The 144,179-nt window shown below is 37.7% G+C and overlaps 1 protein-coding gene across 1 annotated transcript; it reads right to left on the bottom strand.

Annotated features, from left to right (window-relative positions):
- Positions 1–29,653: 29,653 nt before the first annotated feature.
- LOC132367716 (nuclear pore glycoprotein p62-like) lies at positions 29,654–30,550 on the bottom strand. The gene is given in 1 exon segment (XM_059926299.1): positions 29,654–30,550. A coding segment is annotated over 1 exon segment (897 nt).
- Between the last annotated feature and the right edge of the window lie 113,629 nt (positions 30,551–144,179).

Genomic DNA, 144,179 nt, shown 5'->3' with positions numbered 1-144,179 from the left:
CAGACTTTCTGAATAAATAACTGGTAGGTGCTTTGTTGAAAATCGCTGACTGAATGAGCAGCACCTGGGCTGGCATCCTTCTCATCAAAGTCGTAGGTGAGAGGTTGCCAAGGGAGGCTGTATCTAGTCTGGAGGTCACTGCAAAACACGTATACAACCAGCTCCTTCAAAGACTTCAGTGTAACTGAGGGTTGTGAGAAAAAGGAATCTGTGTTTTGACAAGGCTCCTTGGATGGTCCTCAAATGTCAGCTCCTCTGTTTTCATTGAGAACGACTACCTGAGGTCATCATAGACAGTTAGACAAGGGACTTCAGGGATCTCTCAGTGTTTCCTAAACTGATGAAAAGTTAGAATGTCCACATTCAAATTCCTAAGCCCTTTCCTAGAGATTTCGATGTGGTTGGTTTGGGGAGAGGCTTTGTTCCCTCTATCTTAAATAGTGACTCTGCGTCCTCTGCTTGTCAGGAAAGTTGAAGACACAGTGATGGAGCGTAGTCCCCCAGATGCAATGGAAGTGGCACCGCGGAGGGTCAGCACGAGCCTCTGAGAGACACTGCGTGCCTCCAAGTATTCTCACATCTCAGGACTCCGTGACGATGAAGGTTGCTCTGCTGTGCTAACGTTTGCCAAGGTTTGTTGTGTCAGTGTAATTACAGGGTGAACACAGCTACACTCCTCAGTGCAAATAAATGCGTCAGAGCCCACTCCATGGCAATTGTTTCCCATTAGGGAAATGTTAGGTTTCTTCCAATAATGAACAGCAATGACACAGTATATAATTCCCGTAGCGCTGATAGAGTGCATCCCAAACCAGAAACACCGCTCTCGCTTTAGCCTTGTTTTCAGATTGAGAGTTTTCCTTTATCATTTGCTTACTTGAGTTTACTTCTTCTTCCCAGGAAGCTGAATTATAACAAAGAGCCTTCTGACCTCACCTTCTCCCTAAGAGTAATTAAGCAACACTTGCATGTGAGGTTGACAAAAGCCTTAGGCTTAGTTATGCCAAAAGAAAGATACATTTTTTTCTTCCTGAATTTTTTTACCTAAATTTTTAAGTATTTTAGATAATTCTAGCCCTAGAGGTTCTGTAGAAATGATCTGAAAATGTTCCATCTAAACATTTCAGCTTATGGATAATTACAGCTCTGCGATTTCAGTAGAAATGATCACCTACACAGAGCACTTCCCTGCCTTTCTCCTCCTATTTCCTACCCACTCTCTCTTTCAGAGAAATTTTCTTCCCCAAAAGGCACAGGCCTATTATCTTCACACAGAGGCTCACAAAAAATAACCTATCAATGTATAAAGATAAATTAATAGTAACTTCAGCCAACCTAAATGTGGAGACATGCAAAATTTTATGATAGAATCCTAGTTTATCTTTGTTTTATTTTTATGGCTAAATATGTAGTAATAAGTTTAGAGGGATACAGGGGAAGTTGTTGAAGGTAGAAGGGAAAAACATAGTAAACTCTTGTCACTTCAATCTGTAGCCAGCTACCCACACTGGACTCATTTGCATAAACTTCTGATTTCTGATTAATGTATGTTTCATGGGCTAGTTTTGGGGACTTATCTCCAACTAAAGCCAGTTTCACAAGTTCAGGATCAGGATTGTGATTCAGGATCAGGTCAGGGGTTGTTTGCCCCAGATTCATGAAGAAATTTGTTTTGGAAGGTCTTTACTACCTGAGATATTGGTTTCAAAGAAGATTATATTATGATTTGACTTGGCAAGTGAGGGTTGGAAGTTGTCATCTGGAGTACAGAAAAGGTATCTTTTGCTTAGATTGCTTTCCAGCCCAAGCATGGATTGTTTCCAGTGTGATCAATTCAATGAAAGAGTGATTGAAAACAAAATATCTCTTTTTATCAAATCTTTCTGAATACCGACAGCAGTGAACTGGTGCCTGCAGCCTTGAAAGGGCTGTTGAGAGCAGTAGGAAAGGGGTTGGGGGAACATAGAAATGCTGATTTTGCTGAAAACATCAAGCAGCTAACACTGGCCCTGGTGTCTTCATTGGTCACTGGCAGATAACCACAGGACTCATTCAGAACTACCTAATGGGCAGTAATGCTCCTTCAGAGAGTCTGTGGGCAGAGCCAGAGAAATACCATTTCTACACACCATCTATGATTGTTTCAACCCACCAAGCTGCTGTGTCATGAAAACTGTTTGCAAATTTTTAAGAAAATCAGATTTCTTGCTCTACATTAAATACAAAAAATAATTTCTGCAGGAGATAAAACTTATTTTCAAAATATTTACCAAAGACCCTCTTATGTGTATCTTATATGTTTTGGGCTTTAAAAAACACCCCTTTTATTAGTTAATAACTTACTTGACTTTTATTCAGTTCTATTTTACAGTTCCTTTAAGATTATTTAATATAACTTATTATATTTGCAAAAATGCACACTTTGTTAGAACAATGCAATCACAAAATCTAAAAAAAAAAAAAAAATTAAAAAACAAAGCAAAACAAAAACCCATCTTCTTTTATCAGGGGATAAAGCATACAATTCAAAGACCTGAAAATTATTTAATAATGTTCATCAACTTCCTCTTCCAAACAGACACACACACACACACACACACACACACACACACTCACACACACAGTTTGCTTAGGTACTTAGAAAGTCTTCCAAGACATTTCCAAACATTGGGTATGTGCATGTGTGTGTATATGTCTTATTTTCATTCATGTTCTTTTCCTCTGATTCTGTATTTCCTAAAACATTGCCATAAACAATAGCATTCCATAGAGTTGGTCTCTCTCTACTTCAGCACACTCTCTGCTCTAGACTGAGCATTTGTGTCTACCCCAAATTTGTATGTTGAAACCTAGACCCAAAGTGATGGTATCCAGAGGTGGTGACCTTTAAGAGGTGATTAGGTCTTGAGGGTGGAGCCCTCATAATGGGATTAGTGCCCTCATAAAGAGACCCCACTGAGCTCTCTTGCTCCTTCTGCTTCATGAGGACACAATGAGCAGGTGACTCTTTATGAACCAGAAAGAGAGCTCTCATCAGACACTGAATCATTTGCCTTGATCTGGGACTTCCCAGCCTCCAGAACTGTGAGAAGCAAATTTCTGCTGTTTATAAGCCTCTGATATTCTGTTACAGTAGCCCGAATGGACTAGGAGAGTTCCTTTCCTGCTGTGGGAGGCAGAGCTCTCCATTTTCATCCTGCTTCTCTGGCTGCTCCACTTCTGTTTCCTTGGGTAACTCTCTTTTTCCTTTGGTTCTTTAAATGTAGACTTGTCCATGGCACAGGTGCCCAGGACTTATTCTGCCTATCATCTTCCAGGGTGATCTCATCCTTTCTGATGACTTGAATTGTCTTCTCTATGCTGACAACTTTCAAATTCATAGAAGTTATTCATGATTAATTACGATATTCATGACTAATCAATTTAACAATTTAAACAGCTCTGTTCTAGTACTGTTCCAGGGAGGGTCCTTTTATAAACTTAGAATCTTATATACAGACATAAGTCAAATAATCCTAACTTATATGGAAAATTACCAGAGTGAGAAGTGCTATAAATGTGAGACTAGTGTTCGCTAAAAACATGTAATTTGGGCATTTGGTTTTAAAAAACAGGTCAGAAAAGGCTTTCCTGGGGGTAGTGATGAATAATTTGGAACCTAGAGGATGAAATTGAATTAACTCCGAAAATAGAGGAGGAATGGACCCCTCTGACCTTGGGAGGATGTCATCTGTGCAAGCATAATGGACTGGAAGACTGAAAGAAGGCTAGTGGGACCAGGAAGTTGTTGTGTGACATTGAGCTAGAGAGGAATGCAAGGACTGGCCCTGGATGTTCCGGTTGCCTGTTGTCAAATTAAGGACTGTTTCCCCCTAAGAGCAATAGCAACAAAGAGCTATGGTGCATTTTGATGGGAATGACAAGAAGACAGGGAAATTGATGGTATATGGTTTACATTTCAGAAAGCTCAGTGTGAAAGACATAATATATCAGAGCATCCATACATCACAGTAGACCTGTTAGTTGGGCCAAGTAAGAGATGATGGTAGATAAAAGTGAGGTGTAATTGCCAATTCCTACCCCCTCTGCCTGAAAGTCCCAACCAGACCAGCACATGACCATCTCTTCTCATTATTCAAGTCTTAGTTCCAATACCTTCACCTCAAACAAGCTTCCCATGACCGCACTCTAAATTATTGCTCTCTCTTTTTCACACAGTGCTTTGATTTTTTTGACTCACAGCACTTAGCATTATCTGAAATGTCAATGTGTTTATTGTTTCTGTGGGTGTTTATCTTCCCTAGAATGGAATCTCCAGGAGGGCAGAAGCCTGTTCTTTTTCATGGGTCACTGTATCTTGTATCCCTGTTGCACAGAAGACACCTGGGACATACAGATGCTCAAAGATACTTATTTCATGAATGAATGGAGACAAACATATTCTACAAATATTGGGGAGGGAAAACAGGCAGAAGCCAGTCAGAGGTTGGCTGCAGTGGTGGAGGAATGTGTTGGGGTAATTCCAGAATTCTGGTTTGCATCTCAGTAGAAAGGAAATGGAAAGACCATTTTGGGGGAGAAGACAACCAATACTAGGAATGAACAACCTGAATAAATGAGTGAATGAGTGAATTAATATTTGTAGTCTATGGTAAAATAAGGACTGATTAAAGTGTGGGAGCTCTGCTATTCATGGCCATAACAGTCTGGGGTTTTGGGGAACACAGTGTTCCAATTTCAATTGACTTGATGAGCAAAAACAACAGAAGAGAGAGGTGAGGCACACGTATTTTGCCACTTTCCCACTGTGTTTCTTTTTTGGGCTTGCCAGGGCAGGCCACTGGAAATGATCTATGGTAACTCCTCTGTGTTCTCCAAGAGGCAGGGCCCCAGAAGCCACTGGATTCTGGAACATCTCACTCTTGCTGATTAAATCATGCAGCCTGCAGAGAGCCCTGTTGTCTCTGGCAAGTGCCTTCTGAAAATAAAACAGGGAAGAAGAGCTCAAGCAGAGCTTGTGGGAAGAAAAATACTCTGCTGCCCTATGATGTGAGGGAAAGAAAACACCATCAAGTCATGGATAAATGAGGAGATAGAGTTGCTTTGATTTTCCCTAAGGAAATATTCAACATATGAATTTGCTTTTTTTCTCTCCTCAACAATCGAGCTACCTCGAGGGACACTATAAATCCTGCTTCCTTTTGGCAAGTTCTGTCTCCTTTAAGAGGCTGCACTTTCCTCAAACACATCAGAGATTTTTACTGACATTTTTGGTGAGGGCTTTTCTTTATTATTATTAGAAATTGTCCTTAAATATTTAAAAAAATGAGCATCCACTGAAATACTAGAGTTTCACTGGTTTGATAGCAAAATCTTTAAAATTCTATTTATTCAATTGCACAAGAAAGATGAAAATGAACTAGTCAATAGGCAAAACTAATCTATGGTGGAAATGATCAGAACAGTGACCCTACTGGTAGGTTGGAGGTGGCTGGAAGTGACTGGGAAAAGTTATGAGGGAATCTTCTGGAGGGATGCAAAGTTCTATATGTTGATAGGGATTTGGGTTATACAAGTGTGTGCATTTGTGAAAACATTAAGTGGTCCACTTAAGATTTGTGCTTTTAACCACAAACAATATAAAACAGATAACAAATATTGAAGTTAAGTCCATGATATGCATGCCAAAGTATTCAAGGGTGAAGGGAAGTTATGTCTGTAACTTATTTTGAAATGCATCAAAAAATGCAGTATACTGATGGATGGATAGAGGGAAGGATGGACGAATAGATAAATACAAAAGCAGGTGTAGTAAAATGTTAACAGTAGAACCTGGGTGGTGGTCACATATGTGTTCACCCCTCATTCTTTCAACATATCTGTGTTTGAAAATTTTCAAAATAAAGTGACGGAGAAAAGATGGACTAGTTAGAATTGTGTCAAATGACCATTTCCTGTTCATATTAATTATCTCTTTTCTTCTTAGAAATGTAGGATGATAATCACAGAAAGTCTTCCTGCTTTAGGGTGATGACCTAGACATTTAATGTTTATGTTACCCCAAACCCAGTTGAATGCTGACATGGGCAGTGTCAGGTTATTATTGTAAAAGGACATTATCATGAACTAGTCTACAGCAGCAAGAGTAAATGTCAGTGCTGCAGTGTTTACTGTTTTAATCCTCCCTTCCTCCCTGACTGTGTATTTACCCTCACTCAAATGCAAGCTCTGTGGCACTGGTCTTAATATTCTGAACCAATGTTTTATTTTAGTGAAGATAGGTTCCCAAGAGTCATGCAAATATCTGGTAATTCAAAGAAATGCTTTTGAGTGTTCTCAATTTTATAGATTTGTTTATATAGTACAACAGTATCACATTTACAATCAAGTGTAATAAAACTTTTCAGCTGCAGAGCATATATTAGCAAAGATGCTTGCATAAATATGATCACTATATAGACATTCAAATGCATAAAAGAATTCATGTTTATAATTTTATGTTTGTAACACTGACTGGCCTAGAGTTGCTCTAAAAATCAACCTTTCCTCTACTCTTTTTACTATAATTAAGCTCTTCTCTGGAATAAAGTATCTTACTCTCAGAAAGTTCTCTCCATAAAAGTTCTCTCCATAAATAGTTTCAGCCACAATGTGGATAAAGTGACTGCAAAAGAACAGCAATTAAACTGAGCATCAGTGGAGAGAATATCTTCCCCAGTGTTTGAGCCAGAGTGTCTGGGCTGAGAAAACTAGTAATGATCCTCTAAGTGAGACAAAGAGAAAACCTGGAATTCCATCAAGATAGTGTGGTGATGCTGTCAGTGTAACTCTAGCATCAGCCCTTTTTTTATGCAAGGAAGGAGTGGAGTGGTCAACCAAAGAGTGAGCCATGCCAGAATTCCCACAACTCCCCAAAAGTATGTTCAAATAGTCAGTGCCCAGTTGGCACTTTAAATTCAAATGGTGGAGGGAGGCAGGGGCAGCTTCATGGGCTTGCAACAGTGCGTCTACTCTCAGGAGGGTCCCTATGCTTGGTTTAATGTACTGCTGTCATTGCTTGAAATTTTCAATAATTTTATCTCTGAGCTTGTGTTTTTTAAGTGAAGAACAGGACAACAGGGAATGTGTGAGCAGAGGAGATATGCTAGGTGGCAACATGTCTGAACATACTCAGGCCCAGGGCAGTTGCCCTAGCCGCCCAGCACACACATGTGCATGCCGGGGACAGTCCAGATGCTGTGGGGCCAAGTTCCAGGGTCTCATTGCTGAAGTGAACTGCAGCAGGAGTAGCAGGAGCAGCAGCACAACACCAGAGGCCCGGGAGAGAGGAGGGGTCCTCCTGGGGGTGGCACTGGGATCCAGAACAGGAACTTCCTATGCTCATGCTGCGGGTTTCATCAGGAAATTATTACAGATCGAAAGCACACCCATGTTACTCCAGCTTTTGTGGTGACCTAAATAGGAAGGAAATCCAAAAAGGAGGGGATATATATATATATATATACATATAGCTGATTCACTTTGCTGTACAGCAGAAACTAACACAACATTGTAAAGTAACTATATTCCAACAAAAAAAAAAAGGAAAAAAAAAAGTACACCCATGGACCTTACAGTATAGCATTCCAGAGAGTTTCAAGATTTTTTTTAGTAAGAGTTTAGAATCCATCATTTGGAAAACTATTGTGATATTGCAAAGCAAATACCCACAGTTTTAGTAACAGAGATAAAAATTAAATTGAAAGATTGTCACATTGAATAGAAAACTATTTTCAGAAGAAAGATGATAATTTTAGAATTAGTTTCCCCTTGTAACTGAGGAGACAATGATTGGATGAACAAACAGTCATTTGAATCATAAATAAATTATAAAGCCTCTCGGTCTTTCTTGTACAGCCTCCACAACATACAGGGACTGTCTGAGAAAACACTAAAATGCCCTTGCATTTACATTTTGGGGCCATTCTGAGTAGTGTGATGAAATCCTGACATTTAGTCACTTAGTAGTGGTCTCAGTTATTAGATGGACTGTCGGGGTATAGCAGTGCTTGTGTTCAAGTAACTTTTATTTTACTTAATAATGGACCCAAACACAAGAGTAGTGACGCTGGCAATTCAAACATTCTCTTACTGTGCCTAATTTATAAATTAAACGTCATCATAGGTATAAATGTATATGAAACATTTGGTATATACAAGGTTTGGTACTATCCATGGTTTCAGGCATTCAATTGGGTTCTTGAAATGTGTCCCCCAGTGGATAAGAAGAGACTACTGTACACATATGTACACACACACACACACACACACATTTATTTGTTGGGGGTGGGGGGGGCTTGTAAGCGAGTTTTTGTTGTTGCCTGCGTGTTGCTATTACCACTTGTGACAGTTAATTTTATGTGTCAACTGACTGGGCCATGGAGTGCCCAGATATTTGGTTAAACATGATTCTGGGGGTGTCTGTGGGGGTGTTTCTGGATGAGATTAACATTTAAATCCATAGACTGAGTAAAGTAGCTTGCCCTCCCCCGTGTTGGGGCGGAAGGCTCATCCAATCTTTTGAGGCCTGAATAGAACAAAATGGCTGAGGAGGGAGAATTCCTTCTCTCTTACTGACTGTGTTTGAGCTGGGACATCAGTCTTTTCCTGCCTTCTGACTAGGATCAGGACTGGACTTTACACCATCAACTCCCTTGTGTCCCCAAGGGAGATCCCAATGGCAGATCATGGGACTTCCCATTAACCCTATGGTTTACTGAGAAGCCTCTCCTCTGTGGCCTCCTGACTTCTACCCTCCACCACAGTCTCTCTCCTGTTAAGCCCCCTCCTAGTTTCCACCTCTTCTTGTGCTAAGACCCTGAGATTCAACTTTGTCTGGTTACTTGCTGAGTTGGCCTGGGATGGCAGGCAGGGAACTCAGTATCCTGAGGGGAGAGCCTCTTGGTTTGGTTTAGCATCAAGAGCAGATTGTCTAAAACATTTCACAAGGAGAAGATTAAACTCCCAAAAGTTCTGTTTCTTTGATGATTGTTACCAAGTCCAAGCTCATACTGCTTGCCACACGACAGGGCAATAAATCCAGAAATGAGTTATTGAGGCAAGAAATAGTGACTTTATTCAGAAAGTCAGTAGACTGAGAAGATGGTGGACTAGTGTCCCAAAGAACCATCTTACCCAAGTCAGAATTCAGGTTTCTTTTATACTAAAAACGGGAGTGGGTGTGGTTGGTTGTTGCAAATTTCTTGGTGTTGGAATCTTTTGTTCCTGCATCTGTCCACATAGGTCGGGTCATGATGTTACTGTAAACCTCCAACAGGACAAATGTTATTCTCTGTTCTACAACTTTTTCTCTTTATATGAATGGAAAAGTGTTATACCCTTGAGAATGGGCTATACTGCATATTTCAGGCTATAGGCAACATTCTTAATTTGAAGCAAAAGCAACAGAATATAAAGGTTAAAGTAAAAGAAACTGATCTATTATGGAGTCAGATTTGTTCTTCCCTATTACAATTCCCCACTGTCAATGTCCATTCCACAGTCTTGTGGAGAAAGGGGTGACGACTGTTCCAGCTACTTCCTGCAGAATGGGGGGTGATGAAGGGGTGATCATGGAATGGAATTAATCAGCTCTGGACAGGGAACATTCCTTAGAATCTTTTGTCAGTAGTACAATCTTCTTTCCTTCTTTATTTACAATTACTTGAACCTGATGAAACCCCTTTGCACTTTGTTGAACTTGGGGTTTTGTTTCCATTTCCCTATACATATCTATTAATTTTATCTTTCTGACTGTGCCATAATTACACTAGATTCCTGTGCTATTTATTTGGATAAGATTAAACAAATAGGTTGACCCTTTTTCAGCTACAATGAAATTATAATCTCGATATTTATCTTTTTTAAAGAGCAACCTTAAATATTCTAAGGGTTCACAAACCCCTTGCTCCCCAGGCCTCTCAGGAGTGTGATGAATCCATGGCTTTACCCCAGCTAACTTGACAGATGAGTGAGTGGTAAGTAATACCACACGCGGTCCTGTCCACCTTGCAGTCAGCTGATATTCAGGCCTTTGTTCTCTCCAGCTTTTAAGAAGGACTCAGTCTCTGGGCCAGAAAAGATGTAAGGCTACCTCAGTTGGATAGGCAGACCTATTGGAGGCAAACTCATGAACAGTATAGTGCTCAAAGTTTTAACAAAATTGGCAACTGCTAGGTCTTTTAGAGCATGTATAGATTCTCTCACCTGGGCAGACACCTAGAAGGGCCTACCACACAATATTTTGAAGAGGCTTAATTTAAGCCTGCTTCCGGAAGCCTCTCTGATCTATAGCAGGGCAACTTATCTTGGCAAGGCCGTATCCCAAGTTAAATTAGTCTCTTGACATATTTTAGTGACATTCCTTTTTAATATATAATTCATTTTCTTGGTTTTTCCTGTTGATTGTGGTCTCCAGGATGAATATAATTTGAAATACTTTAGACACTTGTTGGATTATGCTAAAGACAAAAGCAGGCCCGTTACCACTTTGAAGGGTGTTAGGCAGTCCAAATAGGGGGATAATTTTTTTAAGGACGGTTTTAATCACTTTGGAAGCTTTTTCTGTCTGAGTGGGATATGCTTCCAGCTTTCCTGAAAAAGTGTGCACCAACACTAGCAGGTATCTGAAATTTCCTACAGTTTGAGGCATTTGAGTAGAGTCTATTTGCCAGTCCTCAGGGGAAGAGCTTCCTCTATGTTGAGTCCCCACCTGGGAAGGTCTAACAGCAATCTTTGGGTTATTTTTTGCACAAGTCATGCAATTCTGAGTGACTCCCTGGATGGTCTTTTGTAAGTTAAGTTCCACTATATACATTTGAATCCATTGTAAGGTGACATCTCTCTCATAATGAGTATTTTGTAGCAAATCATCCATATATTGAAATAAAAAGTCTTTCATCCAATATTAAGTTTCTAAGGTCCCTAGCCAACATCTCCCCAAACAAGGTAGGGGAATTCTTAAATCCTTGAGGCAGAACTGTCCAACAATATTGTTGGACTACCTGTGTTTTTGGGCTTTGCCATTCAAAAGCAAACAGCTGCTGTAATTCCCCTGCAATAAGAATGCAGAAAAAAACATCTTACAAGCCCCCAAACTGAGAACCTCCTGGAATGGTTGTGAGCAGGGTACAAGTCTTGTACTACTTCATTAATAGCCTTTAAGTCTTGGATGAAGCAATACTCTGCTGAGTTTGGATTTTTGACCAGGAGAATAGGGGTGTTGTAGGGAAGGGGACCTGCAGGATTTAATCAGTCCTGCTTCCAAAAACTTTTCAAGAATTGGCTGAGTTCTCTTTTGGGCCTCTTGCCTCAGAGGGTATTGTTTTAGATTAGGTGTCCCAGGGCCCCTTTTTAATGGGATTTGTATTGGTCATGTGGGTTTTTTTGCCTTCCCTTGGGTGCCATCAGCCCACACTTCTTTTTTTAAACATCTTTATTGGAGTATAATTGCTTTACAATTGTGTGTTAATTTCTGCTTTATAACAAAGTGAATCATCTATACACATACATATATCCCCATATCTCCTCCCTCAGCCCACACTTCTGACCTTACATTTTTGTAGACCTAAAGGGGAAAGAACTCTGTCTCCTTTTCTGGGGCATCCATGTGTGTCATCTGTAGCCTTAAAGCATGCTCCATTGGGGCCCTGATGTCAAGCTGTTCTGGCAAAAAAGTTACTTGATCATTTAATTTACAAAGGAGATCTCAGCCCCAAAGAGAGATTGGACACTCTGGCTTATATATGACACTGTGTTTCAGAGTGAGGCCTCCTAGTTGGCATTCTAGAGGTCGTAAGAATGAATGATTTTGTACTTCTCCAGAAACTTCCATGACCAGAATTGATTGAGATGTTTTCTGTGCCACCTTGGCGTTTACCACAGAATATCTTGCACCCATATCTGTTAGAAAGTCAATCAACTTGTCCCCCACTGTCAAAGTTACCTGGGGCTCCTGTAGGGAAATTGGAATTGGGCACCTCAAGTCCAAGGGAGCCCCTAGGTCTCTTCATTCATCAACAGAGTGTCCCTCTCTTTCTACCATATGAGAGGCTCCCACCTTTCTTTTATTGTTCTCCTTCTTATGTTTTAGCTTGGGGCAGTCTTTTTCTAATGTCTTTCCTCCTTACAGTAAGTGTATTGTCCTTCCCCAATGGCTGCTTACCTCTCTTCAGGTTACTCGCCTTCTGGGAATCCAATGCTACTGCCAGAAAAGTGGCATTCCCTTTTGCATCTTCTTTCTTCTGTTGTTGTTCCCTTTTGTTGAATACTTTTTTTTTTTTTTTTTAAACATCTTTATTGAAGTATAATTGCCTTACAATGGTGTGTTAGCTTCTGCTTTATAACAAAGTGAATCAGTTATGCATATACAATATGTTCCCATTTCTCTTCCCTCTTGCATCTCCCTCCCTCCCACCCTCCCCATCCCACCCCTCTAGGTGGTCACAAAGCACCGAGCTGATCTCCCTGTGCTATGCGGCTGCTTCCCACTAGCTATCTATTTTACATTTGGTAGTGTATATATGTCCATGACACTCTCTCACCCTGTCACATCTCACCCCACCCCCTCCCCATATCCTCAAGTCCATTCTCTAGTAGGTCTGTGTCTTTATTCCCGTCTTGCCACTAGGTTCTTCATGGCTTTTTTTTTTCCTTAGATTCCGTATATATGTGTTAGCATACTGTATTTGTTTTTCTCTTTCTGACTTACTTCACTCTGTATGACAGACTCTAACTCCATCCACCTCATTACAAATACCTCCATTTCATTTCTTTTTATGGCTGAGTAATATTCCATTGTATATATGTGCCACATCTTCTTTATCCATTCATCTGTCGATGGACATTTAGATTGCTTCCATGTCCTGGCTATTGTAAATAGAGCTGCAATGAACATTTTGGTACATGACTCTTTTTGACCTATGGTTTTCTCAGGGTATATGCCCAGTAGTGGGATTGCTGGATCGTATGGTAGTTCTATTTGTAGTTTTTTAAGGAACCTCCATACTGTTCTCCCTAGTGGCTATATCAATTTACATACCCACCAACAGTGCAAGAGAGTTCCCTTTCCTCCACACCCTCTCCAGCATTTATTGTTTCTAGATTTTTTGATGATGGCCATTCTGACCGGTGTGAGATGATATCTCATTGTAGTTTTGATTTGCATTTCTCTAATGATTAATGATGTTGAGCATTCTTTCATGTGTCTGTAGGCCATCTGTATATCTTCTTTGGAGAAATGTCTATTTAGGTCTTCTGCCCATTTTTGGATTGGGTTGTTCGTTTTTTTGTTATTGAGCTGCATGAGCTGCTTGTAAATCTTGGAGATTAATCCTTTGTCAGTTGCTTCATTTGCAAATATTTTCTCCCATTCTGATGGTTGTTTTTTGGTCTTGTTTATGGTTTCCTTTGCTGTGCAAAAGCTTTTAAGTTTCATTAGGTCCCATTTGTTTATTTGTGTTCTTATTTCCATTTCTCTGGGAGCTGGGTCAAAAAGAATCTTGCTGTGATGTATGTCATAGAGTGTTCTGCCTATGTTTTCCTCTAAGAGTTTGATAGTGTCTGGTCTTACACTTAGGTCTTTAATCCATTTTGAGTTTATTTTTGTGCATGGTGTCAGGGAGTGTTCTAATTTCATACTTTTACATGTATCTGTCCAATTTTCCCAGCACCACTTATTGAAGAGGCTGTCTTTTCTCCACTGTATATGCTTGCCTCCTTTATCAAAGATAAGGTGACCATATGTGCGTGGGTTTATCTCTGGGCTTTCTATCCTGTTCCATTGATCAATATTTCTGTTTTTGTGCCAGTACCAAACTGTCTTGATTACTGTAGCTTTGTAATATAGTCTGAAGTCAGGGAGCCTGATTCCCCCAGCTCCATTTTTCGTTCTCAAGATTGCTTTGGCTATTCGGGGTCTTTTGTGTTTCCATACAAATTGTGAAATTTTTTGTTCTAGTTCTGTGAAAAATGCCAGTGGTAGTTTGATAGGGATTGCATTGAATCTGTAGATTGCTTTGGGTAGTAGAGTCATTTTCACAATGTTGATTCTTCCAATCCAGGAACATGGTATATCTTTCCATCTATTTGTATCATCTTTAATTTCTTTCATCAGTGTCTTATAATTTTCTGCATACAGGTCTTTTGTCTCTTTAGGTAGGTTTATTCCTAGATATTTTATTCTTTTTGTTGCAATGGTAAACGGGAGTGTTTTCTTAATTTCACTTTCAGATTTTTCGTCATTAGTGTATAGAAATGCAAGAGATTTCTGTGCATTAATTTTGTATCCTGCCACTTTACCAAATTCATTGATTAGCTCTAGGAGTTTTCTGGTAGCATCTTTAGGATTCTCTATGTATAGTATCATGTCATCTGCAAACAGTGACAGCTTTACTTCTTCTTTTCCGATTTGGATTCCTTTTATTTCTTTTTCTTCTCTGATTGCTGTGGCTAACACTTCCAAAACTATGTTGAATAATAGTGGTGAGAGTGGGCAACCTTGTCTTGTTCCTGATCTTAGTGGAAATGGTTTCAGTTTTTCACCATTGAGGACAATGTTGGCTGTGGGTTTGTCATATATGGCCTTTATTATGTTGAGGAAAGTTCCCTCTATGCCTACTTTCTGCAGGGCTTTTATCATAAATGGGTGTTGAATTTTGTCAAAAGCTTTCTCTGCATCTATTGAGATGATCATATGGTTTTTCTCCTTCAGTTTGTTAATATGGTGTATCACATTGATTGATTTACGTATATTGAAGAATTCTTGCATTCCTGGGATAAACCCCACTTGATCATGGTGTATGATCCTTTTAATGTGCTGTTGGATTCTGCGAGTATTTTGTTGAGGATTTTTGCATCTATGTTCATCAGTGATATTGGCCTGTAGTTTTCTTTCTTTGTGACATCTTTGTCTGGTTTTGGTATCAGGGTGATGGTGGCCTCGTAGAATGAGTTTGGGAGTGTTCCTCCCTCTGCAATATTTTGGAAGAGTTTGAGAAGGATAGGTGTTAGCTCTTCTCTAAATGTTTGATAGAATTCACCTGTGAAGCCATCTGGTCCTGGGCTTTTGCTTGTTGGAAGGTTTTTAATCACAGTTTCAATTTCAGTGCTTGTGATTGGTCTGTTCATATTTTCTATTTCTTCCTGGTTCAGTCTCGGCAGTTTGTGCATTTCTAAGAATCTGTCCATTTCTTCCAGGTTGTCCATTTTATTGGCGTAGAGTTGCTTGTAGTAATCTCTCATGATCTTTTGTATTTCTGCAGTGTCAGTGGTTACTTCTCCTTTTTCATTTCTAATTCTATTGATTTGAGTCTTCTCCCTTTTTCTCTTGATGAGTCTGGCTAATGGTTTATCAATTTTGTTTATCTTCTCAAAGAACCAGCTTTTAGTTTCATTGATTTTTGCTATTGTTTCCTTCATTTCTTTTTCATTTATTTCTGACCTGATCTTTATGATTTCTTTCCTTCTGCTAGCTTTGGGGTTTTTTTGTTCTTCTTTCTCTAATTGCTTTAGGTGCAAGGTTAGGTTGTTTATTCGAGATGTTTCCTGTTTCTTGAGGTAGGCTTGTATTGCTATAAACTTCCCTCTTAGCACTGCTTTTGCTGCGTCCCATAGGTTTTGGGTCGTCGTATCTCCATTGTCATTTGTTTCTAGGTATTTTTTGATTTCCCCTTTGATTTCTTCAGTGATCACTTCGTTATTAAGTAGTGTATTGTGTAGCCTCCATGTGTTTGTATTTTTTACAGATCTTTTCCTGTAATTGATATCTAGTCTCATAGCGTTGTGGTCGGAAAAGATACTTGATACGATTTCAATTTTCTTAAATTTACCAAGGCTTGATTTGTGACCCAAGATATGATCTATCCTGGAGAATGTTCCATGCGCACTTGAGAAAAATGTGTATTCTGTTGTTTTTGGGTGGAATGTCCTATAAATATCAATTAAGTCCATCTTGTTTAATGTATCATTTAAAGCTTGTGTTTCCTTATTTATTTTCCTTTTGGATGATCTGTCCATTGGTGAAAGTGGGGTGTTAAAGTCCCCTACTATGATTGTGTTGCTGTCAATTTCCCCTTTTATGGCTGTTAGTATTTGCCTTATGTATTGAGGTGCTCCTATGTTGGGTGCATAAATATTTACAATTGTTATACCTTCCTCTTGGATCGATCCCTTGATCATTATATAGTGTCCTTCTTTGTCTCTTATAATATTCTTTATTTTAAAGTCTATTTTGTCTGATATGAGAATTGCTACTCCAGCTTTCTTTTGATTTCCATTTGCATGGAATATCTTTTTCCATCCCCTCACTTTCAGTCTGTATGTGTCTCTAGGTCTGAAGTGGGTCTCTTGTAGACAGCATATATATGGGTCTTGTTTTTGTATCCATTCAGCCAGTCTGTGTCTTTTGGTGGGAGCATTTAATCCATTTACATTCAAGGTAATTATCGATATGTATGTTCCCATTCCCATTTTCTTAAATGTTTTGGGTTTGTTATTGTAGGTGTTTTCCTTCTCTTGTGTTTCTTGCCTAGAGAAGTTCCTTTAGCATTTGTTGTAAAGCTGGTTTGGTGGTGCTGAACTCTCTCAGCTTTTGCTTGTCTGTAAAGGTTTTAATTTGTCCATCAAAGCTGAATGAGATCCTTGCTGGGTAGAGTAACCTTGGTTGTAGGTTTTTCTCCTTCATCACTTTAAGTATATCCTGCCACTCCCTTCTGGCTTGCAGAGTTTCTGCTGAAAGATCAGATGTTAACCTTATGGGGATTCCCTTGTGTGTTATTTGTTGTTTTTCCCTTGCTGCTTTTAATATGTTTTCTTTATATTTAATTTTTGACAGTTTGATTAATATGTGTCTTGGCGTGTTTCTCCTTGGATTTATCCTGTATGGGACTCTCTGTGCTTCCTGGACTTGATTAACTATTTCCTTTCCCATATTAGGGAAGTTTTCAACTATAATCTCTTCAAATATTTTCTCAGTCCCTTTCTTTTTCTCTTCTTCTTCTGGGACCCCTATAATTCGAATGTTGGTGCGTTTAATGTTGTCCCAGAGGTCTCTGAGACTGTCCTCAGTTCTTTTCATTCTTTTTTCTTTATCCTGCTCTGCAGTAGTTATTTCCACCATTTTATCTTCCAGGTCACTTATCCTTTCTTCTGCCTCAGTTATTCTGCTATTGATCCCATCTAGAGTATTTTTAATTTCATTTATTGTGTTTTTCATCATTGCTTGGTTCCTCTTTAGTTCTTCTACGTCCTTGTTAAATGTTTCTTGCATTTTGTCTATTCTATTTCCCAGATTTTGGATCATCCTTACTATCATTATTCTGAATTCTTTTTCAGGTAGACTACCTATTTCCTCTTCATTTGTTAGGTCTGGTGTGTTTTGACCCTGCTCCTTCATCTGCTGTGTGTTTTTCTGTCGTCTCATTTTGCTTATCTTACTGTGTTTGGGGTCTCCTTTTCACAGGCTGCAGGTTCGTAGTTCCCGTTGTTTTTGGTATCTGTCCCCAGTGGCTAAGGTTGGTTCAGTGGGTTGTGTAGGCTTCCTGGTGGAGGGGACCATTGCCTGTGTTCTGGTGGATGAGGTTGAATCTTGTCTTTCTGGTGGGCACGTCCACGTCTGGTGGTGTGTTTTGGGGTGTCTGTGGCCTTATGATTTTAGGCAGCCTCCCTGCTAATGGATGGGGCTGTGTTCCTGTCTTGCTAGTTGTTTGGCATAGGGTGTCCAGCCCTGTAGCTTGCTGGTCGTTGAGTGAAGCTGGGTCTTGATGTTGAGATGGAGATCTCTGAGAGATTTTTGCCGTTTGGTATTACGTGGAGCTGGTAGGTCTCTTGTGGACCAGTGTCCTGAAGTTGGCTCTCCCACCTCAGAGGCACAGCCCTGATGCCTGGCTGGAGCACCAAGAGCCTTTCATCCACACAGCTCAGAATATAAGGGAGAAAAAAATAGAAAGATAAAAAGAGGATAAAATAAAATAAAATAAAGCTATTATAATAAAAAATAAGAAAAAAATTATTAAGAATAAATGTATTCAGAAAAAAATTTTGTTTAATTTTTAAAAATAGATTTATTAATTTTTTATAGTAAAAAAGAAGAAAAAAATTTTTAAGAAAAAATTTATTAAGAAAAAAAAAATTTTAATTTTTTAAAATAAAAATATGAAAAAACTTATTAAAATTTTTTTTAATTTCTAAAAATAGAAAATACGGAAATAATTATTAAGAAAGCATATATTAGGAAAAAAAAATTTTTTTAAGTAAAAAAAAAAAAAAAAAATGGATGGACCTAACCCTAGGACTGATGGTGAAAGCAAAGCTATACAGACAAAATCTCACCCAGAAGCATACACATATACACTCATAAAAAAAGGAAAAGGGGAAATTAATATATCCTGCTCCTAAAGTCCACCTTTTGAATTTGGGATGATTCGTTGTCTATTCAGGTATTCAACAGATGCAGGCACATCAAGTTGTTTGTGGAGCTTTAATCCGCTGCTTCTGAGGCTGATGGAGGAGATTTCCCTTTCTCTTCTTTGTTCGTACAGCTCCCAGCATTCAGCTTTGGATTTGAACCCGCCTCTGCATGTACGTCGCCTGAGGGCGTCCGTTCCCCGCCCAGACAGAATGGGGTTAAAGGAGCAGCTGCTTCGGGGGCTCTGGCTCACTCAGGAGGGAGCGGTACGGAGGAGGCGGGGCGAGCCTGCGGCGTCAGAGGCGTCGTGACATTGCAGCAGCCTGAGGCGCGCCATGTTTTCTCCTGGGGAAGTTGTCCCCGGATCACGGGAGCCTGGCAGTGGCGAGCTGCACCGGCTCCCGGGAGGGGCAGTGTGGAGAGTGACCTGTGCTCGCACACAGGCTTCTTGGTGGCGGCAGCAGCAGCCTTAGCGTTTCCTACCAGTCTCTGGGGTCCGCGCTGATGGCCGCGGCTCGCGCCCGTCTCTGGGGTCCGCGCTGTTAGCCTCGGTTCACGCCCGCCTCTGGAGTTCGTCTAGGCGGTGCTCTGAATCCCCTCTCCTTGCGCGCCGTGACACAAAGAGGCAAGAAAAAGTCTCTTGCCTCTTCGGCGGCTGCAGACCTCCTCTCCGGCTCCCTCCCGGCTCGCCGCGGCACACCAACCCCTTCAGGCTGTGTTCACGCCGCCAACCCCAGTCCTCTCCCTGCGATCCGACCTAAGCCCGCGCCTCAGCTCCCAGCCCCGCCTGCCCCAGCGGGTGAGCAGACAAGCCTCTCGGGCTGGTGAGCGCTGCTCGGCGCTGAGCCTCTGTGCGGGAATCTCTCCGTTTTTCCCTCTGCGCCCCTGTTGCTGTGGGATCTGCGCTGATAGCCGCGCGGCTCGCACCCGTCTCTGGATTTCGTTTAGGCAGTGCTCTGAATCCCCTCTCCTTGCGCGCCGCGAAACAAAGAGGCAAGAAAAAGTCTCTTGCCTCTTCGGCAGCTGCAGACTTTTTCCCGGACTCCCTCCCGGCTAGCACCAAAGCCCGAGCCTCAGCTCCCAGCCCCCGCCCGCCCCGGCGAGTGAGCAGACAAGCCTCTCGGGCTGGTGAGTGCTGGTTGGCGCCGAGCCTCTGTGCGGGAGTCTCTCCGCTTTGCCCTCCGCACCCCTGTGGCTGCGCTCTCCTCCACGGCTCCGAAGCTTCCCCCCTCTGCCACCCACAGTCTCTGCCTGCAAAGGGGCTTCCTAGTGCCTGGAAACCTTTCCTCCTTCACGGCTCCCTCCCACTGGCGCAGGTCCCGTCCCTATTCTTTTGTCTCTGTTATTTCTTTTTTCTTTTACCCTACCCAAGTACATGGGGATTTTCTTGCCTTTTGGGAGGTCTGACGTCTTCTGCCAGCGTTCAGTGGGTGTTCTGTAGGAGCAGTTCCACGTGTAGATGTATTTCTACTGTATCTGCGGCGGCCTCACGCTCGGGTCCGCCCGGCCCGGGATAACGGTGCCTCCGCGGCGAACACACCTCGGATCTCCATGCGGGGTGTTTACTCCCAACCTGTTGAATACTTTAAAAGCAACATCTACCAATTGAAAGGGGTTCATTCCAAATGCACCATCTAATTTTTGTAATTTTCTCATATTTACCATTCTAGCATTTTCAGGGGCCTTGGTGTCTGCATCAGTCTAATGTCTGTAGTTCTGATAAACCCTTTCCAAAAATTCAGAGGGATCTTCATTTGGTTTTTGCTGAAGTTCTTGAATTTTGTTCAAATTGCTTTGCTGCTCATTAAGGGTCATGGGTCATCCATAGAAACCCAGCCTGCTGACTGTTTTCATTTAGGCCCCCTAAATGAAAGGGAATTTTGTGAATTTGCCCTGCACCAGGAGTGGCTTCTGGTGCAAACCGAGTGCCCTGTAAGGTCTTAGATGGCAGTACCAGGCCAGGTCCCTGTACCCCAGGAACTAACACAATTTGATCTCTATAAAGAGAGGGAGCCAGTCTGAACACTTCCTGAACCCCAGTGTTGGGAATTAGGGCTGGCTCTAGAGAAATGGGAGGTACTGGAAGGGGTGGGTATATTGGCATAGAGGCCAGAGGGACAGGACAGCTGGCTCAACTGGAAGAGTTAAGGTTTGAAGCAACATATCCTCACTCTTATTCCCTTCTTTTTCTTATTTTCTATGATGTAATAGCACAAATGCTTGTACATAGGAGATTTTATTATTCTTCTCTGCTTTTTCACAGAATAGCTATAATTGCAGGATTGTATAGAGCCATTCAAAGGCCATAATTTCTCAGCACTTTATTGTAAATCTATAAATAGTAATTTAACGTTTCTAAACATTTTGCTTTGGCGTCAACCAAACAGGCTGAATTCTGGACTGGGGGCTTGGTGACCTTAGGAAACAAGTGAAAACTTTCTCTTCTCTCTGGGAATGTCCCACTCTCAGACAAGAACAGGCAAGTTTTTTTTGTTGTTGTTGTTGTCGTTGTTCCTTTCCTCCATTTGACATCAGTAAAAGCTTTAAGTATCACAAAACTGATTTGGCTGTAAATGGAGAAATGTTACCAAAACAAAATGACATGAAAAACTCAAAGGACAAACAGAAAACAGAAAATAAACCCCCAGGTTTGGTCTTGGGGTTTTACTTATCATAAGAACCATCAATTCAACCCCCATGCAAAGTGATTCCTTGGCTAGACCAATGACACAGGAGACCACAAATGGCATAGTTAACAAACAAGGGTGAGAATACTTGGTACACAGGGTGCCATGATAACCCTGCATAAACCCCTTGTTGATATCCTAACAGGTACTGTGGTACACAGGTACACATTACTACAATAAAATATTATCTTTCTCTTAGTCATGGGTTCTTAGCTGTAATCAGACAACTTATCCAAAATGTGCCCCAGAGGACTTTCTTTAGGGATAGCTGAAACATTCCCCAACTTTTAAAGACAAAAGTACAAGACAAAAAACCCACAGATGGTTTGGATCCAAAGAAAGAAATGAACTGGTTCACAAATCAGGTAAAAGTCCAGCAACTGTTTTCTCTTTTCAACAGGGTACCCCACTCAAATACAAAACAAATTGGCTTATTCTGGAGGAATAAAGTTTCTGCTGTACACACCAGGGCGACTTGCCATACTGATTGAGCCTATCAGCTCCTAGAGATTGATTTCTTGCTCTAACTACCAAGTGCTAGGGCAGCCTGTGCTGCTTCAGGGAATTTTGAAGGGAAGATTCTCAGGACAAGTGGTCCTAGCAGCTGCTAGGGCCTTACCTGAAAATTCCCCAATCAGGGCCAGCTACCACAAGCAGCAAGTGTCCTGGCTGGCTTGCTAAAATTTGTTACTAAGTCTAAGCTCATACTGCTAGCTGCACAACATGCCAATAAGTTAAGAGACAATTTGCTGGGGCAAGGAATAGTGACTTTATTCAGAGAGCCAGAAGATCAAGAAGATGGTGGATTACTGTCCCAAAGAGCATCTTACCCAAGTCAGAATTCAGGCTTCTTTTATACTAAAAAGAGGAGGAGTTGTAGTTAGTTGTTGCAAACTACTTGGTGCTAGAATCTTTTGTTCTTGCAGCTGTCCACTTAGGTGGGGGTCACGATGTTCCTATAGAACTCCAGCAAGACAAATGTTATTCCCTGTTTTACACCTATTTTTCTCTATATGAATGCAAAAGTGTTTCACTCTTAAAAGTCAGAGATTTGAGAATGGGCTATTCTGTATATTTCAGGCTGTAGGCACCATTCGTAACTCCAAGCAAAAGCAATAGAATACAAAGGTTAAAGTAAAAGAAACTGATCTAATATGGAATCAGATTTGTTCTTCCCTATTAAAGAATAAAGGTGTGTGAAAGGGAAAAACCTACAACCAAGATTACTCTACTCAGCAAGGATCTCATTCAGATTCGAGAGAAATTAAAACCTTTACAGACAAGCAAAAGCTAAGAGAATTCAACACCACCAAACCAGTTTTACAACAAATGCTAAAGGAACTTCTCTAGGCAGGAAACAAAAGAAAAGGAAAAGACCTACAATAACAAACCCAAAACAATTAAGAAAATGGTAATAGGAACATATATATCTATAATTACCTTAAATGTAAATGGATTAAGTGCTCCCACCAAAAGACATAGACTGACTGAATGGATACAAAAACAAGACATGTATATATGCTGTCTACAAGAGACCCAATTAAGACCTAGGGACACATAGATACTGAAAGTGATGGGATGGAAAAAGAAATTCCATGAAAATGGAAATCAAAAGAAAGCTGGAGTAGCAATTCTCATATCAGACAAAATAGATTTTAAAATAAAGACTATTACAAGAGACAAAGAAGGACACTACATAATGATCAAAGGACCAATCCAAAAAGAAGATATAACAGTTGTAAATTTTTATGCACCCAACATAGGAGAACCTCAGTACATAAGGCAAATGCTAATGCCATAAAAGTGGAAATCGACAGTAACACAAGCATAGTAGGGGACTTCTTTAACAACACACTTTTACCAATGGACAGATCATCCAAAATGAAAATAAATAAGGAAACACAAGCTTTAAATGATACATTAAACAAGATGGACTTAATTGATATTTATAGGACATTCCATCCAAAACAACAGAATGCACTTTCTTCTCAAGTGCTCATGGAACATTCTCCAGGATAGATCATATCTTAGGTCACAAATCAAGCCTTGGTAAATTTACAAAAATTGAAATTGTATCAAGTATCTTTTCGGACAACAATGCTATGAGACTAGATATGAATTACAGGAAAAAATATGTAAAAATACAAACATATGGAGGCTAAAATATACACTACTTAGTAACCAAGAGATGACTAAACAAATCAAAGAGGAGACCAAAAAATACCTAGAAACAAATGACAATAAAATCAGAACAACCCAAACCTATGGGATGCAGCAAAAGCAGGTCTAAGAGCGAAGTTAATAGCAATACAGTCCTACTCAAGAAACAAGAAACATCTCAAATAAAGAACCTAAACTTCCACCTAAAGCAATTAGAGAAAGAAGAAGAAGAACAACAAAAAAAACCCAAAGTTAGCAGAAGGAAAGAAATCATAAAGATCAGATCAGAAATAAATGAAAAAGAAATGAAGGAAATGATAGCAAAGATCAATAAAATTAAAGCTGCTTATTTGAGAAGATAAAAAAATTGACAAACTATTAGCCAGACACATCAAGAAAAAAAAGGGAGAACTCAAATCAATAAAATTAGAAGTGAAAAAGAAGAAGTAAAAACAAACACTGCAGAAATACAAAGGATCATGAGAGATTTCTGCAAGCAAATATAGGCCAATACAATGGACAACCTGGAAGAAATGGACAAATTCTTAGAAAAGCACAATCTTCCGAGACTGAACCACAAAGAAATAAAAAATAAAACAGATCGATCACAAGCACTGAAATTGAGACTGAGATTAAAAATCTTCTAACAAACAAAAGCCCATGACCAGATGGCTTCACAGGCGAATTCTATCAAATATTTACAGAAGATCTAACACCTATCCTTCTCAAACTTTTCACAAATACAGCAGAGGGAGGAACACCCCCAAACTCATTCTATGAGGCCATCATCACCCTGATAACAAAACCAGACAAAGATGTCACAAAGAAAGAAAACTACAGGTCAATATCACTGATGAACATAGATGTAAAAGTCCTCAAAAAAATACTAGCAAACAGAATCCAACAGGACGTTAAAAGGATCATACACCATGATCAAGTGTGGTTTATCTCAAGAATGCAAGGATTCTTCAATATATGCAAATCAATCAATGTTATACACCATATTAACAAACTGAAGGATAAAAACCATATGATCATCCCAATAGATGCAGAAAAAGCTTTTGACAAAATTCAACACCGATTTATGTTAAAAACCTTCCAGAGAGTAGGCATAGAGGGAACTTACCTCAACATAATAAAGGCCATATATGTCAAACCCACAACCAACATCGTTCTCAAAGGTGAAAAATTCAAACCATTTCCTCTAAGATCAGGAACAAGACAAGGTTGTCCACTCTCACCACTATTATTAAACATACTTTTGGACGTTTTAGTCACAGCAATCAGAGAAGAAAAAGAAATAAAAGGATTCCAAATCAGAAAAGAAGAAGTGAAGCTGTCACTGCAGATGACATGATACTATACATAGAGAATCCTAAAGCTGCTACCAGAAAACTACTAGAGCTAATCAAAGAATTTGGTAAAGTAGCAGGATACAAAATTAATGCAAGAAATCTTTTGCATTCCCATACACTCTTGATGAAAAATCTGAAAGAGATATTAAGGAAACACTCCCATTTACCATTGCAACAAAAAGAATAAAATACCTAGGAATAAACCTACCTAAGGAGACAAAAGACCTGTATGCAGAAAACTATATGACACTGATGAAAGAAATTAAAGATGATGCAAACAGATGGAGAGATATACCATGTTCTTGGATTGGAAGAATCAACATTGTGAAAATGACAATACTACCCAAAGTAATCTACAGATTCAATGCAATCCCTATAAAACTACAAATGGCATTTTTCACAGAACTAGAACAAAAAATTTCACAATTTATATGGAAACACAAAAGACCCCAAATAGCCAAAGCAATATTGGGAAAGAAAAACGGAGCTGGAGGAATCAGGCTCCCGGACTTCAGACTATACTACAAAGCTACAGTAATCAAGACAGTATGGTATTGGCACAAAAACAGAAATATAGATCAATGGAACAGGATAGAAAGCCTAGAGATAAACCCGTGCATATCTGGTCACCTTATCTTTGATAAAGGAGGCAAGAATATACAATGGAGAAAATACAGCCTGTTCAATAAGTGGTGCTGGGAAAACTGAATAGCTAGATGTAAAAGAATGAAATTAGAACACTCACTAACACCATACACACACAAAAAAAACCCTCAAAATGGATTAAAGACCTAAATGTAAGACCAGACACTGTAAAACTCTTAGAGGAAAACATAGGCAGAACACTCTATGACATAAATCACAGCACGATCCTTTTTGAACCACCTCCTAGAGACATGGAAATAAAAACAAAAATAAACAAATGGGACCTAATGAAATTTCAAAGCTTCTGCAAAGCAAAGGAAACCATAAACAAGACAAAAAGACAACCCTCAGAATGGAGAAAATATTTGCTAATGAAGCAACTGACAAAGGATTAATCTCCAAAATATACAAGCAGCTCCTGCAGCTCAATATCAAAAACCAAACAACCCCATCCAAAAATGGGCAGAAGACCTAAATAGACATTTCTCCAAAGAAGATTGCCAACAAACACATGAAAGGATGCACAACATTAGTAGTCATTAGAGAAATGCAAATCAAAACTACAATGAGGTATCACCTCACACCAGTCAGAATGGCCATCCTCAAAAAATCTACAAACAATAAATGCTGGAGAGGGTGTGGAGAAAAGGGAACCCTCTTGCACTGTTGGTGGGAATGTAAATTGATACAGCCACTATGTAGAACAGTATGGAGGTTCCTTGAAAAACTAAAAATAGAACTACCATAGGACCCAGCAATCCCATTACTGGGTGTATACCCTGAGAAAACCATAATTCAAAAAGGGTCATGTGCCACAGTGTTCATTGCAGCTCTATTTACAATAGCCAGGACATGGAAGCAACCTAAGTGTCCATCGAGAGATGAAAGGATAAAGAAGATATGGCACATATATACAATGGAATATTACTCAGCCATAAAAAGAAACAAAATTGAGTTATTTGTAGTGAGGTGGATGGACCTAGAGACTGTCATACAGAGTGAAGTAATTCAGAAAGAGAAAAATAAATACCGTATACATATATATGGAATCTAAAAAAAAATTGGTTCTGAAGAACCTAAGGGCCGGACAGGAATTAAGATGCCGACATAGAGAATGGACTTGAGAACACGGGGAGGGGGAAGGGTAAGCTGGGATGAAGTGAGAGAGTGGCATAGACTTATATACACTAACAAATGTAAAATAGATAGCTATTGGGAAGGAGCTGCATAGCACAGGGAGATCAGCTCAGTGCTTTGTGACCACCTAGATGGGTGGGATAGGGAGGGTGGGAGGGAGATGCAAGAGGGAGGATATATGGGGATATATGTATATGTACAGCTGATTAACACTGTTATAAGACAGAAACTAACGCACCATTGTAAAGCAATTATACTCCAGTAATGATGTTTAAAAAAAGAAAAAAAAAAAGTGTGCCTTGTTCTCTGCCTCGAGTTCTTCATCAAAGGCCTTGCTTTTCTGTCTCTGTTCCCACCAGAATGCATTCAATCCATTTTGACAGTATCCCAAATGCACCCACTTTTTCTGGATAGCTCTGGGTAAAGAGCACAAAACCCAAGAAAGATTTTCCTAAAATATCTGTGCTGAGCTATAAGACTTCTTTGTAGGGATGGCAAGTAATGTAATACATTGTAGTGAATGTACCATCTTGGTTTCAAGTCTAGTTTTGAGGACAACATATCAGTGTATGTTACTTCCAAGGAATTCCTGGCTTGAATCATCTTGACAGGTGGTTTTTGTGAGCAATGCCTTCTGCCAGATACAACAGATGCAGGGGGTCAGATTTGTTTCTTTTTTTTTCCCTAAATATCTTCTATCATTTTATACCAAGAAAACTATATCTCAATTTTCCTTAAAATCAATCCCTCTGTTTTCCAAATTTATCAGCACTCTGGCTCATCTCAGGCACCAACCTTTATTTCCAAAGCTATTTTGGGGGAACTGCTATAGTCTCTATAATATTCCATTATTATCAGGGACTTCCCTGGGCAGGACCTTAATGACTGGGGAGATGGGTCATGCCCATCCCTCTTCAAGGCCTGTCTTTGTTCACTCTGTGCTCCGGTCTGTGGCAGCAGGGATTAGCTCAGGGTGAGGGGATCCAAAGTTACCTTTAGTACAGCCTCTGGGGTAGGCTCTAGTTCTGGACTGTGCTGTTGTAATAGGGAAGAATAAATCTGAATCCATATTAGATCTGTTTCTTTTACTTTAACTTTCCTATTCTATTGCTTTTGCTTCAAATTACAAATGGTGTCTACAGCCTGAAATATACAGTATTGCCCATTCTCAAGGCTCTGACCTTAAGGGTATAATACTTTTCTATTCATATAGAGATAAAAAGTTGCAGAACAGAGAATAACATGTGTCTTGTTGGAGGTTTACAGGAACATCCTGACCTGACTTATGTGGACAGCTGCAGGAACAAAGGATTCCTACACCAAGAAGTTTGCAACAACCAACCATGCCCCTCTCTAATCTTGTCTTTAAAAATGCTTTGCTGAAACTTTTCAGGGAGTTTGGGGGTTTGGGGGGCATGAACCACCCATTCTCCTCACATGGCCCTCAAAAATTTTTTTCTCTGTTCCAAACTCCAAAGTTTTGGTTTGTTTGGCCTCACTGTGCATCAGACATATGAACTCACATTCGGTAACACTGTTGATCAAGGTGCCATCTTTCACAGCCCAGCAATATCCATGTTAGCATTAGTGAGAGTTCCTTTGAGGTACTTCCTCTCTGTCTTAAACACGCCCCTTCTTCTCTGCTTCTGGGTCCTCTGTAGAGCTAATGAACCTATATTATGAAAGAGATATCAGGCCTATCATACAGGTCCCCAACTAACCGTGGCTTTTGCTCTTGCACATCCTTATAATAGACAACAGTGGTTCTCAAAGTGGGGTCCCCAGACCACCATCATCAGCCTCATCTGGACTTTTTTAGAAAAGCAAATCTGTGGGCCTTACCTCAGACCTGCTAAGTTGGAAACTCTACAGATGCTGGGGGCCCAGAAAGTGCATTCTCATAAGCCCTCTGGGTGGCTCTGATGCATAGTGAAGTTCAGAAGCCCTGATGTACACAATACCCATTTACCTTCCATGCTGGAATCACAAGTCAGTTCTGCAGTTGACAAGCTACTTCCCTACTAGCCAAGATGCCAACTCACTGGCTTCCTCTACTTTTCTCCACGTGAATCAGGGCTGGTGACATCCACCCTTGTTTAGGGCCCAGCTGCCAAGCCTCAGACCTCTGAAATGAAGCTGAAGAGGGCACCAACAGATGCCCTTAAATATATCAGCAACAGACTTTCTCATTTGTTATGTTTATTCTGCAAAATTATGGCATGGATCCATGTGTGAATCCCACCCCAAAGTCTAGGATAGACTAAGTGAACAAGATATTGGCGTGCTGTGTGCCTTTGGTTTAGAGTCTGACAATCCACATACATCATACTTTTAAATGATTCCTACTGTATGCCCCCAACTGAGATGCCATTTGGAGATTTTTTTTTTAAGTCACTCAAAAACTTTTGAGTAGTTTATTTTAGTGTTACACTTTTATTTTTCAGAGCATCATCTTTATTTATGGCTTAGGTAAAACATGAAACACAAGAAATCAGACTGTTCCCAAGCTAAGGACGGGCTTTTTTCTTGAAAAACAAATAAACAAATATACAAAACCCACAACCATAAATCATATGCTGAAACCAAGTAAAACACCAGATTATCTGTACATCAAAAATAAACGAATTGCCTGAACCATACACTTTTAAAAATAACTTAATTCAAGTCCCAAATCCACCCTAACTTTTCCTCCCTTCTCTGAATTTCTATAGCATCGTTTCTGTAATTCATAACACACTTTATTGTATGGTTTATACTGTTTTTATACAGACAGGCATTAATTATATCTCAAAGTAGACAGTAAGTTCCTTAAGGAGAGAGACTTTACAGTAGCAAACACTATACATTGACTGTTAACAGGCACCCAGTAAAGACTGGTTGGCATCTATTTTTTGGGAAACATTTCTCTATGATCTGGTTGGAGTGAAAAGGACAATGTGTGCTGGCAGTAAGATATGGTATCTGGGAGAGTAAGCCATGAATTACACACACAGAGTTGACATCAAATCGGTTTCTGCCTGGAGAGCTGATATAGTTTTGATTTGCTGATACTAAAAGCCAAACTCTGTAGTTCCCAACAGCACAATATTTAAGTGGAAAACAAATACATGCATACTTTTTTTTCCCACCAAATATTGAATAGTAACTGTAAATACTACTCTAATGAACACCCTCAAAATTTGTAGGTAATGTATAATCCAAAAACAACATGCTGAAGATAGGGTCATTCAATCAAGATCAATCCTGACATTGCGCTCCTGCTCCTTGCAATGATGATGCTCGAAAACTTGTGTTACCTCTTCTACCTTCCTTTGCAGCATACCTGAAGTCTGATTAATCCATTGTAGACAGTCCATATGAGCATTCAGAATTTTGCAGATCTGCTGGAGCATGTCAGTAGTGTCAGCAGGACTTCCAAATGTATTCAGGTGCTCAATAATGTCCTTGAGATCTTGGGCCATTCGTTTCAGCTGAGCATCTACATTTTGTGCTAACTAGTAAGTCCTCTCATGTTCCTTATCTAAATGCTGCAGATAAATAGACCCACTCTGGTCCTTTACAAACTCCTCTAAAAGGGTCAGGAGATCTTCTACTTCTTCCTGCTGTGACAGGATAAAATCCAATTCTTGTTCCAGCCTTTTCTGATCCAGTTTCACTTTTTCTACTTCTCCATGTAAAGCAGTGATCTTCTCACCATTCTCAATCAATGTATGGTCCCAAGCATTGATCTGGGTGGCCTGGTGAAGAAAGTGTTTCTCTTGATCCTCTAACTCAAGGCTCCATTTGTTTGCCAGACTATCCAGCTGACCATAGGTCATCACAGGAGTTATGATTGTATTAACAGTGAAAGTAAAAAGTATAGAAGTAATGCCGACCTGAACAGTGCTATTAATCTCAGTTGATGTCAGAGGTTTTAGATTCAAGGTAAAGCCCCTGGTGGCTGTGGTGTTGGTGGTTGACACTGTAGTAGATGCAACAGGAGCCACTCCACCTGCTCCAGGGAATTTTAATCCAAATCCCAAAGTTGTACCACCAAGTGTTCCAGCCAAAGTTGATGGGGCACCAAATGAGACCCCAGTAGGAGCAGTGGAGGTAGAAGCATTTGAAAATGAGGTAAACTGCATGGTGCTTGAACTAGTAGTGGCAGCAACAGTAGATGCTGGAGCCAACCCTTGATGGTGGTACCCCTAAGTAAATAGGAAGGCAGACAAGACTTCGGTGCGGCCAGAGAGGCTGGCCAGGGCCTTCTCGGGCTGGAAAGAGCCGGCCTCCACAGTGAGTACATCCCCACTGGAGCGACGCTAACTGAGGGTTCAGAGGTTTTTGACGTGATTATCCATCTCAGACTGCAAAGTTTTAGGAGGCTCCTTACAGCACTGGTGGTTGTATCACTATCCAAGTATGCTTCCACTCATGGAGGAGAACACATGAATCATAGTTTATAGTTCTCTCAGTCTCTCCTTACATTTCTCAGAAGCTCACAGACCTTGAAGCTTCTGCTGACTTATCCCTCCAGAAGGTCTTGGGCTGAAGAGTCACAAACAACTCGCTTTGAAGCAGGCTTCTCTCTTCAGGTTGTACTCACACAAGTGTCTATATCAGGAGGAGGGTGACCCAATGGTACCTCAGGCCATGGAGACCCCAAGACAGGGACAACCAGAGATACTTTCTCCAGCCAGTACGTGCACCAGAACGGGAGCTTCGGCTTCTCAGAGGTTACAGGATCACACAACCCACTTTGATATGGTAACACTGTACTCAAGCCATAGGGTGCACCCTTGTGAGTTTGCAAATGGGTGAGGGTCACAGGCAGTCCATCGACTTATTGAAAATCAGTAGTGACTTGAGGTCCCACTGTCCAACATCCCCTGGAAAGGCTCTTCCTTAATCTTAGTTGGCTAGTGTCCTTGAGGCCAAATCCATCTGTATTGAGAAAGCCCAGAACTGCTCATGATCTATGAAGATGGGGATGGGGTCTGCATTGGGGACAAGCCTAGTGTGGTTGGGGGCTGGGCTCTCTGGTCTGTAGCCCCCTACCCATTCCCCGATGGGTTTCAGCACTCCTGAATTTCCATCCAGGAGCAATTATACCATTAAGGAGGGATGCGAGTTAGCCAGGAGCACCCAGCCTGTCAGCTGGAGGGTGGGGACTTGGGGAATCTCGTTGTCAGTAGTCTTGGGAATATTGCCCTGCTCTCTGGCTGTGCTTCTGGGGTTATTTCTGTACTGCCAACCACAGCACAGACATGTCACGCATCTTTGGTGTTAGTATCAATGGTTTTCTTCTCTTCATTCAAATTAACCACAGAGGCGGGAGAAATCCTATTGTCCCTGAAGGAGTGAGCTTGCAGCATGGGGCTGGTCAAGACACACTGGTAGAAACCAGCCTCACCCCCATCAAAATATGCTTGGGCCGTACTCCAGGATGGTAAGTGATGTCCCTTGATAACTTGGCTTATAGCTGTCAAGTGTCCATGAATATGGTGAATGCTTCCTGGAAAACCTCTGTCCTCACCAAGCCATATTCTAAAAACAAGAACCATCACGCAGTAAATGGATGCTTCATCCCTGATTTTTAGCCCAAGTTCCCTGTGGCTCTAGAGAATTCTGCCTGACTCCTCTGCCTCTGAGCTCCTCCTCCATCCTGTGCTCAGCTTCCCCTCCAACTTTCTCTTTCCCAAACACCCAAGTACAGCCCACATAACTAGCTCGAGCCTCTGGTACTTGGCGGCATGGAGCAGGGCTGCTTCGCTGACCATGGTTTGAGAGCAGCCACCATAGAATCCAGTGCCGGCCAGAGAGCTTCCATCAGCTCTGCCAGGGTACAGATAGCCACGGATTTTTCTTTCAATACTGCTTTCTCTAAGCCTTCTCTGTAGGTCACTGGGGGAGTAGAAACCACTGTTCAGGGGCTCCCTTCCCCTCATACTTCCTCATGGAATTTCATATGGAAATTGTCCCAGTAAACTCACATCGTGCATGGTCCCAACTCCCTTGTCCAGTTGTGCATATACGTTCCCCAGTGTCCCTTTACCCAGCACCTCTGGCAGGGACTCACATCTCTTCTCCTTCTTCTCCTCCCACCACCCAATGCCTCCCCAAGGGAAAATCCAAGCATCATTATTGCTCTGCTGGGGGCATCATTAAGGCATTATTATTGCTCTTCTTAACTGTGTAAACATCTTTACCCAGCTCTATAGACCATTTTTTGGTATGGGAGCAGAGAGCTGACACCCTCCCATTCTGCAGTCCTGGATGAAATCTTAGCATCTCCCTGAAACAGTTCTTAATCCCAGCACAGAGTTTGGGGACTTCAAAGGAGAGGAGACCACTGTGGACTGGCCTCAAAGCAGATAATTTCAGATGCAGCCAGCCTTTCTGCTGTTCCCCAATTAACCTTTGCTTAGCATCTTTTGTTCATTATCTTGCGCATCTCTCTGCCTTGAGTTTTTTTTGCCAGAGAACACCTTCTTTTAATCAGTCTTTGCTGTGCAAGGCAGGGTGGGTGGGCTTTCCTGTCACACAAGAAATGAACACATTTTTAACAAAGGGAGACAGATGCTCAGTCAAAAAGCCGTAAAGATAATTATGCCCTGAAGGCCAGGGTCACAGAGCTGTTGCTAAGATTCACTAGTGACTTGGGAATTTCCTCAATAAAAGCTAATGTATTTCTGACCTGAGGAAGCAGCAGAGACTGTACCCCTTTGGCACTTAGATGATTTAGGGCAAGAAAGGAGATCCAGATTACCAGAATCAGCACAGCTCAACTTCCACCTGATTAATGAGGAGTTTCAGTCAAATTAATTACCATGACTTGGAGCACAAGAGTGAGATAAAACATGTTGGAAGAAAAGCCACCTTTTAGTGATAATTAAGTGAGAGGAATTTTAACATATTACAAATCAGACAGTATGAATGCCAGAGCAGAGCTTGCAGAATCCTGGTGAAAACACATTTGCAAACATCTGTGGAAGGAAGAGGTCTCTCCTGACAGAAAGGGCGAGCAAGGTTGAGGGTTCCTGGATTTTTAATAATGTGAAAGCAGAGCTACAATGTGGTATGTGATCCCACTCTAGGTAGAAATTTTTATTAGACTTAGTAGCTAATGAAATTTAGTTCTAGAATTTACACACACATACACACACCCACACATGTACACACATGCTTGCATGACACATATACCACACACGCGTGTACACACACACACACCACCTCTGCTTTAGAGTCAGCACAATGAAAAATCATGTATAAGCAATACTACACAAGGTGATTCACTTCTTGGGAAAAAGGCAACTTGGAAGTTAAGCTTGAAAGATAGGCTCTCTCTACCAGGACTGCAATGATGATTTCTTCCTTCATATGGATGAACAGATCAGTTTCCTCCTTTGAATATCAGTTGAAAGAAAATCATACATTTTATTTTATTTATTTTTTTAACATCTTTATTGGAATATAATTGCTTTACAATGATGTGTTATTTTCTGCTGTATAACAAAGTGAATCAGCTATACGTATATATATATATTCCCATATCCCTTCCCTCTTGGTTCTCTCACCTGCCTTCCTTAACCCACCCCTATAGCTGGACACAAAGCATGGAGCTGATCTCCCTGTGCTATGTGGCTGCTTCCCACTAGCTATTTATTTTATATTTGGTAGTGTATATATATCCATGCCACTCTCTCACTTCATCCCAGCTTACACTTCCCACTCCCCATGTCCACAAGTCCATTCTCTACATCTGCGTCTTTATTCCTATCCTGCTCCTAGGTTCTGCAGAACGATTTTTTTTTTTTTTTTAGATTCCACATATATGTGTTAGCATATGCTATTTGTTTTTCTCTTTCTGGCGTACTTCACTATGTATGACACTCTCTAGGTCCATCGAACTCACTACAAATAACTCAATTTCGTTTCTTTTTATGGCTGAGTAATATTCCATTGTATATATGTGCCACATCTTCTTTATCCTTTCATCTCTCAATGGACACTTAGGTTGCTTCCATGTCCTGGCTATTGTAAATAGAGCTGCAATGAATATTGTGGTACATAACTCTTTTTGAATTATGGATTTCTCAGGGTATATGCCCAGGAGTGGGATTGCTGGGTCCTATGGTAGCTCTATTTTTAGTTTTTTAAAGAACCTCCATACTGTTCTCCATAGTGGCTGTATCAATTTACATTCCCACGAACAGTGCAGGAGGGTTCCCTTTTCTCCACACTCTCTCCAGCGTTTATTGTTTGTAGATTTTTTCATGATGGCCATTCTGACCAGTATGAGGTGATATCTCATTGTAGTTTTGATTTGCATTTCTCTAATAATTAGTGATGTTCAGCATTCTTTCACGTGTTTGTTGGCTATCTGTATATCTTCTTTGGAGAAATGTCTATTTAGGTCTTCTGCCCATTTTGGGATGGGGTTGTTTGGTTTTTTTTGTTTGTTTGTTTGTTTTAAATTTTATTTTATTTATTTATTTATGGCTCTGTTGGGTCTTCTTTTCTGTGCGATGGCTCTCTCTAGTTGGCGGCAAGCGGGGGCCACTCTTCATCGCGGTGCGCGGGCCTCTCACCATCGCGGCCTCTCTTGTTGCGGAGCACAGGCCCAGACGCGCATGCTCAGTAATTGTGGCTCACGGGCCTAGTTGCTCCGCGGCATGTGGGATCCTCCCAGACCAGGGCTCGAACCCGTGTCCCCTGCATTGGCAGGCAGATTCTCAACCACTGCGCCACCAGGGAAGCCTGGGTTGTTTGTTTTTTTGATATTGAGCTGCATGGGCTGCTTGTATATTTTGAAGATTAATCCTTTATCAGTTGCTTCATTTGCAAATATTTTCTCCATTCTGAGGGTTGTCTTTTTGCATTGTTTATGGTTTCCTTTGCTGTGCAAAAGCTTTTAAGTTTCATTAGGTCCCATTTGTTTATTTTTGTTTCTTTTTCCATTTCTCTAAGAGGTGGGCCAAAAAGGATCTTGCTGTGATTTATGTCATAGAGTGTTCTGCCTATGTTTTCCTCTAAGAGTTTGATAGTGTCTGGCCTTACATTAAGGTCTTTAATCCATTTTGAGTTTATTTTTGTGTATGGTGTTAGTGAGTGTTCTAATTTCATTCTTTTAGCTGTCCAGTTTTCTCAGCACCACTTATTGAAAAGGCAGTCTTTGCTCCATTGTATATTCTTGATTCCCCTATCAGAAATAAGGTGGCCATATGTGGGTGGGTTTATCTGTGGGCTTTCTATCCTGTTCCATTGATCTATATTTCTGTTTATGTACCAGGACCATACTATCTTGATTACTGTAGCTTTGTAGTATAGTCTCAGGTCCAAGAGCCTGATTCTTCCAGCTCCGTTTTCCTTTCTCAAGATTGCTTTGGCTGTTTGGGGTCTTTTGTGTTTCCACAAAAATTGTGAAATTTTTTGTTCTGGTTCTGCAAAAATGCCATTGACAGTTTGATAGGGATTGCATTGAATCTGTAGATTGCTTTGGGTAGTATAGTCACTTTCACAATGTTGATTCTTCCAATCCAAGGACATGGTATATCTCTCCATCTGTTTGCATCATCTTTAATTTATTTCATCAATGTCTTATAGTTTTCTGCATACAGGTCTTTGTCTCCTTAGGTAGGTTTATTCCTAGGTATTTTCTATCTCTTGTTGCAATGGTAAATGGGAGTGTTTACTTAATTTCTCTTTCAGATTTTTCACCATTAGTGTATAGGAATGCAAGAGATTTCTGTGCATTAATTTTGTATCCTGCTAATTTACCACATCCATTTGTTAGTTCTAGTAGTTTCCTGGTAGCATCTTAAGGATTCTCTATGTATAGTATCATGTCATCTGCAAACAATGACAGATTTACTTCTTCTTTTCTAATTTGGATTCCTTTTATTTCTTTTTCTTCTCTGATGTCTGTGGCTAAAACTTACAAAAGTATGTTGAATAATAGTGGTGAGAGTGGGCAACCTTTTCCTCTTCCTGATCTTAGAGGAAATGGTTTCAGTTTTTCACCACTGAGTACAATGTTGGCTGTGGGTTTGTCATATGTGGCGTTTATTATGTTGAGGTAAGTTCCCTCTATGCCTACTTTCTAGAGGGTTTTTTATCATAAATCGGTGTTGAATTTTGTCAAAAGCTTTGTCTGCATCTTTTGAGATGATCTTATGGTTTTTCTCTTTAATTTGTTAATATGGTGTATCACATTGATTGATTTGCATATATTGAAGAATCCTTGCATTCCTGGGATAACCCCCACTTGATCATGGTATATGATCCTTTAAATGTGCTGTTGGATTCTGTTTGCTAGTATTTTGTTGAGGATCTTTGCATCTATGTTTATCAGTGATATTGGCCTGTAGTTTTCTTTCTTTGTGACCTCTTGTCTGGTTTTGGTATCAGGGTGATGTTTCCCTCGTAGAATGAGCTTGGGATTGTTACTCCCTCTGCCGTATTTTGGAAGTGTTTCAGAAGGATAGGTGTTAGCTCTCCTCTAAATGTTTGATAGAATTTGACTGTGAAGCTATCTGGTCCTGGGTTTTTGCTTGTTGGGAGATTTTAATCACAGTCTCAATTTCAGTGCTTGTGATTGGTCTGTTTATACTTTCTATTTCTTCCTGGTTCAGTCTTGGAAGCTTTTCTAAGAATTTGTCCATTTCTTCCAGGTTGTCCATTTTATTGGCATAAAGTTGCTGGTAGTATTCTCTCATGATCCTTTGTATTTCTGCAGTGTCACTTGTTACTTCTTCTTTTTCATTTCTAATTCTATTGATTTGAGTCTTCTCCCTTTTTTTCTTGATGTCTCTGGTTAATGGTTTATCAATTTTGTTTATCTTCTCAAAGAAACAGCTTTTAGTTTATTGATCTTTGCTCTAATTTCATTCATTTCTGATCTATTCTTTATGGTTTCTTCTGCTAACTTTGGGGTTTTTTTGTTCTTCTTTCTCTAATTGCTTTAGGTGTAAGGTTAGGTTGTTTATTTGAGATGTTTCTTGTTTTTTGAGGTAGGATTGTATTGTTATAAACTTCTCTCTCATAGCAGCTTTGCTGCATCCCATAGGTTTTGGCTCATCATGTTTTCATTGTCATTGTTTTCTGGGTATTTTTTGATTTCCTCTTTCATTTCTGCAGTGATCTCTTGGTTATTTAGTAGGGTATTGTTTAGCCTCCATGTGTTTGTATTTTTTACAGACTTTTTCCTGTAGTTGATATCTAGTCTCATAGCATTGTTGTAGGAAAAGACACTTGATATGATTTCAATTTTCTTAAATTTACTAAGGCTTGATTTGTGACCCAAGTCATGTTCTATCCTGGAGAATGTTCCATCAGTACTTGATAAGGAAGTGTATTCTCTTGTTTTTGGATGGAATGTCCTAGAAATATCAATTAAGTCCATCTTGTTTAATGTATCCTTTAAAGCTTGTGTTTCCTTATTTATTTTCATTTTGTATGATCTGTCCATTGGTGACAGTGGGGTGTTAAAATTCCCTACTAATATTGTGTTACTGTTGATTTCCCCTTTTATGGCTGTTAACATTTGCCTTATGCTTTGAGGTTCTCCTATGTTGGGTGCATAAATATTTACGATTGTTATATCTTCTTCTTGGATTGATCCCTTGGTCATTATGAAGTGTCCTTCTTTATCTCTTGTAATAGTCTTTACTTTAAAGTTTATTTTGTCTGATATAAGAATTGCTACACTAGCTTTCTTTTGATTTCCATTTGCATGGAATATCTTTTTCCATCCCCTTGCTTTCAGTCTGCATGTGTCCTTAGGTCTGAAGTGGGTCTCTTGTAGACAGCATATATACGTGTCTTGTTTTTGTATCCATTCAGTCAGTCTATGTCTTTTGGTTGGAGCATTTAATCCATTTACATTTAAGGTAGTTATCGATATGTTTGTTCCTATTACCATTTTCTTAATTGTTTAGGGTTTGTTATTGTAGGTCTTTTCCTTCTCTTCTGTTTCCCACCTAGAAGAGTTCCTTTACCATTTGTTGTAAAACTGGTTCCTTGATGCTGAATTCTCTTAGCTTTTGCTTGTCTGTAAAGATTTTTATTTCTCTGTCAAATTTTAATGAGATCCTTGTTGTGTAGAGTAATCTTTGTGGTAGGTTTTTCATTTTCATCACTATAAATACGTCCTCTCACACTCTTCTGGCTTGCAGAGGTTCGCTGAAAGATCAGCTGTTAACCTTATGGGGATTCCCTTGTATGTTATTTGTTGCTTTTCCCTTGCTGATTTTAATTTTTAATTTTTTAATATAATTTTTGATAGTTTCATTAATATGTGTCTTCATGTGTTTCTCTTTGGATTTATCCTGTATGAGACTCTCTGCTTTTGCTGGGATTGATTATTTCCTTTCCCATATTCAGGAAGTTTTCAACTATAATCTCTTCAAATATTTTCTCAGTTCCTTTCTTTTCCTTTTCTTCTTCTGGGACCCCTATAATTCAAATGTTGGCATGTTTAATATTTTCACAGAAGTCCCTGATAGTGTCCTCAATTCTTTTCATTCTTTTTTTCTTTATTCTGCTCTGCAGTAGTTATTTCCACTATTTTATCTTCCAGGTCACTTTTCCATTCTTCTGTGTCAGTTATTCTGCTATTGATTCCTTCTAGAGAATTTTCAATTTCATTTACTGTGTTGTTCATCATTTTTTGTTTGCTGTTTATTTCTTCTAGGTCCTTGTTAAATGTTTTTTGTATTTTCTCCATTTTATTTCTAAGATTTTGGATCATGTTTACTATCATTACTCTGAATTCTTTTTCATGTAGACTGCCTGTTTCCTCTTCATTTCTTTGGTCTGGTGGGTTTTTACCTTGCTCCTTCATCTGCTGGGTGTATCTCTGTCTTCTCATTTTGCTTAACTTACTGTGTTTGAGGTCTCCTTTTTGCAGGCTGCAGGTTTGTAGTTCATGTTGCTTTTGGTGTCTGCCCCCAGTGGCTATGGTTGGTTCAGTGGATTGTGTAGCCTTCCTGTTGGAGGAGACTGGTGCCTGTGTTCTGGTGGTTGAGGCTGGATCTTGTCTTTCTGGTGGGCAGGAACGTGTCCGGTGGTGTGTTTTGGGGTGTCTGTGAACTTTTTATGATTATAGGCAGCCTCTCTGCTAATTGGTGGGGTTGTGTTCCTGTCTTGCTAGTTGTTTGGCATGGGGTGTCAACCCCTGGAACTTGCTGGTCATTGAGGGGAGCTGGGTTTTAACAATGAGACAGAGATCTCTTGGAGAGCTCTGGCCGATTGATATTACATGGGGCTGGAAGGTCTCTCATGGACCATGGTCCTGAACTCGGGTCTCCCACCACAGAGGCTCAGTTCTGACACCCGGCTGGAGCACAAAGACCCTGTCAGCCACGTGGCTCAGAAGAAAAGGGAGGGGGAAAAAAAGAAATTAAAAAAAAATTAAAGTTATTAAAATAAAAAATTTTTTAAATATTAAAAAAATTAAAAAGTAATTTAAAAATAAAGAAAGAAGAGAGCAAACAAACCAATAAACATATCCACCAATTATAACAAGTGTTAAAAACTATACTAAAAAAAAGAAATGGACAGAAAATACCCTAGGGCAAATGGTAAAAGCTAACCTATACAGACAAAATCACACAAAGAACATACACACTCACAAAAAGAGAAAAAGGGAACAAAATATACATATATAAGAAAGAAAAGGAATAGAGCAACCAAATCAATAAACAAATCTACCAATTATGATAAGCTCTAACTATTAAACTAAGGTAAACATAAAACTAGAAACAAATTATATGCAGAGAGCCAACCCCAAGTCTACAGTTGCTCCTAAAGTCCACCACCTCAATTTTAGGATGATTCATTGTTTATTCATGTATTCCACAGAGGCAGTGTACATCAAGTTGACTGTGGAGATTTAATCCTTTGCTCCTGGGGCTGCTTGGAGAAATTCATTTTCTCTTCCCTGTTCACACAGCTCCTGGGGTTCAGCTTTGGATTTGGCCCTATCTCTGCATGTAGGTCGCCCTCTGGCATCTGTTCTTTGCCCAGACAGGAGGGGGTTAAAGGAGGGGCTGATTAGGGGGCTCTGGCTTACTTAGTCCAGGGGGATGGAGGGATATGGAATGCAGGGTGAGCCTGAGGTGGCAGAGGCCAGTGTGATGTTGCAACAGCCTGAGGTGCACCGTGTGTTCTCCCGGGAAAGTTGTCCCTGGATCACAGGACCCTGGCAGTGGTGGGCTGCACAGACTCCCGGGAGGGGAGGTGTAGATAGTGACCTGTGCTTGCACACAGGCTTCTTGGTGGCTGCAGCAGCAGCCTTAGCGTTTCATGCCCGTCTCTGGTGTCCGTGCTGATACCTGCAGCTCGCGCCTGCCTCTGGAGCTCGTTTAGGTGGTACTCTGAATCCCCTCTCCTTGTACACACCAAAACAATGGTCTCTTACCTCTTTGGCAGGTCCAGACTTTTTCCCGGACTCTCTCCTGGCTAGCTGTTGCACGCTAGTCCCCTTCAGGAAGTACAACCTGAGTCCTTTCCCTGAGATCTGACCTTCGAAGCCTGAGCCTCAGCTCCCAGCCCCCAGCCATCCAGGCAGGTGAGCAGACAAGCCTCTCAGGCTGGTGAGTGCTGGTCGGCACCAATCCTCTGTGTGGGAATATCTCCGCTTTGCCCTCTGCACCCCTGTTGCTGCACTCTCCTCTGTGGCTCTGAAGCTTCCCTCCTGCCACCTCCAGTCTCTGCCAGTGAAGGGGTTCCTAGTGTGTGGAAACCTTTCCTCCTTCACAGCTCCCTCTCAGAGGTGCAGGTCCCATCCTTATTCTTTTGTCTCTGTTTTTTTCTTTTTTCTTTTGCCCTACCCAGGTACATGGGGAGTTTCTTGCCTTTTGGGAGATCTGAGGTCTTATGCCAGCGTTCAGTAGGTGTTCTATAGGAGTTGTTCCACTAGATGTATTTTTATTGTATTTGTGGGGAGGAAGGTGATCTTCACATCTTACTCCTCCGCCATCTTGAAGCCACCCAATCATACATTTTAAAATTGTAAGGGAAGGATAAAACCCTTTCCCTTATCCTTCTCAACTGGGGCCTTGCAAATTAATCTGACAAATGACAGATGATGGACAGAAAAGCAAACAGAATTTATGAATGCATCACACTTATATGTGAGCCCTCAGTGATGAGTAACTCAAAGTTTTGTTAGAACTTGGGCTAACATAGCCTCTTAACAAAGAACAACAAATTTGTATAGAAATGACAAGATACAGGAAAAGGATATCAGGATTTTAGGGGTGGCAGATATAGAAAGGTAAATATATGAGGGGAATTAATGGAAGATAAGATTCATCTTAGTAAGTTTTGTCACCTAGAATCCTCTCTCTGAGCTGATAAGATTCTGTAATGAAATAAAACTCTAAGCCTGCTTTTACACAAATGGTGAGGAGGGCAGAGACCTTTTTCTGGTGTCTGCTGTTTCTCAATTGTCTCCAGCTCAAAATAGTCCTTATGCTAAAGTGGTACATTTCAGAATGGTATGTTCTGATCTCCTATAAAATTTAAGATTCATGTTTAACCTGGAAGTGTGCTCATTTCATGTAAGATTCATGGGGAGTGAGAGGTGTAAGTAGTAGGTTCATCTTTCACTTCCCCTGATGTTCCTGGGGCAGACATACTCTGGGTGGAAAGAGGGCAGAGCAATCCTGCTGGAGTGCTCTCTGCTGCCCTTGGGTTTAGTTACTGTGTAATTTTCATTGAATTCACAAACAATCAATTCACATATGAATCTACTGTATTAACTGGTGGCATATCCTGGTAATTTTGGGGACTTTATTAATTTACTATTTTTAAACATGACTGGACCCACAGAAGTTCTACTCTACAGCTCCTGGGTATGAAATGGAATTTTAGAGACTCTAAGAAGAGCTGATTTGCAGCATTTTGCAGTATTGCTTTCAAATTGCTTTCAAATGCACATAACTTATATTGAGGAGGAAACTAACAATCTAGAAAATAAATTCTGATTTAACACTTCTGAGTGAAACATTTGTCCAAGAGCTCTTCAAAGGCAGGTTTGCATTTGTGATTCTATATTCCCTGTCTTCTTTATTCATCACAGGACTTCAGTGGGGGCCCTTGAACTGCAGGCAGTGACAGTCAAAAAGTTTACATTCCAACCAGCAACTTAGAAGCTCAAAATAGAGACTCAGAAGAACCTCAGTGGTTGATTATCTCTGTAGCATCTTTAGGTTTTTAATTACCTTAGTGTCTTATCAGGAGAAATTGATGGCAGTGAAGATCTTCTCTTTACATTTCCAAAGCAGATGAGGCATCATCCTGCTAGATTTCATTGAAATTATATCTGACAACCTCTTCTTCAGGTTTTCCTGAATCAAGGAAGAATAGCACTGAGTTGTGCGTCCTCCATCTAAGCAGCGATGCTTGAGGCCTTGCAAGTCCCATCGTAACAAAACGTGAATATACAGAGGTTCTGGATGGGATGGGGGCTTTGTGGCTTCCTTGAAAAGCAGGCCACTGAAGTCTACGATAGCCTATAGATTAACAAATGCATTGTGCTTTGGACCTAAATGTCATACTTAGTTAACCAAACTAACTTAACAGAACTGAGCAAGCACTCTCATCATTGCGCTAATCCGGACACCCACCTTTCAGCCCTCCTCTTTGTCTAGGGCAGCCCTGGCCTCACATCAGCCCTCCCTGCACATGTACTCTACCAGCAGGGACTCTAGAACAGGATGAAACCCCTGGGATCCCCTGAGGACTTAGAATGGAAGCTACTGTATTTACAATGGAGTGAGCATTCTGTGGTCCAATGCAGGAGCTGGACCAAGGGGAAATGGATGTTTCTCATCCAAAAACACCTAATTTGTTAGCCACATACATCTTTGAACAAGTGCTGAGAAACAAGAGGCATCAATTTGTATTTAAATATCTATTTAATTTTCCTCCAGTATCTGCTCCATATTTCCAGCAGGTACCAAAGCTTTGAAATTTCTTGCCTTGAGAATTTTGGCCTGGAAGAGAGGCAGCCTTTGGCAGCCTACCTTGGGCATAAGCCTCAGCCACAGAGGAGATGACACATGCAAGACATTCTGAATGGGTGAGGGGGAAAGAGATCAGCTGAGAAGCAGAGAGGGGCCTGGGAATTCTTCAGTATCAACAGCACTTGCAATTTTTTCTGCATCTCTTGGGAGAGAAGGTGAGATCTCAGAGATGCTGACGCTATGGTGGGCTTAGGGAGTCAGGGCACTAAGAATGGGGTCCCCAGCCTCAGCAAAGATTATAATGGCCCACGAAAAAGAGCTCTGGGATTTAATTGATTACTGAAGGCTTTCATAATGCTGATGCCTGCAGCAACTAAGATATATTGGATGTAGTAATGCATGTGCATTGCTTAGTATAATGCCTGGCACATGATAACCAATCAATATATGTCAAAAGTCACTGTTTTTTCCCCTCTACAATAACTATTTGTCACCTATGATTTTTAGTCCATTAAACCTCATCATAAGAGTCATTCTAATCATCACTACTAAATGATGCCTTTGAGTGTTCAAATTTCTAATTGTCTAAGAAATATCATGACATATTTCAAATGTTTGTTTGAATCAGGATCAACATTGGGTGAATACATTGTGATTGGTGTCCCTTAAATCTATTTTAAGTTATAGATTCCCCCATATTTATCTCTCTTGGTTTTTTGTTTATGCTTTTTGTCTTTTATAGTAAACTGTTCCACTGAGTAATTTAAAAGCAGATTTTTGAAAGACAAGGACTCAAATCATTGTCTTATGGAATGTCTCATAGTGTGTGTTTTGCTGATTGCTTCCTCTGGTGTGTATGCTATTTTTATAATTGTTAGTTGGATTTAGAGAATTAATCATGCTCAAATTTAATTTCTTAAATAATTTCCTAGTTCTATGCATGGTAAAGCACTAGCTCTTTTCATGGTAAAGGTAAAATTCATGGCCAATTCAGTAGGAAAGAACATCCTTATGCCCAGATTCTGGTCTTGAAAGAGCATTTTCAATGAAAAGAAGCCAGACATCAGAGAGATTCTGGGGTGATGCTGGTAGCACTGGAAACTAGTTTAGTTTTTTAATCTTCTCAAATTCCCATGCAAGAATAGATAGTAAAATTGTGGGGTAAACTAGATAGGAAAACCACAAACCATGGACAACATTTACAACAAAGCTACATGACTAGATGTTTGTTCCCATGGATCTCAAACTACCAACAGCTACAAGACCTAGTTGTTTTCCATGTCTGTGCAGGAGAAAGCTGAGGAAAGCAGTAGAACCTCTGATGGACTTGCAGATAGAAGGACACAAAAGAGTCTGCAGGTATTCACTGCAAAGTGCAGCAGGCCAACTTGAGAACAATGCTGAGAGAACCACGAGTACTAAGAGAAAAAAAAAGAAATAAAGAAATGATGATGAAAGATGTAAAAAAAAAATTGAGGAGAAGTGACACTGATGAATGTAGGCAAATGAGATCCAACGCAGGAATAACAGGAATCCTTTAAGGAGAAACCAAAGCAAGGAGAACAGAACAAATAGTTAAAAATGTAATTTAATAAATCTTTTCTTAATTTTAAACAAAATGATTTTAATCTATGTCTTGAAACACCACGTATCTACACATATTAATCCAGAATGACCAATATAAAGATATTTCTAGTAAAATGTCTGAACTTAAAAAGCATCTAGGCAAAAAGAGCCTATGATTTGTAAGAAAAGTAAATTAGGCTATCATCACACCTGTTGACAGCACTGCCAGAAGAAACACAAACATATTAAAGATCCTCAGGGGAAAAAATGAGTATAATTAACCTACAAGAATCCAGGAAATATATTTCTGAGTATTCCACTAGAGAAAGAGCTCCAGAAAAACCAAACTATCTAGAGAGCATTAACAGTGGGGAACATTAAATATTTAATTACTTGTAGAAGAACAAATGAGGGTTAAAAGTGAATATTTAGATATATATCAGGTATGTGATCTGACAATGTAGATTTGATATGATCATTTTAAAAATAATGGAAAAAAGAGGTATATATTTAAAAAATCAACTGTTTCCAGTAATTATAATCAGTGGCGGTAGAATTAACACTGTTATTCTGAGTTTGTTGTATGTGTAATATGGAGTAACAAATTAGCAATTATGAGATATTCTAATTCTATTACTTCTTGTGTTTTTGAATACCAAAATTTTCACTGTGAAAGAAAGGAAATACAGACATAAAGCAATGAAGATAAAGTGAAACCCTGTAGTCCTGAATTTAAACTGGGAATAGCAGTATGAACTCATAAATTGTTTTAACTATTTCTAGATATAATTACAACAGATTACACATTCAAATATATTTAAATCCATGAATTCATAATCATATTATGAAATATAATTTATGATTCCCTGAGGATGATAAAGAATCAATTTGCTAGGTTGGAAACTGGGAAATAGAATCAGCGTTTATCTTCTCTTTCCTAATGAGCTGCACTACTGGTTAAGTAAAGAATAAATGAGTGGAAACATACCCTAATAATTCTCATATGCATCGTGATGAAATGAAATGCCATCACTGACAGTATGACAGTCTTACCCAAAGGAATCCAACCTGAGTTTACTTGAACCTCAGGTCTAGTTGCCAATTGCCAAGAAATACACAGGACAAAGGAACATGCTGACCTGAATTTTGAGTTTGAATCAATGAAATCCAGGCTGTGGGAGACTACAGATCAAGTGGCCTGAGTTTTTCAATGGATAAATTATAAGAATAAGAAAGATTATATTAAAAAATAGTTGGAATACAAAGAAATGTAAGAAATCAACTGAACTGCAGTCTCTTGGGATGTACAACTAGCTGACAAAACTATAAATAGTCACAACAGTTGTGCAATTTCTATCCATTTTGAAGTTCAGATCTTCTGTTTTTTGGCCAGTGGGAGCCTGCGTGAGTTGGCTCCATGCCCTATTGACATGACCCTAGCAATCTTTGACAACTTTCTTGCATTCTTATATGACAAGATGCTTCAGGCTTAACTTGCACAATTCCTGCCATAATCTAGGAATCAGCCATGTCTCCATAAAGCCCTGGTTCCTTGGGGCTGGCAATGCTATTTCAAGACTGCAATCCAGGTAATAGGTTCTAGAACTTTTCTGCGAGTAGAGCTAGGATTTTTGTTTATAAGATAAAATGCATTATGAGTTCATACTAATAATTTCAATTGAAATTCACAACTACAGGATTTTTGAATAATCTCTTCTGTCTGATATTTGTGTCTACTTTCTCCCATACCGAGTACCTTACTAAGACCAGTTTAGATGATGGTGAGCCGTGCCCAGTAGAGAAGAGGATAACAGAATATGCAGATTAAACACACAGGTTTTGGATTCAGACAGATTACACTCAAATACCCTGCCTTAACTTGGGCAAGTTATCAACATCATTTATAAAATTAAATGTAAAGAATAATAAAATGAAAAATACCTTTATCATAGTGTTGTTATGAAGATTAAAATTAATCTGGAAAATAAATGCCTCTTTTGAGAGTATCTTGGAGGGACAAACAGCTGGGTTACATAGTTGCATCCAATCTTGCTTGGCCTGGATGGCTTTTTCACTTTAAAACATGTACCAGTGTTTTCCTAGCAAACAGGCAACCTTGGGTTAACTGTGAACTTCTGATGTGATAGGATGTGATACATCTTATTATCTAACTCCTAAACTTGCCATTCCATTGATTTCAAATTTCCAGATGAACTACAGCAAAATTATAATAATAAAATACATGAATGTGTACAACAATGTGAAAGTACTTCATGCCACCAAACTGCTCACTTAAAATTGTCAAAATGGTAAATTCTATGTTATATTTTACTACAAAAAATACATGAATGAGACCAGAAAATGAGAAATGTTTTAGTGGTTGGAAAGTAAATCTTACATAAATAAAATAAAAGATAACTTCCATCATTTTCTTTTAAAAATGTGAACATTAATAAATATTGGGTGCAAAAGTGAAATGGGGTCAGGGCTGAAAAGAAAATAATACAGAGAAATTAAACTTTTAACAACCATAGTGCTGTGATTTGAGTTTTTATTGTGTTAAATAATTAACCTCACCCAAATTCTGTCTCCATCTTTTTCCAGCATAAACATGCCTACTTATTTTCTGGTCGGCATTCCCCTAGATGGAGGAACGTAACGTCAAACCTGTTCAGCAAAACCAGCCCTTAGTTCTACATGTCTGCTAGTAGGCCAAGTGGACTTTGTAGCAGGTAAGAATAGCCACTGCCCTGTGCACTCCCCATTCACAGAAGAGCAATTGAGTATGTGGAGAGAACCAGGACCATTGTCCTCCACCCAACCATCCCCACGGGGGACTCATACACTCCTGGGAGGAGGGTAATGGTTTCACATCAACCCCAGGAAATTCTCTGCTAAGGCTAAGCTTTTCTTCATGGAGCATTCCATTTCCAAGAGGCAAGCACAAGCTTAGCCTTCAGAAAGAGATTTTCAAGATGCTGTGCTCCCTAGTGCTAGGCTGGTTTGTGTGTTGGAGAGGGGAGAGCAGGACACTGGGTGTTGCTTGACCAAAATGGTAATAAATAGGTAATCAGAAGCTACTTCATTTTTTGTTTCCATTTTAAGAATTACCATCCACAGTGTCTCTCAATTGTTCTTAATCCCAATGTGCTATTCTTACCCAGAGAGCACGTGGAAATGTGTGGTGAGATTTTTGGTTTTCACAGTGACTGAAGAGGAGCAAGCAGTGTTCACTAGGGAGGACGCTAACCATCCTGGAAGCATGGAAACATGCTAAGGATGGAAGGATAGTCCCTCGAAAGGAAGAATCGTGCCACCCAAAATGTCCCCAAGGCAACCTTGCTATGTCAACAAAATTTGAATCTCTTTTAGTTACTTGACACAAACCTTGATCTTCTAATGTTCTTTCCCACTGCAAGTTTTTCTGAAATCCTAAAGGACCGTATGTGTTTATCGGAATGCTTCATTTTAGGCAGATCAGAAGAACTGCACTAAGCCAGACATTATTGCACAGGAAGCAAAATAACAAGCCTGGTGCTTCTGCTGTCAAGAGGCTCAGGTCCCCAGTGGAATAATGAAATTATGAAAATTATTTTTTCCTCTTCCATCTTCATTTCATAAAAATCTTCAATGGACAGAAGCAGTTTTCAGATATTATCTTATCGTGACACAAATTTGTGTTAGAAATTTGCAAATAAATAATATCCATAGTAACCATAATATCCATGATATCCATAGTATCCAATAGTATCCAAATTGATTAGTTACCGTCTTTATATGGAAACCAGAAACAATGATGGAATGATTATCATTAAGTATTCAAATGCTTTTAGTATTGAGATATCAAACATTAGAACTAAGTTTAATATCTAGTTTTGTGAAGATGAATCATTTTATATTTGGTCCTACATTTATTATTTCCCAGTTTATAACGATGTCTTTACTTATCCTCCTACTGTACTTGTATGTGTATGCTCTTTTCATTAGTATGTTGTGAATTTTAAGTGTATAGGCATATAATAATATACCAAGGAGATGAAGAAATGTATACACTTGGTTTATAAAACTCATTGGCCTTTCAAATAATTTTTGAACTTGAAAGTAGAATTGCCTTGTAAACGCCTACTCCTTTTGGTCAGTTAATGATCCACAGTGCTAGCCTGTATCATAGAACTTAATTTCTGGAAGGGCCAATTGAAACAATTTGACTAAAATGAGGCATCTATGAGAATGTAATGAGACTTCAGAACGGGAGGAGAATATTTCTAGCTGGAGGCACCAAAGAAGGGTTTGTGATGCCATTCTTGATATCTGAGTAGAGTATAAGCTATCAGAGAAGCTGGCATAGTCATTCTAAGGAGAAGGAATCAAATGAAGCTTTGGAGACCTCTGATGTACTATATCTCCTGGTATTCCTGTCTCTCTAGAATATGATCTTGCCTTGAGACCTGCTTTAGCCACTAGACAGTGCCAGTTCCAGGTCTAAATCTACTACTTAGCATCTTGAAGCTACTGCTTTTGCATCCCGGCCAAAGCCAGTCACCATGTAAGAAATCCTACTTCCTGAGACCACCATGCTGTGAGGAAGCCCAAGCAGACTACGTGGAGATGCCACATTCAAGAGAATCAGGAACCCAGCTGACTGTCAGCACCAAGGAACCAAGTGTGGGGTCCTGGTAGAGCAGTGCCCACCAGTCTGCAGCCTTGCCAGCTGCCTCGGCTGATGCCATATGAAGCAGAGAACTACCCCTTTTGTGCTCTGTTCAGGCTCCAGATCCACAGAATTGAGAGCAAACATAATGGCTGTTGTTTTAAGGTATTAAATTTAAGGGATATTTTGATAGGTGGAAATAGATAACTGATAAAGCTTAAGGCATATGGGACATACAAGAAGCAGTAAATGCTTGTGTTTGGCTTGAAAGACTTCCTGGTGAGAGGAACAGCTTGAAATGCAGAGAATTAAGAATGTGGACATTAGCCTGCACACATGACATACAAGGTACAGGCTGCTTCTTGATGTTTCTATAAATCCTTTAGGTAGTGACACATTCTTATACAGCTAGAAGCTGACCACGAGGAATACTTAGCAGTGAATGCCAGTGAAACCCTGAAATTGGTCTTGGGGATGATGTCACAGCTAACGCCTTCCTCGGAGACCCTCTCAACACAGCAGGACAACTCCCCGAGCACAGGGCTCTAAATATGAGGGAAAAAAATCTCAGGCTTGCCAGACATGAGTCATAGGCACCAATTTCTGACCTTTTATGACGTGGGTGGTGAGATACTGTGTACTGATATATGTCATCTCAAAAAGACAAGCAATTACTATGCTAAGGTGCAAATGGGAGTCTTAGGGAGAGAAAAACGGCCCTTGGGTTTTCTTTTGCTAAAGGACACGATTTGGGAATTGGCAGTAAGAAAAATTGGAGATTTCTTTTAGGAGTTCCACAGTGAATACAGAGTCCTCAAACAATGACTTTACAAGAGGCTCTTGCTGTGAGAGCATGGATTTGATCACAGGTGACCATACTTTGCCATTAGGACGAGACAAATGTCCTACATCTGTGCAGTTCTGTGCATGTGTGTATGTATTTGTGTGTGTCTAAATCATATGGATGCAAATCGAGGGGTGATGCTGTCTTTAATATGCTGAATATACTACCCCTGCCCTGCCCCACCAGTTGTCTGTCTTGTTAATCCAAATATTACAGAGATAGCTTTCTTTCAGGGAAGAATGTTCAGGGCAGCACCCCCCCCCCCCATGTTGAGCCACTCAGCTTCTCTCTCTCCTGGTAAAACTTAAACCTTAAAGTGAAGCCTTTTCCAAAAAACTGAGTTTTCAGTCTCAAGGTAGAAATGATTAGAATTCATACATTTCCTGATGACCAAACTACTGAAACAGAGAAGGGAGCTTGCACTAGCAGGTCATCAGGACTGAGTCAGAGAAATCAAGCCCACAGCAAGAACCCAATCCAGAAGCTTAATTTTATCCAGATTGTGGGAACAAATATCAATGATTATTCATTCAAAAAAATTCCGCTTGTAACAACACATAATATTGCTTGATGTACTATATGTACATTCATATTTAGAAAAATTATAAAATCATGGACAAAGAGAATCCAAGGCAACTTCAGTGTATTCATTACATCTCAGGGGAAAGAGAAGGGGATTGGAGAAGTTCACCAACTTATTAATTTTGAGAGGATTTATCAAACGTCTCCAATTCTGTTACTGAGTCTGATCTTTGCTTAATTCTGGAATTACATTACCTTATTGCATTACTACCTTAGTATTACCTTACCTATGGGGAAGAGAAAATAGACATCAGGTGAATTGAAAAGCTAAAGTAAACAGTGCAGCCTCCAAGAAGTGATATTAATACAGCAAACACCAGAGAAGTAGATCCAGGGCCCTGCCGGTTGAGGAGAAAGTTGCTGCTGCTGGGAGTGGGAGTGGGAGAGGAGGCTGGAGAGTGGCTGAAACCCAGTCTCAGACTGTCAGCCTGTCCTGTTGCTCTGTTGTCTTGCTGTGTTTTGGCAGGAGGCACTCCCAGACAAACCACCATCAGGCTCCCTGAACCTTGGAGTGGGTGGTAGGGAAACGCCTCTGGCGTGTTTGAGTATCTTTCTCTAGTGGGGCATTTCTCAACATTTTTTCCCTATTATTAGCACCTTCCTTCCACCCCCACCCGGAAGTGCAGGCCAAAAGCCTCTTTAGCTACTTTTTGCTTATTTGCCACACTCAAGAAATTTTAATACCATTGATATACTATATATGTGCTTATGTGTTGTATACATTTGTGCTTCACACAGAAAAAAATAAGTATGAATCTTACCCATTTTATTGATTAAAGGTTAAAAATGACTAAATACAAATTTTAAGTTAACATTTAAAATAAAAATTAAAAGCTATAACTTAAAAAAATTATTTATTTTTTAATTAAAGTACAGTTGATTTACAATATTGGGTTAGTTTCAGGTGCACAGCAAACTGATTCAGTTATATACATATATATATTTTCAAATTATTTTCCATTATATAGGTTATTATAAGATATTGATACAGTAAATCCTTGTTGAAAAACTAAAACATTTAATTTAACTTGATTGTCAGAATAACTTTTAATGTAATTTACTGATTTATATAAATCTCAATGTATCATATTAGTAATATATAAATCCATAAAATAGCAATGTCGTACACATTTTAAAAATCATTCAAAACTGTTATTTTCCCAGCAAAAGTGAAATAATTCAAAAATTAAATTAATTTCTTAAAAATGTAGTGAAATGAACTTTTAACTCTTGTCTGATATGAAAGGATAACTTTAAACCATCATTCAGACATTACCAATATTTTTTTCTTTTCACCACTTGACATAATTAATGGTGGATTGAATAATATTTTTAGAATAAAATTATAAAATATAAACATTTTTATTTAATTCTCAATGCCCTCAAAGCCAAAGTGGCATATAAGATCGCTGAGATCAAACAAAGAAGGTCCACAAAGCAGCCAACGGACACATGCTGCCTCTCACACCATGTGACTCTGATATGGAACAATTGATGGAGAGAAAGTCTTACACTCATAGACATCTATTTGCCACAGATTTGTAACCTGACTTTGCATATGTTTGGGATCAATGCCATTAACTTAATGTCAACACTGCTTATGTGTTATACAAGAAAACGCAATGAGAGAAATGAAATATTAAGGGATAAGATTTTGCTGGGTAAGCCTGACTTTGAAGAGCCACAGTTCATTGTAATATCTAAGAATTTTTCCCTCAAAAAACCAAGTTGTCACTCCTTTGGGAGTGATATTGCCCCTACAGAAAATGCATGCTGTAGTCATATCTGCATTATAAAACTAAAGTATTTGAGTTGCTTCTTATATTTATCAGAAATGATCACTCTTCTTTGGGTCAAAAGAAAGATTTCTTGAATGTGTTATATTTTTCCTATCTCAAAAAACAAAACAAATAAAATACCTATTTGATCTGTTTATTTTTTAAAAAACTGATCTTGGATGCAATCTCCATTTGAATTATAATTTATTGATTAAAAAATAAATCTTCACCTTTATATTGGAGTTACCACCTGCTCCCTTGGAATCTTGGACCATCGCATTGAACCATTCCACCCTGAACTGTTCAACTGAGATATCTCTTAGAATCCAAACCCTCAGTCTTCCAACCATAAGTTCACTTATTCTCTCAACACTTTTGTTTGAAGGCCTTGGGCAACCACATTTTCTGTCCAGCTTGCATGTTATAGTTAAACACTTCACCTGTCTCCAGAATCCCTAACGCTCTCAGTACCTTGTTTCCATAGCCCTCAATTCCGCAAATCCTAACTTGATACCAGTGCTGTCATCTGTTTCCTCATAGCAACTGAACCCTACAAAAAAATTCACAATTCTACTGATGGATGCTACTGTTAACTTGGGGTTTCTATACTTGGTTGGGGCCTCAAACCACTATTCAATCCTTTTACTTGTGAATCAAGTTAAAACATCATATTATAAAAACATCCTATTATAAATGGACACACGTATGAACTTATTTGATCTTGACTACAATCTATGAGATAGACGCTATTTTGTTTGTATTTTACCAATACAAAGACTGGGACACAGACAGGTTAGGTGATTTACCCAAAGTCACACAGCAAGTAAATGCCTGAGCAAGATTAGAATGAAGGCTTTCTGATCGTAAAGTCTTTGCACTTAACTGCACTATGTATTTAGGTACTATTTACTAATCTTTTAATTAATTAGACCAACCTATGCAGCAATTTATTTCTCAGAGGGTTTATGGTTATCCATTGCTTAGAAGGCTGGGAAAGCTTACAAGGAGAATTAGGGCTTTTGATTTCTGCTGATTTTGACCCCTATCTTTTTTTTTTCCTTTTTCTTACAAAAAAATAAAACATTTTTTGGCTTTTGAAATCTTACATTTTTACAGAACCCAGATTTTGTATAGGAGTTTTGGAAAATGAAAACAATGAAAGGCTGTGAAAAGAAATTCAGCCCAGGCATTCCATCTTCATAAGATAAGAAAGTCGCCTCGGATGTACTCTTTCCCATTAGGAGATTAAAGTAGTGAATAGAGGGTTCTGGCCAGCACATGAATCCCTTGTTAGAGCACAGGGAGACCCTTTCTTTGCCTGTTTCTTAGGATTTGTTGGTTCCTGATTAAGAGAAATTTGCATCCCCACTAACACTATAAAGTATTGTTTACATTTTGTTTTTCAAATAATGAATTGCCGGCTTCTAGGTTTCCAACAGAGTGGCTGTTAGTTTGATAAATTGCCTTACAGGTTGCCAAATATAAAGAAATAGTGCTTGACTAAACTGTGAACAGATTTTCACCATTATTCAAAAAGAGTATATTGAGTAAAGAGAAGTAGCTAGTGGAAAATTCAAGTTTCCCTGCTGTCAATCGACACCAGATTGAAGGTCCGGTCCCTATACTGAACACGGATCAAAGGACAGTTTCATCTGAGAAAGTTATCACATGACAGAAAGTCACCACATGACAGAAAGTCAAATAAGTTTCCAACTGCCCTCAAATATTATTAAAAAAATACTTCAGGGTAAATACTTCAGCCATCAGTGGCTGCTCAGGTGTGAGACTTCTGCAAAGTTAGGAGAGTTTGACTGAATGATCAGTGATTCAAAGAAACTCTTATACAACTAGAATAATAGACTTTTTCCTACTTTACAACCTTCCTTCCACCCTCCAGATGAGTCCATAAGTTTGCTGCATGTACATTTTATTCATATATAGATATATATAGTTTTTATAAATGCAACTACACACACATACATACATGTTGTAAACATGTATACATTGTCTAAAACCAGACCGAAAGGCAGGAAAAATATAGCTTATAATAAAACTGGCAAAGGAAAAAATTGAACACAATTTTTCTATGACTTAGACAGTAATAAGGTATTGTGGATTCCCTGCTTCCTCTCCTTTACTGTTATTACTATTGCTCCTTCCTGTGGGTATTTCTCAAGCTTTTCCTGGGCTGCCAATATCCTCATGACTACCATCCCCTCTTCCTTAAGAAAAGGAATAAGACTGCTTGGGTAGTTCCTCTCTGTGGAATGGCCACACATGATTACTGAACACTTGGAATGTGTCTAGTGCCACATGTGGGAATGATAATGTATGTGTATATGTAATTACATTTCATATAATTATATTCACTACATATTTTATTTCATACAAACATGTACATTACATATGAATATGTTCATCAATATGTGTATGTATATGTACATTTCATTGGCTATATTGGAATAAATGAAATAAATTGTTAAATTTAATTTTACCTGATTCCTTTCACTTTTTTAAAAAATGGAGTCACCAGGACATTTTAAATTACACATGTGACTCCCATTATATTTCTTTGGACAGCACTGCTTTAGAAGATGTGACTACTTTTTTACCTTTGGGGTTTTCTGATGAAACCCACTTGGCTACTGGGAGCCATTGCTGGGCTGGCCTCCAGTGGAGCATCCTTACTTGTACTTGATTTTAAAGTGTCTATCATATTCAATCTTTTATTATAATTACATTTCTTTCCATTTTATTTTTTATGAAAGTATAGTTGGTTCACGATGTTTTGTTAGTTTCAGATGTAGAGCAAAGTGATTCAGCTATCCATATATATATGGATATATATTTTTTCTTTTTTGGATTCTTGTCCCTTATAGGTTATTACAAAATAATAACAGTACAGTTGAGTACAGTTCCCAGTGCTATACAGTAGGTCCTTGTTGGTTATCTATTTTATATATAGTAATGTGTATATGTTAATCCCAATCTCCTAATGTATCCCACCCTTTCCCCTTTGGTAACCATAAGTTTGTTTTCTATGTCTGTAGTTCTATTTCTATTTTGTAAATAAGTTCATTGGTATCATTTTTTTTTTAGATTTCACATATAAGCAATATCATATGATATTTGTCTTTCTCTGTTTGGCTTACTTAATATGATCATCTCTGGATCTATCCACCTCACTACAAATAACTCAATTTCTTTTTATGGCTGAGTAATATTCCACTGTGTATATGTGCCACATCTTCTTTATCCATTCATTTGTTGATGGACATTTAGGTTGCTTCCATGTGTTGCCTATTGTAAAATAGTGCTGCAATGAACACTGGGGTGCATGTATCTTTTCTACTTATGGTTTTCTTCAGATATATGTCCAGGAGTGCGATCCCTGGATCATATCATAGTTTTATTTTTAGTTTTTTAAGGAACATCTATACCGTCTCCATAGTGGCTGTACTAATTTACATTCCCACCAACAGTGTAGGAGGGTTCCTTTTTCTCTATATCTTTCCAGCTTTTATTATTTGTAGACTTTTTGATGATTGCCTTTCTGACCCATGTGAGGTGGTACCTCACTGTACTTTTGCTTTGCATTTCTCCCTTTCCATTTTATATCAGTGTATCTTTTTTGTGTCATTATGAGTTTATTATCTCATCAATTTAACTTGTTACCATTTATTATTATTATTACCATTACTATTACTATTACTGTTTTGATGCTCACTCAAATTGTCAGAATTTGGCTGTGTACTCTCAGCCTTACCAGTAACAGACTTAAAGGGTAGAAGCTCCATCTTTTCTGGAAACATCATGACTTTTAACTGCCATGAACTCTGGAGTAAAACACCCATTAAGAAGTTCTGATTTCTTTCAGGGGAGAAGAGGATTAGAGATGAAAACCTGAGTTCACGAGACTTGGAAAGTTGGGTGAAGTGCTGTGGTTGCTGCAGCTGCTGTGTTGGATTGGTTTTTGTGTCACTAAATTGGAAAAATAATTCTTTTTAACATTTTTAGCACACATAGGTTTTATAATTTTAGGTACTATGTTTTATTTGTCAGAGAGTAAATGCCTTCTTCTGTGAAAAACACTCTCTCCTCTGCTGATGCATGTGATGGTGTTGCTCCCCTCTGACATTTCTGTTTAAGGACAGAGGGAAAATAGGAGGCAGAGAGTTGAGGACACACACACACACACACACTCACACACTCTCATCACATTCATATACATATGCTCTTGCTGACACACTCATGTGTTCACACACATGCTGATATGTACACACTCACATACACTCATATTCACACATGACCATGCTCACACACACACACTTACTCACACTCATATACAATGCTACCTTGGCTACATTGTTTCTAAATAGCAGAATTTTAGTCTTTCAAAAACTGTAGGACAATGAGATATCATCTCACACCAGTCAGAATGGGCATCCTCAAAAAATCTACAAACAGCAAATGCTGGAGAGGGTGTGGAGAAAAGGGAACTCTCTTGCACTGTTGGTGGGAATGTAAATTGATACAACCACTATGGAGAACAGTATGGAGGTTCCTTGAAAAACTAAAAATAGAACTACCATACGACCCAGCAATCCCACTACTGGGCATATACCCTGAGAAAACCATAATTCAAAAAGAATCATGTACCACAATGTTATTGCAGCTCTATTTACAATAGCCAGAACATGGACGCAACCTAAGTGCCCATCGACAGATGAATGGATGAAGAAGATGTGGCACATATATACAATGGAATATTACTTAGCCATATAAAGAAACGAAATTGAGTTATTTGTAGTGAGGTGGGTGGACCTAGAGTCTGTCATACAGAGTGAAGTAAGTCAGAAAGAGAAAAACAAATACCATACGCTAACACATATATATGGAATCTAAAAAAAAAAAAAAAAAAAAAAAGTGGTCATGAAGAACTTAGGGGCAAGATGGGAATAAAGACGCAGACCTACTAGAGAATGGACTTGAGGGCGCAGGGAGGGGGAAGGGTAAGCTGGGACAAAGTGAGAGAGTGGCATGGACATATATACACTACCGAATGTAAAACAGATAGCTAGTGGGAAGCAGCTGCATAGCACAGGGAGATTAGCTCGGTACTTTGTGACCACCTAGAGGGGTGGGATAGAGAGGGTGGGAGGGAGGGAGATGTAAGAAGGAAGACATATGGAGATATATGTATATGTATAGCTTATTTACTTTGTTATAAAGCAGAAACTAACACACCACTGTAAAGCAATTATACTCCAATAAAGATGTTAAAAAATAAATAAATAAATAAACCTGTAGGAGAGCCTCAGGAATTTGAATTTATATTAAATTTCAGATTCAGTGGATAAAGTTTTCCACAAGTCAGGTAAGTGCTTCTGACTACAGAGTGTTAGTCATAGGAGTAGGTTTTATTATTTGTTCAGTCGTGATTAGAAGTGCTTCCTAGAATGTGTCTAGTTTTACCACAATCACCTCCTGTCACACAGATTATAGAAAGCATCCAGGTTTTTGTCTGAGGTTTGGAAAATGTATCTCATTGTGGATGACAAAATGACGTCTGTATTTTATAAAGGCGTCTCTTCTTCGTTTCTATCATACTGAATCCTTGAATCTGTATAACATTGTAGAACCTTTATTCTTTATCTCTAATTTTCTTGTCTATCCTCAGAGACAGATGTTACCCTCTCCATTTTGTACATGAGAAAGCTAGGATCAGGTAGGTTAAGGATTTGCCCAAGCTTGCATAAAGAAGAGCACAAAACACATTAATTTCGTGTTCTTTGGCATTTTGTCATCATCCTTATCTTTTTGGAAAACCAATGACACCTACCAGAACCTACCAACTCATGACTTGTTCATACCTGTGGAGCTTTAATCCTAGTAAATTACTCCTTTAGACAATTGAGAGAATCATTTCCAAGTGATTCACATCACATATTTTGTAAAGGAAAGTGTTTCTGGACATTCTCGGCCCAGAAAAGATGAGTAAAACAAATTTTAAGCCATTCACTGAGGCTAGTTGATTAGCTTGCCTTACAGTGAAATACCTTGGAAGCAAATATTCTGCAACTCAAAATGTTACCTACCTGTCTGGGGAAGGAAGTTCCATTGATTCGTAGAAGATGGTTCAAAGGATCTGCCCAGAGCAACTGTGCTTTTGAATGGGTTTCAATTTGTTTTTAAAATTGTCAATTTTGCACAAAATGTACAACATTCAGTTCTGTAAACTTTTTAAAATTCTCCCTTATATTTTGCTATTATTATTTCATTTCTTAAGCTCATGATTTTCTTTTCTAAAAAGTAGACTTTCCTGTTGTGTTAGTTTGCTTTCAGTCAAAGATATTAATAAAGAATACAAGACAGTATGGAAATGAAAACAACACAGATTTGGATTTATCAATTTATTACTTCATTTAACAAATCTTTATTGGGTCCCTGCTGTGGGCCAGGTACTATTTTAGGTGCGGTAGCTTCAGCCAGCAATTAGTAAAGAAGACAGAAATTCCTGTCTTTATCGAGTTCCCATTCTGAAGAGGGGAAGCAGACAATAAACTAGATAAATAAGTAAAATATGTAATAGGTGAAATGTGGAGAACTAAAGCAGATAAGAGGGGTGAGGCATACTGAGAAAGAGTTTCTGATTGTAAATAGCTGGACAGAGAAGGGCCTTATTGAGAATATGAAGCTCGAACAATGACTTGAGTTGTTGCGAGAGTGGACTGTGCAGTTATGTGGGGAAAGAGCTCTTCAGATAGAGGGAACAGCAATTGCAAACACTGGAGGTAAGAGGCTGACTGTTGTGTTCAAGCATCAGCAAAGAAACCAGTGTTGTTGAAATGGAGTGAGGAAGCAGAAGAAAAAGTAAGGCAGCTTGTGGGGGGCCAAGTCATGTGGAGCCTTGCGAAGTCATTGTGAGGTTCTTTGTTTGAGACGGGAAGACAATGGCTGGGTTTAAGGAGAAAATTGACTGTTAGAAACTGTGAAGGGTCTGAGATTTTACTCTGCTTACAAGTTAACAAGTCACCCTGCCACAGTGTTATCTGCATGTGCCGACTGAGTCACAGACCTTTATTACTTACAGGAAAAATCAGTAGCTGTATGGGCTTCCCCGGTGGCGCAGTGGTTGAGAATCTGCCTGCTAATGCAGGGGTCATGGGTTTGAGCCCTGGTCTGGGAAGATCCCACATGCTGCGGAGCAACTAGGCCAATGAGCCACAACTACTGAGCCTGCGCATCTGGAGCCTGTGCTCCGCAACAAGAGAGGCCACGATAGAGAGAGACCCGCGCACCGTGATGAAGAGTGGCCCCCGCTTACCGCAGCTAGAGAAAGCCCTCGCACAGAAACGAAGACCCAACACAGCCATAAATAAATTTATTTAAAAAAAAAAAATTCAGTAGCTGTAGAAGAAGCATCTTGTGCTGGTCCCCATACCCAAAGCTCGGCAAGGCAAGGGGATGAGGGTTCTTTGTTACATGAATGGGCAGTAGGGTGCATCACAAAACTAGGCAGTTATGAGGTTTTTTAGGGTTGCTATATATTCTATTTCGCCTTTCTTCCTGTCTGAAGGGAGAGACCATTCATTACCCTGAAATGTAAGCAGATGTCTTTGGGGAGGGAGTAGTAGGACTTTATTTTTATTACATCTCTGAGATGGTAGGTTTCTTAACTTTTTTTTAAAGTTTTTTTGATGTGGACCATTTTTAAAGTCTTTATTGAATTTGTTACAATATTGCTTCTGTTTCATGTTTTAGTTTTTTGGCCAGGAGGTATGTGGGATCTTAGCTCCCCAGCCAGGGATCAAACCCACACCCCCTGCACTGGAAGGCAAAGTCTTAACCACTGGACTGCCAGGGAAATCCCTGAGACGGTAGGTTTCTACATGCTTCTGGAGGAACCTCCAGGGCCCAATACTGTTTGTTTTTCAAGTGTGTCCTTTGCTCAGATGGCCCAAATTTTGCAGAAACACAAGAAACACTGAGAATTGCCTTCCAATAGTGACATGACATAACTTAAATTTTTACCTTCTGATTGTATGGGCTTTTTACTCAGCTACGCTGACGTATGGTTCACAAATAAAAATTGTATATATTTAAGATATACAAAGTGATGTTTTGATATACATAGACATTGTGAAATAATTACCACAATCATGCTAATTAACACATCCATCACCACACATAGTTACACTTTTTCGTGTATGGGATCAACTCCCTCAACAAACTTCAAGCATATAATATGTTATTACTAATCATCATGAAATAAATTAGAGCTCCAGGACTTATTCATCTTATAAATGGAAGATTTTACCTTTTGACCAACATCTTCCTGCTCCACTCCCCTACCCCAGGCCCTGGTAACCACCAGTCTACTCTCTGTTTCTACGAGTTTGACATTCTTTGATTTGATGTATGAATGGAATTATGCAGTATTTGTCTTTCTGTTCCTGAGTAATTTCACTTAGCCTAGTGTCCTCTAGATGTATCCATGCTATGACAAATGGCAGGATCTTATTCTTTTTAAGACAATAATATTTCATTGTATGTATATGCCATAGATTCTTTATCCTTTCATCCATCAATGGACACTTGTTTCCATATCTTGGTTACTGCAAATAATGCTGCAATGAACATTAGAGTATAGATTAAATCTTCAAGATTATCATTTCATTTCCTATGGACATATACACCCATAAATTGGATTCCTGGATCATATGGTGGTTCTATTTTTAATTTTTTTAGGAAACTCCATCTTGTTTTCCATGATGGCTGCACCATTTTATAGTCCCACTGACAGTATATAAGGATTGCGTTTTCTGCACATTCTCACCAGAACTTATTATCTGTTGACTTTTTGATGATAGCCATTCTAACAGATGTGTGGTGATATCTCATTGTGATTATTTCTTAACATTTTATTGGAGTATAATTGCTTTACAATGTTATGTTAGTTTCTGCTGTGTAACAAAGTGAATCAGCTATATGTACACATACATTCCCATATCCCCTCCCTCGTGCGTCTCCCTCCCACGCTCCCTATCCCACCCCTAAAGGTGGTCACAGAGCACCGAGCTGATCTCCCTGTGCTATGCGGCTGCTTCCCACTAGCTATCTATTTCACATTTGGTAGTGCATATATGTCAATGCCACTTTCTCACTTCGTCCCAGCTTACCATAGCCCCTCCCCCTGTCCTCAGGTCCATTTTCTATGTCTGTGTCTTTATTTCTGTCCTACCCCTAGGTTCTTCAGAAGCATTTTCTTTTTTTAGATTCCATATATATGTGTTAGTATACGATATTTGTTTTTCCTTTCTGACTTACTTCACTCTGTATGACACAATATAGGTCCATCCACCTCACTACAAATAACTCAATTTCATTTCTTTTTATGGCTGAGTAATATTCCATTGTATATATGTGCCACATCTTCTTTATCCATTCATCTGTTGATGGACACTTAGGTTGCTTCCACGTCTTGGCTATTCTAAATAGTGCTGCAGTGAACATTGTGGTACATGACTCTTTTTGAATTATGGTTTTCTCAGGGTATACACCCAGTAGTACAATTGCTGGGTCGTATGGTAGTTCTATTTTTAGTTTTTTAAGGAACCTCTATATTGTTCTCCATAGTGGCTGTATCAATTCACATTCCCACCAACAGTGCAGCAGGGTTCCCTTTTCTCCACACCCTCACCAGCATTTATTGTTTGTAGACTTTTTGTTGATGGCCATTCTGACTGGTGTGAGGTGATACCTCATTGCAGTTTTGATTTGCATTTATCTAATGATTAGTGATGTCAAGCATCCTTTCATGTGTTTGTTGGCAATCTGTATATCTTCTTTGGAGAAGTGTCTGTTTAGGTCTTCTGCCAATTTTAGGGTTGGGTTGTTTGTTTTTCTGATACTGAGCTGCATGAGCTTCTTGTATATTTTGGAGATTAATCCTTTGTCAGTTGCTCCATTTGCAAATATTTTCTCCTATTCTGAGGGGTGTCTTTTTGGCTTCTTTATGGTTTCCTTTGCTGTGCAAAAGCTTTTACATTTCATTAGGTTCCATTTGTTTATTTTATTTTTATTTCCATTTCTCTAGGAGGTGGGTCAAAAAGGATCTTGCTGTGATTTATGACATAGAGTGTTCTGCCTATGTTTTCCTCTAAGAGTTTTATAGTGTCTGGCATTACATTTAGGTCTTTAATCCATTATGAGTTTATTTTTGTGTATGGAATGTTCTAATTTCATTCTTTTACATGTAGCTGTCCAGTTTTCCCAGCACCACTCATTGAAGCGGCTGTTTTTTTCTCCATTGTATATTCTTGTCTCCTTTATCAAAGATAAGGTGACCATATCTTGTGGGTTTATCTCTGAGCTTTCTGTACTGTTCCATTGATCTATATTTCATTTTTTAATGCCAGTACCATACTGTCTTGATTAATGTAGCTTTGTAGTATAGTCTGAAGTCCAAGAGCCTGATTTCTCCAGCTCCATTTTTCTTTCTCAAGATTGCTTTGGCTATTTGGGGTCTTTCATGTTTCCATGCAAATTGTGAAATTTTTTGTTCTAGTTTTGTGAAAAATGCCATTGGTAGTTTGATAGGGATTGCATTGAATCTGTAGATTGCTTTAGGTAGTATAGTCATTTTCACAATGTTGATACTTCCAATCCAAGAACATGGTATATCTCTCCATCTGTCTGTATCATCTTTAATTTCTTTCATCAGTGTCTTATAGTTTTCTGCATACAGGTCTTTTCTCCCCTTAGGTAGGTTTATTCCTAGCTATTTTATTCATTTTGTTGCAATGGTAAATGGGAGTGTTTCCTTAATTTCTCTTTCAGATTTTTCATCATTAGTGTATAGGAATGCAAGAGATTTCTGTGCATTAATTTTGTTTCCTGCTAATTTACCAATTTCATTGATTAGCACTAGTAGTTTTTTGGTAGCAACTTTAGGATTCTCTATGTATAGTGTCATTCCATGTGCAAACAGTGACAGATTTACTTCTTCTTTTCTGATTTGGATTCCTTTTATTTCTTTTTCTTCTCTGATTGCTGTTGCTAAAACTTCCAAAACTGTGTTGATTAATAATGGTGAGGGTGGACAACCTTGTCTTGTTCCTGATCTTAGTGGAAATGGTTTCCTTTATTCACCATTGAGAATGATGTTAGCTGTGGGTTTGACATAAATGGCCTTTATTATTTTGAGGTAAGTTTCCTCTATGCCTACTTTCTGGAGGGTTTTTATCATAAATGGGTGTTGAATTTTGTCAAAAGCTTTTTCTGCATCTATTGAGATGATTATATGGTTTTTCTCCTTCATTTGTAATATGGTTTATCACATTGATTGATTTGCGTATATTGAAGAATCCTTGCATTCCTGGGATAAATCCCACTTCATCATGGTGTATGATCCTTTTAATGTGCTGTTGGATTCTGTTTGCGAGTATTTTGTTGAGGATCTTTGCATCTATGTTCATCAGTGATATTGGTCTGTAGTTTTCTTTCTTTGGACATCTTTGTCTGGTTTTGGTATCAGGGTGATGTTCGCCCCTAGAATGAGCTTGGGATTGTTCCTTCCTCTGCTGTATTTTGGAAGAGTTTCAGAACAATAGGAGTTAGCTCTTCCCTAAATGTTTGATAGAATTTGACTGTGAAGCCATCTGGTCCTGGGCTTTTGCTTGTTGGAAGATTTTAATCACAGTCTCAATTTCAGTGCTTGTGATTGGTCTGTTTATATTTTCTATTTCTTCCTGGTTCAGTCTTGGCAGGTTGTGCATTTCTAAGAATTTGTCCATTTCTTCCAGGTTGTCCATTTTATTGGCATAAAGTTGCTGGTAGTAATCTCTCATGATCCTTTGTATTTCTGCAGTGTCAGTTGTTACTTCTTCTTTTTCATTTCTAATTCTATTGATTTGCATTTTCTCCCTTTTTCTCTTGATGAGTCTGGCTAATGGTTTATCAATTTTGTTTATCTTCTCAAAGAACAAGCTTTTAGTTTTATTGATCTTTGCTATTGTTTCCTTCTTTTCTTTTCATTTATTTCTGATCTGATCTTTATGATTTCTTTCCTTCTGCTAACTTCAGGGTTTTTTTTTTTTTTTTTCTTCTTTCTCTAATTGCTTCACGTGTAAGGTTAGGTTGCTTATTTGAGATGTTTCTTGTTTCTTGAGGTAGGATTGTATTGCTATAAACTTCCCTCTTTGACCTGCTTTTGCTGCATCCCATTGGTTTTGGGGCATCATGTTTTCATTGTCATTTGTTTCTAGGTATTTTTTGGTTTCCCCTTTGATTTCTTCAGTGATCTCTTGGTTATTTAGTAATGTACAGTTTAGCTTCCATGTGTTTTTGTTATTTACAGATTTTTTTTCCTGTAATTCATATCTATTCTCATAGCGTTGTGCTCGGAAGACATACTTGATATGATTTAAATTTTCATAAATTTACCAAGGTTTGATTTGTGACCCAAGATATGATCTATCCTGGAGAATGTTCCATGAGCACTTGAGAAGAAAATGTATTCTGCTGTTTTTGGATGGAATGTCCTATAAATATCAGTTAAGTCCATGTTGTTTAAGGTATCATTTAAAGCTTGTGTTTCCTTATTTATTTTCATTATAGATGATCTGTCCATTGGTGAAAATGGGGTTTTGAAGTCCCCTACTATGATTGTGTTACTGTCAATTTCCCCTCTTATGGCTCTTAGCATTTGCCTTATGTACTGAGGTGCACCTATGTTGGGCTCATAAATATTTACAATTGTTATGTCTTCTTGGATTGATTCCTTGATCATTATGTAGTGTCCTTCTTTGTCTCTTGTAATAGTCTTTATTTTAAATAAAGGCTATTTTGTCTGATATGAGAATTGCTACTCCAGCTTTCTTTTGATTTCCAATTTTCATGGAATATCTTTTTCCATCCCCTCACTTTCAATCTGTATGTATCCCTAGGTCTGAAGTGGGTCTCTTGTAGACAGCATATATACAGATCTTGTTTTTGTATCCATTCAGCCAGTCTATATCTTTTTGTTGGAGCATTTAATCTATTTACATTTACCATAGTTATCAATATGCTTGTTCCTATTACCATTTTCTTAATTGTTTTTGGTTTGTTATTGTGGGTCTTTTCCTTCTCTTCTCTTTCTTGCCTAGAGAAGTTCCTTTAGCATTTGTTTTAAAGCTGTTTTCCTGATGTTGAATTCTCTTAGCTTTTGCTTGTCTGTAAAGATTTTTATTTCTCTGTCAAATATGAATGAGATCCTTGCTGTGTAGAGTAATCTTCGTTCTAGTTTTTTCCCTTTCATCACTTTAAATATGTCCTGCCACACCCTTCCGGCTTGCAGAGTTTCTGCTGGAAGATCAGTTGTTAACCTTATGGGGATTCCTTTGTATGTTGCTTTTTGCTTTTCCTTTGCTGCTTTTTATATTTTTTTTTTGTATTTAATTTTTGATAGTTTGATTAATATGTGTCTTGGCATGTTTCTCCTTGGATTTATCCTGTGTGGGACTCTCTGTGCTTCTTGGACTTGATTGACTATTTCCTTTCCCATATTAAGGAAGTTTTCAACTATAATCTCTTCAAATATTTTCTCAGTCCTTTTCTTTTGTCTTCTTCTTTTGGGACCCCTGTAATTCGAATGTTGGTGTGTTTAATGTTGTCCCAGAGGTCTCTGAGACTGTCCTCAATTCTTTTCATTCTTTTTTCTTTTTTCTGCTCTGTGATAGTTATTTCCACTATTTTATCTTCCAGGTCATTTATCCCTTCTTCTGCCTCATTTATTCTACTCTTGATTCCTTCTAGAGAATTTTTAATTTCATTTATTGTGTTGTTCATCACTGTTTGTTTACTCTTTTGTTCTTCTAGGTCCTTTTTAAACAGTTCTTTTATTTTCTCCATTGTATTTCCAAGATTTTGATCATCTTTACTATCATTACTCTGAATTCTTTTTCAGGTAGACTGCATATTTCTTCTTCATTTGTTTGGTCTGGTGGGTTTTTACCTTGCTCCTTCATCTGCTGTGTATTTCTCTGTCTTCTCATTTTGCTTAACTTACTGTGTTTGGGGTCTCCTTTTCACAGGATGCAGGTTTGTAGTCCCATTGTTTTTGGTGTCTGCCCCCAGTGGTAATGTTCGTTCAGTGAGTTCTGTAAGTTTCCTGGTGGCAGAGACTTGTGCCTGTGTCCTGGTGGATGAGGCTGGATCTTGTTTTTCTGGTAGGCAGGACCATGTCATGTGGTGTGTTTTGGGGTGTCTGTGAACTTATGATTTTAGGCAGACTGTCTGTTAATGGGTGGGGTCGTATTCCTGTCCTGCTAGTTGTTTGGCATTGGGTGTCCAGCACTGGAGTTTGCTGGTCATTGAGTGGAGCTGGATTTCATCATTGAGATGGATATCTTTGGGAGAGCTCTCATCAATTTATATTATGAGAGCCCGGGAGGTCTCTGTTGGACCAGTGTCCTAAACTCGGCTCTCCCACATCAGAGGATCAGGCCTGACACCCGACCAGAGCACCAAGGACCATCAGCCACATGGCCAGGTACATGGGGAGTTTCTTGCCTTTGGGGATATCTGAGTACTTCTGCTAGCATTCACTACGTGTTCTATAGCAGTTGTTACACGTGTAGATGTATTTTTGATGTATTTGTGGAGAGGAAGGTGATCGTCACGTGCTACTCCTCCACCTTCTTGAAGGTCCTCCCTCATTGTGGTTTTGATTTAAGTTTTATCAGTAATTTAGCTGTTGCGTTTAGAATAGACTATGGGTAGCATGACCAGTTGGGAGGCTGTGAGTCTGTTCCAGAGCAGGTGTGATGGTTTCTTTCAGCTTTTCAATCTTATAATTATGTGTTCGTTTATGTGAAATAGGTCATGTGACTTAAGCTCTTGGACCCTCACTTTCCTTATCTGTAGAATATGGATACAAATACCTACATCCTAGAGCTGTTGTAATACGTAAAGTAAAGAAAATGAAGTACCTCATATATAGTAAGCTTGCATCTAATACAGAGTATTTCTGTCCTTATTCACTTAAAGTTGCAATAACTAGCATACCTAATGTTTAATTTTGGAAAACAATTCACACGAAAAATACTTGAACTGTAAATTAATATTGATAGTTATTTTGTTAACTCAAGCATTGTATTAAACCAACAATACTAGACTTACACATAATTAATTGATAAATCTTAGCCACAATTTTGATACTTAAAACACTGAAATACTTAAATATCTATGAATAGTAATTTACACAGTCTTTTTTTGTGAAAAATAATTTTATTTGCATCTCTCTTTACCAGGGTAATATTAATAAAAGATGAACAAAAATGATAAACTCCTCAACAATATTTCTTTTGAGGTAATTTTATTTCTAAGATTAAAAATATATGATGTTTTTAGGTTTATTTAAGATAGGGAGTGGAAATGATTCATCTGTCCTCCTTCTATAAAGCAACAAAACACTACCCAAAAGCATAAAAACAGAGGGTAAATCTACATATTCAAAAAAGTTTCAGTTATGCAAGATAAATAATTTCTAGGCATCAGCTGTACAACATAATGCCTATAAGTTACCAATACTTTATTGTGCACTGAAAATTTTAAGAAAATAGATCTCAAGTGTTGTCACTACAAAAATTTTAAAAAATGAAAAAGGGGACAGGAGGAAACTTTTGCAGGTGATGGATATATTTATATCCTTGATTGTGGTGATGGCTTCATGGGTGTATGCATATGTTCAAACTTATCCAACTGTATACATTAAATATGTGCAGTTTTTCATATATCAATTACACTTCAATAAAGCTGTTAAAAATTTAATAAATAAATACTTCAATTCAAAACAAACAAGTTAAAAAAAAAAATCCAATAACGTAGGAAACAGTTACAACAAAACCCCAAATATAAAAAGTAAGGAATATCTATGAAACACATGAAATTTGGACCAAATTTAAGGTTTACATTCTTAGAGGATGCATTTCCATAGATCAGGACTAATAGTTGTGCAGATATGAGCATCTAAAACATTGATCCCTTAATTGAAATTGCAAGGTATGGAGCATCTCTTAGCCCTGAATTTCAAAGCACCGAGGAAGAAGAGCTGAATAAGGAATCACACAAACACACTAACCAAGGAAAACTGTCGTAGGCAGGATGAAAGAGATAAAATGGATGGCACTCAGCTCTGCAGCTGCTGATACTAGTCAGCTGGTATTGCCACTCACAAATATGCAGTGTATAGGGGCCAAAACCTGCTGCTCACTCACGAAGGATAAACTGCTAGGTGTTCAGAACACCAAGGACATGAAGTGTGCTTAGATCTCCTGCACAGCAGAATGGATGAAGAAATAATCTGTTGTAACAATATTGAATTGAGATATTTGATATGCCCCTGCCATTCCCTCCATACTACTTTCTACTCTACTTCTGAAAACACAGGCCCAGAAAGACAACCCTTCTTTGAGTATGAGACAGAAAAGTACCACAGGGAGATAGAACCTTATATGTTTATCCTTTAGCATAGACAAAATGCAAGAACCTGATACCCAAATAAAATTCCTTGACATAATCTAAAAGGGACACAGTGTCTCATTTCAGGAGAGGTCTCTGCCAAGCATTTGGCCTTCTCTGCTGCAATAAATCAAAACAAAGCCCAGAGATGAGTGACACCAGTGTCTCAGGACTACTATCTTTGAGCAGAGCCCCAGACAAGAGAATGTTCTGGAAACCATCCAATGGGCCACCCAGGCCATGTTTCTTCAGGGCCCACTGACCTATTTTACCATTTGGGCTACAGTCTTGTCAACCTCCCAATTCACCTTTTAGAGCTTATAACAAAAACACCATCCCAGGCCAGAGGTACCCATTGAAATTTTAGATCTGTAAACTGCTGGAGTCAACTAAGAAGTACACAGCCTTTGAGAGACAATTATTGGCCCCTTATTGGGCTGTAGCAAATGCTGAGCACAGGTCCCATGGCTATGAAATAATCTTAAAATCAAAAACCCCAATCATGTTGTAGTCTGAACAAGTCTCAAATTGCTGTGTGGGGGCAGCTCAAGAATCCTCCACTATAAAGTAAAAACAGTACTTGCAACAGCAGGCAAGACCCAGCCTAGCCAGGTTTTTGCAATTCCATAGAAAGGTCTTGGGTGCCCTTCTGCCTCCCTGGCACCTTGCCCATCTACTGACTCTACTGACTCACTGGGGGCTGGGATGTAGAGACCTCCCCTCCCACACATGGGCTTGGTTCACTGATGGCTCCTCCTAATTAACTTCCATCTGGCTGCAATGGAGTGCACCTGCCCTCCAACATAAGAGAGACCTGTCCCTAACTGAGTGTGGGAAGGGCACTCAGCACAGTGGACAGAGCTTCATGCCCTAGGGAAGGCTCTCCCGGCTACCCAGCAAAAGGAGCCCTGATATATTTTCAGGCTGTACTATCCAGGCCCTACAAGACCACACCTGTGTCCTGTTCAACTTTTCTGAACACATGGCATCTGATAACAGCCCAGTTATGAGACATGCAAACTCTCCATGCTCCATGTCACCACAAGCTGCTGGGGCATTGAATGTTTTCATAGACGGGTAAAGGGCAGTCTTAAGTGATTGATAAAAGGAGACAAATAATCCCAACCCAGACAGCACATCTCAGGTGACCAGATTGGGAGCTCAATACAACAGTTCCCCAAAAAAGGACTTCTCGTTTGAGCCACACATTGGATCAGACTGCCCCCCACTTCCATCCTTCCCTTCCATTTTATGACCCTTGTTTAGAGTTTCTGACATCTTGGTCTCCATGTGAAGGCCCTGCAAGGGACTTCTATCCACTTCCATCCCTTTCTAAGGACTCAAATAAATAGCACACTAAATGGCTTTTAAATAACAAAAAAATGAGAAGTTATGGAAACTCTGGAAACTAATTTAAAATCTTTTAAAAATTCAAAATATTATGCTAAGCAATTCTTCAACATGATGTGTTTTTCTTTTTAAGTTATATAAAAATGTTTTTCTGTAAAACCTTTTTGTCCCTCTTACACACAACCCTTCCAAACAAAAAGTCTAAAAAAAATTAAAAATTAATTTAGAAACTTAATAAAATTTTGATTGCTAAATAAGACACAAAAATAATAACAACTAACACAGAACGCTGACACTTAGAAAGATGTGGAGGAGGAAAAAAGACTTTAACGATCTTTGCTTTTGCAGAGCCACTCTTGAAAGCTTTTCGCTTCTCCTTAAAAACCAAACCAAACCAAACTCCCTCTTCTGCCTTGAGTCCTTTAGATTCAGGCTGATGGCTGAGCCTATAGTCAACTTGATAACACTGACTGAGACAGCAGATGATGACCCCGCTCTTGCATGTTCCACATAAAACACCTCCAAATGCTATTTATACTAGTGATGTGGATAAACTGATGTCAGACAAACAGAACAGGTTCAAACTGACTGCCTCATGTGTGCCTCTAAAACTAGAGACTAAAATATTCAGACTAGACAGAAAAGCCCGGGACAAGAGTTCCCATGACAAAAGGCCACATTAAAAACTATGAACCTGATTACCTAATTAATACATGTTATATCTGGGCTACTCTGACATTAAAAACTCTTTATTTCCAAAGAGAAGGCCCTGCTGTGACCTCTGGGATCAACTCCTTTTGTGTATACGTGACTGTCATGACATCAGTTAGCCCTGGGGGACAGTCACATCAGAACCAACCTTCTGATCAGCTCAAGCTGGGACTGTATTATTGCCTTGGACCAAGTAATAAAGGTTCAAACAATAGAGTTTTAAAAGCTGCCTAACTCTGTACGGTAGACCCAGATAGTCTAGGAGACATATTTCCTGGTTTAGTAACCCATTAAGCCTCATGTCTCATAATGAGACTCAAGGCAGGCCTGATTCTAATTAGAGTGATTTTGATCAAAACCTTGGTCCCTGTTGTCTCAAACCATTTACCTGGTTCTTAGAATAGCCCTTCAAAGTCTAACCTATTCAGGTCCATAAAAATACCCTGGTTTTTACTCAGGTCCCAAGAAAATCAGAGCAGAGTTGAAGAGTCCAACGATAGGCCACAATCCTGTGTGATTTCTTAAGCCTGATCATAGATAGGAATACACACCCCAGACTTGGTGCACAACCAGTGCACTGAGGTCTCTGAAGGGTCAAGGCCTCAGAGCACCCTCTCCAATCAGCCATGCTTCTATCCATGTCTACACCCCAGACCAGAGGCTTCATTTGGAGGCTTTCCATGGTGGCTTTCCTCAGGGATCTCTGTAAGGGTCTCCTTATGGGACCCAGGGGAAGCCAGAAAACACTTTTCTCTACTCTGACTCACAACTCAGTCTTTTCTACTCCTAGTAATTTCCTCTCTCCCTGGCTCCTGTTCCAGCGTTCATAAAAATGTCAGAGCCTTTTGTTGGGGTCTCCTTTTTCAGTAGTGAGATGACTGCCACATCTGTGGTCTGTGCTGATCCACTTGACCTCAACTGGTGGGCCATTCCATGGGAACAAACAGAGTAGGGAAAAAATTGAGGTTTTTCTCTAGTTTAGGCTCTTGCTTATACTATTACAATAAGTAGATAAAGACTTGACTGATACTTTCATTTTTGCCTATTGCTTAATTGACTACTCTGACTCCCGGTGGCTTAGCTCCAGCTGAACTGCTAAGAGTCTGCTCTCACCTCTCATATTCAATAGGGTCCTGGAAGTCCTGGCTGGGGAAATAAGGCAAAGAAAGAAAATGAAAGGTATACAGATTGGAAAGGAAGAAACAAAGCTGTCTTTATTTACAGATGACATGATTATCTACATAGACAATTCCAAGGGTTCTATTAAAACAAAAAAACAAACAACCCCCCAGAGTTGCAAAATACAAAGTCAACACACAAATATTAATCTTCTCTTTATATACTAGCAATGGAAAGTTGGGAACAAAAATTAAAAACACTATGCCTTTTACAATGATTAAAAAATAAAAAAGGAAATACCTTAGTGTAGATCTAACAAAACTGTTGCAGATTCTGTAGGGTAGAAACTATAATATGTTAATGAAGTAAATCAAAGAAGACTTGAACGGACATACTGTGTTCATCTTCATAGTAAATATGTCAATTCTCTTCAAATTAATCTATAGGTTTAATGAAATTCCTGTCAAAATCCCAGCAAGATTTTTTGTAGATACAGACAAGCTGATTCTAAAATTAATATTAAATGAGAGAGATCAATTTTTTTTGTAAAATAATGAACTGGGAAGAATCACACTAGCTGAATCTTTTTATTGTGAGATATATAAACAAGAAATTTGCCATTTAAACCATTTTTAAGTGCACATTTCAGTGGCATTAATTACGTTCACAGTGTTGTGACACTATCACCACCTTCTACTTCCAAAACTGTTTCATTGCCCTAAACAGAAACTCTGTACCGTGTAAGCAATAACTGCATTCCTCTCTCCCTCAGTCCCTGGTAAGCTTTAATTTACTTTATGTCTCTATGAATTTGCCTATTCTTCATATAAGTGGAATCATACAATATTTGTCCTTTTGTATCTGACTTATTATACTTAGCATAGTGTTTTCAAGGTTTGTCCCTGTTGTAGCATGTTAATAGAACTTCATTCCTTTTTAATGCTGAATAATATTCCATTGTACATATATATCACATATTGTTTATCCATACATCTATTGGTAAGTATTTGAAAATACTTATTTATAGCTGATTTAAAGTTTTTGGTATGTTTGACATCTGGGATTCCTCAAGGACTGTTTTTCTTACTACTTTATTTCTGAATATGAGCCATGGTTTACATGTCTCATAATTTTTCTGTTAAAAATTGGACATATTAAATAATATAATATGGCCACTCTGGAAATCAGATCTCTCACCTACCCAGGGTTCCTTGTCACTGCTGTTTGTCAATGCTGTTGTCGCTACTGTTTGTTTGTTTAGTAGTGACTTTTCTGAACAAATACTATGAAGTCTGTATTTGTTTTGTGTGGCAGCTGAAGTCTCTGTTTAGTTAGTTTAGAGATAAGCTAATAATTGGACAGAGATTTTCTCAAAAGCCTTGCAAAAATAAGTTCCTTGGACTTTGCTGAGGATCTGTGTCTGTGGTATGTGTGTATTGTGACACACCATCAATATTCCTGCAGTTATAACTCTACCTTAGTCTTTATTTTCTGCTTGCATAGAGCCACAAGGTCATCCAGAGGTGAAATCTCAAGAACATCTCATGTCTCTCCTGGGCATGCACACAGCACTATATATGCATGTGGCCTTCTAGATTTCTGGTATATGTTGGAACTTTTCAAAACACCCTATTCCCCAGGTGTTTCTTATAAGTATTTTAGTCAGCTGCTCATTTGTCTTATGGTTACCAATGCCACTAGCAGTTGTGATATAAAACAGTTGTCACTAATTGTTTTGACTAACTGTCCTGGGCTAAAAGACAATTCTCCCTGAGTAAACTCTGAGTCAGATCAAATAAAGACAAGCCCTGTGAGTGAGTGTTTTTAGGTAACTGTCAGATAGGTCAAGTGGTAAGAATTTTCTGGGGATGGACTTTTGGGGAACACCAAACCCAATTTTCTCCTTCTACTGGCTAGTAAGCCTCCTGTTTTCATGACTACCATGGTTACAAAACTGTTGGCATTCAAGGCTACAGTGAAGATAAGGAGAGTGGAATTTGAGTCAAAGAACCATAAAGCTCACTGTTCTTATAGCAATTCCACCATTTCTTGAATAAACACACCTTAGATTGTTACAAGCATTTGGTTAATTTCTACAGATTGATCATACTGATTTTAACTATTTTTTTTTGGCCAATATTCTCATTATTTTTATGGAGGAGGAGATTTTTGGTAGTTCTTACTCCACCAAAGAGTAATTCAAAAAATGTTTCTTTGTTTTGTTTTTATTACTTCTATTTCATTGCTGAGATTTTCTATTTTTTATAGAATATTTATAATTGATTGTTTAAGTACTTTTATGACAGATACTTAAAAATTCTTATCTGATAATTCCAATATCTGATTGCTCTCAGTGTTGGTATCATTTGATTGTCTTTTCACATTCAAGTTGAGATTTTTCTGGTTCTTTGTATAATGGGTGATTTTTTTTTTTTTTTTTTTTTTTTATATCCTGGAAATTTTGTCTGTGATTCTGGAAGACTCTGGGTACTCTCTAAATGTTTTACTTTAATAGATAGTTACCCTTTTTTAAGTTTATCATGAAATTCCTTGTCTATTTTGTGGTCTGTGATTCTAAAGTCAATTAAATTTTCAGAGCCTCTGTGGTCCTATTTTAGTCTCCTTGATTACTTGGTGCCACAGGGGCTTCCTCTTAGCTCTGCTGATCATGTGTGAGGGGTCAGATGGGGTTTTCCCCAGCCAGACCACCCAGTGTCTTTCAGTGTGGGAGGAGGTCTCCAGGTCTATGGAGGTGAAGAGATTCCTTAACTGGGAGCTTGCTATGGTAGGATCCTCCCTACTCATGGGGCATGGAGAATGCATGTCAAGTCTTGGGTTGATTTTTCTGGCAGGATACCTCTGGGCAGTGCCTCTTGACTACTCTGTTCCTGGATGGCAGAGTTAAGTATCAGTTCTATGGAGACAAAGCAGCTTCCTGAACTGGGCACTTAATATTTGTGCCTCTGGCCACCGTTGTACTTCTTAGTGGTGGAGGAAGTCTTGGGCCTGGCAGTAAAGAAGAACACTACCCCTGGATGCTTAACATTAGTGGAGCTCACCCATCATTCCCCTTGCCAGTGATGCTGAGTGCACCTGCTGTTATGTTCAGGACTCCCATTGCATCTTGGGGAGGAATAAGCCTGTAGAAGCTGCCTTCTTTTGTTAAGAAACACTAGAATTGAACAAACTTCTTATGTTGGGTGGGGAGAAGGAAGACCCCTGCTGCTGTGTTTTTCGTTTTCTTGGTATCCCAAAGCAGTTCACCTTCCTCATTCCTCCACTCAGAATTCACATGTAGTTGCCTCTTGCATTATTTCCTGAGCACGTAGTTGTAATCAGTGGGGAGGAGAAAAAAAGGAGTTTATAGAATCTTATCCAGACTGGAAGTGAGTGCTCCCAAATTATTATTGACATGGATGCAAAAATGATTCAGTGGAGGAAGGGTAATCTTTTTAGCAAATGATGTTGGAGAAACTAAACATCCACAGTAAAAACAAAAAACACAAAAAACAAACAAAAATACTTCAACCTAAACCTTTCTTCTTATACAAATATTAAATCAAGATAGAGCACAAACTCAAATGTAAAATGTTAATCTATAAGTTTACCTAAAAAGACATAAGAGAAATTTTTCTGGAATACAAGACTGGCAAAGAATTTTTAAACTTGACCCCTTATGCATGAGTCACAAAAAGAAAAATGATAAATTTATCACATTTGAATTAAAAACATTTGCTCAGTGACAGCTCATCTTAATAGAAAGAAAAGACAAGTTATAGGTTGGGAGAAAATATTTAGAAACCACAAATCTGACAAAGGACCAGCGTGTAGAAAGAATGCATATAGACCTCTCAAAATTTGACAGTAAAAACAATCTTATTAGAAAATGAGATAATGACACAGTGATATACAGGTGATAAATAAGCCAATGAAGAGATGTTCAACATCATTACCTGTCAGGGAAATGCAAATTAAAACCACATTGAGATATCAGTACACACCTATCAGAATAAAAAAGTGGCAACATCTAATGTTGGCAAAGATGCAGAGAAATGCATCACTCATAAATTGCTGATGCGAAGATAAAATGGTATAACCACTCTGATAACATTTTGTCAGTTTCTTATAAAACTGAACACTCAGTTACCATATGACTTAAGAATTGCATCCTTTGGTATTTATTTCAGAGTAATGAAAACATAGGTTTACAGAAAAACCTGTACACAAATGTTCATAGAAGCTTTATTCATAATAGCCCCAAACTAGAAACAACCCAGATGTTCTTCAATGGGTGAATGGTCAAATTATAATGTATCCATCCTTTGGAATTCTACTCAACAATAATAAGCAATACACTATTCTTCCTGCAACAACTTAGATGAATCTTCAGGGAATTATGCTGAGTGAATAAAAACAATCCAAAGAAGTTACATACTATATGATTCCATTTATATCATTTATATAATATTTTTGAAATGATAAAATTTTATAAAAGAAGAATAGAGTAGTTGTTTCCAAGGTTTAGAGAAGGAGGTGGGGCAGGTATAAGGGAGGTAAGTATTACTATAAAAGGGCAACACAAGAAATCCTCATGTTGATGGAACTGTTCTGTATCTTGACTGTAGTGATGAATACACAAACCTACACATGAGATAAAATTGCATACAACTATGCACAGAGGTATATACACACACAGATAAGTACAGGTAAAAGTGAGGAAATCTGAATAAGGCTAGTGGATTGAATCATTGTCAACATCCTCTTTTGGGACCTTGTATTTTGTAATATTCTGACATTGGGGGAAATTGGGTAAAGAATGCCTGGAACATTTATTTCTTACAACTCCATGTGAATCTACAGTTACCTCAAAAGTTTGATTACAGAAGAACATGTAGCATAATGTATGATTCATATACATAATGTTATTGAGGTGACAATTACAGTGGTGGAGAACAGATCAGTGGTTGCCCAGTGTTAGGACTGGGAGTAGGTATGACAATTAAATGGTAACATATAGATTTTTTTGGTGTGTGTTGCTAGAACAGTATCCTAATTTTGGTGATCATGAATCTATGCATGTTATTGCAATATATAAAATTTCATAGAGCTATACACTCTCCTTACCAACAAACGGTGAAATGTGAATAAGATCTGTATTGAAGTTAATAGTATTCCTCCAATATCAACTTACTTATTTTAACAGTGTGCTATTGTTATGAACATACTATCATTGGGATAAGCTGGGTGAATGGTACAGGGAACTCTGTACTATTTCTGTAAATATCTGCAAATTTTAACCTATTTAAAAATAAAAATGTATTAAAAGAAACACATGGTATTGACACATATGAACTGAAAGATTAATCTAATTGAAAATTCAGAAATACAAAGAATTACACAGAAATTTAGTATATGATATATGAATGTCATTTCAAATCATGGATGGGCAGAAAAATGAATTATTCGATAAATGGTGCTGACATAAATGCATAACTACTTTGGGGAAAAACACAAAGGTTGGGTTCATGCATTATATCTAATATGAGGAACTGTGGAGACTTTTTTTAACCTATGATTGGACACATTCTAAGTATGAATAAGACCTAGAAATCATAATGTAAAAGAAAATATACTTGATTATATAATATTCAAAAATTTCTCCAAGCAAAAGCCATTATATGTAAAACTGTAAAGCCAAAGACATAAGTAAACTTAGAAAAAAATATTTGTAATTCACAAAACAAACCAAGAACATGTTGTGCTTCCCATGAACCCTTGTCTAATTTTCTTAATCTCCTCTACATTTATTTCCCCTATTCTGCCTTTTTAGATTCTTTCTGTTTGTCTTCTTGTCCTCTTGCTCTGTGCAGCTCAACCAGCACTTGCCTTGGGGGAATGTCTGTGTTGACTGTCTTTGGGACCTTGGCCTCTTAATTCCAGGTGGCTGTAGCAAACTGACTCCCAAGTGTTATCACCCTTTGCCCCCATCTGACTGAATACCTCTGACAGCAACTCTGACTCCTGATAGCCTCTCTTTGTCAGGCTTTTCAGTCTCTGGCTCAATGTCAGGACTTGGGACATGCTTGAAAGAGGAAAGGGATTTGCATGCAGTTAGCTCACCTATGTGAGATGCCCAACCCTCTGGATCTGACTCCTTAAGTCCTGGCTGCCTCAAAGAGAAATTTTGTACATTTTCATGCAAATTTTCTAGTTTTTCTCAGTGGGAAAGTTGCTCTACTGCAAGCCACTCTATTATAGCCCTATCTGATTGATTTTTGGAAAATGATTAAAATAGAAAACTTTAAAAATAACACATTTAGATGAAAATCAATGTTTTGTAAAATAGCTAATTGTCTAAGAAGTAAAGGTACCCAATTCCATTATCCTCATTTCCTCATATAACTTGAGGTTATATAACACATATGAAAGTAAGGCATCATGATTTCAAACATTATTTTCTCTTTGCCTAATTTTGTTTAAACTCCTAGCTTAGCTAGGAGACACCACACCACTTAAATAAAATCATTTTTCAAAGACTCTTGGGTTCTTGTTCAAATCTTCCATGGGATAAGACCAAATTGGCATTCAGGTGATTGACTTAAATGTTTTCTGTAAAAAAATAAAATTAACCAGGATAATTACTTTTACGCACACACACATGCACACACACACACACACACACACACACACTATACCCACTGGCAAATAGTTTCTGTGTAAGTAGCTTTATACTGTAAGGTTGTTTTTAATGATGCATTCAGTAACCATATTTAAGCAAATGCTAAAGACTTAATTTAACGACACCATCGGTCCATATACCCTTAAATAAATTCCAGTTGCTTGAAATATCTTTAAATATAGATTACTTTAAACATAGATTTTTTTTGTCAGGATTCACCTATTCCTCTGACTTTCCACTCATACAAATGAAACATTATTGCTGCATTCTCCTGTAATATTTTTGAGAACAAGAAAACATAATTTTCCTCCTCTTTCACATTCCTCCAAATGCTAACTAGATGGAGGTCTCATAGTTAACACATTTTACTTGTACTAGTGGGAAATCTATTCGATGGTTTTGCTTCACAAAACCCTGCATAGAATTTCTAGCAAAAAAAAGGAGACTTTAAATGATCTGATTGTCAAGATAAGTCAAGAATGATTAGCAAAGAAGATATGGGTTAGGCCATTGTGAAAATGCTCCATAGAGTTTTCTTCTTGTGCACAAGAGAGAATATAAAAGCAAAATTAATCATTTCCTTCTTTGCAGCATAAAGCTGGTGTTAAAGAAAACAGTTGGAGGTTTTCCCAAATCTATCCCACTTGAATTAATTGAATGACACTGGGCCAAGAACTATTCTGTCTTGCTTTCAATGATTAAAAAAGAAAGACTTTTCAGCTACTTGACGATTTACTAAGAATAGTACCCTAGTCTAAACTAAGATGAGTTGAAACATCTCTAAGGAAGCAGATAACCACAGCAACAACAATTAAAGTGAATGAATATGCCACATGAATCAGTAAAAAGTACCATTTTGGGGGAAAAAATAAAGTGTTTTCAGAGAGCAGCAGCTTCCTAAAATAAAAGGATATGTTCATAGAAACATAGCAGCTGATCTATGTATATCATATAATCTGTTTAACATTAGTGGTGACAAAAGTCTACTGTTTAAGAAGCTATAAAATAGCCAATGAGGTATCAGCATTGTGTGACTAATAAATAGTACACTGATTAAGGGCTTAGGGCTTCTGTTCAGAACTGGGTTCCAATCCTGCTCTGTCGCTCACTAACCTAGTCTCCCTGTGACACGGTTACTTCTCCCTGACCATAGACTCCTTTTCCGTAAAATGAAAAATGGTACCACTAACTTTTCAGAGTATCTATGAAAATTCCCTGAGATACTGTGAGCAAAGTGCCTGGCATGGAGGTTGGTAAAGCGGCTAGATGGTTCCTAGCAATTTGGTGCTGTGGTAAATGGCAGGTTATTTTGGTAAACATCAGCCATCATACAGCCTTGGCACCCCAAAATAAGCTATGGTGAAAGAAGGTTTCAGTGCACATTCTGTCAAAGATACAGATTTGGAGTAGAGAGCTGGTGTAGGGTCCATAATGAGTGCCCTTAGAATCCTTGAATACATGGTGTGAAAGGCTCCCCTGGAAGGAGATACCCCAGATGCTAATGGCAGGCTCAACTGCCAGGACTTATCCCTGGTCAGGTGGCAAGATGCAACCTGAAGGGGAGCTGCAGGGTCCACAGGCACAGTGCCTGGGAGCATAGTTTCCTGTGTCCTACTTATGCAAAAGTGTCAAGACCTACCACCCCACTCCTTCCGGTAATGTTCAAAACAACTGCAATTGCACCAGTAAGGAAAGTATGCTGATTGTCTAAGCTTAAGGTATTGATTCAGATGGGAATAGCTTATAAGTTGATTAATCACCAATAAAGACTTCATAAGAATTCCTTTGTACACTATTTATACAGAATCATTTTCAGGTAATTTACTCCACAACAAATATAGTGATGGACAAGTGTACGAATAGCTTAAGTGCTTACCTTGTGTCAGGAATCTTCTGAAAGTTGCCCATGGATTAATTTATTCACACCTCACCACCACCCATGGGGCTAGATATGCTTGTCCCCATTTTACAGATGAGGAAAGGAAGGCTGAGAAGCTAAGTACCTTGTGAAGTCACATGACTAGTGAGTCAGGAGTTGAATTCAGGCAGTCTGGCTCTAAATGTCCTACTATTGTGCCAATTATTTTCATCAATCTAACTTGTGCTACAAATCTAAAAAAGCAGAATGTATCAAAATGTACCAAGAAAAAAAGAAAAAAAGAAAAAAAATACTAGTTTGGCCTAAATACTTGTGGAATGTCCTATATTTGTATGGTCCTGGTGGACAATTCTCAACTACTACCTAATTATAGAGAAACATAACAAATTTTATTTTATCTCTAATATAAATATCATATGCCTGCTATATTAATTGCACTAGTTTGAAAATATGTATGTATGGAAACAGTAAAATATCAGTCCTGTAAAACTATGTCCTTAATAGTAAAATTAACAATAGTAATAAAATTTGTGTTCATGTAACAAATCATAGCTCTTAGGCTATTTTGACATGATTTAGTTTGATAAAATTAGCATTTGTTTAGCAAAGTACCAAGAATGAGTCATTAACACAGATGAAATCAAAAAGCAGTCTCATACCTGCTAACCAAATTCCCTTTCTACTGCTATTATTAGGCTAAACACATTTTTAACCAGAATTTGTTAATTAATTGTGATCATAATAATTGAATAACCAAAGTCAAAGAAATAATTTTGATTGTTAGGATGATTCATTCCACCAAAAGAAGGATAACTTTAAAATAATCTTGATAATTGACTTTTAAAAACAATGTATATTTAGTATAGCTATATCTTATTTAATTTTCTCTATTCATACCATTCTATATAGCAACCCCAAAACACGACTTAAGAAAGAACACTAAGTGTTAAGACAGAGGTAGCCTCAGAGAACATAATTTATAAAAGATACTTTTGAATCTGATCAACTGTTCCAGTTAAAGTCCTAATATTTTCTCACTCTGGCAGAAATTAATTTAAGTTTTATTTTTAAAGAGCAAGTTGTTATTTGGAATCTGCAGATGACCTGCAACTAAAAAGCAGTTTATTGGAGGCAGGCATGGAAGCATAATACTAACCCAAGAAAAATGATCATCACTTATTATTTCAGAAAACAGTGTCATCAGGTTTGTGTTTGGTATGGCTTATATTTGCCTGTTAACTAGTCATAGCTTAGAATAAAGCAGGAAACATTGTACAAAAGAGCAAGTTAATTGAATGCATGCAAATAAGGGAGAAAGGTATCTGCAGGCCAGTGACAGGGTGAATTTCTTGAAGTCAGAGGGACAACTGTGTGAAAAACCCACAGCAGAGGGATCCAGAGCCTAGGTCACTCTGTGCAGATGAGTCAGGGTGGAGCACACAACCCACAGCATGGAAAGCCAGAATGGGGGAAGAGACAGATATCTCGGCATTGTTAATGAACTCATTGCTGTACAGGCTGCCCCCTTCCACTCCAAACTGTAGCTGGAATCTGCCAGTCAATGAGCCCTGTCCACATACAAAGAGCTTACTGTCAGGCCCCTCATTCAGAGAGGCTAGTGATATCAGAGAAAAGCACACCAGCTGTTCCAATCAAGCAGTAGAGCATTCATTTACAAATGAGTGGGCGTTCCAAGGGGCATGTGAGTAAAGTCAACTACAGAAAAACAAAGCAAAAATTTTAAAATTAAAAATGAGAACTGCAAAAGAATCTTAATTTATATCATAGAGAACTGAGACAATATTTTATTCTTTAAAAGAAAACAAAAACCCAGACTGTTACTAGTTAACAATGAGAATAGAACAGTTAAAGAACAAAGAAGGCTTCATGAAAACTAAGGATTATTTCTTAAATAAAATTGCAATAGGATAGCTGAAATAAATGTTGAGATGATATTTAGAAAGAGCAAAAACAAAACAAAAGAAACAAATATCAAAGAGTTAGAAAAAATAGAGATTTCTAGAGAATCAGGATGCAACTAATAGGTGTTCCAGAAAGAGAAGAAAAAAAAAAAGTAGTAGAGGAAATATTCAAAGACATAATAGAAGAAAATATCCCAGAATTGAAAAAAAATTGTCAAAATTTGTAGAAAGAAAGGGCTTATGCACTTGCCAACAGTGTGCATTGTGTTCTATAAATGCCAGTTAGATCTAAATGGTTGATGGTATGGTTAAAGTTTTCTATATTCTTACTGATTCTGTCTATTTTTCCATTAATTATTGAGATACAGTTGTTGCAATTTCCCACTATAACTGTGGATTTTTCTAATTCCCCTTTCAGTTTTATATTCATTTACTTTGGAGATCCATTATAGGTGCATAAATATCTAGGATTGTAATATCCTTTTGAAGAATTGACCTCTCTTATAACAATGAAGTAACCCTCTATGCCTGTTACTAATATTTGCTGTTAAATATACTGATATTAACATAGCCATTCCAGCATATTTTTATTAAGTCTGTATCCTTTCACCATTCTTTTACTTTTAAAACATCCGTGTTTTCAAATGTAAAATGGATTTCTTATAAGCACCATAGAGTTAGGTCTTGTTTTAACCAGTCTGACAGTCTTTCGTTTTTCAATTGGAGCATCGAAACCACTTACATTTTATGAGATTTTTATATGGTGAATTTAAGTTCACCATTTTGTTATGCATTTTTTTGTTTATCTAATTGTTCATTTTTTCTCTTGTTTATTTATTTTTTTATGATTCCATTTTACCTCTATATTGGCTTATATCAAAACCTCTTTGGTTTTATTAGTGGGTGCTCTAGGTTTACAATATACAACTTTAACTTATCAAGGTTTACCTTCAAATACTATTATGCCACTTCCCATATAATGTGAGAACATTAAAATAGTGTCATTTCATTTGACTCCCTCTGACCTTTGGGTTATAGCTGCTACTTGACTTCTATACATGTTGGAGATCTAGAACACATTGTAGATTATAATTTTCTTGTTCGTATTATTATTGTCCTTATTTTTTCTTTAAATAGTCAATTATCTTTAAAGAGATATTAAATAAGAAAATTCTATTATGTTTAACCACATATTTACCATTTCTGATTCTCTTTATTCTATTTATTATAGTTTTCCAGGGACAGAAGAACTTCCCTTAAGATTTCTTGTAGCGTGGGAATTCCTGGTGGTCCAGTGGTTAGGACTCCATGCTTTCACTGCCGAGGGCCTAGATTTAATCCTTGGTCAGGGAATTAAGATCCCACAAGCCCCGCAGTGTAGCCAAAAAAAAATTTCTTGTAGTTCAGATCTGCTGGCAATGAATTCTTTCAGATTATGTATGTCTCAAAACATTATTTTATCTTGCCTTTATTTTTGAAAAATATTCTTGCTGGGTGTAGAATTTTAGGATAACTTCTTTTTCCTTTTATTACTTTAAAACTGATGCTCAATTTTCCTCTGGCTTATATTTTTTCTTATGAGACATTTTTATTTTTTAATCTGTGATTATTTTCCCCTCTGTACTAATATGTCTTTTTACTCTGGTTACTTTTAATATTTTCCCTTTTCCAGCAATTTTCAACAATTTTATTAAGATGTGCCCTGATATGAGTTTCCTCTTCTTTCTTCTGTTTGGGTGCTTTTGAGCATCTTGAAACTCTGGGTTTATAGTTTTACTCAAATTTGGAAAAATAATTGGCCTTTATTTCTTTAAATATTCCCTCTCTCCTCTTTCTGGTACTCAGTTGTACACTCACAGGCTTTGTTGCCTGCTCTTGTCCCACAGCTCAGTGATCTCTTTCTGGTCTTTTATTTTCATCTTTGTGTCTCATTCTGGATAATTTTAATTCCTGTGTCTTTGAGTTCACTACTCTTTTTGTCTGCAATGCCCCATGCTGTTTATTTCATCTAGTAGATTTTTCATTTTGGATATTGTATTTTTCATCTCTAGAAGTTTGTTTTGGGACTATTTTACAAGTATTGTTTCTGTCCTTATCTTGCTCATGGTTTTGCAACCTTGATCATATGCAACATATTGACAATATCTGTCTTAATGTCTTTGGATGTTAAATCTATTATCTGTGTCACATTAGGATCTGTCCCTTTTGATTGATCTCCTCAGATTTATGGGTCATGTTTTTCTGATTCTTTGTATGCCTAGTAATTTTTATGAGATTCTGAACATTCTGAATTATGCTGGCTTTTGTCATTTAAAAAATATTTTTGAACTCTGTTTTGCAATGCAGTTAAGCCACATTTACTTTATTCCTTTTGAGGCTTGCTTTTAAACTGTGCCTTTAGTAGAGAGAAAAATTGATCCCACTACTGACTACAGTTCTTGAGATCTTTACCCACTGTCCAGTTTATTAGGCAGCCCTACCAAGCTAGCTATAGGAACTGAAACTCTTCCCAACCTCCTGTGAGCTGTGGAGATAGTTTTGTCTGTTTCTCTATGGTGTTTCTTTCCCCACATGTGGTAGTTCCCTGACTTTCATGCCCAGGTCAGTGTTCAGTCAAAGACTTGCAAATTTTTGCAGCTGCCTCTGAAGTGCTATCCTCTCTAGTATTTTGCCTTGCAATTCTAGCTACCTTGGCCTGCCTGAAATTTGAATTCTGTCTTCTCAGTTCAGTGAATCCCTTGGGTTTTCACCTCCCTCTCTGCATCCTAGAAACACCCTTGGCAGGGGTCTGGGACATTTGTGGTCCTCACCTCATTTAGTTTCTCTTCTCTCAAGGATCACTGCCTGTGCAATTTTTCTATATCTGACAATCATAGTTTCACATATTCTATTTAGATTTTTTGCTGTTTAATTCATGAGACATCCAGTCCTTCTGTTTCCATTAGGGCCAGAAGCAGAAACTCCATTTATTTATTTTGAAGAGTTATTTTTATGTGAAAGAAATTAATCATTCAACACTTATGTATGGTATATTTTGTTTTTTCCCATTTATCGTCTTCTTTCAACCATATTTATGATGTTTTCTTGTTGCTGCATTTTTTTCAGCCATGAAAATCTTTATAAGTAAAATTTATCAGTTTTATAGTATGCTACTTAAAATCATTTCCATTTAGATGATAAAATTATGCATTCATGTTTTCTTATTGTATGTTTGGGTTTCTTTTAACATTTACATACTGATCTATCTAGAATTTATGTTGATGTTAGAATAAAGTTAGGAATCTAGTGTAATAGCTAGATAGTTGCCTAAAAATCACTTATAGAGCTATCTTTTCCCATTTATTTGAATTACTTTCATCACCATATTTAACTGGGTCTGTGTGTGTCTTTTTATTCTGTTATTCTTTTTGATCTTTAATTCTGTTTCATTATTCTGCCAGGAAATTCTTATACTAGTACCACACTAGCTTCATATTATATTTTATGAACTGGTAGGGGAAAAGAATCTCTCATTACTCTTCATTTTCAAGATTTTTCTTTTTCTCCCAACCTCATCCTGCCTCTCCTCTAAGGCTTGTTTGTTTGAGTGAACTTTAGAATGCATGTTATCCAAGGGGCAAAAGTATATCTTTGAGGCTTTGACTGGAATTAGATTGGAGTTTTAGACTAATTTAGGGAGTATCAACATCATTGTAATATCAAATCTTCCTTTCAAAAGAAAACTAATGTTTATTAATTTTTCATGCATTTTATACATTTGTATCTTCATTTATTCATGTATCACATTGCTAATAGTTTCTGCACATAGTTAAAATTCTTTCTAGATATTTTCTTTAGTTTTGTTGTTATTTTATTTTATTTTATTTTGCATTTTTGTGTGTTTTATTTACAACAAACTGGGTAAAATGTGTGTGTTTCTCAGACAGAAAAGACATGTCAAGGTAGAAATGTACCTTTCAACTATTCACGTGTACACAAGTACACTGGGGAGATTGTAAAAGTCCAAATTCTGATTCAGTAGTCCTGGTGGGCCTGAATTCCATTATTTTAACAAGCTCATTATTTTTTTTAACGTTTCTATTGGAGTATAACTGCTTTACAGTGGTGTGTTAGTTTCTGCTTTATAACGAAGTGAATCAGATATACATATACATATATCCCCATATCTCTTCCCTCTTGTGTCTCTCTCCCTCCCACCCTCCCTATTCCACCCTTCTGGCTGGTTACAAAGAACCGAGCTAATCTCCCTGTGCTATGCGACTGCTTCCCTCTAGCTATCTATTTGATATTTGGTAGTGTATGTATATCAAAATATATATTACCACTCTCTCAATTTGTCTCAGCTTACCCATTCCCCTCCCCGTATCCTCAAGTCCATTTTCTACTACGTCTGCGTCTTTATTCCCATCTTGCCCCTAGGTTCTTCATGACTTTTTTTTTTTTTTTTTTGTAGATTTCATATATATGTGTTAGCATACTGTATTTGTTTTTCTCTTTCTGACTTACTTCACTCTGTATGACAGACTCTAGGTCCATCCACCTAACTACAAATAACTCAATTTCATTCTTTTTATGGCTGAGTAATATTCCATTGTATATATGTGTCACATCTTCTTTATCCATTCATCTGTTGATGGACATGTAGGTTGCTTCCATGTCCTGGCTATTGTAAATAGAACTGCAATGAACATTGTGGTACATGACCCTTTTTGAATTATGGTTTTCTCAGGGTATATGCCTTGTAGTGGGATTCCTGGGTCATACGGTAGTTCTATTTTTAGTTTTTTAAGGAACCTCCATACTGTTCTCCATAGTGGTTGTATAAAGTTACATTCCCACCAACAGGGTAGGAGGGTTCCCTTTTCTCAACACCCTCTCCAGCATTTATTGTTTCCAGATTTTTTGATGATGGCTATTCTGACCGGTGTGAGATAATATCGCATTGTAGTTTGATTTGCATTTCTCTAATGATTAATGATGTTGAGCATTCTTTCATGTGTTTGTTGGCAATCTTTATATCTTCTTTGGAGAAATGTCTATTTAGGTCTTCTGCACATTTTTGGATTGGGTTGTTCATTTTTTGTGATACTGAGCTGCATGAGCTGCTTGTAAATTTTGGATATTAATTCTTTGTCAGTTGTTTCATTTGCAAATACTTTCTCCCATTGTGAGTGTTATCCTTTTGTCTTGTTATTGTTTCCTTTGCTGTGCAAAAGTTTAAGTTTCATCAGGTCCCATTTGTTTATTTTTGTTTTTATTTCCATTTCCCTAGGAGGTGGGTCAAAAAGGATCTTGCTGTGATTTATGTCATAGAGTGTTCTGCCTATGTTTTCCTCTAAGAGTGTGATAGCGTCTGGCCTTACATTTAAGTATCAAATCCATTTTGAGTTTATTTTTGTGTATGGAGTTAGGGAGTGTTCTAATTTCATTCTTTTACATGTAGGTGTCCAGTTTTCCCAACACCACTTATTGAAGAGGCTGTCTTTTCTCCATTGTATATTCTTGCCTCCTTTATCAAAGATAAGGTGACCATATGTGTGAGGTTTTATCTCTGGGCTTTCTATCCTGTTTCACTGATCTATATTTCTGTTTTTGTGCCAGGACCATACTGTCTTGATTACTGTAGCTTTGTAGTAAAGTCTGAAGTCCAGGAACCTAGTTCCTCCAGCTCCATTTTTCTTTCTCAAGATTGCTTTGGCTATTCGGGGTCCTTTGTGTTTCCATACAAATTGTGAAACTTTTTGTTCTAGTTCTCTGAAAAATGCCACAGGTAGTTTGATAGGGATTGCAATGAATCTGTAGATTGCTTTGGGTTGTATAGTCATTTTCACAATGTTGATTCTTCCAATCCAGGAACATGGTATATCTCTCCATCTGTTTGTATCATCTCTAATTTCTTTCATCAGGTTCTTATAATTTTCTGCATACAGGTTTTTGTCTCCTTAGGTAGGCTTATTCCTAGGTATTTTATTCTTTCTGTTGCAGTGGTAAATGTGAGTGTTCTCTTAACTTCACTTTCAGACTTTTCATCATTAGTGTATAGGAATGCAAGAGATTTCTGTGCATTAATTTTGTATCCTGCCACTTTACCAAATTCATTGATTAGCTCTAGTAGTTTTCTGGTAGCATCTTTAGGATTCTCTAGGTATAGTATCATGTCATCTGCGAACAGTGACAGCTTTACTTCTTTTCCAATTTGGATTCTTTTTATTTCTTTTTCTTCTCTAATGGCTGTGGATAAAACTTCCAAAACTATGTTGAATAATAGTGATGAGAGTGGGCAACCTTGTCTTGTTCCTGATCTTAGTGGAAATGGTTTCAGTTTTTCACCATTGAGGACGATGTTGGCTGTAGGTTTGTCATATATGGCCTTTATTATGTTGAGGTAAGTTCCCTCTATGCCTACTTTCTGGAGGGTTTTTATCATAAATGGGTGTTGAATTTTGTCAAAAGCTTTCTCTGCATCTATTGAGATGACCATATGGTTTTTCTCCTTCAGTTTGTTAATATGGTAAATCACATGATTGATTTGCCTATATTGAAGAATCCTTGCATTCCTAGGGTAAAAGCCACCTGATCATGGTGTACGATCTTTTTAATGTGCTGTTGGATTCTGTTGGCTAGTATCCTGTTGAGGATTTTTGCATCTATGTTCATCAGTGATATTGGTCTGTAGTTTTCTTTTTTTTGTGACATCTTTGTCTGGTTTTGGTATCCGCGTGATGGTGGCCTCATAGAATGAGTTTGGGAGTGTTCCTCCCTCTGCAATATTTTGGAAGAGTTTGAGAAGGCTAGGTGTTAGCTCTTCTCTAAATGTTTGACAGAATTCGCCTGTGAAGACATCTGGTCCTGGAATTTTTTTTGTTGGAAGATTTTTAATCACCGTTTCAATTTCAGTGCTTGGATTGGTCTGTTCATATTTTCTATTTCTTCCTGGTTCAGTCTCCAAAGGTTGTGCATTTCTAAGAATTTGTCCATTTCTTCCAGGTTGTTCATTTTATTGGCATAGAGTTGCTTGTAGTAATCTCTCATGATTCTTTGTATTTCTGCAGTGTCAGTTGTTACCTCCCTTTTTCATTTCAAATTCTATTGATTTGAGTCTTCTTTTTTTTTTTTTTGATGAGTCTGGCTAATTGTTTATCAATTTTGTTTATCTTCTCAAAGAACCAGCTTTTAGGTTTATTGATCTTTGCTATCGTTTCCTTTATTTCTTTTTCATTTATTTCTGATCTGATCTTTATGATTTCTTTCCTTCTGCTAACTTTGGGTTTTTATTTTTGTTGTTGTTTCTCTTTCTCTAATTGCTTTAGGTATAAGGTTAGGTTGTTTATTTGAGATATTTCTTGTTTCTTCAGGTAGGATTGTATTGCTATAAACTTCCCTCTTAGAACTGCTTTTGCTGCATCCCATAAGTTTTGGGTCCTCGTGTTTTCATTGTCATTTGTTTCTAGGTCTTTTTATATTTCCCCTTTGATTTCTTCAGTGATCTCTTGGTTATTAAGTAGCGTATTGTTTAGCCTCCAGGTGTTTGTATTTTTTACAGATTTTTTCCTGTAATTGATATCTATTCTCATAGTGTTGTGGCTGGAAAAGATACTTGATACGATTTCAATTTTCTTAAATTTACCAAGGCTTTACTTGTGACCCAAGATATGATCTATCTTGGAGAATGTTTCATGAGCACTTAGAAGAAAGTGTATTCTGTTGTTTTTGGATGGAATGTCCTAAAAAAATCAATTAAGTCCATCTTGTTTAATGTATCATTTAAAGCTTGTGTTTCCTTATTTTTTTTCATTTTGGATGATCAGTCCATTGGTGAAAGTGGGATGTTAAAGTAACCTACTATAATTGTGCTACTGTCAATTTCTGCTTTTATAGCTGTTAGTGTTTGCCTTATGTATTGAGGTGCTCCTATGTTGGGTGCATAAATATTTACAATTATATCTTCTTCTTGGATTGATCCCTTGATCATTAGGTAGTGTACTTCTTTGTCTCTTGTAATAGTCTTTGTTTTAAAGTCTTTTTTGTCTGATATGGGAATTGCTACTCCAGCTTTCTTTGGATTTCCATTTGCATGGAATATCTTTTTCCATCCCCTCACTTTCAGTCTGTATGTATCCCTAGGTCTGAAGTGGGTCTCTTGTAGACAGCATATATATGTGTCTTGTTTTTGTATCCATTCAGCCAGTCTTTGTCTTTTGGTTGGAGCATTTAATCCACTTACATTTAAGGTAATAATCGATATGTATGTTCCTATTACCAGTTTCTTAATTGTTTTGGGTTTGGTATTGTTGGTCTTTTCCTATTCTTGTATTTTCTGCCTAGAGAAGTTCCTTTAGCATTTGTTGTGAAGCTGGTTTGGTGGTGGTGAATTCTCTTAGCTTTTGCTTGTCTGTAAAGATTTTAATTTATCCATCAAATCTGAATGAGATCCTTGTTGGATAGATTAATCTTGCTTGTAGGGTTTTCCCTTTCATCACTTTAAATATGTCCTGCCTCTCCCTTCTGGCTTGCAGAGTTTCTGCTGAAAGATCAGCTGTTAACCTTATGGGGATTCCCTTGTATGTTATTTGTTGTTTTTCCCTTACTGCTTTTAATATTTTTTCTTTGTATTTAATTTTTTTAGTTTGATTAATATGTGTCTTGGCATGTTTCCTCCTTGGATTTATCCTGTATGGGACTCTCTGTGCTTCCTGGACTTGATTAACGATTTCCTTACCCATATTAGGGAAGTTTTCAACTATAATATGTTCAAAATTTTCTCAATCCCTTTCTTTTTCTCTTCTTCTTCTTGGACCCCTATAATTTGAATGTTGGTGCATTTAATATTGTCCCAGAGGTCTCTGAGATGGTCCTCAAATCTTTTCATTCTTTTTTCTTTATTCTGCTCTGCAGTAGTTATTTCCACTATTTTATCTTCCAGGTCACTTATCCGTTCTTCTGCCTCAGTTATTCTGCTATTGACTTCTTGTAGAGAATTTTTAACTTCATTTATTGTGTTGCTCATCATTGTTTGTTTGCTCTTTAGTTTTTCTAGGTCCTTGTTAAACGTTTCTTGTATGTTCTCCATTCTATTTCCCAGATTTTGGATCATCTTTATTATCATTACGCTGAATTCTTTTTCAGGTAGACTGCCTATTTCCTCTTCATTTGTTTGGTCTGGTGGGTTTTTATCTTGTTCCTTCATCTGCTCCGTGTTTCTTTGTCTTCTCATTGTGCTTAACTTACTGTGTTTGAGGTCCTTTTTTTGCAGGCTGCAGGTTCGTAGTTCCTGTTGTTTTTGTTGTCTTCCCTTAGTGGCTAAGGTTGGTTCAGTGGGTTGTGTAGGCTTCCTGGTGGAGGGGGACAGTGCCTGTGTTCTGGTGGATGAGGCTGCATCTTGTCTTTCTGATGGGCAGGTCCACGTCTGGAGGTGTGTTTCATGGTGTCTGTGACCTTATTATGATTTTAGGCAGCCTCTCTGCTAATGGGTGGGTTTGTGTTCCTCTCTTGCCAGTTGTTTCACATAGGGTGTCTAGCACTGTAGCTCTCTGGTCGCTGAGTGCAGCTGGGTCTTGGCTTTGAGATGGAGATCCCTGGGAGATTTTCACAGTTTGATATTAATTGGATCTGGGAGGTCTCTAGTGGACCAATGTCCTGAACTTGGCTTTCCTACCTCAGAGGCACAGCCCTGATGCATGGCTGGAGCACCAAGAGCCTGTCATCCACACAGCTCAGAATAAAAGGGGGAAAAAAGGAAAGATAGAAAGAAAAAAAAAAGATAAAATAAAATAAGATAAAATTAAAAATTTATTAAAATAAGAAATACAAAGTAATTAGTAATAAATTTTTTAATTAATAGAAAAAAAAGGAAAGAATGAAAGAAGAGAACAACCAAACCAAATAAACAAAGCCACCAATGAAAACAAGAACTGCAAAGTTTACTAAGAAAAAAAAAGAAAAAAATAAAAGCCACAGACAGACAGAACTCTAGGACAAATGGGAAAAGCAAAGCTATACAGACAAAATCTCACACAGAAGCATATGGAAACACACTCACAAAAAGCAAAAAAGGGAAAAAAAATATATATATCATTGCTCCCAAAATCCACCTCCTCAATTTGGGATGATTTGTTGTCTACTCAGGTATTCCACAGATGCAGGGTACATCAAGTTGACTGTGGAGATTTAATCCGCTACTCCTGTGGCTGCTGGGAGAGATTTCCCTTTCTCTTTTTTGTTCGCACAGCTCATGGGATTCAGCTTTGGATTTGGCCCTGCCTCTGCGTGTAGGTCACCTGAGGGCGTCTGTTCTTCACTCAGACAGGACGGGATTAAAGGAGCAGCTGCTTCGGGTGCTTTGGCTCACTCAGGCTGGGGGGAGGGTCAGGTACAGAGTTCAGGGCGAGCCTGCAGCTACAGAGGCCAGTGTGACGTTGCACCAGCCTGAGGCATGCCGTATGTTCTCCCGGGGAAGTTGGCCCTGGATCTCGGGACCCTGGCAGTGGCGGGTTGCACAGGCTCCCACCAGGGGTGGTGTGGATAGTGACCTGTGCTTGCACACAGGCTTCTTGGTGGCTGCAGCAGCAGCCTTAGCATCTCATGCCCATCTCTGGGGTCCGCGCTGATAGCCGCAGCTCACATGCATCTCTGGAGCTCCTTTAAGCAGCACTCTTAATCCCCTCTCCTCACACACCAGGAAACAAAGAGGCAAGAAAAAGTCTCTTGACTCTTCGGCAGTTCCAGACTTTTTCCCAGAGTCCCTTCCGGCTAGCCTTGGTGCACTAGCCCCCTTCAGGCTGTGTTCTCACAGCCAACCCCAGTCCTCTCCCTGGGACCCGAACAAAGCCGGAGCCTCAGTTCCCAGCCCCCACCCATCTGGGCGGGTGAGCAGACAAGCCTCTTGGGCTGGTGAGTGCTGGTCAACACTGATCCTCTGTGCAGGAATCTCTTCTCTTTACCGTCTGCACCCTGTTACTGCGCTCTCCTCCATGGCTCTGAAGCTTCCCCCCTCCACCACCCACAGTCTCCATCTGCAAAGGGCCTTCCTAGTGTGTGGAAACCTTTCTCCCCTCACAGCTCTCTCCCACTGGTGCAGGTCCCATCCTTATTCTTTTGTCTCTGTTTTTTCCTTTTTCTTTTGCCCTACCCAGGTACGTGGGGAGTTTCTTGCCTTTTGGGAAGTCTGAGGTCTTCTGCCAGCATTCAGTAGGTGTTCTGTAGTTGTTCCACATGTAGATGTATTTCTGATGTATTTGTGGGAGGAAGGTGATCTCAAAGTCTTACTCTTCTGCCATCTTGAAGCTCCTCTTGTTGTTATTTTAAATGAGTTTTGTTTTATCTTTTAACTGTGCTAGTGATATATATATATATATATATATATATATATATATGTGTGTGTGTGTGTGTGTAAAATTTGTGAATGCATTCAAATTTTATAAAATAGGCAAAAAAACACAAGAAAAAAATACAGAAAAATGGAAATTCCCCCTTCAATTCTCACTCTTATTCCCTGGAGGTTTTCATAGTTATGAATTTGGCTTGCATGCTTCTCTTCCATTTTTGTACATCTGCACACATAGTGATGCATTTATACCTCCGTAGGTGCGTTTTATTCTAACAGATAAATTGTTCTGCAACTTACTCATTTTACTTTACAGTATGTCTTAGCAAGATATCTAGTCCAAAGCAAAGAGATCTACCCCTTTCTTTCAAACTGCCACCTAAGATAAGAGGTAGTGCCCACTATATAAGAACTTGCTTTTTGATAGAAGCAATAAATATCCATGTATATGGCTCCATAGACTCATGTGCAATTATTTTTAAGGATAACTCTGGAAATTGAACTACTCAATCAAAAGGCATGCCTATTTTAAAATTTGATGCATAGAGTAAAAGACTGCTTTCCCATGAGATTTCCACCATTTACAGAACGACTGATATTTTTTGAAGACAGTGCCAGTGTCTGATCCTTGCTGTTATCACAACTCATTAATGATTTTATTTTTTGCCAATAGGATGAGTGAAGAATGTTTTCTTCTTATTTAGTTTGCATTTCCTGTGAACACCAGTGAGTCTGAGCATATGTTTTTAGACTTATTTGCATTTGGATGTTGTTTGTCTTTTGTTCCCCATTTCCAATTCAGCAGGTTGAGCTGGTAAATTTGGTTTAGAACAATTGCTTACAGTTCACAGGACTTTTACTTACTGGGTCAGTGAGTATTTTCTTCCACGGGGCTGCCTTTGGTCAGCAGCAGGATTGTTGGCTTGGATCCAATCTTATTTCTTTTAGTTTAGGGAGACACAGCAGACAAACACTCCTTGCTCTGTCTCTCCCCTGAGCCCCCTCATTGTCAGCCTGAGCTAAGGGGTATCCTCTAGTCAGGACCTGCTCCCTGCTCACATATTGTATCTGTGCTCCCACTGCGGTGGTGGTGGAGATGCCTTCAGAGATTCATTAAGTTTATTCCTGTGATGCCAAATCATACTTGGCATCACCAGGATTTAATCAGCTCCAAACAGTTTCTTCCAATTTGTTCCAAAATATTATTATAGCAGGTGCAGTGTGCTTTGAAGTTGTCAGTATGAGGTTATAATCATTTCCTAGTTAAACTATAGGAAGTTGCCGCCTTCAAAATTCATTTAAGGAGATTTGTAAATGGACATTTATGCTGGTGTCCCTCCTAGAAGTCTTAAGTAAATTCTTAATCATTGACAATCATGGTTATCTTTATGAGAGCCTATTTTAATCTAATGGACTTTCCTGTAGTTTTATTACCTATCAGTTCTATGATTATTTCTTATTTTTAGTCAAAATCCAACCCTAAAACATGAAATAATTGTATATTACCTTTTTGTTAATGGAGAAATGTATAAATCTACAGTTTTCTGTAGTAGCAAGATAGTTCTGAGACACTCTCTAGTGACTTAAGCAATCAGATGTCTAAGTAAATCCAGTCTGGATGAGAGATCTAAGTGAATTGTATGCTTGCAGGCAAAGCTAGGGAAGGTGTGGGAGAATGGGGGAGGAGAGGGGAGGGGCCAGAGGGGGCAGTGGGGAGTGGAGTAGGTTTGTAGGTAGGGAGTTTGTTTGGAAGGTTGACCTGAAGGGGATAGAAGTAGGAGGAATTACTGGAGTGAGGAAAGGAAGGGGATACCAGGGCTGGAAGAAGGCAAAGTATCAGTGGGAAGGAAGCAAAATTATCTTTAATTCATAAGGAATATATAAGCACAACCTACTTAATTAATAAAGTAGCATATTAGTCAATTACTCTAAAATGTTACTAATAAACTTAATTGTTTGGGACTCTCAGCTACCCATCAGGAATATTGCCCCCTTGTGCACAGAAAAACGTGATAGTGGAGAATTGAAAATTTGCTGCAAGCCAATCCTCTTAGTTACCTGTTCTCTTTCATTTCGTTGGTCATTTGAGGCACATAAAGCAGGAGGCAGCTCACAGAGAAGGGAAGAAAGAAGTCTGAAGTCCGGCCTTCCTGAATTCAGCATTTACAGATACAAGCTTTCTCAAATGGAGTTGGCAGCAGGAAGAAAGCTGAGTGGGCAATCTTTAACAATGTAACACGAGGGAATGTGGACTCTCCCAGGACCTTAAACACACCTTAAAACTCACCTGGAAAGGAGGTTTGTACCAAGTCAGACAATTGGTAGGTAGAGGCTGCCTTGAGCCAAGTGGACAAGAAGTTTAAGGCCAAATCAGGGAATGTGGTCATCCATCTATTACATGTGTCACAGGCTTTATGCTATTAGTGCCAAGACAGCTACATCTTTTTTAACTTCGTAAATTGTTTCCATTTAATGTAGCTTGAGGAGAATAAAATTAAATTGAGGCTAATAAGTATGGTGGGTATAAGAAAACTTATTTAAAATTTGAACATAAGACAAATATGAGCAGGTTGTCCCTCAATACCCCTTGGAGGCAGTTTTAAGCAGCTCAGCCAAGGATTACCCAGGGAAATGGGCTTTACTCACAGCTAGCTAGTGGTCCCAGAATTAATGAAGTCACAGCTAACTTGTAGATTTTTACCCAAAGAGATGTAGACAGTGTGGCAGAGAAGGTAGTGTCCAAGGATACAGAATATTGAGCAGCAGGATATTAGACAGTTTTATATATAACTTGGCATCATAGACTAACATTCCTTTATTAAATTGCCTACAATGAGCCTTCTTTTCAAATACTACTTGAACCCACTTTATAATCTTACTAGTTCTTACATTAATTATGTCAGTTATGTTTCTACTTTTGAAAGTTATACCTTAACATGAACAAGGTAGCAAATTGTAGATATTTGTGTTTCTTTGAATCTCCTTTAAAACTTCACTTAAAGAGGTTTTGCAAATGCTTAAATAACTGTTCATGATTTTAGGAATTTAATTTTTCAGCTGAAACATAATTATTGACTTAAAAAAGTTTATTTCATTGCTTCTAGGAGAAACCTGGTTGTTAATCACATGGTTATAAATGTACATCTAAAAGAAAATAAGTGGCCACTTTTTAATAGAGGAGCTTATAAACCTTACAAGAAATGGTGAATCATCCTGTTGGTGGGATTTGTAGTTAGACTAAAAAGATTTAAACATATGATTTTTTAAAAACATAATTTAAATATTTTAGTTCCAAAAATGCATTTTTCCTACTTTTGGAGGTAAATGTGCCTTCTTCTCATTGCCACTCAAACAATATTTGGATGCTTTAACGTGCTTTTGAATCAATAGCTTACTCTACACAATGGTTCTCAATCTCTTGCGAGGCTCTGGAATCACCTGAGGAACTAACTTTTGATGCTTGGGTTCCAGTCCCTAAAATTTTGTTTTAATTGATTTGGCACATGGCCCAAACATTGGTGTTTTTAAATGCAGGTGAGAACCAAGGTTGAGAACCACTGCCAACCTTGACAATCATCAGGACCTTATTAAAAATAAAAATACCTCATTCCCACCACTTGGAAGTTCTGATTCAGATGATTTGAAGTAAGGACAAGTAACCCCACTTAATTCTGACAGCAAACAGGGTCTGGGAACCACTGGCTAAAAGAGTTCATTTTAGCAATTTTGGTAACACAATTACACAGATCAGAAAATTCTGCCTTATAATACGCAGCTCTAACTAGTCTCCCTAGCTGGCTTTGCTCATTCTTGAGTTAGTAATTTAGTTTTTAACATTGAGTAGGGAAATCTTATTTTGAGAAAAATAGGGTTCAGTGTAATTTTGAAAGGAGTCAAGGCATTTTCACAAGGGGAAATATAAATTATTCTATGACTAATGTGTAAAAGCTATATCTTATTAAACTTCTGTAATTTTAACTGACAAATATTTGTTAATTAGGAGGCAAATTTAACCACAAGTGGGGAAAAATCCTTTCTCAGTGTTCTAAATTGAAATCTGCCAAAAATACCGAAGCCTGATAAAACCTTGGCCCTGATACACTATCATGATGCAGAATGGAGCTTCCGTTGCCCTAACACTGGATGATTATAAATACCTCTCTGAAATATGCATAGAGCTCTCAACAAAGGAACCTGCTGCTGCTCTAAATCGGGCACTAAGAAGACTCCAGCTGGTAAGATGTGAGCTCCATCTAGCTTTCTCTTCACCTGCACAACTATTGATCTCCAAGAGGATGAAGATAAACGTTTACTTTCAGGAACAATACTACTTTTTAATGTTATATTCTCATAAAGAAATAAAAAAAAACATTGTAAGTTGAATGTTCTAACATAGATGCTAGTAAGAAAATCATTTTTTCCACTAAATTCAGATAAAAGATATAGAATTTTCAAACTGGAGGATTCACCTCTTCATTAGTTCTGGAACATTCTCAGATAGTATTGCTTCAAATATTGCTTTCTCTCAATTGGAGCTACGTTGCACCATTTCATTCTATCCTCTATACCTTCTAACTTGTCTTTAATTATTTATAATTTGTTGTCTCTGTGATGAATCTTGGGTAGTTTTCACAGTTCTATTTTTTATTACACTAAGTTTTCTTTTAGACATATGTGAGCTGCTATTTAGTGTATCAATTTACTATTTAAATTTTATTACCTATATTTTTCTGGACAGAAATGGCCACAGGACTCATATTTTCTCTCACTGGCCTTTCTAATGTTAGAGGACCATAGGGCTACAGGTGTCCCCATCCCAGCAGGTCCTACCTGTATGGAGGGCTGGGTAAAGTGTAAAGGAGGACCTCTGGCAGTAAGGACACTTGGACCCCATGTGTCTTCTAGCAGCAGACAAGGCCAGTGAGAGGAAATCAAAAAAAATAATATGAACAAAAGAAGTAGAATAAATACTTAATGTAGATAAAGGCCAAAAATAATGAAATCTGAGAGAAAATGAGTGTAGTTTTATTATAAAACACAGAGTTTATTTGCTTGAAATAATCAATACAAAGAGGAAACCCTTGACAAGCCATTTAAAAATGAATGGAAACACATTTTATAAATAATAAAGGCCATTATTTATGGGATAACAGAATTATAAAACAAAGAGATTTTTGTGTAGCTATTGGAATAAACTTCAAATCCATGTGAAATAGATGATTTCTAACAAAATGTGCTGTCAAAATTAATTCGAAGATAGAAAGAACAAATGACTTAATAACCATATAGATATGATTTATGTAAATACAAAACAGTCAATGTGGTTAAAGTCCACAGTGTAATAAAAGAGGAAAGAAAGGTTGGGCAGAGGTTCCCTGTGGGGAGAGAGAGACTGTAGATGGGGGCTGATTAAGTGGAACATTATCAGCAGTAGTTGTGTTGTCTTTAAGAGAAAACATTGGGAGCAATATGATAGAGTCTTGGCAGTTCTTGCTTTGGGAGGGCTGGCGTTATGGTTGTCTGGGTCATTGTTCCTTGTATGTTCGCCCACCCCCAACTCCATGTGGAATTTTCTTTTAAATGCCATGTGAGTTCCTACAGAAATGTAAATACCATTTGACAAAATTCAACACCCTTTTATGACAAACACTTATCAATTGGGTGATAGAAAGAGTTTAAAGAAGCATGTGGATAGCTTTAAGAAATATTCCCAGCAAAATAAGAGACAATGTGTCTAATATCACCACTTTGATTTTGGTTTTTATTTATTTCCCCAAAAGGCTCAAAACCACTCTTGGTTTGGAAGAATCTTGCTACAACTTTCCTTAAGGTGATTTTACTGAAACTGATCAGAACCTACACAGTTCAAGAACAGTGACATTTAAAACCCATCTTGAGATGCAGGAAAGAGTCCTTTGGGATGATTTCCTGGGAATTCATTAATAATTTGTATTAGTGAGTTTTGTTCTCAGAATTGCAGCTTGCTTTGTGGACCATTGAGCACTGGCTGGCTGTCCAGCACACCCAGAGCTACTGGGTCTAATTTTACTGCACTCCTGGGAATTGGAGCTCTGGAGGGGAAGAATAAATAAGGAGTAGGCTTATTGATGTTATACTGATGTTTTTCAAGGCATTTTTTATATGATTTTCTGTAAGACTCATCATAGCCTTTTCAGGTGAGTGGGATTTATTGATTCAGGCTACTGTAGGGAATTGAAGCACCCAAGCTTCATGGGTGGGAATGGAGACTCAGGAGAATCAGGTCACTGGCCAGCCATGCCTAGTTCATGGGGCCTCAATCCACTCTCTGCTGAAGATTACATGGAACAGAGATCTGAGTAAGGCCAGGGAGCTGCCTGTTGCTGGTCTCCCCCTGGCCCAGATGCTCCCTACCTGTGCTCCACAGGACTCATTTGGGCCAGTGGTTCTTCGGGTTCAATGTTACTATTACTTTTCTGACTTTATCAAGACAGTGCTGTTCTTTCCCTCCTCCTGCTTATGTTTCTTGATATTTATGTATTCTTCTGTCACACAGTGAGCTGACGGTAAAGAAGAATGGTTGTAACAAGTATGAGTTATGAATAACAAATATAATTCAACGATAAAAATACAACTAAGAACAATGAGACTTTCCATAATTGCAATCATGATTAAAATAGCTTTCAATTGATAGATTAGTTGTCATTGTTATGACTGCTGTAATTAAGAGTTAGGGAATAATCTTATGTTAACAAAGTGATGAATGAAGGCGGCCAGTGAATATTTGGGGAGTGCCTATCTAGAGAGTTGTCAAAGGATATGCCTTTCTGAAGGAGGATTTCCTAACAACAACAATGACAGAAAGCAACAGTAGCAGCAGGCAATACAACTATGATTAATACAGCTGTACAGTGTGTTGGCAGGCAGTGAGTACAGGATTTTACTTTTAATGCTCAAAAAATATGTGAAAATTTTCTTTTATTGTTCCCATTCTACAGAAGAAGCTATTGTGGTACAGAGAGGTAAAATAACTTGTCCAAGGTCACACAGACAATACGTAGCAGATCTTGGATTATTCAATTCCAGGGACACACTTCCCAAGAAAGACTTGTATGGAATTGCTATCTCTCAAGTTTCCTGAAACAAGCACTATTTTAACAGATGTAATGATGAGCACTCAGAATACCAGACCAGAAGAGATTCATCAAAGTCAGAAGGCACAGCTTCACTTGGATGAGGGGAGTATCAGATCTGCCAAAGAAACAGAGCTCTGATTTCAAATACTGTAACATGTTACTACACGTAGTGGGAACTTTGCAAAACCCACAGTGTGTGTGTCAGGGATGCAGAAATTTTAAAGTGAGATATCATTTGAAAGACCATTTCTTTGATCTATAGCCAGTGTTATTTCTGCTTTGCCATGAACTTGACAGAGGCCAGCTAATCCTGAATGTGTCATCCTGTGGAACTAAATTGTGTACACGTGAGAAGCTGCATCTGTGCATTAGCAATGACACTTTGAGATTAGTTAGGATATAAAAGTGAAAATTCTGGGTCTGTTATATATTAGAATAAAAAATTGCTCTTCCTAGCTACAGGTTCAAAAATAGCTCTTCAGGTGGTAGTTTATGCTGAGGAAGAATCGTGTAGAATTCCAAGTTGTAAAGACAAATATCATTGAGAGTATTTTTGAGACAGTGTCAGCTTGTCCCACTGCAATTAAGATGTGACGAAAAATTCTATGACATGTGTCGGGGGGTTCCTTACTCCCTTTCCCTCCTCCCAGATTCTAACAAGTTGAAAACTATGTGCAAATGTCAAGGATTAAAATATCTCCTTCATTGCTGATGAAGCCGAGTTTGAGGATTCATCTTGGATCCAACAAAAAATGAGTTTCTATTTCCCACCTGCACTGGACATACAGGGCATAGATGTCCTGCCAGGTGAACCAGCCACACTTAGCAATCACAGACCAAAGCCAGGGATGGAGACCCAGTGACTTCACAACACCCCCACCCAGGAGAAGTAAAGATCCATGGAGAGAATGGCAAGTCCTGGCTCACTTCTACTTGTGGGTGAGTATAAATCCTTATTTCGTGGGATGAGGCAGGAACACAGGGAGATGGAGAAAATCTTTCCTCTAGATTATGAAAACCTTGTTTCAAACAGATTAACTGGTGGATCAAAGTATTAAACATTATCTTTCCACCTATTTATTTGGTTGCCTCTGGTATGTGTACCCTCCTGCTACTCATCATGGGTGATACACAGAAGTAGAAAAGATGACCGTGCTTTGGGACCTTCATTTCTAAAAAAAGATAGGAAAGGTCAGTGCACACACACATTCAACACGTAAATAACAACACAACAAGCCAGATCACAACACACCCAGTTGCTCTCAAAAGCATACGGATTCCATTACATCCAAATAGATGAGAAGTTGAATTCTGAGGAGAACGAGATTACTGCTGACCGAAGTAGTTAAGGGGTCCTCATGGGGCAAGTGATTCCACAGAGAAATCCATTCTCAAAGAGCAGGCAAGGCTGTACTAAGAGGAAATAGAGTTGTCAAAGAGGAGGGAGCATGAGGGGTGTGTGTGTAGGTGTGTGTTTGTGTCTGTGTGCACACAAGGCCGTGAATGGCCCAGGCAAGTTAGAAAGTGAGTAATGAGGAGCAAGTTAGGACTAGGTTTTATGGAGTGCAAAACTGAGGGGTCTTTATGGATGTTTTGTGAGAACAAAACACTTTAAAGCTGTGGGCAATCCCTTAGGGAGATCTGTTAAGCTAGAGCCTCATGCATTGTGAGAGAGAGCCAACTGAGGCAAGGAGGCCAATGGAAGGGGTTGAGAGAAATAATGCAAGTGATCAAATCCTGAACTAAATAGGAGAAATGAATGGAATTAAAAGGGCAGAGGTAGAAGTGTCACACAGGCGGCTTCTACAAGATTCCATTTCCTTCAGAATCTGATGCAAGTGAAATGACTAACACACAATATTCAGATAGAAAAGTGCCTGAAGTACCTACTATGAAATGTAACTGTGGGTAAAGGGAGGAACAGCCTCTCTGTCCCAGAAAGGAAGTTGCATTGGAGCCTCCAATTTCATGAGCACATTCATGCTGTCTATGTTGATCTGCATTCTGATGACTGAATCAGTTTGGGACAAGCTAATCTAACCTTGTCATCTGCAGTTCAGTTGTCCATATAGCCCTCCAAGAAGGATACAGCATAAAACTGTACTTCACAGGTAATGGGGATTTTGAATATTTGTGGAATAATGAATGCATGTAATGGAAGGGAATGATTTTGACATCAGGGAATTCTGGGGTCAAATCTTGGCTTTAACACTTCCTAGATAGGTCACCATAAATAGATAAATATAATTTCTGTGAGTTTGTGAAATGGTGAAAATAATACTTCTCTCACTGGCTTGTCTTGAAAAATAAATAATGTGATGCAAAGTGCCACATGATAAAGCGTCACTTGATTGTTATTCAGAAAACGATTGACTTCTGAATACGTTTCCTACTTATTCAATGATTTTTGCTACTTGTGGTCACCATGACCTTGAGCATAGCATCTGTGAAATCCCATCATCTCTGGGTATTTCAGTTCATTTTACATAATTATACTTTTAGTAAATTCTTATAATACGTCAGACATAGTGCTATGTATTCAGCACATAAAGCAGAGGAAAACATGGCTTCTGCTTTCTAGGAGGTTAAAATCCAATAGTGGAGATAGACATGGAAACGGGAAGTAGAGTATTGAGGGCCATGCTGTATAGATGTATGGACCAAATTGTGCAGCAGCACAGATGTGAGGTGTTTAATCAGAGATGAGGACAAGCAATAGAATGATGGGTGCAGTTTTCCTTAGAGAGAGAGGGCAGATGCTTGAGAGAAGATGAATAATGGCTATACATTTTTCAGATAAATAAAAAGGGTGGGGTGGCATCTACTGACCACCATCACGTTTATATTCTATGCCAGAGGCCCTTGAAAGATAACCATCATAATAAAAGTAAAAGCAAACACTATTAGTATTGAACACTGGGTCAGGCACTGTTTCAGATGTTTTATGTATATTCTTGTGTAATGTTCATTTAAAGATAAGGAAAAATGATTCAAAGAGGTAAAGTCAGTTATCCCATGTTATAAAAATGGTAAATGATCAAATAAGTATTTTAGTTCATGCTTTATGAGTCCAAGTCTAGAATTCTTTCCACAGTATTAGATCATATTTATTTTGGTGTTCAAATGAGACAATTTCTGTAAGAGGACCTGGAAAGCTATAATTTATCTTATTTTTGTTTGTAATACATGGATTTTATGTTAATGTATTTAAAAAATTTAAACAATTTATATACTTTTCTGTGTTATGTGATGGTCATTAAGGTGCAGCCATGAGAAAAAAGGCTCAGGAAAACAATATTTATTATACCCACAGATCCTAGAGACAGGAAACATGACATGACACAGAGAGCCATATGGGGAAGCACCAGAATCAGTCAGGAGGCAGAAGGGGTAGGATTTAGGGGAGAGCCCAGACCATGGTCTTCATGGAATTTTCATGGGAAAAGTAAGACAAGGCAAGGTGAAAATTTTAGGATTGGCTGATTGGAATAACTTTACTGGGATCTAAACTATACGTGTGGTCCCTGATTGCCAGGTACCTCAACTTGGGATAATTAAGGCAGAAGAATATGGCCTCCTGGGATGCACAGGTCAGATGCAGGCGGTCTGGCTCTGGATTGGTTGGTTTGCACATCAAAGGCAAGCTCCAGGCTAGGCTCTTTGCTCTAAGAATTCACTAGCACAGGGAGAGGCAGTCTCTCCTCAGTCAAAAGGATTTTCTTAAGATATTAAAACATATATCATAATACACAGAAAATAAAAAAATAAACAAAATATAAACATACCCCCAAATTCATTCACTGTAAGTGTACACTCAAAGATTTTCATTGCTTTGAGTTGTATAATTATCATCACAATCCAGTTTCAGACATTTCCATCACCCTAAAAACTTCCCCATGCACATTTCATTTGACCTCTGCTCACATCCCCATTCCTAAGCAAACACTAATCTGCTTTCTGTATCTATACATTTACCTTTTACAAATATTTCATATAAATGGAACTATGCAATAAGTACACTTTTGCATAGTGCTTTTTTACACTGAGGTTTGCTGAGCTTCCTGTACATGTGGATTAATGCATTCATCAAAATCGTGAAGTGGTCAGTCCTTATTTCTTCAAATACCTTTCCTTCCCATTTCTCTCTCTTCTCCCTCTGGGACTCCTATTACACTTAAGTTGGTATACTTGATGTCTCCTATAGGTTATTGAAACATTATTCATTTTTTTCAATTTTTTTTCTCTCTGATCTTTATATTGAATCATTTCTACTAATCTTACTCTGAGTTTACTCATTATTTCTTCTACCATCTGAAATCTGTTGAGCCCTTCTAGTATATTTTTCATTTCAGGTTATTTTACTTTACAACTTCAGAATTTTCATTTGGTTCTTTCTTCTAATTTGTGTATCTTTATGAGAATCTCTCTTTGTTAATTCATTGTTGTCATATTTTACTTCTTTAATTTCCTTTAGATCTGTGAATATATTTATAATAGCTACTTTGAAGTCTTTGATTTATCCAGCAATTGGGTTCCTTCAGAGACAGATTCTGTGACTGCTCTAACCCCATTACCTTGGTTAAACATCTCAATTCCTTTCCTGTCTTGTAATTATTTTTTCTTGAAAAGCAGACATTTTAGGTAACTTTTTGTAGCAAATCTGGGTTCTGATATATTTTTCCCTGAAGGTTGTTGTTTATGCTGTTTGTTTATTTGTTTAGTAACTTGGCTGGACCAAAATAATCTGCATTTCCTGTGGTGTGCAGCCACTGAGTAATATTCCATTGTATATATATGTACCACATCTTCTTTATCCATTCCTCTGTCAATGGACATTTAGGTTGCTTCCATGTCCTGGCTATTGTAAATAGAGCTGCAATGACAATGGAGGTGCCTGTATCTTTTCAAATTATGGTTTTCTCTGGATATATGCCCAGGAGTGGTGTTGCAGGATCATATGGTAACTCTAATTTTAGTTTTTCAAGGAACCTCCATACTGTTCTTCATAGTAACTGTACCAATTTACATTCCCACACACCAGCAGTGTAGGCCATTTTCAAGTCTGCTAAGGTTTTACTTTCCTTAGGGCCTTATGGAATCTCTGTGCACCTGTGTGTAGCCCCAGGGTCAGCCAGGAGTGTGTGAGTACTTTGAGCCCTCTGGTCTCTACTGCATAAAATGCAGCCTGAACCAGGAATATGTGTTTTGCAAACATGACTCAGGGTCATAGAGGCAATAGTTGGTTCTTCTCCACTCATCCACCTCTGAAAAGTTACTTTCACTCCAATGCCATTGCCTATGGACATTGCCCATTGCTCCAAACCAAGTGATTTTCCTCTGCCATGGTAGAGAAGCTATTGATCCTTAAGGACAGTCCTGCCCTAACAGTACCTCTATGGTCTGAAGTTTAGGGATCAGATCATCACCGGGTCAAAATGCCACTAATTACCACCTTCCGTACTCAAAATTGAGCACTTTATCAATTTCCAGAGGACCAAAATGGTGGTTTTTGAAGAGATTTTTTTTTTTATTATTTGCTTTTTGGGGGAGAATTTGCTGATCATCTCACTGGACCATAGCCACTCTTCCCTATTTTTCCAACCGGTCTGTAAGTCTAAAATTATCTCACAATAAATTTTAATTAATTATGACATTCTTTTATGCTCTTTTGGGTGATGAAATCCTGGAACTGAGAGCAAGCTGTTTTAGCACTCTATGTAAAATTATGCTTTGCATGGGTGAATTATGTCACATACATTAATACAGTAGTAATAATACTCATGTTTTATTCTAATAAACTTCTTATTTTGGAGAGTATAAGAGAAGGGTAGGTATGAGTAGAGCTGCCAAATTCTGAAGGTAAATGTCCAATTTCAGGGACACACTGGTACCTCAGAATTCAACAATATGAGATGAGAAAATTCAAAAGTATATAAAAAATTAGTGAAACTGTACAGCATTTCTTCCTGTCTCCTAGGAGATGAAACCCAATCTAGCCTATAATAAGATGGAAATGAAGAGGGCTGATGAATAATGAAGGAACACTGAAATGAGGCAGATTCTTAGGGTGGGACAGGGACCCACAAAGATACTGGAGAAATAAGGAGTGATTCTGAACATGGGGGTTTAGGAGAATCCTTTTACTAGCTATGTGATTATGATAGAGTTACTTAAACTCTCAGTATCAGTGTTTCCACCCTGAAAATGGGGGTGAAATACTACATTTATCATAGGGAATGATTTTTTAACATCTTTATTGGAGTATAATTGCTTTACAATATTGTGTTAGTTTCTGCTATATAACAAAGTGTCAGCTATACATATACATATATCCCCATATATCCCCATATCCACTCCCTTTTGCGTCTCCCTCCCACCCTCCCTATCCCACCCCTCTAGGTCGTCACAAAGCATGGAGCTGATCTCCCTGTGCTATGTGGCTGCTTCTTACTAGCTTACATATGGTAGTGTATATATGTCAATGTCACTCTCTCCCTTCGTCTCAGTTTCCTCTTCCCCCTCCCCATGTCCCCATGTCCATTCTCTACATCTGCGTCTTTATTCCTGTCCTGCCCCTAGAACAAGATAGAAAGCCCAGAGATAAACCCATGCACATATGGTCACCTTATCTTTGATAAAGGAGGTAAGAATATACAATGGAGAAAAGACAGCCTCTTCAATAAGTGGTGCTGGCAAAACTAGACAGCTATATGTAAAAGAATGAAGTTAGAACACTCCTTACACCATGCACAAAAATAAACTCAAAATGGATTAAAGGCCTAAATGTAAGGCCAGACACTATCAAACTCTTAGAGGAAAACACAGGCAGAACACTCTATGACATAAATCACAGCAAGATCCTTTTTGACCCACCTCCTAGAGAAATGGAAATTTAAAAAAAATAAACAAATGGGATCTAATGAAACTTAAAAGCTTTTGCACAGCAAAGGAAACCATAAACAAGATGAAAAGACAACCCTCAGAGTGGGAGAAAATATTTTCAAATGAAGCAACTGACAAAGGATTAATCTCCAAAATATACAAGCAGCTCATGTAGCTCAATATCAAAAAAACAAACAACTCAATCCCAAAATGAGCAGAAGATCTAAATAGACATTTCCTAGAGAAATGGAAATTTAAAAAAAATAAACAAATGGGATCTAATGAAACTTAAAAGCTTTTGCACAGCAAAGGAAACCATAAACAAGATGAAAAGACAACCCTCAGAGTGGGAGAAAATATTTTCAAATGAAGCAACTGACAAAGGATTAATCTCCAAAATATACAAGCAGCTCATGTAACTCAATATCAAAAAAACAAACAACTCAATCCCAAAATGAGCAGAAGATCTAAATAGACATTTCTCCAAAGAAGATATGTGGATTTTCAACAAACACATGAAAGGATGCTCAACATCACTAATCATTAGAGAAATGCAAATCAAAACTACAATGAGGTATCACCTCACACTGGTCAGAATGGCCATCATCAAAATATCTACAAACAATAAATGCTGGAAAGGGTGTGGAGAAAAGGGAACCCTCTTGCACTGTTGGTGGGAATGTAAAGTGATACAGCCACTATGGAGAACAGTGTGGAGGTTCCTTAAAACACTAAAAATAGAACTACCTTACAACCCAGCAATCCCATTACTGGGCATATACCCTGAGAAAACCATAATTCAAAAAGAGTCATGTACCTCAATGTTCATTGCAGCTCCATTTAAAATAGCCAGGACATGGAAGCAACCTAAGTGTCCATCTACAGATGAGTGGATAAAGAAGATGTGGCCCATATATACAATGGAATATTACTCCGCCATAAAAGTAAAGGAAATTGAGTCATTTGTAGTGAGGTGGATGGACCTAGAGTCTGTCATACAGAGTGAAGTAAGTCAAAAGAGAAAAACAAATACTTTATGCTAACACATATATATGGAATCTAAAAAAAAAAAAAAAATAGGGAATGATTTAATACATATAATTCCCTTAGAGTTTAGCACACAATAAATGTTCAATAATGTTGGCCATTATTATTGTGAGCCCAGCCCTATTCTACATGGTATCCCAAAGAGCCTAGGTCCTCAGTCAGAGCTTGCATGCAAGTCATCAAGAGAACCTACAGACACACCTATGATATAACTTAAGGTACTGGTACAGGATGTGTCTTAGTTTCCCAAAGCTTCCATAACAATGTGTCACAGACTTGGTGGCTTAAAATTGTTCTGGAGGCTAGAAGTCTAAAATCCAGGTGTAGTCAGGGCCATTCTCCTTTTGGAAACTATAAGGGAATATTTCCTTTCATCTTCCTGGCTTCTGGTAGTTTGCTGGAAAACTTTGGTATTCCTTGGCTTGCTACTCCATGACCCCAATCTCTATTTTATTGCCACATTGCTCTCTCCTGTACATCTCTGTCTCCCCATGGTCATCTTTTTATGAGAACTCTAGTTATATTGGATTTGGGTTCCACTCTACTCCAATATAACCACATCTTAACTAATTACATATGCAACAATCTTATTTCCAAATAAAATCACATACTCATGAACTGGGAATGAAGACTTCAACATATCTTTTTTTTTTTTTTTTTGGTGGATAGTAACACAATTCAATTCAAAACATGCTGTTGAAGGGACTAACAACCTTTACAACAGATGCAGATAGAAATCTTACCTGAACATCCCTTATCTGAGTAGAGCAGAGCTTCCAGAGAATTCAGCTGCCATAAGCCCCTCCCTGCCAAGAGAGTCTCTAAACAGGAAGGTGGCTGACTTTTACCACTGTGACATTCCAAGACAATTACATAGGTGAGCTCCATCAGAACTTTCCATACTTCCCACAGAGCCCCTAAACCCTCTTCCAACACCTTTAACCCCCACCAGTTCAGAAAGCCACTTCTTTTGTGTGCTTCCACAATTGTGTGAATAAATTTTGTTGTTTCTCCTGTTAATCTATTGTCAGATGCACGTATCAATTATGTTTTGCTGCACAACAAACCATCCCATCACTCACTTTACTTAAAGCAATACACTGTTATTATTGCTTATAGGGTTCTGGGCAGCAAGGCAGAGCCTCCACTTTCCACTTGACTCACTGATATTAGCTGTGGGTCTGGTAAGTTGGGAAGATGGATGGTTCTGCTGAAATTGGCTGTACTTTCTCATGTCTGGAAGTCAGCTGTCTAAGGTGGAGTCCTCGACCATCTTTCTCTCTTCTCACCTTTCAGCATCCTAGCACAGGCTTAGTCTAATGGGTTCTAAGAAAGGGATCCGAAGTGTGTAAGGCCTCCTGAATTATATGCTCAGAACTGGCATTCCATCACTTACATCATATTTTATGGGCCAAAAGAAGCCCAAAGCCAGCCCAGATTTAAGGAGGTGGGAAATAGACTCCACTTCTTGATGGCAGAATTACAAATTCACATTGCAAAGGACATGAATATAGGAAAGGAATTGGAGCTATCTTTGTAATCATTTTATACCAATATTTATAGCCTAAAGTGTGCATCAGGGATTGGCAAGTGTTTCTGTAAAAGTCCAGATAGAAAATATTTTAGATTTTGTGAGGCACATACATTTTCTGTTGCTGCTGCTTCTACTTCTGTGTTTAGTTCTTTGAATATTTTAATAAAAGATTTTTTTGATCAGATGTGTCTTTTGTAAATATTTTCACCAAGTTGGTAGAGTAGCTTCTCATTGTATTGACACTTCTTTCACAGAGCAGAAGTTTTAATTTTATTGAACTCCAGTTTATCACTTATTTCTTTCATGGATCATGCCTTTGATGTTTATCTTAAAAGTTGTCACCATATCCAAGGTCATCTAGGTTTTCTTCTAAGTTATCTTCTAGGAATTTTGTAGTTTTGCATTTTACATTTAGCTTTATGATCCATTTTGAGTTAATTTTTGTGAAAGCTGTGAAGTTTGTGCCTAGATTCATTTTGTGTGTGTGTGTGTGTGTGTGTAGATGTCCAGTTGTTCCAGCAACATTTATTGAAAAGATTGTCTTTGTTCCATTGCATTGTTTTTACTCCATTGACAAAGATCATTTACTATATTTATGTTTATTTCTGCACTCTTTTTTCTGTTCCAAAGATCTATTTTTTTATTCTTTAGCCAATGCCACATTGTTTTAACTACTGTAGCTTTATAGTAAGTCTTAAAGTCAGGTTGTGGCAGTCTTACAACTTTGTTCTTCTCTTTCAACATTATGTTGGCTGTTCTGGATTTTTTGCATCTCCATATAAACTTCAGAATCAGTTTGTTGATATCCATCTTTATCAGATACATAATTTGCAAATATTTTCTCCCATTCACTAGTTACTTTCTCATTTTGTTGATTGTTTCCTTTGCTGTGCAGAAGCATTTTAGTTTGATGTCATGACACTTGTTTCCTTTTGCTTTTGTTGCAAAATACTTTTGGTGTCAAATTCAAGGAATGATTGCCAAAACATGTTGAGGAGTTTACCACCTCTGGTCATGGCACTGCTCACCAGAGGTCCCAGAACACATCTTCACCCACCAGCAGACAGGCATCAGCCCTAGAATTCCCTGGGCCCTGGGTCTGCCCTCAGGAAGTCTGGTCTAGTCTCAAGACAAGCCTCAGCCACCAGAGGCAGACACCAGATGCAAGAAAACCACAGTCTCGGGCTTCCCTGGTGGCGCAGTGGTTGAGAATCTGCCTGCTAATGCAGGGGACACGGGTTCAAGCCCTGGTCTGGGAAGATCCTACATGCCGTGGAGCAACTAGGCCCGTGAGCCACAACTACTGACCCTGCGCATCTGGAGCCTGTGCTCTGCAACAAGAGAGGACATGATAGTGAGAGGCCCGTGCACCGCGATGAAGAGTGGCCCCCCTTGCCACAACTAGAGGGCCCTCGCACAGAGGCGAAGACCCAACACAGCCAAAAATAAATAAATTAAAAAAAAAAAAAAAAGAAAACCACAGTCTCACAGCCTGTGGACCCAGCCTGCCTACAGCAGGTCAGACCCTGCCTTTGGAAGAGCTGGACCCCAGCCCTGCCAACACAGCTTTGGGACACCCTGGGCCCCATATCCAACTGTATCAGGAACCCCCTCTCCAAACCCACACACTAGCAATCTGACACCACCTTTGGGATCCTAGGGCCCTGCAACCAGATTCCAAGACACAGCTATTCCTGCCAGTAATCTGGCACTAACTCCAGGACCTGGCTTCCCCCACCAGTGGCAAGCAACAGCCCTGGAGTCTTCTGAACTCTGACTCTGCCCACCAGTTAGCCAGCAGTAGCCCCAGGGGCGTCTGGGATTCTGCAGCGAGCCAACTCATGACCCAGTCCCAACAAAGAGTGGCCAGCAGCCTCCACAAGGCAGAGCCTGGCAATCGATCAAACTGGACAATAAACAACCCCAAAGACTGCCCACATAGTCACCCCACCACAACAGAAGGACCCATACAGCTCTAATGGGGGAACCCCTAGAACATATAGCTTAAGTGATGAGAGGGGAGTGTGCTGCTGGGTTGCATAGGATGTCTTCTACAGAAGGTCCTTCTCTGAGGTCAGGAAACATAAATAACTTTCCAAATATATAAAAATACAAACAGCAACTTAGGCAAAATGAGGCAACAGAGGAATATGTTTCAGATGAAGGAAGCAGATAAAACCCCAGAAGAACTAAGTGAAGTGGAGATAGGCAATCTACTCTAGAAAAAGTTCAGGATAGTGATCATGATGATCAAAGAAATCAGGAGAAGAATGGATGCACAGAGTGAGAAGTTATAAGTTTTTAAGAAAGAGTTAGAAAATATAAAATGAACCAAACAGAGCTTAAGAATGAAATACTGAAATGAAAAATTCACTGGAAGGAACCAACAGCAGACTAAATGATACAGAGGGACAAATCAATGAGCTGGAAGACAGAGTAGTGGAAATTACTCAACTGAATAGGAAAAAGAAAAAGAAAGAATGAAAAGAAATGAGGACAGTTTAAGAGACCTGTGGGATTGCTTCAGGTGTACTAACATTCATATTATAAGGTTCCCAAAAGGAGAAGAGATAGAGAAAGGGGCAGAAAACATATTGGAAAACATAATAGCTGAAAACTTCCCTGTCCTGGGAAAAGAAAGTCCAGGATCCAGGATCCAGGATCCTGGGATCCAAGTCCAGGAAGTGTAGAGTCCCAAGCAAAATCAACCCAAAGAGGAACACACTGAGACACATTGTAATGAAAATGGCAAAAAATAAAGATAAGGAGAGAAGATTAAAAACAGAAAGGGAAAAACAACAAATAACATACAAGAAAACTCCCATAAAGCTACCAGCTGAATTTTTATCAGAAACTCTGCAAGCCCGAAGGGAGTGGCAATGATATATTTAAAGAGATGGAAAGGAAAAACATACACCCAGGAATACTCTACCCAGTAAGTCTCTAATTCGGATTTGATGGAAAAAAATCAAAAGCTTTACAGTAAAGCAAAGCTGAAAGAGTTCAGCACGACCAAACTTGCTTTACAAGAAATGTTAAAGGAACTTCTCAAAGTGAAAATGAAAATCACAAAATGAAAAAGCTCCTCATTAAAGGCAAACACACAGTAAATGTAGGAAATCATTCACACATAAGCTAGTAGGGAGGTTAAAATAAAAGAGATACACGAAACAATTAGATGTAAAATATAATATCAAAAACAGTGATCATGAGGAGAAGAGAGCACAAATGCAGGGTTGTTAAAGTGCATTTGAAATTAAGAGATCAGCAACCTAAAACAATCACACGTATATAGAGATTGCTATATAAAAACCTTATGGTAACCACAAACCAAAAATTTATAGTGGATACAGAGAGAGAAAAGAAAAAAGAGTCCAAACATAACACTAAAGATAGTCATCAAATCACAAGAGAAGAGAGCAGAAGAAGAAGAAAAGAAAAAAAAAAAACACTACAGAATAACCCCAAAATAATTAACAAAATGGTAATAAGAACATTATTACCATTATTACCAATATATCAGTAATTATCGTAAATGTAAATGGACTAAATGATCCTGTCAAAAGACATAGAGTGGCTGAATGGATACAAAAACAAGACTCGTATATATGCTGCCTACAAGAAGCTTATTTCAGACTTAAGACACACACAAACTGAAAGTGAGAGTATGCAAAAAGGTATTCCACACAAATGGAAGTCAAAAGAAAGACAAGGCAGCAGTACTTATATCATAATATAGACTTTAAAATAAAGAGTGTTATAGGAGACAAGAACACTACACAATGATCAAGAGATCAATCCAAGAAGAGGTATAACAATTGTAAATATATATGCACCCAAAATAGGAGCACCTAAACACATAAAGAAAATATTAACAGACATAAGGATAGAAATTGACAGAAACACAATAATAGTCGGGGATTTTAACATTCCACTTACATCAGTGGATAGATCATCCAGACAGAAAATTAAAAAGGAAACACAGGCCTTTAATGACACATTAGATCAGATGCACTTAACTGATATTTATAGAACATTCCATCCCACACCAGCAGAATACACTTTCAAGTGTACATGAAACATTCTCCAAGATAGATCACATGCTGGGCCACAAAGCAAGCCTCAGTAAATTTAAGAAAGCTGAAATCATATCAAGCCTCTTGTCTAATCAGAAAGCCATGAGACTAGAAATCAATTACAAGAAAAAAATTGCAAGAAATACAAACATGTGTAGGTTAAACAATATGCTATTGAACAATCAATGGGTCACTGAAGAAATCAAAGAGAAAATCAAAAAAAATACCTCTCTAGGTAAATGAAAATGAAAACAAAACCATCCAAACCTTCTGGGACATAGCAAAAGCAGTTTGAAAAGGGAAGCTTAGTGTGATACAAGTTTACCTTAGGAAACAAGAAAAATTTCAAATAAACAACCTAACCTTACTACCCCTAAAGTAACTAGAGAAAGAACAAACAAAACCCAAATTTAATAGAAGGAAAGAAATCACAAAGATCACAGCAGAAATGAATGAAATACAGACTAAAAAAATAGAGAAGGTCAATGAAACAAAGAGCTGGTTCTTGGAAAAGATAAACAAAATTGATAAACTTTAAGCCAGAGTCATCAAGAGAAAAAGAGAGAGGGCCCAAATCAATAAAGTCAGAAATGAAAAAAGAGAAGTTACAACTGACACCACAGAAATAGAAAAGATCATAAGAAACTACTGTGAACAAATATATACCAATAAAATGGACTACCTAGAAGAAATCCACAAATTCTTTGGAAGGTACAATCTCTGAAGACAACTGCAAGAAACAGAAAATACGAACAGACAAATTACAAGAGCTAAAATTGAATCTATTATTTAAAAACTCCCTACAAACAAAAGCCCAGGACCAGATGGCTACACAGGTGAATTCTACCAAACATTTACAGAAGAGTTAACACTTATACTTCTCAAGTCATTCCAAAAAATTGCAGAAGGAATACTTCCAAACTCATTCTATGAGGCCACCATTACCCTGATACCAAAATCAGACAAATATATCACACAGAAAAATTACAGGTTAATATCACTGATGAACATAGATGCAAAACTTCTCAACAAAATATTAACAAACTGAATCCAACAATACATTAAAAGGATCATACTCTATGATCAGGTGGAATTTATCCCAAGGGTGCAAGGATTTTTCAATATCCACAAATCAATCAATGTGATACACCATATTAACAAATTGAAGAATGAAAACCATACTATCATCTCAATAGATGCAGAAAAAGCTTTTGACAAAATTCAATATTAATTTATGGTAAAAACTCTCCAGGAAGTAGGCATAGAGGGAACATATCTCAATATAATATAGGTCGAGGAGACCCTCAAGATGGCAGAGGAGTAAGACGTAGAGGTCACCTTCTTCCCCACAAATACATCAAAAATACAACTATATGTGGAACAGCTCCTACAGAACACCTACTGAATGCTGGCAGAAGACCTCAGACTTCCCAAAAGGCAAGATAATACCCAAGTAACCTGGATAGGGCAAAAGAAAAAACAGAGACAAAAGAATAGGTATAGGACCTGCATGTCTGGGAGGGAGCTGTGAAGGAGGAAAAGTGTCCACATGCTAGGAAGCTCCTTCACTGCCGGAGACGGGGGTTGGGAGGAGGGGAATCTCCAGAGCCACAGAAAAGAGTGCAGCAACATGGGTGCAGAGGGCAAAACAGAGAGATTCCCTCACAGAGGATCGGTGCCGACCAGCACTCACCAGCCTGAGAGGTTTGTCTGCTCACCTGGCGGGACAGGTGGGGGTTGGGAGCTGAGACTTGGGCTTTGAAGGTCAGGTCCCAAGGAGAGGACTGCCATTGGCTGCATGAAGACAGTCTGAAAGGGGCTAGTGAGCTACAAATAGATGGGCGTGAGTCAGGGAAAATGTCTGGAATAACCTAAGAGGCAAGAGACAATTGTTTTAGGGTGCGTGAGGAGAGGGGATTCCTTCCCCGTGTGCCCACAGAAGGCAGAGTACTGCCTAAGCAAGCACCAGAGATGGGCTCAAACCACGGATATCAGCTCAGACCCCAGAGATGGGCATGAAACACTAACGCTGCTGCCACTGCTACCAAGAATCCTGTATGCAAGCACAGGTCACTACCCACACACCCTCCCCCCCTGGAACCTGTGCAGCTCGCCACTGCCAGGGTCCTGAGATCTAGGGACAACTTCCCCAGGAGAACACACGGCATGCCTCAGGCTGTTGCAATGTCATGCTGGCCTCTGCCACTGCAAGCTCACCTCACGTTCCAATTATGACTACCATACCCTTCCTTCTCCTGAGCCTGAGAGAGCAAGAGAACCCTAATCAGTCGCTGCCTTAACCCCCTCCTGTCTGGGAGGGGAACAGACACCTGAGGGTGACCTACACGCAGAGGCAGGGCCAAAACCAAAGCTGAACCCCAGGAGCTGTGCAAACAAAGAAAAGAAAGGTAAATTTCTCCATGCAGCCTCAGGAGCAGCAGATTAAGTACCCACAAGCAACTTGATGAACCCTGCATCTGTGGACTACCTGAATAGACAACAAATGTCCCCACAATTGAGGCAATGGATTTTGGGAGTAACTGTAGATTTGGGGTTAGCTGTCTGCAACTGATTTGTTTCTGTTTCTGATTTTTATGTTTATCTTAGTTTAGTTTTAGAGCTTGTTATCATTGGTGGATTTGTTTATTGGTTTGGTTACTCTCTTCTTTATTTTTATTTTTTTAAATAAAAAAACATTTTTAATTTTATTTGTTTTTACTGTATTTTTTTATTTTGTAAATTTTATTATATATATATATATATATATATATATATATATATATATATTTCCTTTTCTTCTGAGCAGTGTGGCTGACAGGGTGTTGGTGTTCCAGCTGGGTGTCAGGCCTGAACCTCTAAGGTGGGAGAACCAAGTCCAGGTATGGTACCACCAGAGACCTGCTGATCCAAAGTAATATCAATTGGCAAGAGCTCTCCCAGAGATTTTTGTCTCAACACTAAGACCCAGCTCCACACAATGGCCAGAAAGCTACAGTGCTGGATGACCTATGCCAAATAACTATCAAGATAGGAGCACAATCCCAAGCATGAGCAGAGAGGCTGCCTAAAACGATACTAAGTTCACAGAAACCCCAAAACACACCACCGGACACAGCCTTGCCCACCAGAAAGACAAGACCCAGTCCCACACACCAGAACACAGGCGCCAATCCCCTCCACCAGGAAACCTACACAAGCCACTGAATCAACCTCACCCACTGGGGGAAGACACCAAAAACAATGGGAATTACAAAGCTGCAGCCTGCAAAAAGGAGACCCCAAACACAGTAAGTTAAACAAAATGAGAAGACAGAGAAATATGCAGCAGATGAAGGAGCAAGGTAAAAACCCATCTGACCAAACAAATGAAGAGCAAATAGTCAGTCTACCTGAAAAAGAATTCAGAATAACGATAGTAAAGATGATCCAAAATCTCGAATATAGAATGGAGAAAATACAAGAAACGTTTAAAAATGAACTAGAAGAACTAAAGAGCAAACAAACAAGGATGAACAACACAATAAATAAAATTAAAAATTCCCTAGAAGGAATCAATAACAGAATAACTGTGGCAGAAGAACAGATAAGTGACCTGGAAGATAAAATAGTAGAAATAACTGCCACAGAGCAGAATAAAGAAAAAAGAATGAGAAGAATTGAGGACAATCTCAGAGACTTCTGGGACAACATTAAAGGCACCAACATTCAAATTATAGGGGTCCAGAAGAAGAAGAGAAAAAGAAAGGGTCTGAGAAAATATTTTAAGAGGTTATAATTGAAGACATCCCTATCATCGAAAAGGATATAGTCAGTCAAGTCCAGCAAGCGCAGAGAATCCCATACAGGATAATTCCAAGGAGAAACACACGAAGATACATATTAATCAAACTATCAAAAATTAAATACAAAGAAAAAATATTAAAAGCAGCAAGGGAAAAGAAGCAAATAATACAAAAGAGAATCCGCATAAGGTTAACAGCCACTCTATCAGCAGAAATTCTGCAAGCCAGAAGGGAATGGCAGGACAATTTAAAGTGATGAAAGGGAGAAACCTACAACAAAGATTACTCTACCCAGCAAGGATCTCATTCAGATTTGACAGAGAAATTAAAAACTTTATAGACAAGCAAAAGCTAAGAGAATTCAGCATCAAGAAACCAGCTTTACAGAAAATGCTAAAGAAAATTCTCGAGGCAGGAAAGACAAGAAAAGGAAAAGACCTACAATAACAAACCCAAAACAATTAAGAAAACAGTAATAGGAACTTCTATATCGATAATTACCTTAAATGTAAATGAATTAAATGCTCCAAGCAAAAGACATAGACTGGCTAAAAGGTTACAAAAACAAGACCTGTATATATGCTGTCTACAAGAGACCCATTTCAGACCTAGGGTTACATACAGACTGAAAGTGAGGAGATGGAAAAAGATATTCCATGAATAGGGAAATGAAAAGAAAGCTGGAATAACAATTCTAATATCAGACAAAATAGACCTTAAAATAAAGACTATTACAAGAAACAAAGTAGGACATGACATAATGATCAAGGGATCAATCCAAGAAGATATAACAGTTGTAAATATTTATGCACCCAACATAGGAGCACCTCAATATATAAGGCAAAGGTTAAAAGCCCTAAAGGGGGAAATCAACAGTAACACAATAAAAAGAGGGGACTTTAACACCCCACTTTCACCAATGAACAGATCATCCAAAATGAAAAAAAAATAAGGAAACACAAGCTTTAAATGACATATTAGACAAGATGGACTTAATTGATATTTATAGCACATTCCATCCCAAAACAACAGAACACACTTTCTTCTCAAGTGCTCATGAAACATTCTCCAGGATAGATCATATCTTGGGTCACAAGTAAAGCCTCTGTAAATTTAAGAAAATTGAAATTGTGTCAAGTATCTTTTCCAACCACAGTGCTATGAGACTAGATATCAAATACAGGAAAAAAACTGTAAAAAATACAAACACATGGAGGCTAAACAATATGCTACTAAATAACCAAGAGATCACTGGAGAAATTAAAGAGGAAATAAAAAATACCAATAAATAAATGACAATGAAAACACAATGACCCAAAACCTATGGAATGCATCGAAAGCAGTTCTAAGAGGGAAGTTTATACCAATACAATCCTACCTCAAGAAACAAGAAAAATCTGAAATAAACAACCTAACCTTACACGTAAAGCAATTAGAGAAAGAAGAACAAAAAAAACCCCCAAAGTTAGCAGAAGGAAAGAAATCATAAAGATCAGATCACAAATAAATGAAAAAAAAATGAAGTAAACAATAGCAAAGATAAATAAAACTAAAATCTGGTTCTTTGTGAAGATAAAAAAAATTGATAAAACGTTATCCAGACTCACCAAGAAAAAAAAGGCAGAATACTCAAATCAATAGAATGAGAAATGAAAAAGAAATAACACTTGAAAGTGCAGAAATGCAAAGGATCATGAGAGATTACTACAAGCAAATATATGCCAAAGAAATGGACAAATACTTAGAAAAGCACAACTTTCCAACACTGAACCAGGAAGGAATAGAAAATATGAACAGACCAATCAGAGGCACTGAAATTGAAACTGTGATTAAAAATCTTCCAACAAGCAAAAGCAGAGGCCCAGATGGCTTCACAGGTGACTTTTGTCAAACATTTAGAGAAGAGCTAACACTTACCCTTCTCAAACTCTTCTGAAGTATAGCAGAGGGAGGAACACTTCCAAACTCATTTTATGAGGCCACCATCACCCTGATACCAAAACCAAAGATGTCACAAAAATAGAAAACTACAGGCCAGTATCACTGATGAACATAGATGAAAAATCCTCAACAAAATACTATCAAACAGAATCCAACAGCACATTAAAAGGATGATACACAATGATCAAGTGGGGTTTATCCCAGAATGCAAGAATTCTTCACTATATGCAAATCAATCAATGTAATACATCATATTAACAAATTGAAGGATAAAAACCATATGATCAACTCAATAGATGCAGAAAAAGCTTTTGAAAAAATTCAACATCAATTTATGATAAAATCTTGTCAGAAAGTAGGCACAGAGGGAACCTACCTCAACATAATAAAGGCCACATATGACAAGCCACAGCAAACATCATTCTCCATGGTGAAAAACTGAAAGCATTTCCTCTAAGAGGAGGAACAAGACAAGGATGTCCACTTTCACCACTCTTATTCAACATAGTTTTGGAAGTCCTAGCCAAGGCAATCAGAGAAAAAAAAAGAAATAAAAGGAATCCAAATTGGAAAAGAAGAAGTAAAACTGTCACTGTTTGCAGATGACACGACACTATGCATAGAGAATCCTAAAGATGCTACCAGAAAACTACTAGAGCTAATCAATGAATTTGGTAAAGTAGCACAGTACACAATTAATGCACAGAAAACTCTTGCATTCCTATACATTAATGATGAAAAATATAAAAGAGAAACAAAGGAAACACTCCCATTTACCATTTCAAAAGAAAGAATAAAATACCTAGAAATAAACCTACTTAAGGAAACAAAAGACCTGTATGCAGAAAACTATAAGACACTGATGAAAGAAATTAAAGATGATACAAGCTGATGGAGAGATATACCATGTTCTTGGATTGGAAGAATCATCATTGTGAAAATGATGATACTACACAAAGCAAACTACAGATTCATTGCAATCCACAGATTCAATGCAATCCCTATCAAACTACCAATGGCATTTTTCACAGAACTAGAACAAAAAATTTCACAATTTGTATGGAAACCCAGAAGACACCAAATAGCCAAAGCAATATTGAGAAAGAAAAAGGAGCTGGAGGGATCTGGCTCCCTGACTTCAGACTATACTACAAAGCTATGGTAATCAAGACACTATGGCACTGGCACAAAAATAGAGATATAGATCAATGGAACAGGATAGAAAGCACAGAGATAAACCCATGCACATATGGTCACCGTATCTTTGATAAAGGAGATGAGAATATACAATGGAGAAAAGACAGCCTCTTTAATAAGTGGTTCTGTGAAGACTGGACAGCTGCCTATAAAAGAATGAGATTAGAACACTCCTTAACACCATACACAAAAATAAACTCAAAATGGTTTAAAGACCTAAATGTATCAAACTCTTAGAGAAAAACATAGGCAGAACACTCTATGACATAAATCACTGCAAGATCCGTTTTGACCCACCTCCTAGAGAATTGGAAATAAAAACAAAATTAAACAAATTCGATCTAATGAAACTTAAAAGCTTTTGCACAGCAAAGGAAACCATAAACAAGATGAAAAGACAACCCTCAGAGTGGGAGAAAATATTTTCAAACGAAGCAACTGACAAAGGATTAATCTCCAAAATATACAAACAGCTCATGCAGCTCAATGTCAAAAAACAAAAAAACCAATCCCAAAATGGGCAGAAGACCTAAATAGACATTTCTCCAAAGAAAATATACAGATTGCCAACAAAGGCATGAAAGGATGCTCATCATCACTAATCATTAGAGAAATGCAAATCAAAACCACAATGAGGTATCACCTCACACTGGTCAGAATGGCCATCATCAAAAAGCTACAAATAATAAATGTTGGAGAGGGTGTGGAAAAAAAGCAAAGCACTGTTGGTGAGAATATAAATTGATACAGCCACTATGGAGAACAGTATGGAGGTTCCTTAAAAAACTAAAAATAGAACTACCATATGATCCAACAATCCCACTACTGGGCATACACCCTGAGAAAACCATAATTCAGAAAGAGACCTGTACCACAATGTTCATTGCAGCACTATTTACTATAGCCAGGACATGGAAACAACCTACATGTCCATCAACAGATGAATGGATAAAGTAGATGTAGCACATATATACAATGAAATATTACTCAGCCATAAAAAAGAAACAAAATTGAGTTATTTGTAGTGAGGTGGATGGACCTAGAGTCTGTCATACAGAGTGAAGTAAGTCAGAAAGAGAAAAACAAATACTGTATGCTAGCACATATATATGGAATCTAAAAAAAAAAAAAAAGATGGTTCTGATGAACCTAGGGGCAGGACAAGAATGAAGATCCAGACGTAGAGAATGGACTTGAAGACACGGGGAGCGGGAAGGGTAATCTGCGATGAAGTGAGAGAGCAGCATTGCAGTACATACACTACCAAATGTAAATAAATAGCTAGTGAGAAGCATCTGCATAACACAGGGAGATCATCTTGGTGCTTTGTGACCACCTAGAGGGGTGGGATAAGGAGTATGGTGGGAGACACAAGAGGGAGAAAATATGGGAATATATGTTTACGTATAGCTGATTCACTTTGTTATACAGCAGAAACTAACAACATTGTAAAGCAATTATACTCCAGTAAAGATGTTTAAAAAAATAATATAGGTAGTATATGACAAACCCACAGCTAAAATCGTATTCAATAGTGAAAAGCTGCAAGCATTTCCTCTAAGATCAGGAATAATACAAGGATGCCCACTCTCACAGCTTTTATTCAAAATATATTGAAAGTCCTAGCCACAGCAATCAGACAAGAAAAAGAAATAAAATAAATCTAAATTGGAAAGGAAGAAGTAAAACTGTCACTGTTTGCAGATGACATGAAACTACATGTAGAAAATCCTAAAGACACCATCAGAAAACTACCAGAGCTCATTACCAAATTAAGTGAAGTTGCAGGATACAAAATTAATATACAGAAATCTCTTGCATTTCTATACACCAACAACAAACTATCAGAAATATAATTTAAGGAAACAATACCATTTATATCACATCAAAAATAATAAAATACCTTGGAATAAACCTACCTAAGGAGGTAAGAGACCTGTACTCATAAAACTAAAGACACCGATGAAAGTAATTTAAGACAACACAAACAGATGGAAGGATATACTGTGCTCATGGATTGGAAGAATCAACATCATTAAAATGACTATACTACCCAAGGCAATACACAGATTCAGTGCAATCACTATGAAAATACCAATGGAATTTTGCACCGCATTAGAACAAATAATTCTAAAATATGTATGGAAATACACAAACCCTGAATAATGAAAACAATTTTGAGAAAGAAGAACAAAGCTACAGCTATCATGCTTCCTGCTGTCAAACTACTCTACAAGGCTGCAGTAATCAAAACAGTAATATTGGCCCCAAAACAGACACATAGATCAATGGAACAGAATAGAAAGCCCAGTAATAAACCCACACTTATATAGGAAATTAATCTATGACAATGGAGGCAAGAATTACAGTGTGGAAAGGATATACTCTTCAATTAATGGTGTTGGAAAAGCTGAAAAGCTACATGCAAAAAGAATCAAACTGGACTACTCTCTGACACCATGCAGAAAAATAATTAAAATGAATTAAGGTCTTAAGTGTAAGACCTGAAACTAAAAGTTTCTAGAAAAATACATAGGAAGTGAGCTCTTTAACATTAGTGATTTTTCTTTTGGATATATCTCCTCAGGCAAGGGAAATAAAACAAAATATAAACAAATGAGACTAGAAAGCTTTTACAGAGCAAAGGAAACTATCAACAAAATGAAAACCCCACCTACTGAATGGGAGAACATATTTACAAATGATATATTCAAGGGATTAATACCCAAAATATACAAATAACTCATACATCACAACATTAAAAAAAAAAAAAACTGGTTAGAAAATGGGCAGAGGATTTGCATAGACATTTTGCCAAAGAAGACATACAGATGGCCAACAGGCACATGAAAAGATGCTCATGATCACTAATCATCAGGGCAATGCAAGTCAAAACCACAATGAGACATCACTTCACATCAGTCAGAATGGCTATTATAAAAAAGACAACAAACACCAAGTGTTGGTGAGAACATGGAGAAAAGGGAACTCTCATGCACTATTGGTGGGTATGTAAATTGTTGTAGCCACTATGGAAAACAGTATGGAGATTTCTCAAACTATTAAAAATACAACTACCATATGTTCCAACAATTCTTTGGATAAATACTTCTGGATATTTCTCCCAAGAAAACAGAAACACTAATTAGAAAATATATATGCACCCCTATATTCATTGCAGCATCATTTACAATAGCCAAGATATGGAAGCAATCTAAGTGCCTATCAATGGATGAATGGATAAAGAAGATATATATATATAAATGGAATATTACTCAGTCATAAGAAAGAATGAAATCTTCCCTTTTGGGGCAACATAGATGAACCTAGAGAATAATATGATAAGTGGAATAAGTCAGACAGAGAAAGACAAATATTGTATGATTTCACCTATAGGGGAATCTAAAACACAAAACAAAAGAACAAAAACAACAAAACAGAAACAGAGTTACAGATGCAAAACAAACAATTGTTGCTGGAGAAGAGTGTATGGATATGAGAGAAATAGGTGAGGGCGATTAAGAGGTACAGAGTTCCTATTGCAAAATAAATGAGTAATGGATATGAAATGTACAGTGTGGGGACTATAGTCAATAACTATGTAATATCTTTGTATGGTGACATGGTAACTAGACTTATTGTGGTGATCATTTTGAAATGTATAGAAATATAGAATCACTACGTTACATAACAGGAACTGACACCATGTTATAGGTCAATTATACTTCAAAAACAAACAAATGAATAAGTAAACAAACTCAGAAAAAGAAAGCAGATTTGTGTTTACCTGAGGTGAGTGGTGAGGGGAGGGGAATTGGATGAAGGCAGTCAAAAGGTACAAACTTCCAGTCATAAGATAAATAAGTACTAGGGATGTAATGCATAGCATGCTAAGTATAATTAACACTGCTGTATGTTATATATGAAAGTTCTTAAGAGAGTAAATCCTAAGAGTTCTCACCAGAAGGAAATATATTTTTTCCTTTTCTTTAATTTTGTATGAGATGATGGATGCTCCCTGGACTTACTGTGATAATCATTTTGTAATGTATGTAAATCAAATAATTATGTTGTATACCTTAAACTTATACAGTGCTGTATATCAATTATATCTCAGTAAAACTGTAAGAAATTTTTTAAAAAAGAATACCTCATGACCAAATTGATAAATTTATTCAGACATCAGTTTGCCAACACTCAAGTATCACTCCACTCAGGATATCCCTAAAGGTTCAGAGGGAGAAAATAAATACTTTTCTTCTTGCCCTTGACAACATTTGGCAACAGAGTTTCTAGGAGTTGTGGTCTAGTATAGGGAGTCACATTTGTTTAAATACTGGATTTTAAACATTTATCATGTGTCTAACTATTGGATAAATTGATATACTGAATGTTAGTAAAAGTGCCAAGCTGGATTTTAAGGGTCTTAAGAATATATACCTCACATAAAGACCAGGTTCCCAACGTTATTTGGTAATGAAAGTGGAGTGACCATATGCATGTCAAATTTCTAGAGCTTAAGTGTATTTTGGACTCAATAAAATTATTTAAAAGCAAAAAAACATTATTTAAATAAATAAATAATTTATTTAAATAAAAAATAAATAAAAATAAAATTATTTAAATAAATAAAATTATTTAAAAGCAAAAAAGTATGGTATTAATAAACACAAAATGTTGGTTAGGTTGCAGAGACACAAGATCACTCATATATATTGGTGGGAAAGGTAAATGTTATAGCCACTCTGGAAAAGAGTTTGGTAATTTCTTATAAAATTAAACTTGCAATTATCATACAGCTCACCAGTTGCATTCTTAAGCATTTACCCCAGAGAAATGAAAACTTATGTTCACAGAAAAGCCTATACATAAATATTCGTATCATATTTGTTTATAATAACCCCACTCCAGAGACACCCCAAATATCCTTCACCAGGTGAATCATTAGTCAGATGCCATACATTTGTACCTTGGAATACTACTCAACAATTAAAAGGAACAGAATACTGATGCATGCAACAACTTGGATGGTTCTCCAGGGAATTATGGCAAGTGAAAACAGCCACTTCAAAAAATTTCTTACTGTATGATTTCATTCATATAATGATTTTGAAATAACAAAACTTTAGAAATAGAAATCTGTTGATGAATGGTTTACAGGGTCTCTATATGTGTCAGGAGGGGGTTTATGTGGTTATAAAAGGGCAATATGGAGGATGCTTGCAGTGATGGAACTGTTCAATATGTTGACTTTTATGGTGCCTACACTATGCTCTCCAGCCCTACAAACACATAAAATAAGTCCACGTACAACTGGGGAAATCTGAAATGATTGGTGGATTGATGAATGTCAACATCCTGGTTGTGATATTGTGCTATAATTTTGCTAAATGTTATCACTGTGGGAAACTGAATTAGATTATATGAGAAGTCTCTGCTTTATTTCTTACAACTGCTTGTGAACTTACAAGTAGTTAAATAAAATTTTTTTAAAAAGTATTGATCTGAAATACATGTTGCCATTGGAAGGATAGAAATTGATATTTAAAAGTTGCATCCATGGAAAACAAACTTAAGTTTAAAAATTTTGAAACTAATTTATTTAAAGCTCTTATAGAACTTTGATAGTAAGTTTATTCCCTACTGCTTTCTATTTCATTTTTATTATAACTTTAAGAAAAATTAATAATTAGTTTCATAGGCCTCATATAAACATACCCACATCCATTCTACTTTGCTCCTATGTAACAGCCCCAAATCCTTGGGGCTCAATATGTTTTGGGACTTATAGTTCTCCAGATGGCAGAGAGGGAACATGGGGCATATAACATACATTGAATATCATCCCTGGAGAAGTCTGAGCTAGCACCAGAAATAAAACACATTGGTATTTCTGCATAAAACATACTGCATTCTAAGAGAAATAAATAAACCATAAAGAATCTCATGGACATTCAGTATGCTTTTGAACTTGTGTTATTAATTTCCATCTGTGCGATTGGAGGGAAAAAGTTTGGGAAACCATGGAGGTCAGAAGTATCTGCAACAGAGAACCCTGCAACATATTCCACACAATAAACAGAACGAGAACAGAAGAGAAACAGCATTGGTGGGGTTACTTCTGAGAAGTCAGGTTCCTACTGAGGTTTTCCATTGAATGGTCTCAGTTCATCTGAAAGCAGAAGGATCTAATTCCTAGAGGAGAAATTATTTCAGAGTAATAATATGTGAAAATGGTAGTAATCATGACAACATCCAACTGAAGAAACAGTTTCACTAGATCAGTTTGTAAACCATTTTTCAGGGAACAAGATATAAAAACTATCTCTAAATCACATATGATCATTCAGTCCATTTAAGGAGCTGCTACTCAAAATTTATAGAAAAATCTTTCAACCATTATTCAACTATGTCCTTTTCTTAGAACAATATAATATCACATGCAATGAAAATTTCAGGTACATCTATCATATTAAAATGTCTTCAGTGTATACACTTCAGAAATAATTCTTTTCTTTAGAGACGTGTTTTGGCCCAACAACAAAAGCATTTTAACACAGGGAAATAGAGGCTTCCACAGCAACTGGACCAGCCAGGGAAGCACTGATTATGGACTACACAGCCACTCCTATCACCTCACAGCAACAATGTCGGTGTTTCACAAGGTCACATGGAGGCAGCGGCAACCTCACAACTCTCACCTACCTGGTTGCAACTGTCCCCCAAGAATCCTGGCTTCGTCTTCATCTCCACTTTACAAATCTCACACAATTCTCTTTCAATAGCTGACTCTAACCCAGAACCATGACAGCAAGGGGATTCTGGAAAACATACTTTATAGATACTTACTGTCTTATTTGTGTCACCAAGAGTCAGATTCTCTCTTTTCTCTAACAAAGTTGCAAACATGCAAAAATCTTCATTATGTCTAAAACACAAACAGATGTCCATGAGTTCCTTCTCCTTAACATTTTTTTTTTTTTTTTGTAATAATAGACATGGCCTTGTGGGGTAGAGTGGCCCCAGCTACTATGCTGAACTCTCCTTAGGGCAATTTACTGAGACCCTATGTCTGCAGGTGAAAGAAATGTTGTCACAGAGAGATGTCCAAACCCCTTTCCTCACCCATGGAGGTAAGGCTATCTAGTGCTCTCAAGCCACATGCTTCATGACACAAGAAGTCTTCTAATCTCAGATTAGCCCAGTAATGTTTACAGAAACTGAGTTTTCCTGACACACCAACCATGGTACAATTAATATTCAAGAAATAGAATAATTTTTATAGTCCCAGTACTTCATTGTTATCATGGTTATGCTTTCCAACTCAAAATTAGTTTGCAAAATTTTAAAGCATGATATTATTTTTATAGTTTGCCTTGTCATTATGTAATTTCTGGAAATTCTATTACATGATACTCTGTAGGCTATTACAATTCTCTGTGGGTCATTATCTTCAGATAATGTTTCCCCATTCTCAATTATATTTCTTAGACACATCCAGAAAAATATTTATCTGGATAAAAGAATAAAAAGATTGGAAAAATGATTAGGTTAACGTGATGACATTTTAGGGAAATCTTATGATTTTTTTCTTTTTTTTCATAATGTTTATCTGTTATATTTTTTTGAAGACTAGGAAAATTTGTACTACATTTGCATTACTCAAAAAAGTGAAAAAAATTCATTGGTTCAAAAACAAGACATTTTCTCCATTAGTAACCTTTCTAATCATGTGTTCTTTGTTTTACCTAAAAACACTATTGATTGGAAAAAGAATTCCCCACATACTGTTAGCCAAGCAAGAACAATCTTCCTTTAAAGAATCTGTAATATTTCAGCATGTCTCTGCACAGATGCAAGTTTTTTCCAATTTGTTAACAGTCTTGGGCAGAAAACTAATGTACTGAATTGGGGGAGCAACAGATAATAATGTCTTCCCCTTCTGGGTTTGGGGCCAATTGAAATATAGAACACAAGAGAGACACCTTGAGATCAAACCATCAGTCTTATTCCTGATAAACATGCTATTAAAAGGAAAGGGTGGTTTTATATTTTCAAACAGCTGGGCTTAAACAAATGCACTCAATACACACAGATAGAGAACTACCAGTCTTTGCTGCAGAGCGAAGAAGCAGAGGAGAGCTGGCTCTCAGAAAGGGGAGCCCAAGAGGTCTTGAACCAAGGTAGCTCCTTCTCAACTCACCAATCAGATCAATCCAAGAGAAAGAAAGTGGAGAGAAGGTGGGTTTCCTCCTGTAGAGTGTAGTGGGAATCCCCTCCCTCTAGGAGGAACATGAGGAAAGAAAATTAGTGGCATCTTAGACAGACATAGAAGCATAAGAAGAACCCCTTCAGAATCTATTTGAGATGTATGCTATATCTTAATTCTTCTCTCTTCATTCTACACATCCAGTTTGTCAGCAAATCCATCCCATTACATTTGTCTCCAACTCCATTACCACCATCCTAGTCCCAGCTGCCATCTTCTCTCACCAGAGCTCTTAGAATAACATTTGCTTACCTGTATAATCCACAATGGAGCAGGAGAGAGTTTTAAAATAACTAAGTGGTATAACTCCCTGATCAACTTTTTTTGGTAGCTGTCATTTGTCTTCAGATAAAATCTGAAATCAATATTATTGTTCCTCTACATGAATTGGTACCTGACTTTTCTTTAACCTCATTACATACCCTCACTGCTTTTTCCAAGACATGTGAGAAACACTTTCTTTCTTTAACTCCATTGAACATGCCAACCCACCCTTGCCTTAGGGCCTTTGTTCTAGCTTTCCTTTTTACTCTAAATGGCATCCTAGGCAAGAATATATAAAGGGGAAAAGTCTCTTCAGCAAGTGCTATTGGGAAAGTTGGATAGCTGCATGTAAATCAATGAAGTTAGAACACACCCTCTCACCATACACAAAAATAAACTCAAAATGGCTTAAAGACTTAAACATAAGACTTGACACCATGAAACTCCTAGAAGAGACAATATGCAAAACATTCTCTGACATAAATTGTACAAATGTTTTCTTAGGTAGGTCTCCCAGGGCAAAAATAAACAAGTGGGACCTAATCAAACTTACAAGCTTTTGCACAGCAAAGGAAACCATGAACAAAATGAAAAGACAGCCTACAAAATTGGAGAAAATATTTGCAAACAATGTAACCGACAAGGGCTTAATCTCCAAAATAAACAAACGGCTCATACAACTCAACAACAACAACAAAACAACCCAATCGAAAAATGGGCAGAAGACCTAAATAGACATTTCTCCAAAGAAGAAATACAGATGGCCAATAGGCACATGAAAGGATGCTCAACATCCCTAATTATTAGACAAATGCAAATCAAAACTACAATGAGGTACCACCACACACCAGTCAAAAGGGCCATAATTAAAAACTCTACTAATAACAAATGCTGGGGAGGATGTGGAGAAAGGCGAACACTCCTACACTGTTGGTGGGAATGTAAGTTGGTACAACCACTATGGAAAACAGTATGGAGGTTCCTCAAAAAACTAAAAATAAAATTACCATTTGATCCAGCAATCCCACTCTTGTGCATATATCCAGAAAAAACATTAATTCAAAAAGATATATGCCCCCTTATGGTCATAGCAGCACTTTTCACAATAGACAAGATATGGAAACAACCTAAATGTCCATTGACAAATGAATGGGTAAAGAAGATGTGGTATGTCTATATACAAAGGAATACTGCTCAGCCATAAAAAAGAATGAAATAATGCCATTTGCAGTAACATGGATGCAGCTAGAGATTATCATACTAAGTAAAGTAAGTCAGAAAGAGAAAGACAAATACCATATGATATCACTAATATGTGGAATCTAAAATATGACACAAATGAACCTATCTACCAAACAGAAACAGATTCACAGACATAAGAACAGACTTGTGGTTGCCAAGGGGGAGAGGGTGGGGGAGGGATGGAGTGGGAGGTTGGGGTTAGCAGATGCAAGCTATTACATATAGAATGGATAAACAATAAGGTCCTACTGTATAGCACAGATAACTATATTCAATATCCTATGATTAAAGCGTAATGAAAAAAAGAATACATATAAAAAAGAATGCATATATATATGAATCACTTTGCTGTACAGCTGAAATTAACACATTGTAAATCAACTATACATCAATAAAAAGTTAAAAATAAATTAAATAAATAAATAAACAAACAAATAGCTGGCCTCCCAGGTATATTTACATTTTTGTCATTTAGCTGTCAACTTGGATCACAGTTCCTTAGAGATCCCTTTCTTGACTGTTCAATCAAAAGTAACCTTCCAGAAGATCTCCAACGCACTACCCTATTTTAACACTGTACACTTAGAGCTATCTGATACTTTTATTGTTCATTTGATTTTTGCCTCTTCTTCTTAATTAAATACAAATTCTGTAAGAGCAGTAAACATGGCACGCCTTGTCCTTTACTGAATCCCTAGCTAGTCGAACACTGCCAGGCACAAAGCAGGTGCTTGAAATAGTTTAACAGGTTGTAAAACTGTTTATCTCTGCTTCTACCTCCACCTGCACAAACCATGTGTAAGAGAGTGGTACCATTTGCTGCTTGATGAAGTTTATACCCCTAGGGAATGAGAATAATTGAAATAAAGAAAGGGATATAAGAAGTATTCTAAGCATTCTAAAAAGTTAATTGAGCTTAGAGTTTTATTAGAACCAAGAGGGTAAGGAGAAAGAAAGAAGCTAATAATGGATGAAGATTAAAATTTGATCTTCGATAACAGAATTAGTCATGTTGTGATTTTAATATCAAGTGTATATTTTAGATGGCTTAAACCATCTCTGAATCCCATTGTTTGTGCATTTTGGTGGTATTCAGAACATAATAGTATAATTTCTTCTCCAGTACAAAGGCTAAATTTATGTTTTAAGCATGTTAACTGAAGAAATGTGATCAAAATTGGAAGGGGTAGTAATATCCCATTACTCTAGCTGTGACATTTTTGCTCTTTCTCATATTCTGATTAGTGATCAACTTTAGGAATTAACCAATAATCTTTTTTTCTATTTCTTAGTGAATATTGTGAGTTATGCCAAATTCCTTTCCATTCACAGGAAAAGTAATGATGACGTAGTTGAAAAAGAAATACTTCAATTCCACCAAGATATAGTAGTCCTATTCCTCATAGGTCCTCCTCTTACAGCTATACAATCTTGGACTTAACACAAGAACAAGCACAAGCAGACTCTGAGAGGTGGAAAGAAGAAGGTGGACAGTCTAGGAACTTCTGAACTTGAAAACTACACGACAGTGAGTTCCCTCAGCTTCCTTATTGGTTCCCATATATCCCAGACAGTGTTCTGCAGAAACCATCAACATGGAACCTCCAAAAGGCATAGGCAAGAAAGCTCCAAGAAAAGCCTGTTTCCCCCAGCCAAAGGACTGAGAAAAGGATGGCCTAACACAGAAAACTTGTTTGCAATACCTGTCCAACACCAGCCAAACACCAACAGAAAACATACCTCTAGCTCTGTAGTTTCATGAAGTTGATCTTTCAGGAAGTTGATCTTCTACCCCAGCCAAGTCCCATGGGAGCAAGTGGTACTCTGATTCTTCTGCCAGGCATACAGTGGTGTTCAAAGATGCAGCAGGGAGGAGATCATTCATTCTTCTTCTAACAGAGACAGGAGTTGTTCTCTTTCCCCCAGCAGGGCAGTGTTAGCAGGATCCAGAGGCAAACTGAGATTCCACCCCACCCACCAGCAAGGAGATTTATCAAGACATTTTGAGGTAGTTCTAGTCAACACCAGAATTCATACCCTATCCCCATATCCCCACTCCCTGGTGACATCAGGGACCAGATGAGAGCTGAGCATCCTTCTTACCTGACATTAATAGGACTGGACAAGGTGGTGCAAGTTGGGGTTGGTAAATAATCCACCTTTCCCCCATACTGGTGTCAGCAAGTCCCAGTGGGAACAAAATTCCATGCACACTGGGCAGAGACAAAACAGAACTAGGCTATGTGCAACTGGACCAGTTTACACTCCTGTTTCTCCCAATCTGGTGTCAGTGAGAGCTAGTGAACAGCTGAGCTTCCACTCCCACCCTGCACCAAGAAGGCAGAATAGGAGGTTCAAAGCAGGTGGGGTAGTTGACAATCCTCTTATGCCCTTCCCTCTTGTCACTGGAGCTCAATGACAAAAGTTGAACTTTCACCTCACTAGCTGAACGAACTAGTGTGAGTCAGTGCCCCTATTTCAGTGGGGTGTTTCCCACAGAAGGCAACAGAAAGCTCGATATGCACACCAGATAGTCTTATGGCTATACTTCAACAGGACTGCTCCTTAAAATACTGACAAAATAGAGTGTCTTAATATAATGCCCCAAATGTGAATGTATGATGGAGCAATCTCTCATTACACCAAGAACCAGGAAAATCACAACATGAGAAAAGACAATCAACAGATACAATACTAAGGTAAATCAAATGTTGAAATTATCTGACAAAATTTTTTAAACAACTATCATGAAAAATGCTTTAAGAAGCTATTAAAAATTCTCTTGAAACAAGTGAAAAAATAGGAAACTTGAACAAAGAAATAGATGCTAAAAAGAACTAAATGTAACTATAGACCTGAAAAATACAAGCACTAAAATTTTAAAAACAAACAAACAAACATAAAAACAACTTATGGATGGTCTCAACAGTAGAGTGGAGAGTCGACAGAATAAATTCAGTGAACTTGAGTGCATATTCATAGAATTGATCCAATGAACAGAGAAAAAGCAATAACAAAAGAGTTAACATTTGTATTACCAAAGGACAAGAAAGAGAGAAAAGAGAGAATGGAACTGAAAAAGTATCCCATGAAACAATGGCTAAAGTTTCCCCCAATTTGGACAATGATAAACCTATAGATTCAAGAAGTTGAGTAAGATCCAAATGAGCTATTTCCTAGATCCAAATAGAGACATCATAATTAAAACCTTGAAAATTAAAGACAAAGAAAATCTCTGACAACAACCAGAGAAAAATGGCACAATACCTATATAGAAATACCAATTCAAATGTCTATAGATTTCTCATCTGAAATCATGGATGCCAGAAGGAAATGATACTTTTTCTCAGTCCTGAAGGAAAAAGATAAATACAAAATAAGTTTCCTCCTGAAATTCTTAAATCATATTTTATGGTTGAAGAAAAATTATATTACCTGATGTGGTGCTCGATGAATGAAGGATTACTTAAGATGATTATATTTAAAATTATGAAGAGTAAAGGAATCTAAATGGAAGTAAGGTGTCCATGCTGGACTCAAAGTAGTAAACTTAATACCAGTGTGTGCTTGTGTGTACACATAGATATAGTGTAATATTCAGAGTAACTGCTACAAAAACTATTTGAAGAGATACACACAAAAACACTATAAATACATTAAGACAGAATCCTAAAAACATCTTTACGTAACTCACAGAAAGGCAAGAAAAAGGAAACAGAGACAGAAGTAACAAACAGGAGATAAATAATACAATGGCAGACTAAAGTCATAGCCTATCAATAATTACCCTATGTGTGAATGGGATAAATATAGCAATTAAAGAAGAGGTTGACTGAGTGTATAAAAATGGTCCAGCAATATGCTGTTTACAGATAAACTCACTTTAAGTACAAGGACTAAGTTAGGTTGAAAATAAAAAGATAGGAAACTATATTATGGATACATTAAACAAGAAAGCACATAAGAGTAGTTATCTTAATATGAAATAAGTTATATTTCAGAGCAAAGAAAAATATTAGAAACAAACAGGTTCACTACTATAGTGTGTGTGTGTGTATATATATATATATATATATACACATATAAATGTATATATATTCTCTCTATCTATCTATCAACTAGCATCTATCTATCTGTCTCCATGAAGATCATAAACATGTAGTCACCAAACAACAAAGCCTCACAATACAAGAAGGAACCACTGATAAAACAGAGAGGAGAAATAAACACACTCACGATTATGTGTAGAGACTTATTCAAGCCACTCAAAGCAATTAATAGAAATATTGAACACTAATATAGATCTGAACAACACACTCAGCCAAAGGACCTAATTGATACATATGGAACTCTCACCCAATAACAGCAGTGTGTGTGTGTGTGTGTATTTTTTTCAAGTGTTCAACCTTCACCAAAATAGCTCACATCCTGGAAAATTAAAAAAAAAAAATTAAATTCAAAAGGGTTGAAATCATATTTATACATTGTATAGAGTGTACAATGAATAGAATTAACAATAGAAGTTAACAATAGAACAAAATACAAAACTAAAAACTTTGGAAAGCAAACAATGCAATTTTAAATAATACATGAGTTAAAGAGGAGGTTTCAAAGGAAATTTTAAAAATAAACTTGAATGAAAATAAAAATACACATTTCAAAATATGTGAGTGCAGCTAAAGCAGGAATGACAGGAAAATTTATAGCACACATATTTTCACTGGAGAAGAGGAAAGATCTCCAATCAATCAGGGAAGTTTTTAGTGCAGGAAACTAGAATAAGAAAAGTGAAATAAATCTAAAGCATGTAGAAGGAAGGAAGTACAGGCATACCTTGGAGATATTGTGAGTTTGGTTCCAGACCTCTGCAATAAAGCAAATATCACAATTAAGCAAGTCACATAAATTTTTTGGTTTCTCAGTGCCTATAAAAGATATGTTTACACTATACAGTAGTCTATTAAGTGTGAATAACATTATGTTTAAAAAACCAATGTACATACCTGAATCTAAATATACTTTATTGCTAAAAATGCTAACCATGATCTAAGCCTTCAGAGAGTTGTAATCTTTTTGCTAGTGAAGGGTTTGAAATATTGCAAGAATTACCAAAATGTGACACAGAAGCACAAAGTGAACAAATGCTGTTGGAAAAATTGTGCCAATAGATTTGCTCAATGCAGTGTTGCCACAAACCTTCAGTTTGTAAAAAACATAATATCTGCAAAGTGTAATAAAGCAAAGCATAACAAAACAAAGTAAACTTGTAATAAAGATAAAAGTAAATATCAATGAAATTGAAAATAAGAAAAATAGAGTAAGCTAATGAAACAAAAATCTGGTTCTTTGAAAATATCCCGAAAAATCTGCAAACCTCTAACAAGACTGACAAAGAAAGAAAGAAAGAAGATACAAATGACTTATATTAGAAATGAAACAGGGGATATTAGTACAGGTAGACCTCAAAAGGATGAGGGAATACCACCAAAAACTCAACACACATAAATTTGACAAACACAGTGAAAGGGGACAACTTCTCAAAAAGTGCAAACTACCACAACTCACCAAATACAAAAAAGATTATTGTGAAATCCATAAGACAATTAAATTAATAATTTAAAATCTCTCCAAGAAAAGATATTCTGCCCAAGTGGTTTCATTGGATAATTCTACTAAAAGTAAAGAAGAATTAATATGATTTTTACACAATGCATCCAGAAAACAGGAGAAAAACGAACACTTGCCAACTCATTTTACAACAACAATATCACCATCTAAGAAAAAAAGGACAAAAAGGTATAATAGAAAACAGATAAATATGTCTCATGAATTTAGATGCAAAAACCCTCAACACAATTGCTGAATCTAGCAATGTATATATAAAATACATACATATCTATATCTATATATAGATATATCTCATAACCAAGTGGTATTTGTTCCAGTTATAGAAGGCTGGTTCAACATCCAAAAATCAATCAATGTATCCACCAGATCAAAAGAAAACAATCAATGTAATCCAGCAGACTACAGAAGAACAATTATAAGATCATATCAACTGACACAGAAAAATTTTGACAAAATGAAATATTCATTCATGATAAAAAAAACTCTCATCAACCTAGAAACAAAGGTAGGATGATCTCAAATTGTTAATGAGCATCTACAAAAATCCCTACAGTAACATCATTAATAATGGTTAAAGGCTGACGCTTACCCCTAAGATCAGAAAGAAAGAAAGAATTTTCATTCTCACCTCTCTTATTAAACATAGTACTAGGAATTGTAGAAAGCACAATAAGGAAAGAAAGGAAGTAAAAGGAATACAGATTGGAAGAGAAGAAATAAAACTTCCCCTCTTTGCAGGTGACATGATTGTCTATGTACAAAATCCCAAGGAATCTAAAAAAACAAAAACAAAAAACCTCTTAGAACTAACAAGTGAATTCAAGTATTCTCACTGGATACAAGATGAACACACAAAAATCATTTGAATTCTATTGATGAAGTAAACTTTATATTTTAAAGCTGGACAAGGAAAACATAGAATTCTCTCCGTGTGTTTGTTTGGGTCTCCTCCCTCCCTCCTTACTGTGCGGTGTGCATCTGCATTACACATTAACCAGAGCTCCTCAAAGTTGGGAGTGCCTGTTGACCGTAAAGATCAATTTTTTTTTTCTTCTGACACTAGCACTGTAACTTCTTTAAAAAAATAGTGTTCTTTCCCAACTCTGTAGGAGGTCATGGTGACTTGCTTCTCCCTTTGTACATGTTTACCTGGACTATGTATTCTTGGTGAACTTTAACTAAAATATCAGTACGTCATTTTGATGTATGATCCTTTGTCTTGAAAATGTATATGACTGTGCCTTTGACTTCTAACAGGCGGAACACTTCTCAGAGCTTTCTGAGAAACTGCTTCCTGGGTTATAATCCTCAGTTTGGCTCAAATAAAATTCCCTTTTTCTTCTTAACTTGACAGTTAACTGAATTTTTGCTGACACTATAGACTAACAATAAACATGTAAAAACTGAAACTGAAGACAACACCATTTCAATTACTCCAAAATTAATGAATTACTTAGGGATACATGTAACAAAACAAGTACAGATCTGTATGCTGATTATGACAAAATGCTAATGAAAGAAATCAAACACCTAAATAAATGGAGAAACATGCTATGTTAATGGATTGGAGGACTCAACGTAGTAAAAATGTCAATTTTCCCCAAATCAACCTAATTTTTAACACAGTCTTATTGAAATCCCAGCAAGGATTTTTGTAGACATAGATAATCTGATTATAAAATTTATATTGAAAAGCACAAGTTCTGGAATAGCTAAAACAATCTTGAAAGTGAATAATGAAGTAGGAGTATATCCTCCAAAGAGGATACACAGATGGCAAATAGCATATAACAAGAAGTTCAACATTATTAGCCATCAGGGAAATGCAAATTTAAACTACAATGAGATATCACTATACATCTATAAGAATGGCTAACATAAAAAAAATAGTGATAATGCCAATTTCTGGCAAAGATGCAAAGAAACTGGGCCACTCACGTTGCTGGTGGGAATGTAATACCATATAGGCACTCTAGAAAATAGCTTGACATTTTCTTACAAAAATAAATATGTGATTACCATATAACCTTGTAATTGCACTCTTGGGCATTTATATTAGAAAAATAAAGACTTATGCTCACTCAAAAATCAGTACACAAATATTTATAGTAGTTTTATGCATAATACTCAGAAACTGGAAACAGCCCAAATGTCATTCGGTGGGTGAATGGTTAAACAATTGTCATAGATCTATACCAGGAAACACTATTCAGGATTAAAAATGAATGAGTTATTGATACATGTAATCATTTAGATGAAACTCTAGGGAAATATGGTGAGTGAAAAAGCCATTTCAAAAAGGTTATACAATGTATGATTCTACTGATATAAAAATTTTGAAATAATATTTAGAAGTGGAGTACAGATTAGTGGTTGCCAGGGTCAAGGACTTGGGTGTGGTTGGCTATAAAAGGGCAACAAAATAGAGCCTTCTGGTGATGCAAATTTTCTGTACCTTGACTGTATAAATGCTAATATCTTGGTTGTGATATTGTGCTATAATTTTGCAAGATGTTATCATTTAAGTAAACTGGATAAAGAGTACCCAGGGCCTCTCTGTAGTAATTTTTATAAATCCATGCAAATCTATGTTTACCTAAAAATAAAAAGTTTAATAAAAAGGAAACTTGAACTAAACAAACACCAACATTTTTCATGGGGATTTTGCTTCTGTCAGTTAGTGGAAATGCTTTCCCAAGAATCCTCTTTTAATTCCAGTGGCCTGAGCAAGCTTATTCTTGTATTCTTCCCAGGCTATTCTAGAAAATTTGGTCTCAGCTGGCACAGGTGATGGGACCACATTGATGGATGATAGCCATGTAGATGTGATTACTACAGCATGGATACAAAGAATTCTTGTGGTGGGGACATTTTCACATTCACAATGAACATTGAATATTGGATTTAAAACAGTATATAATGTGGTATTGGAGAAAGACCTCAGAGATAATTTGGCCTTCTGCTTTAATATGACAGATAAGGAAACTGAGGCACAAAAATCAATTAACTTGTCCAGGATCAAAGCACAAGGTACTGGAAAACTCAGAACTAGAACCCAGGTTCAGGAATCTTAAACCTATGTTCCTATCTCTAAACTATATATAATCCATCTTAATTTCTTTGCTTTTCCCCTTTTCCACATTCTTGTACTGATAAGAGATCTAAAGATCTGGAAAACTACGCCCTCATCTCTACAGCTTACCCATGTTTGAAATTCTGTACAAATGCCAAATTTTATTCTCCCTGAAACTTTACTTCATCAACTTACTAGGAAATACCCCTTCTTCTTCCCACTCTTTCTTTAGTCAGTTATGAGGATCTATCATGTTGTCTTTTTCATCTATATTTTTACAGGTGTTTCAAGACTGTAATTTTGAAATTACATACCATATTATGTGGTAAATTGTTTAGAGATACATAGAATAAATATTTGTTGGATGATTGAATTATCTTTAAAAGATCATCTATTCTACTCCACTTCATGTTTTTTACTATGTTTCTGGCTGCTTCTCTAATTTTTCAAGTTAAATAAATTTTAATATTTCTTATGTTGCTAGTTATCACCAACTTTGGAGTCACTCAGGAGCCAACTGAATCAATTTTCTATTCCATGATCTGGGTCTTTAGTGAGAAGGAATATGAATTGATCTGTCAGTAGACTGCCATGTATTCCTGCAGATCGCTGGGATGGTAACTCATCATCTAGCATGCACTATTTTCAGTCTGGAAGTTTCCTTCTATGAGCATTTTTTAAAGGAAAGAGAAGGAATACTTCCTGGTTTTATAGGGAAGTGAGTTAAGGATATGAAAATGTGTATAGTAATGCCTGCTTGGATACAAGTTCTAACTCTGATACGCTACAAAAATGGGATCATAGGGTACTAAAATAATTATATCTCTGGTGTAATATTTTAACACCTCCATAAAGTATAAATACAAGCAGATTTACTTTTTTACTTTAAAAATAATTTAAAAGAGATTCTGGGATTCGGCCTAACAAAAACAGTTACAAATGAGGAATAAAGATAAATGTATATTTTTTAAACTTAGTCCAGCAGATGGGGTGAAGAAGGATGGGATTTCTCATTTTCTCACTTATCTCCTTTCCCTTCACTCCTCTTTCTGTTCCTACTCGTCATACATAGACATTCATAGACATTTAGCAGAAAACAAACACACATTCAAGGTTTTCTTCCTAATTCAAGTAATGTCATCTGTACAATATATACAGAGGTATAGGTATATTCAAAATAAATTTATTCGTACTTTCATAAGCCAGGGAAACGTAGCTCTATACGGTTGCTAATACAACAAAACTTATTTTGTTGAAAGCAAAGATTTTATGGACACGTGAATTTAAATAGGCAAACTTTTCTTGTGCACATTTTAATCAACCCCTTCCCCTGCCTCCAGTCCCTTCCAACAACTGCTCTGAATTCTATTCTATAGCTTTGCCTTTTTTGAATATCATATAAATGGAATCCTACAGGATGTAGCCTTAGTATAAAGAATTCGAGATTCATCTATGACGTTGTGTATATCAGTAGTTTGCTCTTTTTAATGCTGAGTAGTGTTACTTTGAATGAATTTACAGTGGATTATTCACTAGTTAAAAGACATTTCCAATGCTTCCAGCTTTTGGCAAGGTGAATACAATCACTATAAACATTTGCATATAGGTTTTACATAAACTAAGATTTTATTTTTCTTGGGAAAATACTTAGAAGAGGTATAGCTAGGTCATATAGTGTGTGCTTAACTTTATAAGAAATTGGCAAACTGTTTTCCAAAGTGGCTGCACCATTTTGCATTCACACCAGCAATGAATGAGGGTTCCCGTTGCTCCACCTACTCTTTGTCATCACGAGCAACCCTTGGGGTCAGCATTGTTGCCATTCTCAAAAGTGTGTAATGGTATTTTATTTTATTTATTTTTTAATTTTAGTATTCATCTTGTGTACTTTTTGACATCCATATGTCTCTTTTTATGAAGTGTGTATTCAGATCTTTGGTACTATTTATAGTTGGATTGCTTGTTTTCATATTATTAAATATGAGTTAATTGTTTATGCATTCTGGATATAAGTCCTTTATTAGACATCTGTTTTTAGCAATATTTTTGCTCAGTCTGTGACTTTTTTTGTATTCTTAACAATGTCTTTCAAAGAAAAAAGGTTTAAATTTTGGCTAAGTGCCCTTAATTTTTCTTATTATTTAAGAGAATGGATTTGATAGCCAGTCTGTAATGCATGTAAAAGAATGTTAAAAGCACATGTAATAAAGATGTATATAACAGTGCTATGTGCATATTACATTGAAAACAGTGTTCCCCAGGCAAGGGACCTGGTGAGGGGCCTGCCTGGAATGCAGTTCCCCAAGATGTCTAGATGGCTTTCTTCCCATGTCCTTCAACATTGTACAAATGGAACCTAAAGGGAGTGGTGGAAAGTAATATTTGTTTCAACACAGAGAAAGATGATATCCAAAGCCATTAAAATGAGAGTAACTATAGAGCGATTTTTCTCATATTTAATTGCCCTACAAGGTTGGAGGGAGAAGAGATTGAGTCTATTTGGTTACAACTTAAACTGAGTTAAATGTGTTGTTGCTATGGTTTCCTATTGCCCTAGTGTTAGTTTGGCTTTAGGGTGGAGCCTGTTTGCCACTTTCAGCCTAGGACTTCCCTGTGTATTTGACCCTGAAAGGGGATCTCTATCCACAACTGCACCTGCAGCCCCTGTGGTGGACTGCCATAACCTAGTCTAGAATGCATTCAGCTGGTCCTCCATCCCTGGGACATAGGGGTGGAGCTTTGTCAGTAATCCTGCACCTCTGCCAGTAATAGGTAATCTAATTGCCGGGGGCCTAGAATGGTTTTTACCTCTCCCACAGGAGCAGAGGGTTTAATTTTTTCTCCCTCAATTTGCAATAAATCTTCACCTATACCTTGAAGGTAACAGGTTTCCCCACCTATTGACCAGTGGCTTGTTTTGGAAGAGATACAAATATAAGTGGTACTTTTGTTGTTGTTGTTAATTACCTGGATTTTTCTTGTTATGGTAGGAATGACATACTTTCTTTCCATCTTCCTACATCCCATTTTCTATGGGATTTTTATTTATTTCTGGTCTAACCTTTATTAGATTTATTTTATTTATTTCTGGTCTAATCTTTATTATTTTCTTCTTTCTACAAACTTTGGGCTTAGTTTTCTTTTTCTAGTTCTTTTAGGTGTAAAATTAGGTTGTTTATTTGAGATCTTTCTATTTTTTTTGGTATATTTGTTTATAGCAATAAACTTTACTCTCAGAACTGCTTTTGTTGTATTCCATAAATTCTGGTATGTTATGTTTCCTTTTTTTTTTTTTTTTTTGGTTTCTTTTTTGTTTTATTTTTTGAATGAAAGATTCTTTAAATTCTATAATGCTTGATATTTTTCAAAAGTTTCACACATATGATTTCATAGAATCCCATAATGGCTTTTTTTTTCACCTACCCCTATATTGCCCCTCCCCACTTTTCCTCTCCCCATTGGTAACACTAGTTTGTTCACTATATCTGTGAGTTTGCTTCTTTTTTGTTATATTTACTAGTTTTTTTTTATGTTTTAGATTCTACATTACATGATATTAATGCATTTTTGTCTCTCTGACATATTTTATTTAGCATAATACCCTCCAAGTCCATCCATGTTGTAGCAAATATCAAAATTTCATTTTTTATGGCTGAGTAGTATTCCATTGTATGTATATACCACATCATCTTTATCCATTCTTCTGTTGATGGAAGCTTAGGTGACTTTCATATCTTGGCAATTGTAAATAATGCTGCTGTGAACATTGGGGTGCATGTATCTTTTCAAATTAGTGTTTTCTTCTTTTTTTTGGATATATATCCAGGATTAGAATTGCTGG

The sequence above is a fragment of the Balaenoptera ricei genome, chromosome 6, assembly GCF_028023285.1.
Source record: "Balaenoptera ricei isolate mBalRic1 chromosome 6, mBalRic1.hap2, whole genome shotgun sequence".
NCBI classification, from domain to species: Eukaryota; Metazoa; Chordata; class Mammalia; order Artiodactyla; family Balaenopteridae; genus Balaenoptera; species Balaenoptera ricei.
This window is presented reverse-complemented; position numbering and strand designations above follow the sequence as displayed.